The following is a 144,179-nucleotide window of genomic DNA, read 5'->3' as shown; positions in this document are numbered from 1 at the left end:
ATTAAGAGTCATAGCCTAGGAACTTGATCTCCCTTTATTACAGTTGTTTATAAGCAGTATGTTTATTTACTTGAATATACAGTGTTTCACCTGCATGTACACCTGCAGGCCAGAAGAGGACACCAGATCTCACTATAGATGGTTGTGAACCACCATGTGGTTGCTGGGAATTTTACTCAGGGCCTTTGGAAGAGCAGGCAGTGCTCTTAACTCCTGAGCCATCTGTCCAGCCTCTAGCCAGTATTTTTAAATGCATTACAGTCCCCATATTTATAGCCAAAGGCATAAACAGGTTACCAAAATCAAGACAATAAGCCAGACGTGGTGGTGCATGCCTTTAATCCCAGCACTCATGGAGGCAGAGGCAGGTGGATCGCTGTGAATTCGAGGCCAGCCTGGTGTACAAAGTGAATCCAGGACAGCCAAGGCTACACAGAAAAACCCTGTCTTTAAAAACCCAAAACAAAACAAAATCAAGACAATATACCACACAGTTCACACAAATAGAACATTGTCATTCTATTAGAAACAATATCATAGACATGAATTTTTAAAGGCAAGGCATTATTCATCCGTCCTCTTAAGAAAAATTTATTGGCAATAATAAGTATAAATAAATCACAACAGTTTCTTTTCCATCTCAGAACAGAATCACATGGTATGCTGTGAGCACGGGGGGCAACTGACTTGCTACAAATCATCTTTTTATTCAGATTCATGATTATAATTTCATAAGTGATTTTTAAAGTACTTTTTACAAATCAAAGATACTGTTTCTACATTCATACCACTGAAATTTCCATTTAATGAGTTATAACTGCAGAAGACATTCTGCATGAATGTGCAGTAACTATTTGCCAAGTCAGGAAGTAAACAAGAACCAGAAAAAAACACAGTAGTGAATACAAACCTTGGACTTGAACTTCATTATCTTAAATTTTGTTGCAATTTTTGAATCAAATTCTTCATAAACATCCTTCATTGTAACTGGAGTTGTTTCTTTCCCCGTGTTTGGGTCAATTTTCTGTTCTCCCATGGAGAGAAGAATGAAGGAAGCAAAATATAAGTCTTCTCAACCACAAAAAACAGAAGCCTAAATCAACTTTCACCACCACTCATTTAAACACTGACTGGCACCCTATTACAAATGCCTGTGACGACACAGGCCTACGAAGTATATTAAACCCAATGACAAATTTTCCATTGCATTATGAAAGCCAATCAGAACAAAAATGACCAATCCTCCAAGATGGGAACAAGCAATGTTTTAAATTCTGGTCCAGAAGTATCACAAGTCAATTGAGATGGAAAGTAGAGACGCAAAAGCTCAGACAAAGAGGAGGAAAGAAATGGAAACTACTCTGTTAAATAGCCATGGAGATGGTGTTACTGCTGCCCATGAAGCAAAAGCAAGAAAGCTGAGTCGTGTTTCAGAGACTTTAAATCACAAGCCCAATTGTTTATTTAAAAGGAAAATAAGAAAAATCCTTACATATATTTTAAACATGTATTCCTTTTTAAACTATGTCTATGAAACTAGATGCAGTGGTGCACACCTTTAATCCAAGCAACTCAGGAGGCAGAAGCAGGCAGATCTCTGTGAGTGAGGCCAGCCTAGTCTACAAAGTAAGTTCCAGGCCAGCCAGAGCCACAAAGTGAGATCCTATCTTGAAATTAAACAAACAACAAAAATATTTATATCTATGTGTACATATGTGTATGAGAGTGCCAGTGGAATCTATAAAGGGTATCAGATCTCCTGGAGTTGCCAGTGGTTATAAGCTACCCGGTGTGAATGCCAGAATCTCAACCTGAGTTCTCTGCAACAACAGTAACAGTTTTCAACCTCTAGGTCATCTTTCCAATCCCCAGCATTATATATTTTACACTTTTATTCTAACAAATTATACAGTTATACTTCATTTCTATACTTTCCTCCACCCCTAAAGGACTTGCTGATGAGTGAGTGGACAGTAAGTAGAACTAAAAAGAATTGGAGTTGTAGAGAATTCCTACTCTGCAGAAGGACAGAGTGCCAGAACACAGAATGTGTGTCCTAAACAACTATTAAAAGTAAAAGGTAATCATCACTAACACTTACCATTTCACGGGGAAGAAAGTAGAGTGTTCGCTCAATGTTTTTTACCATAACACAACAGCTCACATGGGTTTTGACTGATTCAACCCATACTTTGCCAAACAGGAAAACTACACCTGAAAAAACAAAGGAAAACAACAGGAAATAAAAGCTTTAAAGTACATCAAATTTAAAGGGACAATTACAAAGGTGCAATGAATGTGTTCACGTATTTACACCTTTGTGAGAACTAATTTCCAACCAAAAGATACACTTGCCGCCCACTCCCTAAGACCAGTCCACTGGTCTATACCTGAGGCATATACGTCAACATAATGGTACAATCTGTGACTACAGGAGAAAGGGGCAAAACAATTCCATAACTTGGTATGAATTCTTTCACTAGAGCCCAGATTATCTAAATTTAAGAGAAACAAAGTATTTTCTAATAAATCTGCCTAAAACCTCTTATGAGAATTTAAAGCCTGAAAATAGTAATCTAAATTGTTTTTCACTTACATTTACTAATGAAAATCTATTATTTGTGCATAAGAACAAGTATTTTTCCATATGCAAAATTATATTTAGGAAAAAGTTTATATTTCATACCCCTTATTCCATATAACACTAAAGTCGCAGAATACAGTTCCCCTATTATCTATTTTATGCTTATCTACCTCACAAGCTACTAAAACAAAACCTAGCTAGTTCATATCTCTGTTCCCATCTCTTTTATTCTGTGTTTCAAGACAGGGTTTCTCTGTGTAGCCCCGGCTGTCCTGGACTCACTTTGTAGACCAGGCTGGCCTCAAACTCACAAGAGATCTGCCTGCCTCGGCCTCCTGAGTGCTGGGACTAAAGGCATTTGCCACCAGGCCCGACGTCTTATGTTTCCTTCTATTGATTCTTCTAAGATCACCAGGTAATAAATAGTGTAGCATTAAAATAATTCCTTTGCAGACATCAAGTCACTGTTCTTGAAAACTGGCCATCAAAGAAGAACTCCAAAGACTTAATAGCCAACTCAAGAGATGGTCAACTTTGCAAAATCCCAGGCTCCATAAATTTTGAGTAATCAACACAGCCACTCACACAGCCGTTGATTTTAGATACTAGGAAAATTCTGACACATGCAAAGGTTACTGTTCACAAGGCCAATTACCCTAGTTCCACAAGACAGCTCATCAGGGTTTTCTTTTGTCACTCATTCTGACAGAAAGAAATAAGACCGTCTAAAGATTTTCATTTCTGCAGATGATTAAAATTCTTACAAAGGTTGTGTGATTTTCAACAAGGAGGTGGGGGGTATAAGTGGGGAATATAAGGAGAGGGAAGGAGGTACTGGGGATGATTTAAAGAAAAAAATCAGAGTAGCACAGAAAATTAGAAGTCATCCTCACAACAGTTAAAGATGAAAAAACAAAATTCCATGCAAAGAAAAATAAAGACCCTAATATTGGATTCAAAGATTCAAATAGCTCATTTTACAGTCAAACTAATATCACACTTCATGCAACACATTTGACACTGTTTATGCCTCATTTGCCACAAAAAGATCATGGTAAACAAAGATTACATTCCCCCCAAAGTTACTAGCTGAAACCAGGTGCAGTCAGGATTATTCAACCTTGAAAAAGTCATAATGAAGACAGGATATGTTCCGATATGCAAAGAGTAAAATTCTTTTCATAATTATGGTTCATTCAGCAATAACTGACTGACTTAGAATCTGGAAGAAAGTGAGCAACAATAACTGGGTCTTTAGGCATACTCCGTTCTTATTAGCAGCATTGACTTCACGAAAGCTCAGTGATCATTACCAGCTATAACGACGAAACTGTTCAACCCCCTAAGATTAAAGCTTTTAAAAGCTATTTTATTTAACCCATTGGCATCATAAACAGAAAAATACGGCACTGCAGAGGACACAGCTTGAGAAGTGTCACAGAAGAGGAAAGTGGACTGAGAGTGAGAAATCGAGACTTATGGCAGGAAGGGACTAAAAGGGTCCTTGTCTTTTGAAACCTTAGGTTTTTTTTCTTTCTTTCTTTCTTTCTTTCTTTCTTTCTTTCTTTTTTTGGGTTTTTTTTTTTTGTTTGTTTGTTTGTTTTGTTTTTGTTTTCTCAAGACATGGTTTCTCTTGTGGCTGTCCTGGAACTTGCTTTGTAGACCAAGCTGGCCTCGAACTCATAGTGATCCGCCTGCTTCTGCTTCTGCCTCTGCCTCTGCCTCTGCCTCTGCCTCTGCCTCTGCCTCTGCCTCTGCCTCTGCCTCTGCCTCTGCCTCTGCCTCTGCCTCTGCCTCCGCCTCTGCCTCCCGAGTGCTGTGATTACAGGTGTGAGCCCTACACCCAGCCCGAACCTGTTTTCTAAACAAATAAACAGTCCAGATAATTTGAGTCCTTCTTCTGAACCAGAAACGTCCTTTTACCACAGCAATTGGATGATGGAGCGGTAACAGATTCTTCCCATTGTTTAAAATAATGATGAATTAAAGTAGGTAAAGTGGTACAGGTCTATAGTTTTAGCTACTTAGAGGAGTCTGAGATGAAAGGTTTCTTGAGTCCAGAAGTTTGTCAGCATGATCATTGACCTCAAAAAATAACTGCAAAATATGTCCCGTGCAACGTAGCTCAGTATGCCTAAATTCAATCTCCAGCATGACCAAACTACAGTTTATCAGCCAAAAAAAGTCTGTGGATAACAAATCACTTTGCCCTAGCTGAAGTGGGTTGGTTAAAATAACTTTAACTGCCTTAAAAATTAAGATAGGGCCACATATTACCTAAGTGATTCTGCAAAAGCATAAAAATATTTGCTAAGAGGAAGTATATTAATGGTCTGACAATTCCCCCAGGAATCACTGACATTTTCTAGGTAATATCAAGTTATCTTTATTTAAATCAGGTCTCCAAGCCATTCTTCTTTGACACGTGCTTTACTAATACAGTTATTCTCTCTAGTTTTATTTGGATGCACTCTCCGGGAAATCACTAATACCATCTGTATCCACCACAGGCCCCAAGAGATCTAAATGCAGACAATTCTATTTCAGAAGTATACAGTCTTTTATACTAATCAGGTAGACCACGTTGATTTTGATCATACTGACTCTCCTGGATAATATTAGATCACAGGAAATTATCTCTTAATCAAATCTATAAACTCTGTTTTATGCCAGGTGTGGTGGCACACGCCTTTAATCCCAGCACTCAGGAGACAGAGGCCAGCTTGGTCTCCAAAGCGAGTCCAGGACAGCCAGGGCTACACAGGGAAACCCTGTCTTGAAAAAAAAAATCTGTTTTACCAGTTTGCCAGGATGCAGATGTAAATATGCAAATATCTGAGATTTTTAGTATTTAGATATTGAGAGTGGGGAATACAGAGGTCAAAGGACAACTAGCAGGAGTTACTTCTCTTCTTTCATCATGTAGGTTGTCTCAGGTCACCAGGTAAAGGCTGCTAAGCCACTTCACCAGCCCCTCTACAGAGACAATGCGGAGGACAGCATCCTTATGCTGCCTATAACACCTCAGTTCCACAGAGCTAACTTTCCCCACAGGTCTTCAGAGAAAATACAGGGGGCATGAATCCTAGGGCTAACAAAGGCAGCTAGCTAGTTAAATGTAGTTCTTATATCCACAGCTAAGTCATTCTGGGCCAAACGCCAGGATACATTAGGCAAGTGAAAAGTTATTTTCCTTCCTATTTATAAGCGGAGGAGGTAAAGATGAAAAACGCATTTCCACTACTTCATTTGGGGGACTTTTTAAATTCTTAGATTAACTAAAATAAGAAAGGTTCAACCTGGTAGCAGACACACAGATCCAGGAACAACCACAGGGAAGACATCTGTTCAGTTCAAGGAGGACTTTTTCAGTTATTTGTCTGAATACAAATAACAAATACAAAAATAGAATACACCTCTAACCAGCCGGGAGCAGTGGTGGTACACACCTGTAACCCCAGCACTCAGGGAGGCACAGGCAGGTGGATCTCTGTGCATTCAAGGCCAGCCTGGTCTACAAAGTGAATCAAGGACAGCCAAGGCTACACAGAGAAACCCTGTCTCGAAAAAACAAAACAAAAACAAACTTCTAGTACCACAATGATGTTCTGAGCTATTCTTAGGTGATTTTTACCCTACAAGAGGGAGTAGCAACATCTCTCACTGAGAAATTCAGCACTACAAATTCTTTTTTCTTTTTTTCTTTTTTCATTTTCTTTCTTTCTCTCTTTTTTTTTGTTTGTTTTGGTTTTTCAAGACAGTGTTTCTCTGTGTAGCCTTGTCTGTCCTGGACCCACTTTGTACACCAGGCTGGCCTTGAACTCACAGTGATTTGCCTGCCTCTGTCTCCTGAGTGCTGGGATGAAAGGTGCCCGCCGCCACTACCCAGTGAGCATTACAGATTCTTTTTGTTTGTTTGTTTGTTTGTTTTCTGCATTACAGATTATTAAAGAATATTCTCTTTGTTTTGTTCTTGGGAAGCCATTTTTGAACCAGTCCGTTCCTAACATTCACAGAATTAGTTCATTAGAATAACCATGGCGAAGCCTGGAAGTGGTGGCGCACACCTTAAGCCCAGCACTTGGTAGGCCAGCCTGGTTGATGTTGCTAGTTCCAGAACAGCCGGGGGGGGGGGGGGCACACGTACACACGTACGTACACACACACACACACACACGAAAAACCCTGTCTTGAAATCCCCCAAGAAAAAAGAGAATGACCAGAAAGTATTTCCAGTTACCTGCCCCCATACAATCTACAAAAGGCTTATGTCAAAATAAAGTTTAAAAACATATTTACTTTTCTTTCTTTCTTTCTTTCTTTTTTTTTTTTTTTTTTTTGGTTTTTTGGTTTTTTGGTTCTTTGAGACAGGGTTTCTCTGTGTAGCCTTGGCTGTTCTGGACTTGCTTTGTAAACCAGGCTAGCCTCAAACTCAAAGCAATCGACCTGCCTCTGCCTTCTGGCTCTTTTATGTTTTTCATTTCTACCTAATAACCATGGTCCAATTACCAGCACCTGTACTCTGACTGATCTTCAAGACATTCACATTTCCATGCTACCCCACTCCAGCCTCCATGAGCATATACACACGGACACGGACAGATGGACGGACACACTCATTCACTCACTCACATACACATAATCTCTTCTCCACACATGCCAGAGCATTCTTGTTAAAATGTAAAGTCAATTATGAGACTATAACACACTGCAATTAAGCCTTCTGACATTCCTCCAGGATTCGTCGAATGAGGTTGAAAGTCCTTGAGGCTTTCAAGGTCCTTCAGTGCTCAGCTATGCTGGTTACTTTTATGTCAACTTGATGCAGGCTAGAGTCAGTGAGGAAGAGGGAACCTAACTGAAAAAATGCCCCCACCAGATTGGCCTGTGGACAAGCCCATGGTGCACTTACTTAATAATTGATGTGTTAGGGCTCAGCTCACCGGGGATGGAGGCACCCTGACCTGCTGGTCCTCGGTGCTATAAGAAAGCAGGCAGAGCAAGCCACAAGAAACAAAAAGCTAGTAAGCAGCACTCCTTCATGGCCTCTGTATCAGTTCCTGTCTTCAGGTACTGCCTTGAATTCCCACTCTGACTTCCCCGGATGACAGAATACAAAGTATCAAAGGAAATAAACCTTTTTCCCTCCAAGTTTCTTTTGGTCCTGGTGCTTTATCACAGCAATAGAAACTATAACTGTAAACTAGCCTTTGCCCTTTATCATCAACTTCATCAATTTGGTCATTTCCAATGGTCTAATAATCACCCAGGCCTCCTTATCCTCTGGCCCTCTTTCAGGTCTTTGCACTTATTGCTTCCTTAAAGCTAAAGTGCCTTGCTGGGCGTGGTGGCGCACACCTTTAATCCCAGCACTTGGGAGGCAGAAGCAGGCGGATTGCTGTGAGTTCAAGGCCAGCCTGGTCGACAAAGGGAGTCCAGGACAGCCAAGGCTACACAAAGAAACCCTGTCTCAAAAATCAAAAAAAAAAAAAAAAAAAAAAAGGTAAAGTGCCTTTACCTCAGCTTAGAGTGTACCTCATCTCTCAGCTCAGGGTTCAATTCTTTTTAATTTTTATTTATTTTTATTTATTCTTTTTTCATACAATACACCCCAACTGCAGCTTCCCCTCTCTCCATTCCTCCTAGTTCCCCCACTACTTCTCCTCTCCCCCAGATGAGAAAAGAACAGACCTCCCAGGAACATCAACAAAATACAGCATAACAAGATACATAAGACCACGCACAAACCTTCACATCAAAGCTAAGCAAGGCAACCAACCCAGTAGGACGAAAAGGGTCCAAAGAGCAGGCAAAAGAGTCAGAGACTCCCCCAAAACACCAAGCCAACAACTATAACATATGCAGATGAGCAAGCGCAGACCCATGTAGGCCCCATGATTGATGCTTCAGTCTCTGTGAGCCCCCATGAGGTCTGCTTAGTTCTGTGGGCCATGCTCCACCAGAATGTTCAATTCTTAAGACAAGGTCAGCTGGTCACCATCCAACTACCACCAACTCTCAACCCACTTAGAATGTTAAGCTTCTATATAAGGAATTTGTCTGGCTTGTTCACCCTGTCCCACCTCAGTCTGAATGTTCAGCCCACAATGGATGCTCTCTGTTGAATTAGAGAAAAAACTAATCTCGGCATGATGGCAAATGCCTTTAATCTCAGCACTGGGGCAGATCCACCCTCCAGAGGCAGGTGGATCTTGTGGGTTCAAAAAACTTGGTTTATATATCAAGTTCCAGAACAGCCAAAGCTACATAATAGAGAGAACCTATCTCAAAAAATAATAATAATTACTTTTAAAAGAGATAAATTAATGTTTGATTCTATTAGAAAAACAAAGCCAATCAATTTTTACTAAAGTATGTAAGGAAAAAGGCACTATACTCTAATAATAAAGTCTAAGATTACTCTAGGTATGATTACCTGGTTGGTTGTATGGATCTTCATAAGCATCCAGCCAGTAAAACTGAAACACTTGTTCATCATCTGCCCCTTTTACCAATGGGAGGTGACTGGAATCCACTTGAACTTCCTGAGCTAAGAAACTGTTTTCATCCTCCTGATCAATGTCCCAACAAGAGACATCTGGGAGAAAATTTTCTCTGTAGAAATCACATTTTCAAAAATTTTATAAAATCCAATAGAATAATTAGAGTACTATTTTTCAGAAAAATCATAAAACATACTTACAAATAAGATGTGGTCCCTTTCTCAGGATCTGCTTCATGTTCCACCTTCTCTAATGGCTCATTCTCTTGGTCCCAATTCTTGGCAGTCACAGGGTCTCCATCTACCGCCTCAGCATCCATGGGTTCATCAAAGTCACCGTCTTCAAACTCCATTAACCCTGACTCCTGCTCATCTTCTGGACTCTCCGGCTGGGCCAGCTCTCCTGTAGATATCACCATATATTCTGATCACGTGCCAGTGCCATGAGGCACAAAGCTTACCCAACAGAGAAATAACAGTCTTTTCCTACATTCTATTTGTACTTCTCTTTAATCTTCATGTTGGAAGCTTTTAACTTCTACTAGCATAAATCCAACCTTTCATGCTTACATGTGCCACCTTCAGCATCACCTTCAGTATCTTCAGTATCACCAAGCCTCCATGTGTGGCACCACTGTTCAACAACTTGCACTATTGCCTAACAAGAGACTTACCAGCAAATTCATTATGTTTAAGAGGAATGGAAGTTAGCAGAGGCTCGTTCTTGAGGACAGGAGAAGCAGGTTTTCCTGAAGGAATTTCCTGCAAATGTTTTTAAGTGTTTAGTCAGTTAGAAGTGCAGACTAAAAATATGCAACTGTCCTACCCTGACCAAAGATAATGACAGTTCCCACTTATAAAAAGATTTTATGTATTGCTAATATAATGGCTTCAATTATTTTACTGTTACCTGGATTTACACAAAAAATACTTGTTTCCAGGAAGAAAATTATTGCATTTAACACAGTTGTAATACCTATAATAAACATGTACTAGTTACTACAAAATTTACTAAGAAAAAAGCAGGCACATGCTATTTTTGAAATTCATGAAACTATATATTGAATGGCAGTTCTAATTTAAAAGAGACAAAACAAATTCAAAAGCATCTACTTCATATAGGCAAATAAAACAAATTTAAAGGAGCAATAAATCGAGAAGGGTGTTTTTACCGACTTTACCTTAGGGGTGTGCACCGAGAAAGGACTGAGCAAAGCTCCAGTAGATCTTTTCTTCTTTGGTATCAATACAGGCGGTGGAGCTATCTGGGATGTCTAAAAAAAAGGGGAAGTCAGGCATTCACTGTCATGCCTGGTTTACCACATAATAGAAAAAGTACATTTGTTCTTTCATGCCCAATAAGTAAAGCATTTTTCCTTCCCTCCCCACCAACAGGATCCATGCTTATGCACTGCAGTTACTATAGCAACAATACTACAGAAATCACTAGAAAACCAGAAGAGATATTTAACCCATCCCTAAGTTTTTTTCTTTCAAGCATTTAACATACTCTCTTCATTTACCCTTCCAGGTATTACATTTCACATCCAACAAAATAGAACTACAAAGTATTGGTATTAGTCAGTTAATCAGTGCTCACTTAGAAAGATGTATACTTCTAAAGAGAAGCTTAGTCTTTATAAAATATGGCCAAATCTTAAATTTACATTATAACAGAGCCTGTTTGAGTTCTATCCAAAGCAGCTCGCTTACTCTTCCTTCACCCCCACTCAGAATTCAGAATAGGGCTCTCATGCCCAAGTGTGCAGATTGACAGGTTTCAGTCCATTTACAGAGCACACACTACAGCAACTGAATACAAGGAACGAACAGTCACAGAACCGAGTCTTAGATGTAGTCTTACTACTTCCAACACACACACACCCACACAGCCCATCTACATAATAATCTTAGAGCAATAACAGCTGGAAACGCCTCACCTAAAATGATGAGAAGAAACCTAAAACAGTGAGAAGATACTAATTTGAGGGCTCTTGTTTTGTGTGTGTGGGGGGGGTTGATTTTTGTGTGCGCATGCATGGTAACACCCCAGCACTTTTCTTTCTAGTGACAGCCTGCTCTGTATATTAAACTGTTTCTTTAGCCTGTGTCCCCTGCATATTTTACAACTCTGGGAAATTCACTTACCTCAGTGCTCAGATCCTGCAGAATGTCACCTAGCAGATTATCCTTGGACAGGTCTACCGCTTTCTGTATATTATTTAAAATAAAATTTAAATAGCTTAAATGAGAGCGTTCTGGATTGAACATTTTCATGCAGACCACGCATACGTTTTTGAAAGGGAGACCCTACCCCCGTCAGCCCTTCACTGCTCACTCTCATCTACTACTCACATTTTAACCATCACCTGTGCATACTCAATTTTTGAATTTCTACTCTCAGCCTCTATTTTCATCTTTACTCCGTGACTTTCTTGCTTGTCGCTAAAATTAAACATACTGTCATTTCAGCTTTTCTATTCAATGTTCTCTTGTCTCCTAAGTTCAAACCACTGCGGTGCCTATATTCACATAAAACCTAAATTTACCTTACTAAGTGCAATTCATAGAACGTTACTCAAACATGTATTAAACACATACCATTTTTGCAATGAAAGATTAAATTCATTTCACACAGGGAAAAGACACTATATAAGGAAACATGAAACTCACATCTGTAGTTTTCTTCCCAGCACTAGCAATGAACAATGCCTTGATATTGTTTGGTTTTGTCACTGGAGGTTTCTTTACATTCTTTCCGTCCCTTCGGCTTGCTTTGCCATCACTCCCTATTGAAAAAGAAGTGTTCAGAAACATGTACTAGATGGAAAACTGAAGCCTACTCACAGTCATTTAAGAAGAAATTTAAGAAGAAAATAAAATAAGAATTCAAAATACAAAATTGAGAAATTCTGCACAAGGTACACAGGAAAGACGTAAGTGAGATAAATTGAAAAGCATCATGTTTTAAGGAACTTTATGATGTAGTGTTGGGCTGCATTCATAGCTATCCTGGGACACATGTTGAACAAGCTAAACTGTTTTTCTACCATACAGTTATTAGAGTGCTAATATTCTAGGTATACCACCTCAGTAGGAATTATAAGACATTACTTATTGTTGCATCCATCCCTCAAAATCTCCAATTCTAAAATTACTAAAAAACTAAAAATTTTAAAGTAAGTATACAAGACCAAAGTCTTTGGATAATGGGGACCTAAGACTTTATTTCCTACTGAAATTTTGCTACTTACATGTAATTTTCTAACCAACTTTTCCTCTATTACAACATATTCTCAAAGGCAGGCTGTATCATACTGTCAAGTCATTTCCAATTTTGGATAATTCTTCAAATCTCAAAATGACATTTTTCAAAACAAAGTGTAGTACCTTTCCCACAGGTGTCAAGTGCATCATCCTCAAGGTCATCATCAAAAATCTCTCGGCCATCTTCCACATAGCCTGTACCATCTGAAAGAATAAAATTTAACATTGGAATCAAGTTTCCCAAGGTGGCCAAAAGCTAGCATAGTGATACATCTCTGTAATCTCAGTGCTAAAGAAGCTAAGGCAGGAATATTACAAGCTTGAGGTCAGCTGGGATGGCAAAATGAGGTGGAGGCCATCCTGAGCTACAAAGTAGCAAAAATAAAATGAACAGTAATATTTCAGTCGTGGCCCAAAACTTCAAAACCCAAACACTTCATACCTACTCACTCTTTCTGGTCTGTTCCAATTTAAGTTTGGTAGAATTCTGCTCAAACAGGTGTTATAAAAGGTATAACATCCGCACAGCAGGTGTAGAGTCAAACCCTAAAGATATAGAGCATATCTAGATAGCTGAGCTAGAGAAGTGATCTGACCCACAGGGTAAAAACTTTGCCATAGAAGGCTGCTTTATAGCCATTTTGCTCTACCAAAAAAAAAAACACACACACACAGAAAAACAAAAACATACAAACAAACAAAAAAAGAACCTACAAGCCCTGAAAGGCACTCTAATTTCTAAGAGAAACCTAGCCACACAGTAGTCAACATTCTTGTGCCAAGAAGTCAGATCCTGTAAGCAGGAACCACTGGGTTTTATGCAAAAACAGTATGGCCAACCTTAACCATGTTTTCTGTGGCTCAAATAAAATCTCACATCTACAACCTGTTGTACTCTCTTCACAGCAACTCTGGAAAATAGAAAACTTGTAGCTTAGTGATATTAACTGACTTACCCAAGACTAGTTGCAAAGTGGAAAAGGCAGAACCCAAAGCTTGTCCCTTATTTCCACAGGCTATGGGATGTGTGTTGGATCCACAGAACGGGAGTTCCTCACTAGTCTTCTTGTAGAGGGGAACACCGATGACTGAGTCTCCTACCTAAGCATTCCCTCTCAGTTCCTACATGGTCATGTTCTAGGGGATTTATTCTTGGGTATATGCAGAGGTTCTCCACCTTCCTAGTGTTGCAACCCTTTAATATAGCTCCTCATGGCCTGGGGGGGTGCCCCACCGCACGTCTTTAATCCCAGCACTTGGGAGGCAGAGGCAGGAGGATTGCTGTGAGTTCGAGGCCAGCCTGGTCTACAAAAGCGAGTCCAGGACAGCCAAGGCTACACAGAGAAACCCTGTCTCCAAAAACCAAAAATGTATATACATATAGCTCCTCATATGGTAGTGACCCATTAAATTATTTTCATTGCTACTTCATAACTGTATTTTTTTTTTTTAGGGTTCACAGACTTTATTGGTTCAACAAGAAACAGCAAAAGGAAACGTTAACTATCATTTCAGGGGCATCATCCACAGACGTGAAAGCCATCTTTGGAAAGCCATAACTGTAATTTTGTTACTGTTATGAACTGTAATGCAAATGCTTGGTATGCGGGATATCTGATATGAAACCCCACAGGTTGAGAACTGCTGTTCTAAATGATCCTCAAATCAACTTCCTATTTTTATGCTTCTTTTTCTTTAACTAAGGAAAATCTAAACAAAAGATATAATCCTAGCAATGCTAGGACAGTGCAGGCTGTAACCAACCCGACAGGATCCAGAATCACCCAGTGGATAAGCCTCGGGGCATGCCTATGGGAGGTTATCTATTAAGGTTAATTGAGGTGGGCACACCCATCTTAAGTGTAGGCAGCCCCATTCCAGGGACAGGGACCTTGGACTGAATAAATAGAAGGAAGCAAACTGAGCACAGAGCATTCCTCTCTCTCTACTTCCTGACTACAGATACAATGTCACTTCTGCCACCATGCCTTCTCAAGGATGACGGACTGTGGCCTCAAAGTGTCATCTAAAGAAACCTTTCCTTCCTTAAGTTGCTTTCATCAAGTATTTCATCACAGCAGAGAAAGATAACTAATAAAAATGCCTCACATCTCCTCAGGCATAGCAACTGCCCCACATGACAATCAAGAAGTAAGTAACACAGTGCCTCGCAGGCAATTTCCTCCCACATACCGTCATCCACGATCCAGTCATCATCCTGACGTGCCTGAACCAGTTTCGAATACTGTTCTTCATCAACTTCTTCATAAACACTTGTGAGGTCCTCAATCTGCCATTAGAAAGTTTATGGAAATGCTTCAAATGGAGTGAAAGTGTTAAAACAATTCTGATGAAAAAAAAAGTTGTCAAACTGAAACTGGAATGGCAGCCTGATAAGGAGCTGCACCCAAATCCTGAGTTCTGACAGGCAACACCACTGCAGGGTTGTCCTTAAATAGACATCAATTAACTTAGTATTCCTTTTAGGTGGGTGTTAATATAAGATATTAAATGATTCCATTAGCATAATACACTTGTCACACCATCAATTACTCATCTACTTCATAAAAAACAAACTGGATTATAGCCAATTCGTCATTAGCTGCTTCGGGGATTGTTCATATAATTTCTAGACTTGTTTTTCCTACACCTAACAAACGCATATACCACACCCATTCACCAATAACTGATAAATGCCCTAAAAAGACAGCCATTTTAGTAACAGTTCAATTAACTAATTAAAATTCAAAGGAAATGCCTTAGTCATCTCTTCCAAAAATGAGCAAAACAAATGCACTGTATATTCTGCAGGCAAAGAAGAAATGGTTTTTAGGTGAGCTGTTTGTCTTAACACTAATCCTCCCTGAATTTCAGGTCTTAAAAATACATGGGGACCCCTAAGTGGAAAGACCCCTAAGTAGCAAGCAGTGAATCCTGAAATCACAAGGGCTGCCTGAGTGCCAGAGGGTCTGAGCAACTTGACTCACAAATATGAATGAAAGGATCATCAAACCACCTCTACACAGTTAAAGCAATAAACGGAGCAAATGCACACCACTGTTGCAGCTACCCATGGTGATAGGCCACTGACCTGCCAGACTGAGAATATGGCAGATTGGTTATCAATAGTTTATAGATACCTCATTTAAAACTGCCCTTGAGCTGGGCGTGGTGGCACACGCCTTTAATCTCAGCACCTGGGAGGCAGAGGCAGGCGGATCGCTGTGAGTTCGAGGCCAGCCTAGTCTACAAAGTGAATCCAGGATAGCCAAGGCTACACAGAAAAACCCTGTCTCGAAAAACCAAAAACCAAAAAGAAAGAAACAAACAAACAAAGAAAGAAATGCTAGCTAGGCATGGTGGCACACGCCTATAATCCCAACAGGGGAACAGGCAGGCAGATCCCAGGCCAGTCTGATGTACAAATAAAGTCCAGGACAGCCAAGGCTAAATAGAGAAACCCTGTCTCAAAAACAAACAAACAAACAAATATCTATATTCAAAATTATTTACTCCTGCTTGACGGTAATTCTTTTAGCAACTCTTTATGATCCTATAGCCTCACTTAATTTGAATGGTGTCAAGTGGTAAAATCTCGTCTATTTGCCTAATCCCCACAATACAATACAGTCCAGAGTTAAATGTTAATTCCCAAGCCAAATCACCTAGGTTCAACTAAAGACTCTGCCATTAGGATCTCACTAACCTTCCTGTGCCACGCTATCTTATCTGCAAAATATACTATCTATTTCATGTGGTCACTAACAATATTAAATGAAAAGCATATTGGTAAAAGCAATTGGTGTGTTAGCTCAGAAAGTATTTTAGTTGCTTATTATCTACCAGTATTTGTCTCTTGCCAGCCTTGACATTTAAGATACTCGGGGGTGTGGAAGGTGAGGCTAGACAATGCTGTGCATTCTAATTTTGACCTAGAGGCTATAAAGAGTGGTTAAAAAAAGAACAGCCAGCCAGGCGTGGTGGCACACACCTTTAACCCCAGCATTTGAAGCCAGCCTAGTCTACAGAGCAAGTCCAGGACAGCCAGGAGTACATAGAGAAACTGTCTCAAAAAAAAAAAGCCAAGAGCATCCCATTCTATCTTACCAAAAAGAAGAAATAAGACTTAAGAGCAATTCTTAGAAGGTGCTTAGCTAGACTACTTAATATCATAAAAGTAAAAACACTACTCATTTCCCTTAAGTAAAGGGACATTCAGTGTGCTAAGTAAGGGAAAAATACAGATGCAACTACTTTCACTTAAAATGGTATGCAAAGCTCCTTTTCAACAATTTTTGAAGGCTCTAGGACCCTCCATATCTGCAAATGTACCTCATGCCCACATCAGTTCACTACTATGTTGTAAGAGGGATGAGACAGGCCTGTCATTCTACCCACTAGGGAAGCTGAGGCACTATGATTGCAAGTTCAAGACTACCATGAGCCATTTATTGTGCTCAATCTCAGAACACAAAGTGAAAAGATGTAGTACTACAGCTCAGGGGTAGAATGCTTGCTTAGCTCTATCCTAGTTAGATCCTAGTTCTATCTTTGACCTCCTCACTCAAAAAAAAAAACCCTGAAAATATATTAATATTTCTAATGGGGTGATTAAGGTGACAGACCTGCCTACAGGCTATGAATTGAATAAAAACACAGGATTGAAAGAGTACTTACTTCATATTTATATTTCTCACCAGCTTTAGTCTTTTTCAGTCTCTCTAAAGCTTCTTGGCGTCCTTTCTTTGATTTTTTTTCTCGACGAGCTCGAGAAGCTACAAAACTCCCTGAATCTGACACAGCTGAAAAAGAGTCGGGTTTATGAGATGTTATACAATTACCAGCCATCTTCCCTCAAAACCAAAGAATTGTTATATAAACAAATAACCAAATGAGTATTTTTAGAACGCAAAACAATTCTCAAAGCTCATGGCCACATATGAAGATCCTGTGACTCTCCAGAAATTTCAAGTAAAAACAGCTGAAGCCAGAGATCTTGATTCACTTCTCTGTAGCCGTCATAAAACTCTGACCACATAGGCATGGTGGCGCACGCCTTTAATCCCAGCACTCGGGAGGCAGAGGCAGGGAGATATCTGTGAGTTCGAGGCCAGCTTGGTCTACAAAGGGAGTCCAGGACAGCCAAGGCTACAAACAGAAACCCTGTCTAGAAAAAAATAAAATTAAACACTGAGCACAGGGTCAAGAATGATGGCACATTCTCTTAATCCCAGCACTCAGGAGGCAAAGGCGGGTGGATCACTGTGAGTTCAAGGCTAACCTGGTCTATACAATGAGTTCCGGGACAGCCAGAGCTACACAATGAGACTCTGTCTTTAAAACAACAAGATGATGATGATGATGGTAATAATACCACTAATAATGAAATAATAATACCACCACCACTGACCACAAGCAAATTGGGAAAGGGTTTATTTCATCTTAATCCAGGGGAGGAATCTTGAGTCAGGAACAGAAAAAAGAAACCATGAAGGAATAAATGCTGCTTACTGATTTCCTTTCAAAATCAGTTACCTTTCTTATATCTCCCAGGACAACCAACACAAGGTGGCATCTCCCATAGAGGACTGGGCCCTCTCAATCAAGAAAATGCCAATCTAGACCTGTCTAAAGGCCAATCTGATGGGGAGGCATCATATTTTCTCAACTGAGGTTCTCTCTTCACAGTGATACTACTTTGTGTTAAAACTAAGACTAAGTTTTCCCCTAGAAAAAGGAAAAAAAATCTCAAAATCATGTAGAGAAAATTGAAAGATGGATATCAGACTTAACATTTTCATCAGAAACAACAGGCCATGAGCAATCTAGTTGAGTCATAAGAGGATAATTTATTTGGTATTCCATTAATCAAAACAAAAGGACTTAAATAGTATCTATTCTTTGCAAAGTACAAGATGCTATGAGACAGAGATCAAAAAGATATAGTCCCTAAATTTCCAGAAACATACAATCTAACATGAGAAATGAGTAGCAAAGGGCTCTAAAACAATGTTAAACAGCATATGCACTAATGGAGATACACAGGAAGCCCCTGGAATGTCAGAGAAACAGACTGGCTGGAGGAACTTCAAAAGGGCTCAGAGGAATGACAGTATAGAACTGTAGAAAAATTCAAAATGGTTGAAATGTCCTTTGTCAAAATTACTGAAATACCAGCCGGGCGGTGGTGGCGCACAACTTTAATCCCAGCACTTGGGAGGCAGAAGCAGACGAATCTCTTTGAGTTCCACGCCAGCCTGGACTACAGAGCTACTTCCAGGACATCCAGAGCTGTTTTACAGAGAAACCCTGTCTCAAAAAACCAAAACAAACAAACAAAAAAAAATTACTAAAATACCAGAAGATCTTAATGTTCACTCAGTTTTTGACCCATCAAAAATTGCATCACAGCTGGGCGGTGGTGGCGCACACCTTTAATCCCAGCAGTTGGGAGGCAGAAGCAGGCGGATCGCTGTGAGTCCCAGGCCAGCCTGGTCTACAAAGTGAGTCTAGGATAGCCAAGGCTACACAAAGAGACCCTGTCTCGAAAAACCAAAAAAAAATAATAATAATAATTAATTAATTAAAAAAAAAAAGAGACTCTCCCAGTGGTGGTAGGGCTTAAAAAAAATTTGCATCACAAACTGCCCCCACACACACAAAGACTTTATCCACAGAATTAAGACTTTCATACACATGATAAATAATCAAATCAACAGTACTGCCTGGCAGCCAAGAGTTTAGGCTCAGCATGACTGCCATATATTTCTGTGAAATCGGGTGTTTTATTTTAGTTGATATTGATTAATTCACTAAAAGGAAAAATCACAGAAAAGGAGACATTGATAAGAGGCATCCTAAAAACATCCATGCTGGAACCTTTGTGACATTAAACTGTTTGACTAAGTATCTGAATCAGAAAATAAGATCTAAAAAATGTGCACCCAATGTTGGCAATAAGCTGCTGAAAACTGTATCTTAAAGGTAAAGTGTAACTATAGATCTTATTTTCTCCCTAGCTTTCTGGAAATGGAATCTCTGTAACATCTCAGCCTATTGTTTAACATTCACATTTGACTTCTAAATACATTTTCTGAAAGGCAGTAAGTGAAAATTAAAGAATACAGATATCTGATGACAATTGCAAATTTTTGGGTGTCATTCAAATGATTTAAAAAATCTTGAGTAGGGTTTCAAAGGATTATTGGACATAGCCATTAAGAATAAATTCAATGTATTCAAGACTTAACATGCCACAAACTCTCTGATCTTAAAATAGATTTACTCCATGGGCAACACTGTACACTACATAAAGTTTAAGATACAAATAAATACGAGTGAGACAGCTTCCTTGTCCCCAAGTTTATCACAGTCAACTAACACAAAATGACCTTAGACTATGCTCGGAATATAAAATGGTGCCACAGAAAAGGTAAGAGTGCAGTGGAAATGAAGAGAACAGTTAGTTTCATCCCAAAACTTAAGAAGGTTTCACAGGAGGTCTCCAACAAGCTTAGAAAGTGGAGTAGAATTTCAACATCATAAAACAGGATAAAAAGTAACAGAAACAGAGGAAGAGACCTGAGCCCAACTACAAAGAAATGAATATGAAAACTGTATCCAGAAGCTGAGACAAAGCAAGTATGGAAGCTAATTTCTTTGTAAAGAATACATAGCAACTAGGTCTGGAGAGATGGCTTAGTGGTTAAGAGCACTGAGTGCACTTCTAGAGGACCCAGGTTCAATTCCCAGCACCCACATGGCAGCTCACAACTGTCTGTAACTCAAGTTTCAGTGGATCCGGCTCCCTCCCACAGACATTCATGTACACCAAACACCAAATGTACATAAAAATAAATAAATAAAAGTTAATTAAAAAAAAAAAGAATACAGCCGGGCATGGTGGCGCATGCCTTTAATCCCAGCACTTGGGAGGCAGAGGCAGGTGGATGGCTGTGAGTTCGAGGCCAGCCTGGACTACAAAGTGAGTCCAGGACAGTCAAGGCTACACAGAGAAACCCTGTCTCGAAAAACCAAAAAAAAAAAAAAATACATAGCAAGTAGGACAATCTAGAGTCTAGACTATAGACATTATGGAACAAATGCCCCAGCTCTGCCATTTTTAGTGGGTGACATGAGACCATAGTCAGCCAGTAAAGCAGTGAACGGCTATCTCATTTTATTTCACTTTTTTCTGAGACAGGTAATCAGGCTGTCCTTAAATTATGACCCTGCAGCCTCAGCCTTCAAAGTGGTAGGACTGTAGGTATGTGCCTCAAACACAAGCTCACCTTGCTAAGCTGCGCAGTATCTGAAACTGAGAAATTCCTTGTATCTTCAGGGCTCACAGAGCCTTTGACCTGCTATAGCAGGTGTTCCTGCACGTGTATGCTCCCTCCCAGATGTCTTGTAGCTAGGCTATGTATGAGCATAAAAAGTAGTCTCTACCAGTGACCAACAGGGGCTCAGATTTTAAATTGGAGGCCAGTATCCCAAGGAAGGAGACATGTATTAAGTGTGCAAAAAAAAAAAAATAGTAACTATGACAAAACCGAAAATGTAAGGCCAACATAGCTCAAGGTATAAACTGTAACATCTGAGTTATCTTGTCATAGTTGGCAAGGACTTCCTCTCTGGCCCAGTTTTGTGACACAACAGTAATTAGTTTCTGTCTAAGCAGCCCCCAAAGTGACTTTCTAGTCCTACAAGATCTCTGCAAACAACATGGTATTCTAATAAATGTCTTTCAATGAAAGGAACTAGAATTGGTTCCAGTAGTTGTAGTAGTTCCTGAATGAATCACTGTGTGCCTTTTTTGATCATTAATCTCCCAATCTCTTTTCATAAACATAAGAGACCCTTTCACGCCGGGCATGGTGGCGCATGCCTTTAATCCCAGCACTCGGGAGGCAGAGGCAGGCGGATCACTGTGAGTTCGAGGCCAGCCTGGTCTACAAAGCGAGTCCAGAACAGGCAAGGCTACACAGAGAAACCCTGTCTCGGAAAAAAAAAAAGAGACCCTTTCATACTCCTGAAAGGGGGAAAACAGATCTTCCCCCATAAAGCTGAAAGAATTAAATAAGAACAGCTATCTTTCTTTATACTTAGAAATGCAAGAGAAACTCTGCGTGCACGTGTAAATAGATATGCTTGCGAGAGGTGGAGGGGTGAGTGTGCAGCTGTGGGATAACCCAACACATGTGCACATACATACACTCCACACGTCACACCCAGCCAACACGTTGGTCTAGCTTCAGAAAGCAAAACTAAAGCCGTTTCCTCAGGGAAGACTCAATGTGGCGCTACATATGCCTGTTTACTTTCTCCACTCCATGAAGACAGAAGCCATTCTACCCACCATGCCAGTGCCAGAGCCTGGCACAATGCCTATGCCTAGTGCCTACATAATAAATATTTGCTGAACAAACCAAGATACAAGGGTTGGGTTTTTTTTTTTAACCATTAAAGCCTCCAATGGCTTTCTATATACAACAGCTAATTACATATCTTGCTAATTTTTGCTGCCATTGTCCAGGTGTTCCACCTTCCAACACACACACACAAACACACACACACACACACACACACACACACACACACGGATTTTTTTTCTTTTTTTAATCTCTCTAATGCTTTGTAAGTTAAGTTTGCAAAAATAAATAAATAAAATAACCTTTAAAAAGAGTACCAAGAGGGAAAAGCACAACAATCTTTAGGTCTGCTCTAAGGGAGAAATTCCAGTCACAAGTTCCCAGCAAATACTTAATCAACACCATGACTTAAGAGGTGTCTGAAGATTACACAGTATCCTCCAAAGAGTGATTTCTTGATGTTCACAGATGGAGTACAGTTTTTTAGGGTGAAGAATGGGCTTAGAGGCAAATCACTGATAGAGGCTGCAGACTGTTCATGTACTCACATCCTACATCCCATTTGTAATCCAAGCTAGTCGACCCTCGAGAATAATTTGTCTTCAAAAAAGAGAGAGAGAGAGGCTAAGAAAAAGGAAACCTGTGATTTAAAAACTAGCTAGATGCAAAGGAAGCTGATTAGGAAGCAAGATCCCATTAATGCCAATGCACACTGAATGACAGGACATGTGACACTAGGCTAAGAAAGTATCTAATTTTAAGTTAGAACTGAAGTTAAGTCACACTTTAGTTGAACACCCTTAAAATCAGAAATCAGACAAGGCCATCTGCATTTTTGAATCCTACTTCGAGAAATAAGAGTACTACTCAGAAATGCCTGACAAATAGAGCATCCGACGTGCTACTCAACTAGTATTTTTTTTTTGCAAACTTCACCCAAATGATTAGATCTGAACACTTATTTCTATGCAGCACTTGAAAACCTTCCCCTAGAATCTGAAAATTTCTAAACATACAAAAGACAAAATACATTTGTATCTGGTGACAGCACTTGCAGTTCTCTCCTCAGTTACAATGTTAACAATTTTCCTGAGATTTCTTAGGAACGGCGGCACATGCAGGCTTCATCCCATCCCATCCCTCAAACCGACAGCTAACGAGGGAGTAAAGGTGAAATAGCTCCAGCCAAAAGAGAGCAAACCCTGCCAAGACAGGGTGCCATAAAGTTGTAACCCGCACGTGTGTGCAACTCATCAAAGAAAATGAAAATAGCCAACGAGAGTGGAGCCAGTCACAAGAGAAGGAAACCTCCCAGACAAAAGTCACTTAAGCGGGTGACCCCATAAGGAAAAGACCCGTCCCACACCCCTAGGGTCTCTGCCCAGAAACAGTAAGCTCAGCCGCCGAACAGACTCGAGGGGTGGTCCGGGAGCGCGCCACCTTCTTTAGAATAAAAAGCAGAGCCTCTCCGCTCCATTAGGTCGCGACCTCCACTTTCCCAGCAAGGTGCCCCGAGCACCGGCTCATGCCTCACCGCTTGTCTCCAGTTCGCAGTCCTCGCCATAGACCGGCGCCATGGTCAGAATGTCTTTCGATTCCGCGCCAACCAGCCCGAAACTGGCGCGGGGGCCGAGATAGGCGCCAGTACGAAAGCCAATCAGAGGCTCAGAAGGCTGCGGACTTCCGCCCGGAAGGCCACTGACGTGCAGCGCTGCGCCGCACCCCGCCCCCGACCTTCCCGCGGGAGCTTGTTTGGCGCCCTGTGATGACCCCCCAAAAAGAAAGCGGGAACCTCTGCGAGGCCCAAAGGGAACTGGAGAAGGAAGTGGTCGGGCCCTGAAAAGAAGCCGCCTGAAGACACTGCGCACGCGCACGCACGCTACTAAACCCGAAGGATGCGTAGGGAAGGGGGTTCTCTGGTCATGAGAGCTGGTTTTCTGCGAAAAATGGCGGACGGGCATAAAAAGGAGAGACACTGTCTCTGTAGGTCTCTGCTCTCTGTCTCTGCCTCCCCCTCCCCTAAGTGAGACTTCTTCACCACATACAATCTGAGTCCTGCCCACTACCTTGTCTCTCCGAGTGTGCTTATCCACAAAAACGTATTTCACAACGTAAAAGTATATGCACCATCTTAAGCAAATGGCTAAAGTAGCAACCTCCAAAAGCAATAATCTGACCTCATTACTCCTGATGTGATGCGTTTGAGAAACTAACAAAATTACTTTTGTGGTTTGGGTTTATTTTGGTTTGTTTATTAGCTTATTTCTTTTAAGGGAGTTGTTGACAAAAAACAACTCTCACCTCAAAGGGGTGGGACGGGGGCCAAGACTACACAGAGAGACCCTGTCTTGAAACACAAAAACAAAAAAACGAAAAAAGAAAAGAAAAGAGCTAACAAATAATGTTATGAGGGTGTTATTATCAATGTAACCTTGTAAACAAAAGAATATAACAATCAAAATTATGAAATTAAGTGTTTCAACTAGCAGAAACTTCAGTTACTACATTTAATTATGATAAACTTTTTTGAGTATGGTGGTGCCTTACACACACTGATCTTCCTAACTAACCATGTGAGGATACCAAGCAAGAAATCTGTGTTCTTCTATCTTTTTGTTTGTTTGTTTGTTTTGTTTTGTTTTTGTTTTTCGAGACATGGTCTCTCTGTGTAGCCCTGGCTGTCCTAGACTCACTTTGTAGACCAGGCTGGCCTCGAACTCACAGCGATCCACCTGCCTCTGCCTCCCGAGTGCTGGGATTAAAGGTGTGTGCCACCACCGCCCAGCCTCATCTTTCTTCTTAGTAATAGAACATGGACTTTCAGTTGGGTGCATTGACTGAAGGAAGAAAAACTGTATTTCCAAGCTTTCTTTACTACCAAAAAAAAAAAAAGGCAGCTTAGATATTTAACAAATTTCTAGATACAAAATATATGTGGCATCACTAGGGAGTACTGGGAAAGAACAGTGCTTAAAGGAATTAGGTACTTTGTTGCCAGTGTGGTGGCACTGGCCTTTAATCCCAGCATTCAGGAGGCAGAGGTAGGCAGATCACTGTGAGTTTGAGGCCAGCCTAGTCTACAAAGCTAGTCTAGGACAGCCAAGCTAACATAGAGAAACCCTGTCTCAAGTAAATAAATAAATAAATAAATGTAAGTCTTTTTTCTTTTTTTTGTTGTTGTTGTTTTTGTTTTTTGTTTCTTTTCTTGTTCTCCCCCGCCTCTTTTGTCTCTTCCTGCAACACAGATTTGATGGCTGAAGGTCACTGAAGCTATCTTGGGTCATGAGATGAATGGGGAAAAAAGTCACAAGTTGAACTTGTGGAACAGAATAGTAAGAATACAGGTTCCTAATGTCTACAAAGCCACCATAACATCCAACTTCTACATGAAAGAGAAATAAACAGCAATAATATTTTGAGTCACTGCACTATTTTTTAGTTTCCATTATATTTAGCGAAACCTATTGCTATTAAATATACTTGTTTTACTTTCACCTTTTTCTTACTCACTGAAGCTTAATAAAAATAAGTACTAGATGACAGATCCAGTTGTTGTTTGTTTGTTTGTTTGTTTTGAGACAGGGTTTCTCTGTGTAGCCTTGGATATCCTGGACTCATTTTATAGACCAGGCTGGCCTCAAACTCACAGAAATCTACCTGCCTCTGCCTCTCAAGTGCAGGGCTCCAGCTTCTTAATTTGGGTAACACCGATGCTGATACTGTTTTTCCATTGTGCAACCGTCTCTGGTGAACACCTGTATATTTCACCGAAATGGCACTAGCAGTTAAGAGCAGGGAAATAACTTTCATAGCATCCATTCATTCACCAAATGTTCAGCAAGTACCTACTGTCTTTCTAGCATTGCTCAGGGCCCTAGAGATAAGATGTTGACCAAGGATAACTTTCCTGAAGTTTAATTTCTCCTCCTGCAATTTGTATAAACTAGATTTTTTTTTTTTTAAAGAGAGAAGGAACCGGGCAGTGGTGCTGCATGCCTTTAATCCCAGCACTTGGGAGGCAGAAGTAGATGGATCGCTGTGAGTTTGAGGCCAGCCTGGTCTACAAAGAAAGCCCAGGACAGCCAAGGCTAACACAGAGAAACCCTCTTTTTTTTTTTTTTTTTTTTTTTTTTTTTTTTTTTTTTTTTTGGTTTTTCGAGACAGGGTTTCTCTGTGTTAGCCTTGGCTGTCCTGGGCTTTCTTTGTAGACCAGGCTGGCCTCAAACTCACAGCGATCCGCCTGCCTCTGCCTCCCAAGTGCTGGGATTAAAGGCGTGCGCCACCACCGCCCGAGGAGAAATCCTCTCTTGAAAAAGCAAAAAAAACCAAAAACAAAACAAAAAACAAACATGTCTCTTATAAGCTTAAGTGAAGAAAATCTGTCCCCAAGAGAATATCCTTGGGTGTTCAAAGAGAATCCAACCAATACCTACAACACTAAGAACAAAAATTGGGCTGTGAAGACTCAGTAGAGTAAATCCAGGAATTCTCCCTACAATTGCCAACATTTAGTACTTTGAGAACATAGTCCCAGAGACACAATCTCACTAACCAGAGAACCTCCTCTCTATGAGGTCTGAAATTCATAAGTATCTCTGTCTTGTCTCTCACTGTATTCAAGCATTAAAGAGGAAATTCAACATTTTTCCTCATTCAGTTCTTGCAGACAAAATAATTATGTGAGATCAGACTTTCTGGCACTAGTAAGTTGAAAGGAGAGGGGGAGATTTTAGAATTAGACATTAATTCTAGACACTAATTTGATAACCATTCCACATTATACTGTCAGTAACAATTGAGCTATTAGCTAAGCCCAGAAAAGTGGACAGTAACTTAAATATGTGCTGATCATGTAGATATGTTACTATGTTTTACGGCCTGTAAGAGTTAATCTTGAGCTGGGTGTGGTAGCACAGGCCTGTAATCCCAACACTTAGGAGGCAGAAGCAGTCAGATCTCTGTGAGTTCGAGGCCAGCCTGGCCTACAGAGTGAGTTTCAGAACAGCCAAGGCTAAACAGAGAAACCTTCTCTAGAAAAACCAAAACAAAGCCAGGCGATGGTGGTGCGCACATTTAATCCCAGCACTTGGGAGGCAGAGGCAGGAGGATGAATGTAAGTTCAAGGCTAGCCTAATCTACAAAGTGAGTCCAGGACAGCCAAGGCTACACAGAGAAGCCCTGTCTTGAAAAACCAAAACAAAACACACACACAAAACAAACAAACAAACAAACAAACAAAAACCGAGTTAATCTTGAAGACCAGAATATAAAACATTTAATCTAGAGGCTGTTTCATCTCCTTGGATGACTTCAGTCCTAATCCCCAAAGTTCTAGGAACTTCTGGACAGAAAATTCCATTTTATTGGGATGGCTATAAAGTTTAATTGATTGAGTGGCTGATTGGTTGATTAACAATTAAAACATATTTTCATGTAGATATCTTTTTATTTTTTGGTTTTTCAAGACAGGGTTTCTCTGTTTAGCCTTGGCTGTCCTAGGCTCACTTTGTAGACCAGGCTGGCCTTGAGCTCACGGAGATCCACCTGCCTCTGCCTCCCAAGTGCTAGGATTTTTAAAAATTTTTTTCCAATTTATTCATATTACATCTCAATGGTTATCCCCTCCCTTGTATCCTCCGATTTCTCCCTCCCTCCCATTTTCCCCTTACTCCCCTCCCCTATGATTGTGACTGAGGGGGACCTCCTCCCCCTGTATATGCTCATAGGGTATCAAGTCTCTTCTTGGTAGCCTGCTATCCTTCCTCTGAGTGCCACCAGGTCTCCCCATTCAGGGGATGTGGTCAAATATAAGGCACCAGAGTACGTGTGAAAGTCATACCCTACTTTCCACTCAACTGTGGAGAATGTCCTCTCCATTGGATAGATCTGGGTAGGGGTTTGAAGTTTATGGCCTGTATAGTCCTTGGCTGGTGCCATACTTTGAGCGGGACCCCTGGGCCCAAATCTGCCTATCATAATGTTCTTCTTGTAGGTTTCTAGGACCCTCTGGATCCTTCTACTTTGCTATTCTCCCATGCTTCTCTCATTTAGAGTCCCAATAGGATGTCCTCCCCTCTGTCCCAGTTTCCTGGTTAGTGAAGACTTTCATGGGACATGCCCCTTGGGCTAATATGCAGATATAAGTGAGTATATACCATTTAACTCTTTCTGCTTCTGGGTTAACTCACTCATTATGATCATTTCTAGCTCAATCCATTTATCCACAAATTTCAGGAATTCCTTGTTTTTAATAGCTGAGTAGTATTCCATAGTGTAAATGTACCACAGTTCCTTCATCCATTCTTCTACTAAGGGACACTTAGGCTGTTTCCATGTTCTGGCTATTATGAATAAGGCTGCTATGAACATGGTTGAGCAAATTTTCTCCAAGTGCTAGGATTAAAGGGGTGAGCCACCACGCCCAGTCTTCATGTAGATATCTTTATGAGAGAATTATTTCATTTTTTTAGTTGTGCTGTGTGTTTTATAACCCAGACTGGCCTTGAACTCCTGATTAATCTGCCTCTACTTCCCAAGTGCCCGGAGTATCTACTCCTGGGTCATATACATCTTAACTAAACAGCATTAATGTAACCAAGAATATAGAATGGAAAGTAACTGTCTTTGAGAAACACTTTTATACAATTTTAGCCATTTAGTCAATGCATTTGTAGCCTTTCCCCAAAGCCAATAGCTCATAATGTCCTTGGCCTGCTCTCTTACAGAACCATGCTTACTCCATACCTCTAAGTGAACCAAAATGAATTATTGGCCAGCCAAAAAGATCTTATGTGATAACAGGGCCTTGGATCATTGTGTGAATATGCAATGTCACCCCAAATAAATCCTCCCTGAAATAGCAGTATGTAAACCATCAGGGAAACTTACCACTCAGAAATGGAAAACTAGAACTCACCTAATAAGTATTAAAGTTATCAGATAGGGCAATAACATGGCTCAGCAGATAAGGACGCATGCTGCTAGGTCTGACAACCTGAGTTTCATCCCCAGAACCCACACAGTATTAGAGAACAGACTCCCATGTGCTATCCTTTGACTACCATATATGTACTGTGGGGTGCATGCGCACGTGCACGTACACACACACACACACACACACACACACACACACACACACAAAGTAAACAAGTACATATCATTTTAAAAATCTAAGATGGTGGGCTGGGTGTGGTAGCGCACACCTTTAATCCCAGCACTTGGGAGGCAGAGGCATGCAGATCTCTGTGAGTTCAAGGCTAGCCTGGCCTACAAAATGAGTCCAGGACAGCCAAGGCTAACACAGAGAGACCCTGTCTTGAAATACAAACAAACAACAACAACAAAAACAACAACAAATCTAAATGGTAAATATGCATTTCAGAGAAAGACAAAATGAAGATTTCAGAAATTACACCTGGCCACTATTCTATAAAGCATCAGGTCTCAGCCTGGCTGCAAATTTGAATCATCTGAGTGGTTCTTCCGAATGTCAGACCTGTTGAGGATGAGACTCCAATATACAGCAGATGCTAGGAACAAGTATCCTTAATAGAGCATTGCTAAACTTCAATAGGGTGGGTAACCTGGAGGGAAACATTCAACCAAACAAGTGCTTGGGCCCACCTTCTATCTTATGGAAGGGTTCAGCCTTTAACTATATCTCATGTTATTCGGTCATGAGGCTTCCTGTAGACTAAATAGTAACTGGATTTGTGGAAAGATTTTATGGAAAGTCAGCATTAACTTTGCTAGAAATATTACAAAATATCTTACTCCTGTTGTTACATATCTGTTATCAAAATAATTGAGTCTGCGAGGATCTCTGTAGTATACGATTTGGAAATGGAAAATTACTTCAATGCAAAGTCAATCACTGCTTGTCTCCTTGTGTTATCCTTGTGCTTTCAGCAGTAAAGATTATTTCTATTTTACTTCCCTTAGTCCTTGAGTACTTACTAATTTCTACTAGTGCAACAAACTTACTCAAACAGTCATGGCATAATTAAGAGGGGTTTTTGGTTTTGGTTTTTTTTTTTTTTTTTTTTTTTTGGATTTTTTAAAATAAGCATTTGTTTAAAAGATCATCCTGGAAACAAAAAACAAAAGATGCTGAAAGCAAGGGGAGGAAGATGTATGTCAAACAGAACTTTAAAGGCAAACCTCTGACAAGCTGTATATAAATTTGATGCCCCAAAATAAATAAATAAATAAATAAATTAATTAATTAATTAATTAATTTCATGCCCTTCAGAATATATATAAGTTATCATTAGATACACAGGAAACATTACATCTTGATTGACCTGTACTCTCATTCTCCTCCATTGCCATAAATAATCAATGTTTAGCTGCACTTTCTGATAACTATACTCAGGATACCTGCACGTTTTGATTCAGTTGGCACGTTCCTAATGCACCCTGTCAATACATACTTGAATTGTGCAGATTGTACATGTCCTTACGCTCTTAATTAAACTTCTCAATGTGAGATGATTGTAAATGAACATGCAGGGATTCCCATGCTTCTAGAAGAAGCTGGACTGCCCTGAGGGGTCTGGAAGGGGGTCTGAATTGCGTTCACAGCTCAGTAGGACTGACCCTCCAAAGGTACACATTCTAGACTGGTCTACTATCTAGACTGGTCCAGGCAGGAACCTGACTGCGGGCCACAGAGGTCCGGGCCTGAACAATTGGGCAGCTAAAGCCCGGCCAGAACAGTCCTCATGACCCAGCAGGGACTCCCATGCTCATGGGAGAAGCTGGACTGCCCTGAGGGGCCTGGAAGGGGGTCTGAATTGTGGCCACAACTCGGTGGGACTGAACCGCCAAAGGTTCTCAATCTAGACTGTTCCACCATCTAGACTGGTCCAGGCAGGAACCTGACTCCAGGCCACAGCGGTCCAGGGCAGTTAAAACCTGACCTGGCCAGGCCCCACAGCCCGGCGGGGTCTCCCACATGCTTGGGAGAGGCTGGACGGCCCCGAGGGGTCAGGACAGAAAATTAAACAGTGGCCCTCAACACAGCTGATCTGAATCCTCTCAGTAACATGAACAGGATCAGGCAGAAGCCTACCTCTGCATGCCTGGTGCCTGTGTAGGTCAGTAAAGGGCATCATAGCCTCTGGGACTGGAGTTACCATTAGCCACCATGTGAGTGCTAGAAACTGAGCCTGGGTCCTCCGCAAGAACAGCAAGTGCTTTTAACTACTGAGCCATCTCTCCAGCCCATACAGTACAGTATTTTTTAAGTTTATCAAAATTTGAAATTATTTGTGATTTAATTATCTAATTTAACCAACTGTGTAGCTATCTGAAATAAATTCTTTAACATGTCTCATGGTTACACAAAAAAAGTTTTATTAGCATACATTACTCATACATAATAATAGGGTTCATTGTGACATTTTCATACATGTATATAATGTGCTTTGGTCGTATTCACCCCTTAATACATTTTTGTGTCCCCCTAGCACTCATGCTGGTCCCCTTCCTCTTCCCAAATATGTCCTTGTTGTTGTTGATGATGATGATGATGACGATGATGATATAATAATGATGTTGCTGTTGTTGTTAATAAATTTATGGCTACCCATAAGAGCTCTCTCACACAGCAATTATTTACTACATAGAGAGTCTCAGGGAGGGGTGGCGTCTCAGGAGCTCTCCCAGTAACAGCAGTCAACTGTCTATGAATCTTTAGAGATGAGTAAGGCCACACACAGTCTTCCCCCTAGCAACAGTTAACAGCCTATAAATCCTTAGGAAAGTGGAGCTTTGTGAGCTGCTCCACTGAAAAAATGTTTTCAATGTTTCAGATATACACATGTGCCATTTGTTGTCAAACAATATATCGACCTCAAATTCATGCATTAGGGAAATATTCTCTGCATGAAATGAATATAATTATTACTTTGTGGAGAATATGTAACAATGAGAGTGGCTTTTAAAATAACCTGCTGTTGTTTTTAGTAGAGAATAGGTTACCATATAACTATGGAAGTTATATATCAGTGCGTATGCTTTTAGAATGACATAGCAAGTTTACTCTGAAGTGGCAGTATTTTCCAAGTAAAGCCTTTGTAACCACTATAATTTGTAATTAAAACTTTAAATATCAGTGTTACAATATGAAAAAAATATCTTATTTTCTTTTTTTTCAAGGCTTGACAGGTAAGTAAACTTGAATACCAGAGTACTAGGCATCACATCTCCAACAAATCCATTCTAACTGGGACACAATTATCTGATATTTTGTATGATGATATCACTAGACATTTTACCCAACTAAAGTATCCATCTCCACCATAAAATGATATTATGCCTCTTTGTCCACCCTGAACATTTATTTGTAGTTATGCTTTCGACAAAATAACAATAATCTTCAAAAGGTTCACTTTTTATTAAATATTTTTTTTATTTTTTACATAACATTTATATCATTACACATATAAACAATAAACTACTTAGAGCAAGAAGAACCATGAAACAATCTGGAATTATATAAATGTTACATTCCTAGTGTTTTGGCTATTTGTATTTGACAGCCTTGAAGAAAACATCTTTCCTATATTGGTCCATCTAAAATTCTGAATGCAAATCAATCTCCATCGCATCTTGTCATTATCAACTTAAAACATCTATCTAGACTTAAAAACATCTTAACCCCTAAACAACTAAGCTTCATTGTAAAACTAAACTACCTGGTCCTCAACCCCATCAGAGACTTGAGAAGGAATAAACTTGGTTACCTGAGTATGCCGGGAGTGCAGGCTAGTAGCTTTCCAAATGAGAAGATGACAGAGACAGTTTGCTACCTGAATAGTCACTCCAAAATCTCTATAATATTGGAGTAAAAGGTTCATTTTTAATATCTAATATTTGCCAATGTGAGCTATTTAACCATACCTAGTTACTAAATACATGCTAAGTATCTTTGCACATGTCAACTTTTAGATTATAGTGACAGGAAATCAAAAAATCAAAGTCATCCTCAGCTACATAGAGAGTACCAAGCAAGCTGGGAGTACATCAGACTAGGTTTTTTAAGAAGTAAAAATAAAGAGTTCAATGTAAATTCAAAACAATGAAAATGCTGTAAGAAAACAGGAGAAACACCCCAGGACACCAGACTGGATAAGACTTCTCATTACTTTTTAGACAAAACCCTGAAAATACAAGAAAGAAAAGATAACAGACAATTGGAGGCAGGTGTGATGGTGACTAACTAGCTATAGCCAGCACTCCAAAGCCAGAGGTAGAATGAGTTAAGAGTTCATAGTCAGCCTGGACTACTTATTGAAAGCCTGTCTCAAAACAAAAACAAAACAGCAACAATAAAATAGGTAAAACAGGGTAGCATCCTATCAATTCTGTCCAATGATTCTACAAACACCAAAACTCTCAGAGGTTAAAGTCATTTCAGTTTAATATTTTCCCCCCAAAGAGGCCATCTTACAATGAAAGTGGCTTTATAAGAAATCACATGTAAGCTTATATCTTCCTAGCTTCCATACATTTCTCTTTCCAAATATTATGTAATGAATATTAGCATCTTTATAATCAGTAAGAAGAATGTTTAGTTTGAGATTAGTATAAGATACTGAGGATGGAACCCAAGTCTTTAAACATGTTAGGCAAATGTCTTTGTTTATGGGGCGATTCACATATGCACTGATACATCAATACTAATTTTGGAAGGATTAGGAATTAAATTTGGAAGGTAAAATATGTCAACATGTAGCTGTTAATAACTAAGAAAGAGGCATGACAGAATGAACCAGTGACTTGGAATGATGTTTCAGGAAGAGTTCACTGGAGCAAACCCTCTGCCACATGTTCCATCACAACTGCAAATGGGAAAATAAAAAAGGTGGCATGAGTCTCTTGGAGATGGTCAAGAAAAGGCTCCTGTCTGGATCCAGACACTCCTGCCTGCATAGCTTCTCCCCTGGCCAGAGTTGCCAAGGATGATCCCTTCGGTTTCTGAGCCACACCATAATCTCTATCCCAGTGCCTGCTCCCATTAGGTCAGCAAGGTGCCCCCGCCCAAACCCCTGGACCCTCTCACCCCACCCCTTGCTGCTGTGCTTTGTGATGTCATTGCAGCTCTGCAGCCACTTGTAGCCGAGGAAGGTCTTGCTGACCAATCAGGACTCAGGGGTGTGGCCCTCCATTGTTGTGGGTGGGTTCATAAGCAGGTGCCTCTGAGGTCTAGGCCAGATCACCCTAGGCTTCAGTATGGGGAAGGTAACCAAGAACTCACAAGATCCTACCACAGATGCCGCCGAGCCATCGACTTCAAGTGCCACGTCCCCAAAAGCCAATACTCGCCGCAGTCAGCCCAAAACAAAAACAGCTGGCAAGACAGGTGGTAAGACGCTTGGTCTGTCCAATTCCAAAGGCAGTGGGAAGGTAAGAAGGCCCAAGCTAAGGCTATGCCTTTCTCCAGTGATTTCCCTTCCCTAGAACTCCTAACCCTCTCTTGGCCTGGCATTAACCCCTTTCTCACCCCATAGCCCTCCTACATGTCCCCTCCATGTATTCCACCTTTCGAAGACTCGCATGCCATTGTCACTTTACTCTGTTGTCTTTTGCAGGTGCAAAAGGCTACCACGAAGGGCAAGAAAACCCCACCACGGTGCCCAAAAAGAAAGGCCGTTGAGAAAACTACAACTCCCACAAAAGAGGCTGAAACAGCCCAGGAAGAAGTACTATTCGGTCACTACCGCCGCATGATGGACAAAATGGCTACTGATACTGAGACAGATGCAGACCACAGCAGCTTAGACCTTTCTAGTGCTCCAACAAGTGACCTGGAAGACCTGTAAAGCCAATAGGCTCAGAATGCCACCGGAGACCTAGAAATCTGCTCAAAGGTCTGGCAGCTGAGCAACATCAAACTGTGTAGGCTGACTATTTACTGCACTGTACTTTGATGCTGATGAAAATAAAAATCAATCTGATGTGAAAACGATGTTTCCCTGAGAATCTCTGATGGAGCAAGGAAGAAAGGAATGGGAAAAAGAAGGGGCTGGGAAGGAGGAGGGATAGGAGGGAAGAAGGAAGTAACACGGGCATACCGGAAACAGGGAATAGTGGGCCCTGCAGGAGTAAGAGCCAGCCAAGCAAATCCAATGTCCATCAGACACTAGATGATTAAGACTGAGCTAGAGCTAGCCTGGAGCACTGCAGACAGCCTTCCTCCTGATGCTTTATCTCACAGGCCAGGGATGAAAAGGGTTGGACATTTCTCGGGGGGGGGGGGGCAGCTGGAGAAGGGGCTGCATATATGTGAATGTGCAGGTGTTTATGTTCATATCCATGCATGGATAGGCCAGAACCAATTCAGCTAGGCTCACTGGCCAGCAACCTTTGGGATTCACCTGTCACCACTCCACAATGCTAGGTTACAGGCATGCTGCTTCTGGGTGCTGGGGGTTTGAATTCAAGTCCTTATGTATATAGAGCAAATGCTCTCACCTCCTGGGCCATTTTCCCAGCCCTATGGGGCTTGTTGGGGGTTGGACTGGTGGTACGTATTCTAATGCTAATGACTGGCCTGCAAGATCTGGTTGCTGCCCAGCACATTTTCACTACAACTCTCCTTGTTGAGTAAGCCTTGCTCTACCTAATTTAAAGTTGGGTGGTTAATAAAAAATGCTGAAATATGGGATTGAGACATGGAAAGGAATCCCTCAATGTACATTTTTCTAAAACTAACCTTCCCAAAGCACATCCATGATAGAGGAACAGGTTCTCACGTCTACTCGCCCTTTTATAAGTTGGCCTTTCTAAATTTTCTAGAAGGTGCCCCCAATGTAAAATGTATAGGATATTAATGAGGGGAAATTTCAAATTCAGTGCACACTGGCACCAGTGAATGGAAAGTAGCAGACCTTAAAGGCATAGTACTGCATTACTTTTCAAGTAAAGTTATTTCAAGTCTTTGCTTTCAGCAAAATTAAAGAAGGATCAGAAATGGAGTTGTCAGCTATTAGATGTTTCTTAGTTTCTGTGTTTGTTTGCAGTACTGGATATTGATTATAGAGCTTTGTGGATGCCAGGCAAGCACTTTATCACTAACATGTACCCTAGCTCATTGTCACTGTTTTTAAAGACTGGGTCTTATTCTATAATTTTGGCTGGCCTGGAACTTGCTATGGAGACCAAGCTGACCTCAGACTCAGAGATCCTTCTGGATACTACTAGCACTACTGGTTATACCACTAAGGAAATTTCTTTCCCTCCCTGAGCAGTCATTAACTGCATAGAGATCCTCAGGGAGAATTAGACACCATGAGCCCCTCCCTAATAGCAGTTAACTATCTATACATCTCTGAAGATGAGGGAAGCCACATAAGCTCCTCCCCCACCATGCAGGCCCTAACTTTTTATTTTGAAATAGCATCTCAGTAACTTGCCAGTGCTGCCTTCAACCAGGAAATCAATGAACTCATAATCCCTCTGACTCAGCCTCCTGAGTAGCTAAGGCTGCAGGCCTGGGCCACCACACCAAGACAATAATAATAATAATAATAATAATAATAATAATAATAATAATTTTATGATAAATTACCATGGATATTTGAAATCTAACAAGGGGGAGAAGTCAGAGAATTAAGTGATGTACTACAAACAAAATATTTTTGTTTGTTTTCAATTGGTTTGGTTTGGTTTTTGAGACAGGATCATGCTATATAGACAAGGTTGGCCTACAAGTCATGATGCTCCTGCCTCTGCCTAAGCAGTTTTAAGTTTATAGGTTTATGTCACCATCCTCAACTCAAGAAAAATGGTCCAACTCCAGTTGTTCTTTAGTTTTTGTTATTTGTGTATTTGTATAACTCTGTGTGTGTGCGCGTGCATGTGTGCGTGAGAGAGAGAGAGAGAGAGAGAGAGAGAGAGAGAGAGAGAGAGAGAGAGGTGTTGTCTCCCAAAAGCTCGAGTTTCAGGTAGTTGTGAGCTGCCTGATGTGGGTGTGGGGAATCAAACTCTGGTCCTCTGCAAGAAAAATGTGTGGAATGACCTTGAGGAGTTCCAAGGTGGCAGCACCTATCACACACTGTATCTGATCTACTGCACGGAGACCAGGGACCTGACTGGAGCCACAGACTGCTAGAATTAAAGGACACTAGGTGAGTGGGGTCCTGCACAGTGCAGACCACAGATGGGCCTGGCCCAGGGTCAAGCAGGGCCAAGGCCCAGCAGGATCTCCCATGCTCTTGAGATGGATTGGACATCTCTGAGGTGTCTATATTCTGGTCTGAAAGGTAGCCACAACTCAGTGGGTCAGATCTGGGAAGGGACTTGGTGGCAGGACTAGAGAGAAGTGCAGGCAACTGAGAGCAACTAGCCCAGCCAGAGCACTCACCACCTGCAGTCTGGGCCCTAATACAGCTGGTCTGAATCACAGCAGTAGTGTGAAAGGGACCAGGCAGACTCCTACCTCTGCTGACCCAGTCCAGGGCCTAAGGTGTAGAGCAAAGTCTCCAGGAGCGGAAACCAGGTCACATGCCTGTTCCAGGGAAGAACTCCCTCATCCCCACAGGCAAAGGCATGCAACCTATAATCACTCACCAACTATCCACTCTCAATGACCAGTAAAGGACACCAGAAGCTACCTCCCAGGATCAGAAACACCAAAATGACTAAAGGACAGCCTAAGAACTCAAACAACAAAAACCAAAACAATTCACCATCTCCAGATCCTAGCTATCCCAAAGAAAGCAACCCTGAGAACCCAAACACAATCAAAATACAAGAAAATGGCCTTAAATCCTTAGTAATGAAGAAGATAATGGAAGAAATGATGAAAATCTGTAAACAAATGCAAGAAGATGCAACCAAACATGTTGAAGACATAAAAGACACCTATAGAGAGGCACTGGAAGAATTTCAGGAAAATACAAACAAACAGATGAAGAAAATCAAATAAGCTATATACAGCAAGCTAATAGCCAACATCAAATTAAATGGAGAGATACTCAAGGAAGTTCCTCTAAAATCAGGGACCAGACAAGGTTGTGCACTTTCCCCATATCTCTTCAATATAGTTTTTAAAGTTCTAGCCAGAGCCATAAGACAACAAAAGGAGATCAAGGGGATCCAAATGGGAAAGGAGGAAGTCAAATCATCCCTATTTGCAGATGATATGATAGTGTACATAAGTAACCCCCAAAATTCCACCAGAGAACTCCTACAGCTGATAAATGCCTTCACCAAATTGGCTGGATACAAAATTATCTCAAAAAGTCAGTAGCCTTCCTATATACAAATGACAAACACACAGAGGAAGAAATTAGGAAAACTACACCCTTCACAATAGCCACAAGCAATATAAAATATTTAAGAGTAACTCTAACCAAGCAAGTAAAGGACTTGTTTGAAAAAAACTTTAAATCTCTGAAGAAAGAGATTGAAGGTGACATCAGAAGATAAAGGGATCTCCCTTGTTCATGGGTTTTTTTTTTTGAGACAAGGTTTCTCTGTGTAGCCTTGGCTGTCCTAGACTCGCTTTGTAGACCAGGCTGGCCTCGAACTCACAGTGATCCGCCTACCTTTGCCTCCCAAGTGCTAGGATTAAAGGTGTGCGCCACCTCGCCCGGCTCTCCCTTGTTCATGGATTGGGAGAATTCACATAATAAAAATGGCCATCTTACCAAAAGCAATTTACAGGTTCAATGCAATCCCTATCAAAATATCTGTACAATATGTTAAAGACATTGAAAGATCAATTCTCAACTTCATATGGAAAAACAAAAAACCCAGAATAGCTAAAAACAATCCTATATAATAAAAGATCCTCCAGAGGAATCTCCATTCCTGGTCTCAAGCTGTGCTATAGAGCAACAGTAATTAAAACAGCATGGTACTGGCACCACAATAAGCTGGTTGATCAATGGAACTGAATCGAAGACCCAGAAATGAATCCTCACACATATGGTCACTTGATTTGTGACAAAGAAGCCAAATGTATTCAATGGAAAAAGGATAGCATCTTCAACAAATGGTGCTGGTCTAACTGGATGTCTATATGTAGTAAAATACAATTAGATCCCTATTTGTCAACATGCACAAAACTCAAGTCCAAGTGGATTAAAGACCTTAACATAAAACCAGAGACACACAATCAATTAGAAGAAAATGTGGGGAAGAGCCTGGAATACATTGGTACAGGAGACAACTTCCTAAACAGAACACCATCAGCTCAGGACTTAAGGGCAACAATTAATAAATGGGACCTCATGAGGCTGAGAAGCTTCTGTAAGGCAAGAGACACTGTCAGGAGAACAATGCGACAGCCTACAGACTGGGAAAAGATCTTCACCAACCCTGCATCTGACAAAGGTCTAATATCCAAAATATATAAAGAACTCAAGAAATTAAACACCACCAAACCAAATAACCCAATAGAGAAATGGGGCTCAGAACTAAACAGAGAATTCTCAACAGAGGAATATCAAATGGCTGAGAAACACTTAAAGAAATGCTCAGTGTCCTTAGTCATCAGAGAAATGTAAATCAAAATGACTCTGAGATTCCATCTTACACCCATCAGAATTGCTAAAATCAAAAACTCAAGTGATACTACATGCTGGCGAGGATGTGGAGAAAGAGGAACACTCTTTCATTGCTGGTGGGAATGCAAACTTGTTCAACCACTTTGGAAATCTATCTGGCACTTTCTCAGAAAACTTGGAATAGGGCTTCCTCAAGACCCAGCTATTCCACTCCTTGGAATATACCCAGAAGATGCTCCACCACACAACAAGGACATGTGCTCAACCATGTTCATACCAGCCTTATTCATAATAGCCAGAACATAGAAGCAACCTAAATGTCCCTCAGTTGAAGAATGGATAAAGAAACTGTGGTACATTTACACTATAGAATACTACTCAGCTATTAAAAACAAGGAAATCCTCAAATTTGTGGACAAATAGATGGAACTAAAAATGATCCTACTGAGTGAGTTAACCCTGAAGCAGACTCACATGGTATATACTCACTTATAGATGGGCACTAGCCCAAAAGGCATGTCCCATGAAAGTCTTCATTTACCAGTAGATTGGGATAGATGTGAGGACATCTTACTGAGACTCTAGGTAACAGAAATATAGGAGATGGGGAAACAGGAGGATCCCTGAAACCTATAAGAAGAACATCTTGACGGGTAGATCAGGACCCAGAGGGGTCTGCTCAAACTATTGCACTAACCAAGAACAATACAAGAAGTAAACCTTGAACCCCTACTCTGATCTAGGCAATGGACAGGTGGGGACTGACTCTGACATGAACTCTGGTGTTCCATATTTGACCACCTCTCCTTGGTGGGGAGGCCTGATGGCACTCAGAGAAGGAAGAAGCAGGCTACCAAGATGAGACTTGATAGCCTATGACCATATAGTGGAGGAGGAGGTCCCCCTCCTCATAGACCTATGGGAGGGGAATAGGGTGAAAGCAGGAGGGAGGGAGGAACGGGAAGATACAAGTGATGGGAAAACAATTTAGTTGTAATCTGAAAAAATTAAATAAAAAAAGAGATGGGGTGCAAATGGGAGGCATTAGGACAGGAATGGAGGATAAATATAATCAAAACTATGATTTGCAATGAATTTTGCAATGAATTAATCAAATACTTTAAATATTGCATTTATTTATTTACTGTGCATGCATGTGTGCTTTCGTGCATGTGTGTGTGTGTGTGTGTGTGTGTGTGTGTGTGTGTGTGCGCGCGCGCGCGCGCACAGGTGCGTGTGTATGAATATGTGATGTGTCCTGCCTTGCATATGGAGGACAGAGGAAAATTAGGAATTAATTCTCTCCTTCCACCTTGTAGATCCTAAGGAAGTAATGCAGGTTGTCAGACTTGACAACAAGCACCTTTATCTGATAAGCCATCTCATCAGGGCAACAAGCTGAGTGTTGTCACCTTGCCTCAGTACATTGGAGCCATTCATTTCACTTATTCTTATGCTATAGTTAGCTACTACATAGTCACTATGTTGCTTTAAATGATTGCTTTAGATCAGTCAGGAGTAAGAAAAGTAGAAAAATGTATTTTATCTTAATCTATTAATTTGATATGCTTCTTTTTAATGCATATCCCAGTTTCTGAGCTACCCTATTTTCCTTATGCCTAAATTCTGTTAACATTTCTTGTAGGAGTAGGCTGATGATGGATTTCTTTCTGTTTTTATTTGTCTGAAAAAGTCTTTATTGCTTTTTTGTGCTTTTGCAGATTTATTTTTTAAAAATCATGCATAAAATAAGAAGTTATTTGAATGCCACATATAAAAGGGGAAAAAAGCAAGAAAGCATTGTAAGCAACATTTAATTTCCTACCAGAGAATAATCATTTAAATATGGTAATTATCTAAAGTGATGAAAAATTTAGCAATTGCTAAGGGTCCCCATCTTTTGATATGAAATAGATGGACAGGATTTAAACAGCATTAGGAATAATGAAAATTTTTGATACCTGACATAACAGTTTCGCTGTATCATTAAAGCAAAGTTACACAAAAGATTATAAAATCTAAATAACAAAATTCAGACAACTAAACTTTAAATATACACACACACACACACACAGAGAATTAGTACATATCCACAACAAAGTGAAGGAAAAGAAAGGTGAGCTTCTTGCCAGGGAAGCAATTAAGCTAAGAGCAGATTTTCACCTCTCCCTTCACTCCTCCAAATCCAATCTCCCAGTCTCATGACCACCTGCTGCAGCCTCCCTTCCCCCTTGCCTCCATCTCCAGTGGATCCCACAGCTCTTTCCCTTCTAACTTCGTTCCCCTTCCTCATTGCTTTATCCCAGACTCCAAAGCCAGCTATCACTCTCCGGGAATCCACAGGCCACTCCATCCAGAAAAGCAGGTAGGCTAACTGCATATCTTCACTTCTTCCTCCATTCCTCCAAGTCTAATCTTCCAGGCTCATTCCCAACTCTACAGCAAACCACCTCTTCTCACTCTTTTCCCCCATTGCCAGGGAACTAAGCAAATCCTGATGGCACCTCTTGTATTCCTCCCTCCTATTAATGCTCTAAACCCCACCTCCTAGCCCATCCCCTATCCTAAGTGTCAGCTACCAACACCTAAAAACACTCCAGGCTGTCCTGGAACTCTCTTTGTAGACCAAGCTGGCCTCGAACTCACAAAGATCTGCCTACTTCCATCTCTGGAGTTCTGGAACTATGAGTGTGTGCCACCACGCCTAGCTCTAGAAACACATTTTACCTTGAACCCTAAGTGGCCACACCTATCAGGATCCCAGAAGAATTTCCTACAAGGCAACACATAGCCACCATACTCTCCTAAGAACCAAAGAGGACAACAGAAACTAAGGTACAAAACGCCTACCCAACAAAGACAAAGACAGATATCAGCACCTAGAACTACAATTTTCCCAAATGCAGATGACTAGACACCAGCATAAGAACACAATCAATGGCCAGGTGTGGTGGCACAGACCTTTAATCCCAGCACTTGGGAGGCAGAGGCAAGTAGATCCCTGAGTTCGAGGCCATCCAGGTCTACAAAGCAAGTCTAGGACAGCCAAGGCTACACAGAGAAACCCTGTCTCAAAACAAAACAAAACAAAACAAAACAAAACAGAAAAAGATGTGGTGGCATATGCTTTTAATACCAGCACTTGGGAGGCTGAGGCACGTGGATCTCTATGAGTTTGAGGCCAGCCTGGTCTACAAAGCAAGTCCAGGACAACCAGGGATAACACAGAGAGACCCTGTGTTGAAAAACCAAAAGGGCTGGGGTCCACTCACTGTTTGAGAGAGGTAATGATAGCACAAAACAACACCAGATAACTACTGTTGGTACAAGCGTTTCTTACCTTTGTGCTCTGGTCGTTCTAATTCAGTTGCCACTAATTTCCCTGTTTTGTGTATGAGCAAAGAAACCAAGAATCAAAATGACTTGTCCAAAGAAATATGACTGTTCCGGGTGGAACCAGACCCAAGTCAATGTATTGTCCCAGTACTGTTTCCTCAATAAAATCTCCTCACCTGTCTCTTTTAACCCCGGACTAACTTGTTTGTCTTTACTCAGGCTCAAATTGGAGTATGAAGTTCTTGTTACTACTGTAGTAGCACTGTCCCAGGAACTATATCTGTCACCCTCCCACCCTGCCGTTCCTTTAATGTTAGTGCCAGTTACGTGGGATGCAGGGACTCAATTAATATAGTTTAAAGAAGTGAATGATGAAGAGACATGCGGCTATTGTTCTGTGGGGCAGAAAAAGGTGCAGATGCTTGTTTTCATGTCTTGGGGGTCAGGATTGGGCTTCAATGTTGCCAGGTTTTAAGGCAAGCACAGCTGCCAACTCTTCATGCTTAGGAGAGAATGGTGGTCAGGGTGTGTATTCGGTGGTTGCTTTATCTGTCAACTCCTTAAGTCCACTTTAGTCTGTGTTTTACTTTTAAGGGTAGTTCTCAAAGAGGCAAGAGACTTGCCATTTACACAGAGATTTTTTTATTTCCCTTTTTCTTTTTTTAAGGACTGTTTCTCACTCTGTCTGTTCTCACTCTGTCCTGGAATTTACTATGTAGCCTAGAATAGTCTTAATTTTACCTTCATTCTCCTGCCTCAGCCTCCTAAACCTATGGGGTCACAGATGTGAGTCACCACACTGAACTTTATCCAGAGATTTCTATTTGGGAGACTTGGGATTCTCTGCAACCAACACAGAGACTCTAATCAGCCAAAAGTAGCTAAAGAGAATTCTGCCCCCTTTCTCCATTAACCTTCTTTCACTCCTACCTAGTGTTGGGGAGGCGGGGTGGAGGGAGGCAAAGGTATAAGAAACCAAATTAAGCTGGGTGGTGGTTGCGCATGCCTTTAATCCCAGCACTGGGGAGGCAGAGGCAGGTGGACCGCTATGAGTTCCAAGCCAGCCTGACCTACAATGCGAGTCCAGGACAGCCACGGCTACACAGAGACACTGTCTCAAAAACAAACAAACAAACAAACAAAAAGAAACAAAAATAAAATAGAGTTAAAAAGTGCACCAACACATGTTCTTCCTTTCTCTGGGGTAGTTAACTTCACTAGCTATAGAACTCTTGTTAGTGGGTCTTTCCTTTCAACAGTTTAAAGATTTTTGTTTTGCTTTCGTCTTGTTTTTGTTTTTCATCTCCTATGCTTTTTAATAAGTGGGCTATAATTCCAATTGCTGTTTTTCTGTAACTAAAGTTTTTCAACATGGTAAGTCTTCCTTCAAGATTCTAGCCAGACATGTTGGAGCTGGCAAATTCCTCAGGAGGCTGAGGTTAGAAGTCTGTAGGTAAGTAAGCCCAAGGATAGCCTGGGCTACCTGAAATATCATTTCAAAACCAAAACCAACCAATCAACCAACTAGACAAAACCAGATGTTCGGTGCTTGAATATGATATTCCCGGGGGTGTTTTCGGGTCTGGTATGGGTATTGGTGATGCCTTCTGAGTTTCGCAGATTCATGTTTTGTACCTGTTACATTATTGTTACTTGGAAAGTTTTTAGTCCTTATTGCTTCAAAGATATTATATGTGTAGGCAAAAAACTCATACAGATTGAATAAATAAATCCTAACTTGTTTTTAAAACTGACATTTAAAAATCCAATATAAACAAATATACCCTACTCTTGAACTTGGATAGATCTTGACATCATGTGGATAGAAATTCTAGTTCCAACTTTGGAAACACATGATCCATAATTTCTGTTTCATTTAATAAGTCTTAAGAGCTAATTATAGAATATCAGGAGATTAAAAAAAAGGTAGAGACTCATAGGTAACCACTTGCCCCCATGACCAAGCAGTCTCCCATTCTCTCATTTTTCCCCTTGGTTTCTCTAGGAGTCACGATTCCCAAAGCAGCCCCAGATAAAGTCACAAACAAACAATTTTCTACAGCCTTATTAGCTGCCAAACACATGGAAAATGATGAGGGTCAGTTAAAAAAATGTTCCATAGACTCTTATTTATCTTATAATCATTTTTAAAGCTGAGAGTTTAGCTCACTGATAGCCTCTCTAGTATGCCCAAGGTCCAGCGGCAGATCTTCCCTCATTTCAAATAAATAAGTAAAGCAACTACTATATGCCAAAAACTATCCTGGATGTAGAGTAAGTTATTACACTTTAGTACAGAGTCTAGCTCTTGATTACTTAAAATGTGAAAATAGTATTGTTTATATATGCAGAGGTGATGAAATTGACACACTACCTACGATTAGCTATAATTAAAATAAGAAAATGCCAACTCATTCATTTCCACAATGATTTAGATGATTTGAATACTTCTAGCTGTTGCAAGGTATTTGATTCCATTGTGAACTGCAAAAATCTGTTTCTTAGCCTGGAGAGATGGCTCAGAGGTTAAGAGCACTGGCTGCTCCTACAAAGGTCCTGAGTTCAATTCCCAGCAACCACATAATGGCTCACAACCATCTATAATGTGATCTGGTGCCCTCTTCTGGCCTGCAGGCTGAATATAGCATAGATAATAAATGATAAACAAATATATATTTTTTAAACTAATTTTTGTTTGATGTGGTTCAGCCCTAACACACATTTAATCCAAGAATTTTCTGTTTGTTGCAAACAGGTGATTAAGGTATAGTTTAGGCAGTCCTAGCACACACCTTTAATCCAAGAGCTTTTTGTACACAGGATTTAATAAAGTTAACCCTAGGCCAAGAGGCAGAGCAAGAAACCAGCTGACAGGGATTAAGTAGAAAAGAGGGACTTTGATTTACTTTTTTTTTTTTTTTTGGTTCTTCAAGACAGGATTTCTCTGCGTAGCCCTGGCTGTCCTGGACTCCCTTTGTAGACCAGGCTAGCCTCCAACTCACAGCGATCCCCCTGCCTCTGCCTCCTGAGTGCTGGGATTAAAGGCCTACACCACCATGCCTTGCTTGGCTTATTGGATTTTCTTCTGGGATGTGAGCTGAGTAGAAAGGTCAGCCGGCTGCTTTCTCTGCCTCTCTGAGCTAGCAAGTTTTCACCCCAGCATCTGGCTCCTGAGTCTTCATTGGTAAAATAGAAGGATTGGAGGTTTTCTTTCTTGTAACAACATCTAGTCAGGGCCGCCTCTAAAATTTGTGGGGTCAGAGCAAAAGCATAAAATGGAGGCCCATGCATCTTAAGCCTGAGTATTTAAAAGCTAGAAGTTAATACATGTGTGTATGTATATGTTGCTATATATAGCCATTATCGTAACTTGACAAATTGACCTTCTAAATAACCTAGGAGGCCAAATGGCTTGTTGGAAAGGTGAGAAGAGAATCCAATGTTGTTTCTCCATCTGCACCATAGAATGGAACTAGACCACACCACCAGGTTTTATTGGACACTCCTTCTCAAGGTTCATCTGCCCCCTTGGGTCAAGAAACAAGCCATTCTGCAGTAGTGGGGGTTTTACCTGATGTGACCCTAAGAAAGAGGCTAAGAATGCCCTAGAATAAGTTTAGGACACATGAAAAGATAACTCCAGAGGATTCTGAAAGGGGGATGGGGGGTCTCCAGATATGTACTCCATCCTCTTGACCCATGGATGCCTCAGAGAATGAGAGTCAAAGAAATATCCTTCAACAGGATCCTGAGTATTCTCTGCTCACTGGTGAGGTACTAAGAAGGTGAATTGCTGGATTAGTACAAAAAGAAGACAATTTACCAGCTTTGGAATTGAGGTCTAGTTAACCCTTCCTCCTTAGCAACCTCCAAGCCTAACAGAGGATACTTGTCCCTTATGTGCGGGTATGTGTCTCTTGTGGTGGCACTGACATACTTTGACATACTGCTTCCATTTTTTCTGAGGGTCAGTGGCTGCATAGTCTCCCTGCAGACTGAGAGAACACATGAGGCTCAGCAAATAGGGCTACTTGCCCCAGAGAAAGGGTCTTATATCTGATTTTCTTTAACTTCGCCAATGATTTTAAAGCCAAGTTCTAATTGCATTCTTTCTATTGGCCCGTAAACTGCCACACTGTGGATTCTTTCTTTATCTCTTTTGTTTTGTTTTGTTTTGTTTTGGTTTGGTTTGGTTTGGTTTGGTTTTGGGTTTTTCAGCGACAGGGCTTCTCTGTGTAGCCTTGGCTGTCCTGGACTCACTTTGTAGACAAGGCTGGCCTCGAACTCACAGTGATCCGCCTGCCTCTGCTTCCCAAGTGCTGAGATTAAAGGCGTGCACCACCATGCCTGGCCAGGGATTCTCTCTTAACAGTCCTCACATTGCTTGGCAAAAAGTAAATCAGGCTGAGTTCAGTCATGAACACATTATGTGCTGTGGAAAAATCAATGTATCATAGAAACTAGTCCTAGCATCATTGAGAGAGGGGCAGTGAGTAGAAGCCTAGGAGACCATAGACGGATGAAAGAAGGTAACCATCATTAGTCTGAGAAAGCCCAGCACATCTGGGCGTGGCAGAGAAGGGAGAAGTAGGTCAGGACACCTGTTGGGAGGTGCTTCTACCTTTGTGGGCCTGGGATTGTTGTTGATCAAGAGTCAACAGTTGAGCCAGGCATGGTGGTGCACGCCTTTAATCCCAGCAATAAAGGAGGCAGAGGCAGGTAGATTTCTCTGAGTTCCAGGTCAGCCTGGTCTACAGCCAGGGCTCTGTGCAACAGAAACTATGTCTCAAAAAGCTAGAGAGGGGTGGGGTAGAAAGGGGGGACAGTTGGAAAGAAGACCTAGCCACAGGGAGAAGAACAAGAATAAGCTGGCAGCTGCCATCACTTCCACCTTTGCATGACAATGTTTCTTGTGTCATTCTTGCCTTCCAACTCTATAAATACTTTTTGTATCAGCTCAAATCCTGGGCGTTAATGGGAGGGGAATCCCAGGAATGTGATTCCAATGACCAAGCTGGCACTCTCCATACTAGGAAATCGTGGAGAATTTCCTAACAGAACTCAACTGGCAACTAGCTTGCTACCCAGAGAGGGTACAGGACAAATTCATGCCAGATCCAGAAGGAGCACTGTTCTAGAAATGAGAATATAGGGGCAGCTACTAAGAGTGCTTTCCTCTTGGGATGGAACTGAAGACATCATTACTTAGCCTGAGGCGGACTCAGAATAACTGTTTTCATCCTGAATTGAGAGAGGTAAGAGTCAGCAGCCAAAATTCCCATAGTGCTTTGGTACAATCATATCTTAACAAAACCCTTTCCTCCAACTGGCCCAAGCCAGTTCTTTCCATGCACTGAGTGCCTGGGGGCTGGGGTGTGGGACATTACCTTAACACAAGTTAGGAAGACTTCACATTGCTAAAATGCATAAAATCATTATTGGCAGTGCTTACTTAGATGCTGGTAAGAGGATCACTCCTTACAAAGGATAAAAATGCTTATTAGAGTCAATTAAAGTATATTTAAATGCTTTATTTTCCTGTTTAAAGAAAGAAAGATTTTGCTGTATTGTATATCAACACTTCAAGGTTTTGGGCACTTTTTAATTTTCGGAGTGGAAAAAAAAAAAGAAAATGTTTGTCATTCCAGGAGCATAACCAGTTGAGCCAGCACACAATGACATAGTTAATTCACCAACGGAATTTGTTGCCATAGCTCCAGGGAAGGCCAGGGAAGATCAGACAATGGCCTTTTTCACAACTTCAGCTTTCACCACAACCTGCCTGTCCCCATACAACAGCCATCAGAGCGCCAGTCCAGAGCACAGCAAGTGTCCATGAACAACAGCCCAGAGGGGACAAGAGGATGCTTGTGGCAAATCAAATTAAGCAAAGGCAGGGGACAACTTGAATCTCTGCTTATCCAATAAACTCGGCACTCCCAGTCCTCGGGAGCTCATCTGTCAGCACGGGGCGTATCAAGCAGCCTTGACCTTTTAGTCAAGTGTCTCCTATAAGTCTAGAGCCACAAAAACTTCTCCCTGAGACTCCAAGGAACTTGTAAGAGGAGAAGACCACAGAGATGAAAGAAAGCTGGAAGCAAACATAGTGGGACACCAGAAGAGCACCATGGACAAGGACAGCTGCACTCCCAAATTCTCACACAAGGTAATGCCAATGCTTTCTTCTTTGTTTTTGCTTCTTTAAATATCAAACTTGGTTGAAAAATAAACTCTTATGTATTTGAGTGTGAGGGACCCATGTTGCATTCGCACTGAAGGTGAAAGTAATAGCCTCTCCATCCTGAAGTGATTTTTAAAAAGGAGAAATAATATGTAGCTAATGTTTGTTTCTCCTTCCTCTTATAAGTTTTGTAAAATCCCGGAACAGAGCCGGCATGGTGGCACACGCCTTTAACCCCAGCAACCAGAGAGGCAGCGACAGGCAGATCACTGTGAGTTCAAGGCCAGCCCAGTCTACAAAGTGAGTCCAGGACAGCCAGGGCTACATACACATAGAAACCCTGTCTCAAAACTCACCCCCCCCCAAAAAAATAAGATCCCTGGATAGATTTAGACAACAGGAAAAAACTCATTTTCTAGAAATAGTCAGTGAGATTATTATGGTGGCGTCTCATAGTGTTAATCTCCGTATTCAGGAGACTGAAGCAGGAGGATTTCAGGTTCAAGGTCAGCCTGAGCTGCATAGCAAAAAAAAAGAAAAAAAATCTCATTAAAAAAGGAAAAAAAATCTGGGCGGTAGTGGCCCACACCTTTAATCCCAGCACTCGGGATGCAAAGGCAGGTGGATCTCTGTGAGTTCGAGGCCAGTTCCAGGACAGCCAAGGCTACACAGAGAGATCCTGTCTTGAAGAACCAAAACCAAAAATAAAAATAAAAGTTGGGGCTGGCCTTGTAGCCGAGTATAGAGTGTATGCTTAACATACATGACACTCTGGGTTCAACGCCCACATTCAAACCCAAAATGCAGATTAAAAAGTCAGTTCAGTTATAAAGAAATGTAGGTAACTCTAGAACAAAAAGGAGGCCCAGAGAATCTGGGGGTACTGGAAAAAGGATTGAAGAAAATGTTCATCTCCTCTAAAGTGATTGCTTTTTCTAGTGGAAATGTCTTAAGGTCTTAATCTTTTTTGATGTAAGTCTCTCTTTTTTAAAATTAATTAATTTTTTAATTTTCTTTTTTCTTTTTGGTTTTTCCAGACAGGGTCTCTGTGTTAGCCTCGCCTGTCCTGGACTTTGTAGACCAGGCCGACTTTGAACTCACAGTGATCTGCCTGCTTCTACCTCCCAAGTGCTGGGATTAAAGGTGTGTGCTACCACACCTAACTTTATTTTGGTTTCTTTCTTTCTTTTTTTCCAGGACAGGGTTTCTCTGTTTAGCACTGGCTGTCCTAGATTCACTTTGTAGACCAGGCTGGCCTGGAACTCATATCAATCCACCTGCCTCTACCTCCCCAGTGCTGGGATTAAAGGCCACCATGTCCAGCTTATTTGTGTGTGTGTATGTGTGTTTTGTTTTGGGGGTTTTTGTTGTTGTTGTTGTTGTTTGTTTGTTTGTTTGTTTGTTTTGATGCAAGTTTTAGGATTAGCTCAAACTCACAATCACTTTGTCTCTGCCTCCCAAGGGCTGGGACTATAGGTAGGCCTCACCACAGAGGGTCTTACCAAATTTCTGAGGTGTATGCTATTTATAGCCTCATTTTAAGTGAGAACACAGAAACTCCTAGAAGTTAAGTAAATTGTCCAAGATAGTAAAGAGAGAACTGGATCCTAGGATCCAATTTCTAATTAAAAAAAAAAAAAGCCAAGTGTTAGTGGTGCATACCTTTAATCCCAGCACTTGAGAGGCAGAGGCAGGCAGATCTATGAGTTTGAGGGCAGCGTGGTCTACAAGGAGTTCCAGGACAGTCAGGGATACTCAGAGAAAACCTGTCTGGGGCAGGGAACAAAAACAAACAAACAAACAAAACCCAAAAAAACCCAAACCCCAACAAACAAAAACTACCCTACCAAAATAGAACAGACACCAGAAGTGCTTGAAGAGAGGGAACAGGAAGGGAGCCTACCATAGAGGTCCTCTGAGAGACTCCACCCAGCAGGGGATCCAAGCAGATGCTGAGACTCACAAACTTTTCAGTGGAGCACAGGGAGTCTTATGGAAGAGTTGGGGGGTAGAAGGACCTGGTGGACCATGCATGATGAGGACCTAGACCCCCTGCTCAGATGTAGTTGATAGGTAGCACAGTCTCCTTGTGGGTCCCATAATATGGGGAGCAAGGACTACCTCTGATATGGACTCTATTGCCCATTCACTTCTCCCTGGCTGGGCGGCCTTGCCAGGCTACAGAGGAAGAGGAAGAGGATGCAGGCAGTCCAGATGAGACTTTATAGGCTGGGGTCAGATCATAGGGGAGGAGGGTTCCCCATTTCTGAGGGGAGGGGGGAAGGAGGTTGAAGGAGGAAGGGTGGGACTAGGAGGAGATAAGAGAGGGGACTACAATCAGGATGTAAAGTGAATAAATAAACAAGTGAATGAATAAACAAGGCAGCCAGCTACTAGTTATACATAACTATTTAAATGTATTTATTTTAATTTTATGTGCATGTGTATGTACTTGATCTATGTATGTGTAGTATATGAGTGCAGGAGCCCACAGAGGTCAGAAGAGGCATCAGCTCAGCTGGAATTGGAGCTATAGATGGTTGTAAGCCACCATATAGGTGCTGGGAACTGAACCAAGGCCTTCTGCAAGAGCAATACATGTTGGCTCTTAACCCTTAAGCCATCTCTCCAGCTCTCGCTATTTACATCTAATTTAATTAAATATAAATTAAAATTCAATTCCTCAGCTGCACTAGCCACTTCTCATGTGCTCAGTAGCTACTACATACAGCTCGTGAGACTACCTTTATTTAAACAATGCAATTATAGAACATTCCATAATCATAGAAAGTTCTATCAAAGCCTTTAAACCTTATACTTCTTTTAGATATGTTGCCCCAAGTTCTGAAAATATGTTGCAGTTCTGTTACAAGTAATATGGATTCTAAAATTTACATTAAAATCTCATTCATTTGAAGTCTCCTCATTTGCATAGTGCCAAGTTAACTTTGATCTGCAAATTAATAATATAGATAAGAGTCAAGGAGATTGTTAAATGCACTTCAGAGACCAAAGATTTTTAAGCACTATCAAATAACTCCAGAAGCACTCTCTTAGTTGCAAGCAATTGATATGATAATTACACATCATTTTTATTTATTCATTAAAATAGGGATCCCCTAAGGTGCCCTTGTAGAGAATAATGTGGTTAGCCTACTTATTTCTAGTAACCCTTTTGCTGTTTCTAAATTCTATGTAAATCATTTCACACTGCTGATTGTGCTCTCTTCATTTGGAACATACAGTATATTAGTAGCAAAAAATACTTTCGCCCTGACATTTTGACCAGTTCAAGAACGGCTTCCAAAATCCCTACTTTTCCCTTTATAACTTAGGAAACCCTGGAAGGGCTCCAGCATACAGCTTCTCACAACACAGGGGTTAGATGGCTACCTGTTAATTGAGCGACAGGTCTTTCAAGATCCCACTTGCGCTGGGCGGTGGTGGCATGTGTCTTTTATCCCAGCAGTTGGGAGGCAGAGGCAGGCGAATCTCCATGAGTTCGAGGCCATCTTGGACTACAGAGCGAGTTCCAGGACAGCCGGAGCTGTTACACAGAGAAACCCTGTTTCAAAAATTCAAAAGATCCCACATGCTCTGGTGGACTCTGATTTTCCAAACAGAATATATGAATCAAATGGAAGCCTGCATCATGTTTGCTTCTTCCTTCCTTTCTTCCTTCCTTTCTTTCTTTCTCTCTTTCTTTCTTTCGTTTTTGTTTTTGTTTGAGACAGGGTTTCTCTGTGTAGCCTGGCTGCCCTGGGCTCGATTTGTAGACCAGGCTGGCCTTGAACTCACAGCAATCCATCTGCCTCCTGAGTGCTGGGATTAAAGGCGTGTGCCACAAAGCCCAGCTCTGCTTCTTTCTTTTATACCAGTATTTTTTGTTTGGTTGTTTGTTTTCTTGTTTTTTTTGTTTTGTTTTGTTTTTTGTTTTTGGAGACAGGGTTTCTCTGGGTAGCCTTGGCTGTCCTGAACTCACTTTGTAGACCAGGCTGGCCTTGAACTTAGGACAGCCTGCCTCTGCCTCCTGAGTGCTGGGATTAAAGCCAGCTGTCTTTGTAACAGGATAAGGGTTTCCTGCCTATGAGAAAGAACTAACTACTGGGCATTTGGGAAGGGAGACTAGTGAGATGACAAGGAATAAAGAACTTCAAGATGTTTTATTCAGAAAGCAGCACTTAGTCCTTAATTTATTTTGTGTATGTGTGTGTGTGTGTTGCAGCTGCTATACCTTTGTCAAAAATGGCAACTGAAAGCTGGATGTGGTGGCACATGTCTGTAATCCCAGGTGGAGGCAGGTGGATCTCTGTGAGTTCGAGGCCAGCCTGGTCTACAAAGTGAGTCCAGGACAGCCAAGGCTACACAGAAAGACCCTGTCTTGGGGGAAAAAAGAAAGAAAGAAGGAAACTGAAAGACAATAAAATCAGAACATTACTCAGATTTTTTTTCCTCATAAAGAAATTGAATAACAATTTAAGGCCATCAAGCTAAGGTAATCACATTTTTGAAAGATTTCTCCTGAGCATGCCTCTAATAACCTGCTCGTATTGGGTAAGAGGAACAAAGAAAGGCAAAGTTAATTACTAAGGAAAAGCTTCATCAAAGACGGTTCATTACTTTAAGCCTGAGTTTCTCACTGTTACTCCTGATACATGAGACTAGATAATTCTGCATTGCAAGGATTGACTTCTACATGGTAGGATGCTTCAAAGGAGCCCAGGTTTCTAAGCATGGAATGCCAGTAGTAAGCCTTTCCACCAAGTTGTGTCAATCACAACTGTCTCCTGAAATTGTTAAATGTCCCTTCTAGGGCAAAATCATTGACCTGTCACCTACTGAAATAATTAGTACCTTCCTTCTCGCTCTCCATCCCCTGGGGCCTTCTAGGGTTTGCTGTTCTGCAGGCTCAAAACAAACCATTTTATCCCATGGTCATCTATACCTTCCATGGAATTATTCGGAAAGAAAGAGACTGGGTCCAGACAACAAAAGAATGGCTCTTTGCATGTCTGTACTGGGAAACGTCAGACAAAAAGAACAGAAAATGTAGTAAGGGATTCATTTAAGGTACTCTACTACACCCTCAGCCGATTACTAATCACTGCAAGCAACACCCCGCCCCCCACAAGGCATTGTTGACTTCATTTGATTTTGAGGAAGCTGAAGCTTACAGAGGTTAAGAGATGCGCTCAAGAACAGGAATTTTGGAACTTAGTAGTAGAGCCTGGCAGCAGCTTTTGTGTGTGCATACATGTTGCCTGGACACACGCATTTTGAGTGCTCCATACTTAATAAAGCAAAGGGACTGGTATTTATCTCCTGTGAGATTTATTTTTATTGTATGTGTATGAGTGACTACACATATGTATACACGCCATGGCCTGGTGCCTGCAGAGGGCAGAAGAGGGCATTGGATCTAGAATGGAAACTAGTGTTACAAGCACTTGAACACTGCCATGTGGGTGCTGGGAACCAAATCAGGGACCTCTGAAAAAGCAGGTAGTGCTTATAACTGCTTAGCCATTTCTCCTGCCCAACAACTTATTGGTTTAAATATGTTTTTGTTCAGGAAAAGGTTCAAACTTAAATAGATTTAGATAAGGCTGTATATTCTCATTTATAGTGTGCATGTACCCCCCACCTTGTTCAAGATGATTAACACATAGCCCATCCCACTTGTTCAGGGGATTCTCAACATGTCCATTATCGACATGGAGGGTGGGTGAATTGTCATATACAGGCACACCCCAAAAGCTAGGCCAAGGTCTGGCTGATTTGACTGAGTAAGAGTACAAGGAGTCACTTTTACATTCAGAGAACTTATTACTTAAGCCAGCAAAAGAAGCCACGGCTGGGGTCATTGACTTTCCATAGCCCTTGTCTCCCACGGGAGAAAAGATAATGCTGAAACAAAATGGGCCAGATGGCTTGACCCGGTGAAGACTGAAACTATGTGATTTTCTTTTTGTAGCTCTATACTGAGACGAAACAAAAAGCCCAGTACCCAAAAGAAAGGAGGACGTGATTTGAAATCACCTTGGGACAGCAGATGGTCTAAAGGGAGATAAGGAGCCTAGCGGAAGATAGCCTGAAGGCAACTCCTCATCCTGCTCCCAGGCTCCCAGCCAGGAAGAGCCCAAGATCAGTATTCATATAAGCTAGACCTCTATGTGACCTAAGGGCTTAACGGCACAGTAGACAAGGACCTCTCCATATGCTCAGTAACATCCATATTGTCACTCACTAGATACCGGTAGCACTATCCTCCAAGTTGACAGAAAGGTGTCTAGACATCACTAAACTTTTCCAGGGGGAAAACTTCATCCAACTGAAAACCACTGATCTAGTAGCATTTAATCTACTTTTCACATCCACACATTATACAGGGGCAAACACTTTAGTACATATTTCTAAAAGTTTTGGAAACACAAATAGAATAAATACAACACCTAATAAAAAACCTTAAAAGTCTTCATACCATCCAGAAATTATTCCAATTTCTAGTTGTCACATAAATGATTATAAATATATATATATATTTGTTTTTCAAGACAGGGTTTCTCTGTGTAACAGCTCTGGCTGTACTGGAACTATTTCTGTAGACAAGACTGACCTAGAACTCACAGAAATCCTCCTGCCTCTGCCTCCCATGATATCATATTTTAGTGGTTTGTGCTTTTTTAGTCAGGTTTTCTCTGTGAAGCCTTGGCTGTCCTGGACTCATTTTAAAGACCAGGTTGGCCTTGAAGTCACAGAGATCTGCCTGTCTCTGCCTTCCCAAGTGCAAGTGCTACTGTGCCGGCTCTCTTTTAGTGTTTTGAATTTGAAATACAAAGACTGTACTCTAAATTGACCTGTATCTTACGGACTTTATGTAAGCAATGGATTTCTTACAATTGTTTAGCTAAAGAAGCAAAGCTTATTCTTTCAACATTTTTACAGCCTGGACTTTGCTGATTGCATTCCTGTAGTGTTAACGTACTTGTTTATCTCCTCTGTGTTTCCTGTAAAGTGCTGTGAGATCAAGAGGAGTGGTCAAAGTGAGGTTCTATTTCCTTGGAAGACTATTTTATAGATGATTCAGAAACACAGAGCAGTTGGAGCTGTGTATTTGTCATGTCATCCATGGTTACTGCTCAATGCCTAGATTCAGTCATTCATTAGCGATGAGGAAGCGGATAGGGGGAGCAGGCAGAGCAAATTCACTGCCTTCTTTAGTAGTCATTTTAAAAATTAAATGTATTTATTCATTTTACATCCCAATTGCAGGCCCCTCCCTCCTCTCCACCCAGTCCCTCTCTCATCCGCTTCCCCCACCCCCACATATCAAGTCACATCAGCACTAAGAGCATCCCCTTCCACTGAGGCCTGACAAGTCAGCCCAGTTAGGGGAAAGTGATCCAAAGCAGGCGTCAGAATCCATGTCAGAGATAACCCTGCTCCACTTGCTAAGGGGCCCTCATGAAGACCAAGCTGAACATTGCTTACATCTGTGTAGGGGACCTAGGTCCAGCTCATGCATGATCTTTGGCTAGTGATTCAGTCTCTGTGAGGCCCTATGGGCCTAGGTTAGTTGACTGTTGGTCTTCTTGAGGAGTTCTTGTACCCTCTAGGACCTTTTATCTTCCCCCTGACTCTTCCTCGGGACTCCCTGAGCGCTACCTAATGTTTGGCTGAGTCTCAGCATCTGTTTGATCCTTCTGGGTCGGGACTCTCAGAGAACAGCTATGCTAGGCTCCTGTCTGCAAGCATAGCAATGTGTCATTAATAGTGTCAGGGGTTGGCTCTCTCCTATGGGGATGGGGCCAGTTATTGGTTGGCCATTCCCTCAATCTCTGCTCCATCTTTATCCCTGTCTTGTAGGCAGGGTAAATTTTGGGTCAAAGGCTTTGTCAGTAGTCACTTTAAGATGAGACACTCTTCCTCCTTATATTATGACTCTGGCAGACAGTTTAGGTAGAAGAAGTTTGTACCAGAAAAGATAATAAATACTTGATCCAGGCGGGTGGTGGCGGTGGCACATGCCTTTAATCCCAGCATGCAGATCTCTGTGAGTTCCAGTCCAGTCTGTTCTTCAAAGTGAGTCCAGGACAGGCAAGGCTACATAGAGAAAGCCTGTTTTGAAAAACCATAAACAACAACAACAAAAACCCAAAAAACAAAAACAAAACAAAGCAACAGCAACAACAACACCCCTTGATTCTTTTTCTAACTCCTAACTTTAAAATATCTAGTACCGTTTAATACAGACACGTGAGGTTTGATTTTTGTGTGTGTGTGTGACAGGGTCTCATATAGTCCAGGCTAGCTGCAAATATACTATGTAGTTGAAGATAACTTTGAACTCTTTCTTTTCTTTTCTTTCTTTCTTTCTTTTTTTTTTTTTTTTTTTTTTTTTTTTTTTTTTTTTTTTTTTTTGGAGACAAGGTTTCTCTGTGTTAGCCTTGGCTGTCTTGGCCTTGAACTCACAGGGATCTGTCTGCCTCTGCCTTGGATTGACGGTGTGCACCACCATTCAGAAGTCTCTTCAATTTGGATCCTAAGTTCTTTTGACAACTTCTATCATTTTAACATGATTCATATATTGGGGGCTGGCAACATGGCTCAGGTTAAGAGCACTGACTGCTCTTCCAAAGGTCCTGAGTTCAATTCCCAGAAACCACATGGTAGTTGTACCATCTGATGCCCCCCTTCTGGTGTGCAGGCATATGCAGGCAGAAGACTATACATAATAAATCAATGCTTTTAAAAAAAGATTGATATATTATATTCAGGAGTATTATTGGTGCAGTTTCACCTGATAGCACTCCCTATTTACTATATTTTCATAATTGCTTGCAACACTGTTGCTGAACCTCTGGGAACTTGGATAAAATTCAAATTGACAGGCCTACTGATTTAGAATCTCTGCTTTTCATGAGTCACTTACATGAGTCGCCATGGTGGGAATTTCAAAAGACTCATTCTCAAAGTGTGTGGAGCAATGATAGGTTTTCTTTCCTTCACATTCCTATGGTTGAATGATAGTAAATGTATTCAAGTTATTTTGCAGGAATAAAGGTTTACTCTTCCTTGATGCTATGTTTATTCCATGCTTGCTTATTTACTTACGGGAAAAAATTGTTTATAGCAAGGACGAGCTTTGGCAGAAGAACCATTGGCTTCCTTACATTTACTTTACTCATGGTTAGTGAGTCATTTTTACATAGCCTCTCCTAACACTTCAGTAGGTTAAGTGTTTAAAATGATTACTTTGGGGCCTATTGAAAGTTTTTATAGAGAGAGCTTTTGGGAACACATACAATAATATTGATTTTCTCACGAAGCAAACATAACAAGGATTCTTGGGAAAAATATTTAATAATGGGGGTAAAGGCACAGAGGGCCAAGTGCTTGCCACTAAGACTGTCAACCTGAGTAAAACCTGAGATTCAGTTCCAGGAATCTACCTAATGAAAAGAGAGATCCAATTTCACATCCACATATGCATGGTGACACAGTATGTGTGAGTATACACACATACAAACGCACACAAAATAAATGTAAAAATGTTTACGTTTATGCCGGTTTTGTTTAGAAACAAGATCTTACTTTATATCCCAGGCTGGCCTGGAGATCACAGTGTAGGCCAGGCTAGACTCAAACTTGCAGCAACCTTCTTGCCATAGCTTTAAGTATAGAAATTATAGTTGAGCAGTTTCTGTGTTGCCAAGTCTGGAAATGTTATATTCCAAGTCTATTAGACCAGAATCTCTAGGGCATAAAAACCAAGTCTCAGTGATATTGAAAACTCTCCAAGTAATTCTCTTTATAATCAAGGTTGAAAACTGTATTAAGCAGGGTTTTCTGGAGGAATAGAACTTATACAATGAATATATATGTATATATACATATATATGTATGATATGTACACACACATATATATGGGACTTATTAGAATGGCTTATGAGCTGCAGTCCAGCTAGTCCAACAATGGCTGTCATCTAATAACAGGTGGTCTAAAAATCCAGTGTTTGTTCAGTCCATGAGGCTGGATATCTCAGCTGGTCTTCAGTATATGTCAGAATCCAGAAGAAGTAAACTCTAATGCCAGTGAAGGAATGAACTTTCTAGCAAGAACAAGAACAAGAAGGCAAAGAGGGAGCAAGCTTTTTTCTTTCCTGTCCTTTGTGTAGGCTGCCAGCAGAAGGTGTGGCCCAGATTAAAGGTCAATCTGCCCACCTCAAAGACCTGCATTAAAAAATGTGTCTTCCCACCTGAAAGATAGAGATTAAAAGTGGATCTTCCCATTTCAAATGATTTAATTAAGTGCCCTGCCATTTGGGTTTTAGTTGATTGCAAATATAGTCAAATTGACAACCAAGAATAGCTACCAACTTGGAAAAGATGGCGGCTAGAGGCTTTCTCTGGGCTGCTGCCGCCGGTACCTCGGTCACAGCCTGAAGGAGGCCAAGCGGAGGGTGCGCAAGCTCTACCGAGCTTGGTATCGGGAGGTGCCGAACACCGTGCACTCATTACAGCTGGGTATCACCATAAAGCAGGGACAGGATAAAATCCAAGAGATGTCCATGAAGAATGCCCACGTCACAGACCTCAGGGTGGTTGATCTCCTGGTCATTAAGGGAAAGATGGAGCTCCAGGAAAGCATTGAGATATGAAAGCAGAAGACACGCATTATGCCGTTCTTCCATGAAACAGAAAGACCAAGGCCAAAGGATTTCCTGTCCAAGTTCTTTATTGGCCATGACCCATGAGGTCGCCCAATGAGAAGTTGCATGTTAATATTTAATTAGAGTAGAAATAAACTCACTGATGGTTGCTTTATGGGGAAAAAAAAAGAATAGCCACCAAAAGAACGATATGGAGTGAAACAAAGATGATGTAAAACCTCAGGAATGAGCTTAAGACAGTGGAGTGTTGAACTCTTTTTTTTTTTTTCAAGAAAAGGGTATTTGGCATACTGGTGAGGCTTGGCAAAGATAATTTTTTTGGCCAGTAACAATTGTTATCTTTTGGAGATCCACATGCCACTCACAGAGAAGAGGCCCTAATGAATTCAGACCATACTGCAGAGCAACTTGAGTTGTGGTGATGGCAAGGCTACTTTCTGAAAGATCTGTGGGAGATGTGAAGGCTTTTCTGGCTGTGGATAGAGCTCAGACGCCAGCACATGCTCAGCAAGTGCTGTACCATTGAGACTGGCCTGCACCCCGAGCCAGGGGATCATCTTCACTGTGTGTTTCCTGATGGTGTTCTACACTGACGTCCTCCGACTGAGTAAAACAGGAGATATATAGGGTTTAATAAAAGCTTTTATCTGGCTAATTTGTAGCATTAAATGTCATCCAAATGAAATTAAAAGCTTTCAACACGGAGTCTATCTAAAGAGAGCAAACTGATCAGAACATTGCAACGGCTGAGTTCCTGAAGCAGTGCACAGTGAACCGCGCCTTTGAAGTGCCACTGCTGGCTCTGAATTTGAAACCCAATTTTGCATAAGCTCTGAGATCTGGGCGAATTCATTTAGTGTCTCCGAGTACTGCTTGTTATCAGCACACTGGCCATAGTCCCTGTACCTAATGGAGAGTAGGGTAATGGAGTGCCAGCTTCTGAGGAATGGGACAGACATCTTTGGGAGCTGCTGTTCTGTTAGTCTTCCTGCCACACATTCTTTAGCAGGAGCCTGGCCTGAATATCTTATATCGAGATATTTAGAATACATTGCAAGTAGTTTCAATTATGATTAGTAATTATGATACCCTACTCTCCATTACCTTTGAATGAATACGTCGATCCTGGCATCTGGTCTTGATTGCTGATTTGCTTGATAGACTCATCTGTGTCACACTTGAATGCCCTCTGGGAAAACCCTGAGGACCCTGCAGTGTGTACCACAGGATTGGGAAACAGGATCTGTTGAAACAACAAAAAGGGGCTGAACCATGAAGTTGAGTCAGGGTGCCTATAGGCTAATGAGTTAGTACCTAGACTGCACAGTGAGACCCTCTTTTTTTTTTTTTTTTGGAAGAAAGCATAGAACTGCTTATGGTAGATACTAACCAAGGAAGACAGCTGTTTAAGTAGATATAAAAAAATGTAGCTATAGCAAGGTGCAGTGGTAATCCCAGAACTTGGAAAGGCAGAGGCAGGTCTGTCATTGGTGAGTTCGAGGCCAGCCTGATCTACAAAGTGAGTCCAGGACAACCAAGGCTCCACAGAGAAATCCTGTCTTGAAAAAAAAAAAAAAAAACAACCAAAAACCCAAAAAGCAGAAAAAAATAATAAGAAAAGAAACTGTAGTCTGGTGTGGTGGTTTATGCCTTTAATCTTATCATTCTGAGAGTCAGAAGTAGATGGATCGCTGTGAGTTCAAGGCCAGCCTGGTCTACAAATTAAGGCCAGGACAGCAGGGCTACATAGAGAAAACCTTTCTTGAAAAAAAAAAATGAAGCCAGCCGTAGTGGCGCACGCCTTTAATCCCAGCACTCGGCAGGCAGAGGCAGGCAGATCACTGTGAGGTCAAGGCCAGCGTGGTCTACAAAGGGAATCTAGAACAGCCAAGGCTACACAGAGAAACCTTGTCTCAAAAACCAAAACCAAAACAAACAAGAGAGAGAGAGAGAGAGAGAGAGAGAGAGAGAGAGAGAGAGAGAGAGAGAGAAAGGAAAAGAAAACAATGAGAAAAGAAAAGAAACTGTAGATATGATTAAACATTTGGGGGAATAATTTGGTAATAGTGTCAAAAATACACATTAAAAATCTCCAAAAAGACAAGTACTCCAACTTAACAATTCTACTTAATTAAAAAACTCACTGGATTTGGAAAAACTAGATTACTGTGCATACCATTTGTGTACTTCAATCCTTGCATGGTTCTGTGATTGCATATAGAATAACATGTGAGGGGCTGGAGAGGTGGCTCAGAACTTAAGAGCAATGGCTACTCTTCCAGCGGTCCTGAGTTCAATTCCCAGCAACCACGTGGTGGCTCACAGCCATCTATAATGAGATCTGGTGCCATCTTCTGACATGCAGGTGTACATGCAGACAGAACACTGTATACATAATAATAAATAAATTTTAAAAACAAAGCAAAACAAAGGGCTGGAGAGATGGCTCAGAGATTAAGAGCACTGGCTGTTCTTCCAAATGACCTGAGTTCAATTCCCTGCAACCATACAGTGGCTCACAACCATTTATGATGAGATCTGGTGCCCTCTTCTGTCATGCAGGCATACATGCAGGCAGAGGACTGTGTACATAATAAATAAATACATCTTAAAAAATATGTGATACAGAAGAGACAGTGTATAACCATTTATGGTGAATAATGAAGACTAGCAGGCAAGCATATCAGTTGTAGCCTTGTCTAGACTTGAACCTGGTTGAATTAACACTTCAAATGTCTTTCATTCACTTTGGGTACATTTGGTTTTCATTAAAATCACTGAAACTGTGACTGTGACTAGCTTTGAATGCTTATTGAAACTACCATCTGATGTTGTGGGTTAAGCAAATGAAAATTTCATAGATAATATGAAATTAAGCTATTAAATGTAGAGAACTACCTAGAGTTTTACTTGTCCACTGACATTCACTCAGTGGATTTAGAATGCAAAAGTTTTATACTTAAAGTATACTCAAATCCAAGTGGGGAAATTTTCTCCATTTTGGGCTATAGCATTATGTATTTTAATTACATGTTAGACTCAAATTCCATCAGGAAGGGACCAAAATTTACACAGCATCCTGAATGTGATGGCGGTGGCACTTGGAGTTTTGATTAAATTGCACTACATGTGTGATTATTACTTGTAAACAGATGATTAGATATTAATTAGACAATAAGTGATTGTAAAGCACTTAGAATATAAAAGTGTTTATAAATACCACCAAGTGATAGCAACAATAATTCTTTACTGACTACACAGCTGCTAATGTCAGTAAGAATGATTTTTTTTTACAGCTAATGGCAGCTCTAAAATCTGCCCCAAATCCCTGTTATATCTGCTTTACAATATCAAAACAAAATATATCATATTTCTACTGAGTTTAACCATCAGTATTCAGATAAATGCATTGTATTTTAAGAAAATATATATTTCTTTTCAAGAATTACTTAAACACAGATACAGTCATTAATTCTCTGCTGTATGTCCCTTTTGGTGCTAAGACCTTGGAGTATCTAATATTTGAGTTTTCTTTATGTTTTATTTTTTTGTATTTTGTTTTTTTCGAGACAAGGTTTCTCTGTGTAACACAGCCCTGGCTGTCCTGGATTCTCTTTGTAGACTAGGCTAGCCTCTAACTCACAGAGTTTTTTGTTTGTTTGTTTGTTTTTCAAGACAGGGTTTCTCTGTGTAGCCTTGGCTGTCCTGGACTTGCTTTGTAGATGAGGCTGGTCTGGAACTCACAGTGATTTACCTGCCTCTGCCGCCCATGTGCTGGGATTAGAGGCATGCACCACCACACCAGACTAGGTTTTCTTAAATATTTTTTTTTGTTTTTTTTCGAGACAGGGTTTCTCTGTGTGTAGCCTTGGCTGTCCTGGACTCACTTTGTAGACCAGGCTGGCCTCGAACTCACAGCAATCTGCCTGCCTCTGCCTCCCGAGTGCTGGGATTAAAGGCGTGCGCCACCACGCCCGGCTTAAATAATTTTTTAAATTATATTTATTTGTGTGGTTTGTGTGTGTGTGTACATGTATCTGTCTGTGATGCACTTGCTATACCATGAGTGTGGAAGTCAGAGGACAGCTTGTGTGAATTGGCTCTTTCCTTACACCATATGGGACCCATGGATTAAACTCAGGTTATCAGTGTCTTTTCCTATTGAGCCTGTTGGCCAGCCTGTTTATTTTAGATATAAGATGTTAGATCAGAGATTTTCAGCCACATTTTCCTTTTACAGTAGGTTTGATGTGTTGGGTAATGCAGTTGCTCCTTAGTGCCACAAAGCTGTGCTCAGAATCAGTGCATTTTGGTCAAACAAATGAGTGAAAGCTAAATCTTTATTGGTTACTACAGAAGTTTAAAAAAGAAGAAAATAGGTTGGGTGGTGGTGGCGTATGCCTGTAATCCCAGCACTTGGGAGGCAGAGGCAGGTTGATCTCTGAGTTCGAGGTCAGCCTGGTCTACAAAGCCAGTCCAGGACAGCCAAGGCTACACAAAGAAACCCTGTCTCAACAACAACAACAACAACAACCCCCAAAAAACAAACAAAAAAGAAAAGAAGAAAATACATTTAAGAATGAAACAAAGCACTTTAATCCTATCTTCCTGAACTTTTTTCTTTTACAAAAAAGTTTTGAAGCTCTGTTATATTTTCTCACTGCCCTCCCCCTGCCCCCCTCCCCCACCCCCCGAGAACATGATGGATCTTGGTCTTGTATTAACCTCATTCTTAACCAAAATGCTTGATTTTCTGGCATAAGTAAATGTGAGCACCTATAATAAGTTCAGATCCATGACTATACAGATTTGAAATGAACTATATGAATCAAAGTGAAGGGTGTTTCTTGTTTCATGATTTCAGTAGAAAAGGAGTAAAGGATACAATGGATGAAGAGACATATCTGATTCACCCAATAATTTTTTTAAATAAAGTAAATCTAGTTATAGTGAACAGTGAACCAGTTTAGCCAAGCAGAAAGGAATCTTCAATTTTGATTCAGGAAATCTGGATTTTTATCATTTACTATATAATGTTGGCTAAGTCACCTAGTCACTCTGAATCTGTTTATTCATTTGAAAATTTTCAATATTAAATTTTGCGCTACAGTGCTATTATTTAGTAGGTGAAAGCACTACAAAAAGGGTGACGTGCTTGCCGGGTGTGGCGGTGCACACCTGTAATTCCAACACTCAGGGAGGCAGAGGCAAGTGGATCCCTATGAGTTTGAGGCCAGTCTGGTCCAGGACAGCCAAACCCTGTCTCGAAAAACAAACCAAACCAAACCAAACAACCAACCAAACTTCATTCAGCAGGTCAGGGGGGATGGATGAGAATGTCTGACGAGTTGCCAGGAGTGTTGCTGTTGCTCCTCAGGACACAACACTTTGAGAAACACTTTCCTAAGGCCAAAAAAAAAAATCCAGATGGAAAATATCGAAAGTATGAATGACAGTGGTATTCTCACACCATGTACCATAGCTAGAAAGGGAATTCTATTATTTATTTACTTGTTTATTTTTATTATATGAGCATTTTATTAAATGAGCACGGGGAGAGAAAGGAAGTGGAGAGGGGTACCCCAGAGAGACAGAGACAGAGGAAGAGAAAGGAGGAGGGAGAGGTGAGGGGAGGGCAGAGGAGAGAGAGAGAGAGAGAGAGAGAGAGAGAGAGAGAGAGAGAGAGAGAGAGAGAAGAGGTAGGGGGGTCTGTCCTTTTATATAGCCCTGGGTAGGGCCACGCCCTGTGGCAGGTAGGCAATGACATCACAAGCAGGCCGACTGGGGCAGAATCCTAACGTTCCTTCTATTTCCTATAATTAAAAAATGAGGTCAGGCATGGTGGCACACACATTTAATCCCAGGACTCAGGAGGCAGAGGCAAGCGGATCGCTGTGAGTTCGAGGCTAGCCTGGTCTACAAAGTGAGTCCAGGACAGCCAAGGCTACACAGAGAGACCCTGTCTCGGGAAAAAAAATGAGGACATTGTTTTTCATATAAGGTAAGTTAAGGTATATAAATGTAGGTTCATTGGAAGCAGCTTTTGGCTGTCATGTAAGGGGAAAAGACAGAGAGAAATGTCCAGATGACATGGTGAAGGGGAAGGAAACGCTGTCCTGAATAGTTCAGGGTAGAGGGCAGGGTATGTCAGCCATGTCCTGCAGCAGACAGGGACCGAGGAATGCTGGGAGAATCTGGAGCTGTTTGTCCCCGGCCTGGAGCATACCATTTCAGGCTTTTGTAAATGGACAAGGGGTTGAGAAATCAGTCTTTGACTGTTCCCTACTGACAGTGGGACAGGAACAGGGAGTTAAAGACTGAAATGTTGGCTAGGTCCCTGAATGCTGTTGCATTTGCTGCCCAGGGTCTGAGACCGATCCTATCAGCTGGAAGGGAGCTTTTAACTAAGTTTAAAGGAACTTCACTAGACCAACTATTCTAACCATTTTGAGTGGCTGCCTTAATCTAGTTTGTGAGTTCTTTACAATAAAGTGATTTTTTAAAAATTGAGGCGGGGGTGGTGGTGGTGGTGGCGGCCGCAGCGGCAGCGGCTGGAGAGATGGCTCAGTGGTTAAGAGCATTCATTGCTCTTCCAAAGGTCCTGAGTTCAATTCCCAGCAACCACATGGTAGCTCACAACTGTCTGATGCCACTTTGCTGGTGTGTAGGTGTAATGTAGACAAGGTATCCATACACAGTAAATAAATAAATCTTTAAATATTTTTAAATGTAGTACAGGGTTTGCTTCTTTCATGTTGTCCAACTAAGTAGAGCGAAACCTGTGATTTGTGCTTCTAGAAGGGCAGGTAGAATACGGAGAGGACCCTTCTCAAGATGGCTCAATAGTTGCTGGGAATTGTTGTTGTTGTTTTATCAAGACAAGGTTTCTCTGTGTAGCCCTGGAATCCTGGACTCACTTTATAGACCAGGCTGGCCTCGAACTCACAAAGATCCACCTGCTTCTGCCTCTCAAGTGCTGGGATTACAGCTGTATGCTCTCTCACCCAGCTCTCTTAGAATTCTCTTAAGCCCTAGAACTCTCTAGGTAATATATTGCCAAGTGATGTTATCATCCTGACTTAAATTGACAAGTCCTTTCTTTCTTTTTTTTAATTTTTAATTTTTTGGTTTTTTGAGACAGGGTTTCTCTGTGTAGCCCTGGCTGGCTGTCCTGGACTCGCTTTGTAGACCACGCTGACCTCAAACTCAGAGAGATCTGCCTGCCTCTGCCTCTGGAGATCTGGGACTAAAGGTGAACACCACCACACCTGGCTTAAATACATAGGTTCTTAATGGTCAACTTTAGTAATACTCTACTGCAGTATATATTTTTCTTTTTAAGCCTAGCCCTTTGAGAAGTAATAAAAACAGAGTCTCTTTACATTAGCAGGGTATATTTGAATTCATGGAGGGCAATAATCCACTTGATCTTCCTCAATTCTATCAAAAGACAGGACTAGTATTTTGTTTGTTTGTTTAGTTGGTTTTGGTTTTTTCGAGACAAGGTTTCTCTACGCTATCTTGGCCATCCTCGACTCCCTTTGTAGACCAGGCTGGCCTCCAACTCACAGAGATCTGCCTGCCTCTGCCTCCCGGAGTGCTGGGGTTAAAGGTGTGCGCCACCACGCCCAGCGGGGGACCAATACTTTTCATTCCTAAAACATTCCCCAGTGTTGCTTCTGATGTTAGCGCTGCTGGTCTGAGACCACACTTGGATGAAAACCTAGAGACAAAAATGAAAGATTTAGGAGCACAAGTGCTAGTCTTAAGTGGATTCTTAAGTTCCTCTCCCCACCCTACGTTATTCAAGCACCAGCTCTATTGCTTATGAACTTTGAGACCCTAAGCAATTACTCTAAGTTGCAATTTCCTTACTTATAAAGTGAGGATAATAATAGGATCTGCTTTGGGTTCTTATGAAGATCCAGGAAGATCTAAGTAAAGTACTTGGCACTGCACCTGTGCTTAATAAATACTAGTGCCTTTATTCCTTACTAATATTAGGCATGGCATTTCACTAGAACAAACAGCTTGGCAAGTTCTTTCCTTTGAACGTGTGTCTTCAGAATGCTCCTCTTACCCTGATGCTCCAGGATAATGTAAACACTAAGGCACATGATTTTGGTTTTTTTCCTCAGATTGCCATGAGCACTTGGATGAGAGGGGGTGCCTAGGAAATGGGACCTAGCACTGATAAAAAATTAGAGTATAGGCCCTATACTATAGGGATGTTAGATAAATGTACGGTACAACAGATGGCAGTAAGACTAGGTGGGAGAGATGCGCTGAGGGATGGAGAGGGCAGTCAGACCTGGGAGACAGGCTGTCAAAGACAACCTACTTCCTTCAAAGTTCCTCCTGCAGCAGCCCCAGGGATAGACTCCAGGGTTACAACCGGCCTTAGGCATCTGCCACTGTTCCTCTTTTATGCAGTCCAGAAGGTGAACACTCAGGTGCCCACAGTAAGTCAGGGGACAAGTCCTCAGAGGCCAGCTGCCAATTGCCCCAGTGATTTGGGGCTTTAAAGTGGCCCTGTCTTCAGAGTGGCTCGTAGTTAGCAAATATTCTGCCTACAACTGCATCATCATTCATGCCAGGGACATGGTCCTTTACAGCTATGCTCTTTCGCGAGGCGTCTGAGACACCGCAGGAAACAGCTTTATCTTATCTAGGAAGTGCAGGGAGCCCTTACCAGGCACAGACAGGGACTTTCACCAGTGAATTAAATACAAAAAACAAAGCAGCAAGTTCAGGCCCCGTGGGTAAGGCAGGCCAGCCAATGGGCCCCGGCCGCTCCCAGGTGGAGTGGTACTATGATGACAGTAACCAACCAGCGCGCTCCATGCAAATGAGGATACTGTATCCGCACCAGACGCTCCAGTGCTGTCTGGTTGTTATAGTGATAAACTGAGGCCCTGCCTCTGGGCTTCTCCGAGAAAGAAAGGGGTGGTGTGTGTATAGGGGGGTAACCTCTTTACTTCCCCCCAGGGAAGACAAAACGAAGGGAAGAAGGAGGGGGATGGGTAGGGAAGAGAAAAATACGTGACAAAGAAAACATTCTTTGCCTGGGAGGAGACTCCCAGAGGGTGTAGAGCTGGAGGGAGCATTCACTGGCCATGCCAGTACTTACCACTGATGCTGAGTCAGAAACAGGTATCCCAAAATCCCTTTCCAATGAGCCTCCCTCAGAAACCATGGAGGAAATAGAGCACACATGCCCACAGCCTCGACTGGTAAGTAAAGACAAAGGATGGAAATGTATGCGTGGCTATGGCACAAAAGAGTTCCTTCTGTGCCTGCAGCCAGCGATGAAAAAAACGATGCTTACAGGATTTCATGTAAATGATAATGGAGCTGCAGCCTAATCCTTCTCAGCTGTTTATACTTAGCTCCTATACCGGCCACAGTTCTCAGCTTACAAAGCATTATTGTATTGGCTGGGTAGGAAACGGGCTGCTCGGGATATGTTGTGTTTTTGTGCTTTGGGAGGAGAGAGAATAACCTTTTCCCCCCTTTTAGGTGCATTGTCATCTAGAGGTTAAAAAAAATCCTATAATGGTTTTCTTCTTCACAAACCTTAGACTGCTTCCCTGGTGAAGTTCTAAATTCTAGCTCAGGAATGATCTGGGTTTTTGTTTGTTTGTTTTGGTTTTTTTTTTTCCTTTCTCTTTCTTTCTTCTTCATTCTATTTTAATACCTAATGCCCGTATTGGGGAAAACGGAAAACTATATGAAAAAAAACTCCCTCATTCCTTTGATATTTTCAAAATAGATAAATAGTCCCTTGAGGATACATATAGAAATAAGGTGCATTTTAAATGAAGCGTGAACCTTTTAGGGAGGGTGCTGAAGGTTTCTAGTCAGGCAATGGCAACCTGGAGATGCTACACTTATTTAGAATGGGGATGCGTGCCTTTAAGAATGAGAGTATGGGAGCACGGTACTGGAGCGGTACTGGAGCGTCCTTCTCTCAGTTACTGCCTCTCGCATTGATCAGCTTCTCTGACACTGGTTCTGATCCCTTAAGTAAACGGGGAACTTTCTTCTCAACCACTTCAGCAGAGTGGCCCAAGGACTTAAAAACACGTCAAATGGGTGGTGGGTCTCCTGTGGCTTGAAGTCCTATAGAACTTGGGGAGACTGCTCCTTGAACCCCAAATTTAAGACACACACGAGAGTTATCCTTTCTTCAAGGATTTCTCCCAAGTTAAAAGTGTTTTGATTGGCTGTGCAGTTTGACACTAGGGAGAACAAAAAAATATATTTTTTTGGTATAGAACTTTCTGTGAGTCCCCACATAATTTGGGTTTACAGATTTCAATGTTAACCCATTATTGAACTGTTGTTTCTTAGTAAGGGTTTGAAGGCAGGCTTGGCTCAAGTTTCTGAAATCAGGAAGCAGGGGGAGTTGTATTAGTGCAGTGTCCATGTTCTGAAGCATGTTTTTTAGGGTAGTTTAATATTAACTGCTTCTTAGCCCTTTAGCCAGTGACTGAATGGCATACCTTATGTGTCATCTGTGCACTTATGTCATATACATTGTCCTGATGAGTTGGTTATTAAAGGATTCCTGTGAGCCACTAAAGCAATCATGGTTTAGCAATGGAAAAAATTGACCACTAAAGGTGTGTTACGAAATCTCCCAGATATATATATATATATATATATATATATATATATATATATATATATATATATATATTTATGTAAACACAATCCACAAACTTGAAAACATGTTTGGACAAAGAGATAGGGCAATAGAAAGAAAGGCAGTTTCCAGCCCCAGTTTTATTTTCTTCTTTTCTTTCCCTTTCACTTTTAGCTACTTTGCCCCTGGCTTGGTTGGCCTGAGAGGGGTGTGTAGAGGTAACACAAAGAAGGGAGTAAGTTCAGTCTGCTTTTTCACTTTCACTGTTGACAGCTTCTCTCAGGTGGTAACTGAAAAGAACCCAAACCAGCAGTGCCTCACCTTCACCTTCCATACTTGCCCAGAAATAAGGAATTGAGAGTGTTCCTCCAGAGAAACCAAGTAACTCCTTAAAGATCACTTTGAAGGGCCACAGCTAGGCACTAAGCCCAGAACAATAGACCTGAGCAGTGCAAGCAGTGCCTGTAAAACACACTTTCCAAGTGAGATGCAGTTTCTTCTTATCTTTTTGGAGGGGGGAGGGGGTGATACAAGTACAGCAGAGATATGAAAGCTGTGTACCGAAACTGAACTGTTGAAATCATTGTTTTTTATCTACTTTAGTTTCCAGGGGCTGCTGAAATTGGTTTTGTTTAAATACCAGCTTAAACTAAAATTTGTGAAGCAACTTTTTTTTTCCTTAGGAGCCAACTTTGATCACTGTAGAGGTGGTTATGTTCTAAATTTTGATTTATTTATCATAGCTAACTTTCCTTTGCCTTTTACTTCAATAATGAAGGCACATGCTAACTACTTAATAAAGTTTTTTTGATGAAGAGGAGTGGTACAGGAAAATGTGAAGTTACCATTTTGTGGGTTTTTTTTGTTGTTGTTGTTGTTCTTTCTGTTGCTCATGAAGCATTGCTAATAATTTCATCATTCAAGCTGGGCATGGTGGTGCACACCTTTAATCCCAGCACTCTGGAGGCAGAGGCAGGCAGATTGCTGTGAGTTCGAGGCCAGCCTGGTTTACAAAGTGAGTCCAGGACAGCCAAGGCTAGCACAGAAAGACCCTGTCTCAAAAAATCAACCCCCCAATAATAATAATTCCATCATTCAAATGCTATAAAGTCTGTGTTTCTCCATTCACCCAAGCTAATTACCCCTAATCATATGTGGGTCACCGATGATACAGCCATCAACAGGGTGTGAGTTGCATAAGTAACTTTGTAAAGTGCATGAAGGATTTGAGAGAGGCCCACTTAGGACTGAAACACCAACACTGAGATGCCAGCTCTGATGTCAGATCTTGAAAGGAAGACAAAAGCTGGCATTTCCTGAATAAACAAGGCTTTAAAACAATCCATATTTTAGGTGCAAATCGATAATGCTATTGATGCTATTGAATCATACTTCAAGGTGAGATTTTTCTGAAGGGAAAACATTTTCTGAAGGGAAAAACAGTCTTCCCAGCTGTTTTATTCTACATTGCAGAAAAAAAAAATACAGAAGGAGAGGTTGAAATAGAATAAAGTAGCACCACTGAAGAAATTATAAAAGTAATCACTAAAAATCATTTCATTTTTATGGTAGTCTCTATTTTAGGAGTATGACCTTATTGTCCTTATTACCATGGTATCTAGTTGGAGATGTCTCTAGAACTTTTCATTATTATGAGCTTTACTCTTGGCTGGTTGTTTCTTAATGTTTCCTGCTTAAATATGATGCAAGGTGACTCAGAAGCTTGGATGTGAAGAAGGAAAACTGAGTGGCCTTGAATAATATGATGTAACAACCCTCCTTGGAAACCTAACTCCTGAGGGAGGAGCATTCCTTGCAGACATGGACTGTCCTCAAATCTCCCCAGCCCTCTGCCATGCCTAGACTAATCCCCTGGGACCAGCAGGGTCTCTATAAACCCTTCCTGACAAGGACCAGCTGCCCTCAAAGCTGTCTGCTTGAGGATTTACTTAATGACCTTGGTCAAGTTCTTCTAGGGGTACATTCTGTTGTCAGAAGGAAGCTGTAATTCTAGCCTACAATAGACCCTTGCATGAAGATGGATGCGGCACCGATCAACTTAGAAGGCCTTGGAAATCAAAATGGGCTGGTTCAATATGCCACGTTAGCAGGAGTTCATTTCGGGTTGTACTTCAGAGTTGTGCAGTGCCAAGAGACTGCTGTCTTGCAGAAGGTGCATTATGTCATTTGGGATGTAGATACTCACCCACTGGTACTCAAAAAGATGACTGGATTTCTAGTTATTGGTATATTTCCTTTACTAGTATCATCATCGATGTAGCCACTTAGAGCAGCATGCATTTTAAAAGGAAGATGCTTTTAATGTGCTGTATTGGTGCAAAAGAAAAAAATGAACATAAGATTCTTTGGGTATTTACTGTGACCAACTGGAATTCTGCCCAAGGTTATTGTTAGGCATCTTCCTGCTAGACCATATCCAAATGCAACATCCACACATTGATAATAGTCAGGTGTATTATTTTATTTATATATAAATATAATTTATTTATTTATTGCACTCTTCTTCCAAACACCCATTTGTCTAACGCTAAACTCCTTATGGAAAAAAAGCTTAAGTCAAATAAAAGATCAGTGTTTAGCTTTATTTCTGTGTTTGGAAATACAGAAATCAAAAGGGTGCATAGGTCATCACTCAGACAATTTAGGGGATTTAAAGCATCCAATGATACAGGACTTTAGGAAGTAACTGAGAGAAAACTCAGTCCCTTACCAAGCAGATTCATAGGCAGCTAAAGGGTAACAAGTTCTAAATACAGCAATATACCAGGTGATGTGGGGAGAAAGAAAATAACTGACTCTACAGTCCCCCACCTTTAAAGACCATTTCAACTTAATAGAAGGCAGTAGTCTGGTATGTTAATGTGTGCCAGGATGCTGAAATCCCTTAAGAGAACCTTTTTTTTTTTTCCGTTTTGTTTTGTTGTTTTTTGAGACAGGGTTTCTTTGTGTAGCCCTGGCTGTCCTGGACTCCCTTTGTAGACCAGGCTGGCCTCGAACTCACAGTCTCCTGAGTGCTGAGATTAAAGGCGTGCACCACCATGCCTGGCAAGAGAACCTTTTTGTAAGTGTGGCTTTAATATATTGGGCCTTCTTCAAAGCCATATTTTATCCATTGAGCAGAAGTGCTTCCCAGCAGGAAGGTCTATGTTAACCTTATCCCCAAATTAAGACAAGTCCCACCATTTGAGGGAAAGATTCTAATTTTTAAGCCTTGACTGTTTGGGGACAAGAAGAGGATCAGTCTGGAGCTAGAGAAATGACTCAGTTGGTAAACATGAAAATCTGAGTTGGATTCCTAGCACTCATATAAAAGCCAGGCATGGTGGCACACACCTATAATCCCAGTCCTGGGAAGATGGAGACAGGAGGATCTTGCTGACCAGCCGGTCTAGCTGAACTGGTGATTTTCAGGTTCAGTAAGAAGGACTCTATCTCAAACTACAACACTGAGAGCAATTGAGGACAACTCATGTAATATCTGTCCTTCACACCTACACATGTGTACCCTCACACATGCATACACATACACACACACACATACTAGGATCAGTCTATTTTTCAGGATTTCTTTAAATGGCCTTTAGGACAGTGCTATCCAAGGGAAATAGAATCAAGCCATGTATGTAATCTAAAATTATCTAACAGCCACAGCTTAAAAAAGTGAAAACAATTGTAACGGTGTATCTTATTTAATGCCACATATCAGGAATATTATGTCAACATTCCAGCCATATACAACTATTATGTGTGTGTGTGTGTGTGTGTGTGTGCATGTGTGCACGTGCACATGCACCCACGATGTATGTGTGTACATGTTTGTGTATGAAGGTGCATAAGATGGCACATGTGATTACAGATATGTACTACCACATCTAGCATTCACATCGGTTCTGGGGATCTGAACCCAGGCTATCAAGCTTACCCACTGGGCCATTTTCTACTGCTTTTTTTTCATACAAAGTCTAAAATCATGTATATATGTTGCACTTAAAATATATCTTAATTCAGAATAGAGTTTCAAGTGCTCAGTGGCCATATATGCCTTTAGAGGAAACTCAGACATATTTTTGCACAGTCCAATTCATGATGAGATCTGAGTGTCCACAATGGTAAGTATTTTTTATAGTGTACAGTTCATGTAGGCTTGGGACTGTAGCTCAGTAGTAGGGCACCTAGGTTTAACACCTAGTACTGCCAAAAAAGAGAAAGCTTCAGCATTCAATGCACACATACATCCACCTCCTATTTTATACTCTTGTATTTTCTATGTTAACCTACTCTCTTTCAGTTAGTAGGCTATTTCAGTAATCCAGATGAGAGTTAATGGGTTTGAGATTACGGGGTAAATGGGGGGAAAGAGAACTGGACAAACTTGGGAGTTATCGAAAAGGCAAATGTGACAGGTTTGGTAATTTAGTCTGAGAATGGGGCAGGGTCAAGGAAGGCTAGTTTATTGGGTGGTGGTGGCGCACACCTGTCATCCCAGCACTTGGGAGGCAGGGGCAGGTGGATCTCTCTGAATCTGAGGCCAGCCTGGTTTGCAAAATGAGTCTAGGACAGCCAAGGCTGCCACAGAGAAACCCTGTCTTGAAAAAAAAAGGAAGGCTCCAGTGAGTGGGTGTGGTTCCTGTAAGAAGGACACAGAGGCAGGCAGATCTCTGTGAGTACAAGGCCAGCCTGGTCTACAGAGAGAGTCCAGGACAGCCAGGGCTCCATGTAACAGAGAAACCTTGTCTCGATAAACAAAACAACAACAACAACAAGATTATCTAGTTAGTGTTTGTGGCACTCAGGAGAGACTTTTGAACTGAAGGTAGAGATTGCAGAAACTACCTGGAAGAGGTGATGTCAAATGGATGACAGTGAAAGTCCTTCACCTTCTGGATTTAGAAGGAAGTGGATTGAAATAATTATTAGCAAAGATGCCTTGGGATAATACTAATGGTAGGTGGCTCATTCCTGTTATACCAGCACTTGGAGGCTAAGATGGTGTTCTGAGATTTGTGCCAACTTGACCCAAATTAAAGTCCTTTGGGGAGAGGGACTCTCAGTTGAGAAATGCCTCCAAAAGATTTGCCTTGGTATAAGCTTGGTAGCATGTACTTTTAAATCCCAGCGCTTGGGAGGCAGAGGAAGGTGTATGTCCCATGAGTTTGAGGCCATCCTGATCTACATTAATGAGTTACAAGGCAGCCAGGGCTACATAAAGAGATCTGTCTCAAAAACCAGAGATAAGCCTAGGCAATTTGTAGTGCATTTTCTTTATTGTTGATTGATATGGAAGGGCCTGGCTCACTGTGTGGTGATACCCCTGGGTGGTTCTGGGAAATTTAAGAAAGCAGGTTAAGCAAGCCAGTAAGCAGCACTCCTCCATAGCCTCTGCATTAGCTCCTGCCTCCAGGTTCCTGTCCTGTGTGAGATTCTACCCTGACTTCCCTCAGGGATAGAGTGTGATGTGGAACTGGAAACTGAAATAAACCCTTTCCTCCCTAAATTGTTTTTTGCTCATGGTGTCTTATCACAGCAATAGAAACCCTAGTTAAGACAGATGGGAAGTTAAGACAGACAAATGTGAGGCTAGTCTGGGTGTATATAACATGACTATTTAAAAAAAAACAACAACAAACCCCCCATGTAATACAAAGACAATCTTACCAAAACCAATTATTAGTCACCCCAAACAATCCTGTGACAAGGCTAACTCTAGGAATCTGTCTTAGTCAGAGTCACTCTTGCTGTGATGAAACACCATGACCGCAAGCAACTTGGGGGAGGAAAGGACTTATTTGGCTTACATATCCCAACTCAAAGCCTGTTACAGGAAGCCAAGGCAGGAGCCCAGAGGCAGGAGCTGATGGCGAGGCCATGCAGGAGTGCTGCATATTAGTTTGCTTTCCTTGGCTTGCTCAACTTGCTTTCTTATAGAACCCAGGACCACTAGTTAAAGCAGTGTCCCAATCTATGATGAGATGAACCCTCCCCAATCAATCACTAATTAAGAAAATGAACTGGGCCTCCCCACAACAATCATCAATCAAGAAGACACTCCACAGACTTGACACATGGGCCCAATCTTTGGGAAGCATTTTCTCAATTAAGGTTCCCTCTTCTCAGATGACTCTAGCTTGGGTAGAGCTGACATACAACTAGCTAGCACAGACTCAATGTACACTAAAGCATCTTACTGTCTTCCTGGGGGGGGGATGGAGAACAGAAGAGCTCTTATGAAATCTATTAGGCTATTCCTAATTCTTGCCTATCTGCACAGGAAATTTGGCTAAATTAATAACCTTTTATCCTCAAATCTTTCCAGGACAGAATCCCAAGGCAGACACTTAAAGAGCCAAGAAAGGATGGATTATGGACAGGGAAGAGAAATGTGTTTCTCAAATGACTGAGAGATCAGGGTACCAAGGGGAGGGTGAGCTCCCAGAGGGAACATCCAGAGTCAGCAGCAAGATCAAATGAGGTGAGAAGACAGAAGGAAGAGTTTCTGATTGGATTTAGCAGATAGTCAGTGGTTCTGTTTTGGTAAAGCTGTGTGAGCTTCGGTTCAATGAAGTTATGAGAAAGAAGAGTGAAAGCTGAAGCTCCCTCTTATCTGATAGCTTCTGCCGCTGTCTGTAAAGGGGCAGGGAAAGTAGTAGTGGCTTGATTCTGGCAGGTGCAGAAGGATGCTGGGATGTTGGGTCCTGTCACAATGTTTTTCAGAGGTTTTCAGACTGGGAATAAGAAGAGGTAGAAATGGCTGGAGAGAGAGAGAGAGAGAGAGAGAGAGAGAGAGAGAGAGAGAGAGAGAGAGAGAGAGAGAGAGAGTTCATGTGGTAAAATACCACACAAGCAAGAAGAGCTTGTCATCCAGACTAGGCACAGAGGCACAGGCCTGTGATCCCAGATCTGTGGAGTGAGAAGAGACTCTCTGGGGCTAGCTGTCCTCCCAATCTAGCCAAATCAACAGACTCTAGGCTCAGAGAGAGACTCTGTCTCAAAAAACAAAAACAAAGTAGAGAATGATTAAGTTGGACACACCTGAAATCAACTTTTGACCTCTACACACACACACACACACACACACACACACACACACACACACACACACACACACACTCACAGAGACAGAGAGACAGAGAGAGGGAGGGAGGGAGGGAGAGAGAGAGAGAGAGAGAGAGAGAGAATCAGAGACGGAGAGGATATGCTGGTTCTTGATAAGGTAGAATGACAAGAACAAACAAGCCGGGTCCTTTGTGGCCTCTGGATCATTGCATCAGCTGCCAAAAAGATGAACCTAGAGGGAACTGGACAGCCCCACAGTGAAAGGGCTTCAGGTCTGGTGAAGCTGAACTCACTGAGCCCTGCTGTGTTACTCAGTCACAGTTTTGTCCTGAAATCATTGTGTGGATTTAAGCAAATCATGTTCCTTCTATATTTCAATTCTACCACCCAAAAATGAGTAAAACAGGTGACTGCCTGCCATGGAGTATGATCCATTGCAGTATGTCTGTTCAACCTGCTGGTCCAGTCAAAAGTCAGGGCTCTGGCACTCCTTGCTTCTGTCTCATTTGATCCATTTGGGGACAAGACAGGTTGAATGATGTTACGGTAAGACATACTGGCTAAATATGCATAAGAAATGTTCACAGAGTACTTTGAAATTTTCCATTAGTGTTGTATAAACCCCTTCTTCTGACTTCTGGTTTGTTTTTTGTTTTTGTCTCAGATGCCTCCTCAAAGGCTTGAATGTATTCCAAATTGTATCTGTTATATTTTATTCATTGTTTAAAGAAAGCTATGTTGAATCTTTTCCTCATGTGAACAATAGCCTCCTAATTTACCTGTTTCATAATACTGATGTTTGAAACATTGGCTTTCTTCAAGGCATGGTAGTATTGAGTTGAATTAGAGGAGTTTTCTTAACAGATGCTGTCCATCTACGCTCAATGCTTGGGCTTAAAACCTAGGAAGGAGAAAAGCAACAGTCTGGAAGCTCCTGTGTCTGTAGCTAGTGCCTGAGCAAAGCTTCTCAGTGACTCTTAGGAAAATAAACATAGAAAAAGAATTATTCCATCTGATCACGGGGGGCAGAATGAAAAGGAGAAAGGAAGGAAGGTAGGAATGAAGTAAGGCAGGCCTATTTTCTTCCAATAATCTCCCAGGTAACAGCCTCTACCTTGCTAGGGTCTGATTACCCGTTGCTGGCCTCAGACCATAGTATTATTGTTTTAACAGTCCTACCTTCCTCTTTATCCCAGCATGAACTGGGTTGTAAGGGAGGCTAGAGAAGCTGACCCTGCTTGGGGGAAGACAGTTTAGCACTCAATGATCTTGAAGGCGGACTTGAAAACACAGTGATTAGAAACTAAAGCAGTGAGCCCTGGTAGTGTAAGCCTGTGTAATAATGTGCAGGGCCACACAGGGCTAGCCTATTGAGCAGGATTCATTTTCATATAACTCCTCCCTCCAGCCAAAGCCTTTGACTTGGGGTTTTTGTTTTCCACTCCATAATTCACACACGCTGAACCTGACATCAGTGTAAAAGGACGCTGAGGGTTATTTAAATGGGCATTTAAGAAAAATAACAACAGCAATAATAGGTTAATAGCAACATTGTGACTGATGTGTAGAGCTTATTGCCAAGCAAATGATGTTGAAAGCCCATTCCTAGGACACACAGGTTTCTATGCTTCATCTCTAGTACGCAGAATGCCTAATAGAGACTGCAGGCACAGTCACATAATAACAAATTGTATTGTAGCTCCAAATTGTTTAGTTACAAGGTAATTGTTCTATACTGGTTCCAGGCTGGAGGTCTTACTCATTTTTCTCTGTAGGTGATGGAGAAATGGTACAGCCATTCATGGTCACACTGTACTGGGCACTGTGTTGAATGTTCTATATGTGTTAAACACATACAAACAGGCCACAGACTCATGAAATAAGAATTACTATTCCTCACATTATAAGAAAATCAAGAAAAAAAACCCCAAACATTAGATACCAACCAATTAAACAGAGATTTCAAATTAGATCGGTCTGACTTCTAAACCATATACGTTTTCAACCCAGTGAGCCATGAGTTACCTGCTCAAGCCCCAGAGGATTCAGAAGCAATATGTGTGTGACTGCACATTGAGAAATGCTGTCTTCAGCCCTCCCGTGTCATATTTTTAAACTTTAGGACTGGGAAACAAAGCTGATATCTAGGTCTTTTGTAGTAAAATTAGAAATTCAAAATAAGTACTATTTGTCTTACTGCTGGGGATTGAACTCTGGGCTTTTCGCGTTAGGCATGTAGTCTACCACTGAACCACATCCTAGTCTCAAAGGAAAGACTTTTGACCCAGTAATTCCTCTCCAAAGAAACTTGTACAGATGGCCACACCCAAACAACACTATAGTATGTTTTACCTAAATGCTCAGTAAAAGAGGACTGGGTAAATAAGTTGTAGTATATCTATATGGCAATGAGAATAAAGGACAGACAACGAGCCACAAGAATGTAGCTAAACCTCACGATTCAGACATGAAATGATGTGTACTGCATAGTTTCCTTTCCACAAAATACAAAGGAAGATAGGCAGAGCTCTCCAATGACACAAGAAGGCAGGGAGATGGAGGGGTAGTGACTTGATCAGGATGCTGTGCACACCCAGGCTTTAGAGGGAAAGACAAAAGAGCTGTTGTTAGCCAGGCCTTTATTCCCAGCACTCTCGGGAGGCAGAGGCAGGCGGATCGCTGTGAGTTCAAGGCCAGCCTGGTCTACAAAGTGAGTTCAGGACAGCCAAGGCTACACAGAGAAACCCTGTCTGAAAAAAAAAAAAGAGCTGCTGTTAAGGCTACCCAATCCTCCCCATCTGCCTATTGCTACATAAATTCTGGTTAAATTAGTCTTCTTCACTCCACACTCTCCCAGGATAGGACCCTGGGAGCAATATTTTGAGGGCTAATAGAGGAAGATCCCATAAAGAAGGCAGAATATTCTCATATAGATTGAAAAGTTGGAATGCAAGGACAACACTGTTACCTCATTGATAAGTCGACCGTTTTCCCATTGATAACAAATCAGTTTTGGTTAAAGAAGTCACATATTTTTTCAGAGTATACCTTTGGAGCACATTTGTCCATTGCTCAGAAAAACCCAATCATTATCAAAAGACAATTATGCACATACTTCAAGCTGAGATGTTAGAAATAGCTGTACTCAATCTGACTGCATAGCAAGCCTCCCACACTACATAATTTGTTCTAATGCTTGTTTCTTCCAATCCTCAGCAATGTTTCTATATGTCTTCTAAACATATTTTCTGACAAAAGAATACATTTTTAGTTTGACATTGTTTTATTTCTCCTACATGTTAGAGTTACTCATTTTACTGTGGCAGGAAGAACAGAGTTTGTTTTTTCTCTCTCTCTCTCTTTTAAACTACAAGAAACTGAAAAAATACTTCTAAATATTTATCGTTACACGTGACAATATTTTTTTTACAGTGCTGGGTTGAGTATTCCATGATTCAAAACATGAAACTTAAAAATATCACTTGTTTTGTTTTTTGTTTTTAGATTTTTGAGACAGGGTTTCCCTGTGTAGCCTTGGCTGTCCTGGACTTGCTTTGTAGACCAGGCTGGCCTCGAACTCATAGCGATCCTCCTGCCTCTGCCTGCCGAGTGCTGGGATTAAATGAGTGCACCATCCATGCCCAGCAAAAACATTTGTCTTCATGTTCTGAATGCTTCATTTTAGACAACCATGATAGTTCTGGTAGCTTTCTACTGCCTCTGTTAGCTGCCATCTTGAGGTATGATATACCCTCAAACTGGAACATCTTGGCATTTCTCATAGTCCTCTGTATAATAACTTTTATTTCAGCTGTCTTTTTGTGAGATGAGGTTAAGTCATCATTGGTTGTGCCTCATCATGTGGCTGATGCAGAATGGGGAATAGAAGTGTCAGCTCTTCTTCCTTTTCCTTCTCTTCCTCTTCTGTGGAGCATTGTTTTTTGTTTGTTTAATCTCATTTTGTTTGTTTGTGGGCTTTGGGGGGAGGTTTGAGACAGGGTTTCTCTGTGTAGCCGTGGCTGTCCTGGATTTGATTTGTGGACCAGGCTGTCTTTGAACTCACAGAGATCAGCTTGCCTGTGCTTCCCAAATGCTGGGATTATAGGCATGCGCCAGCATGCCCAGTGGTTCATTTTTCTTTTTTAAGACAGGGTCTACTCTGTGAGTTTGAGGCCACCCTGGTCTACAAAGCAAGTCCAGGACAGCCAAGGCTACACAGAGAAACCCTGTCTAAATAAACAATCCAGACAGGGTCTACTATATTCCAGACTGACCTCCAACTCGCTATACAGCCAAGGATGACCTTGAACTTCTGATCCTCTTTCCTGTGCCTTCCCAGTCCTGCGATTTTCAGCATGTGACATGGAGTCTGGTTTTGTGTGATGCTGGGAATCAAACTCATGGCTTTGTATAAGTTAGAGAAGCACTCCGCCAACTGAGCTGCATCCCCAAGCCCAGCTCTGCCATTTTCTTGGTGTTTACCCATGTTATTATTCTTGTTTCCCTATTTTTAACTTATTAAAATTTATTATAATTTAGTCACATTACATCCCATCTTTCTTATCTTCCCATTCCTACCCTCCCTCCCTCCCCTAGACCTCTGATGGGGGGGGAGCTCCCCCACCTTCTGACCACAGCTATCAGGTCTCATCAGGATAGCCTACCTCCCCTTCCTCTGTATGCCCTCTAGGCCGCCTGCCCCGCTAAGGGGCAGCCATCAAATCACTGTGCACCAGAGTTCGAGTCAGAGGCAGTCCCCACTCTCCTCACCACCATGGAGCATGAGCTGTCCACTGGCTACATCTGAACAGGGGGTCTAGGTTCTCTGCACGCATTGTCCTTGGTTGGTGCATCAGTTTGTACAGGGCCCTCTGGGTCCAGATCCGCTGGCCTTGGTGGTCTCTTTACAGGGTTCCTGAATCCTCTAGGTCCTTCCATGCCCCAACTCTTTCATGCAACTCTCAGCGCTTCACACAGAGTTCTTTGTTTCCCTATTTTGTTGCAAGAAATGTTTTTTTGAAAGACTCATCATTATTATTTTTTTATTTATGTGTATGTGTATATGTAGGGGTATGTGCACATGAGTGTGGATGCCTTCAGAGGTCAGAGGCATGGGCATCCTCTTAGAGCTGGAGATATGGACAGTTTTGAGCTGCCTGGTTATGCGTGCCGGAGAAAATTCAGGTCCTCTGCAAGAGCAGTATGGGTTTTTAACCACTAACCCATCCCTCCAGCCCTTCATTGCAGGAAATGTTTTAAGCCACTAACTGATCTGTTTAGTTAAAATTAGATAATATAGTCTACAAAGGCTAGTTCAAAGCCTAGGTCAGGCCACCCCATTTGTACTCTACCTTTAGGATGTCATTATATACTTTACCATGACAGAGCGGGAGTGCCAGCGCAAATCCATATGTTAGAATTAGATATTAGTGATGCTGCCTTTCTTGATTACTGACATGAAAAGTAAGTATAAATAGAATTGCAAGAGTCACTGTCCGCTGCATTGTCTTCTACTTTGCACATAAAGAACCAGTCAGTGGTCTACACATTCCAGATCTTGCCCTTGGGTGCCGCGGTAATGGGAGCGAGCTGCATTTGCAGCCTGTGTGTTTTCGTTCCTTATAGAAATGCTCTTCTTAGCTGCCTTTTCTTTGGCTCTGGGACTCTGCCTTGCATGGCAAACCTTCCAAACAAAGCTGTCTTCATCTAGGAGCTGTTATTGCACTTTTGTTTTGTTTTGTTTTGTTTTTCAAGACAGGGTCTCTCTGTGTAGGCCTGGCTGTCCTGGACTCCCTTTGTAGACCAGGCTGGCCCTGAACTCACAGAGATCCGCCTGCCTCTGCTCTCGAGTGCTGGGATTAAAGGCGTGTGCCACCGCCCCCCAGCACCCACCTCTTTTTTAAACGTAAGAACAATGCTCCCTTTCTGCTCCTCGTTGCTCGGACCGCTGAGAGTTAACGCCATTTCTGTAGTCCACGTTCTCTAAAGTGCTGATGAACACAGCATGCACTCCTGCACTCCGTGTGCTCGCTGCACTCTGATCTTATCTTCTGGTGTTTAGAGATAGAACCCGCAGGCCTGCACTTGCGGGGTAAGCACTCCATCACCGAGCTTCACCCTGATCCCTTCTCCAGGGGCTACTGAAAAACTCACCTGTTTCCTTCCTCTCACAAATAAAACAAGTTTCAAATTGCCACTTTTTACTTTTTAAATGCCACTTTAAGATTTTGGGAGAAGGTAGTGAGATAGGAATACAATAAATGGCTGATATGGGTCATAAGCTCTTTAAAGTTCAACCACCTAAGAAAACACAACTTAGTGTAAGAAATTTCTCACCTCCAGGTAAAGATTCTTTTTTTTTTCTTTCTGGTTTTTAGAAACAATGTTTCTCTGCATAGTCTCCCATGTCCTGGACTTGCTTTGTAGACCAGGCTGGTCTCGAACTCACAGCGATCCACCTGCCTCTGCCTCCTGAGTGCTCCGATTACAGGCGTGCGCCACTGTGCCCGGCTCAGGCGAAGATTCTTACTACCAGTGCCTATTCATGCCACGAAACCTAAGATCTGTTAACTGTAAGCTGCGCTTCTGTTGCATAGGAGACAATGATTATAAGATAAGATTTAGCTTCTTCCTCGGCGCTACCTACGAGGTGGCTGCCATCTCTTTTGCGGCATCATGGCTGCCCTCTCGCCTCTGGTGAAGCCCAAGATCATCAAACAGAGGACCAAGAAGTTCATCAGGCACCAGTCAGACCGATATGTCAAAATTAAGCGAAACTGGCGGAAACCCAGAGGTATCGACAACAGGGTGCGAAGAAGATTCAAGGGCCAGATCCTGATGCCCAGCATTGGTTATGGGAGCAACAAGAAGACCAAGCACATGCTGCCTAGCGGCTTCCGGAAGGTTCTGGTCCACAATGTCAAGGAGCTGGAAGTGCTGCTGATGTGCAACAAATCTTACTGTGCTGAGATTGCTCACAATGTTTCCTCCAAGAACCGAAAAGCCATCGTAGAAAGAGCGGCACAGCTGGCCATCAGAGTCACCAATCCCAACGCCAGGCTACGCAGCGAGGAAAATGAGTAGATGGCTTGAGTGCGTGTTTTATTTATGTTTAAATAAAACCACAAAAACTGACATTTTGAAAAAAAAAAAAGACAAGATTTACTGAGAGGCACACCCTAATCTTGAACCCATTAAATTTTGAGGGGAGGAAACCAATATTTCCTAATCAGTGAAATGTAATTTCAGGTTCAGTTCTGGGACTCTTCATGCTATTTAAAAATCACCATTGTGTGTTCCAAAGCAACATGAGAGGGACTTGTAGTTTATGGGTGGTCAGTGTTTTAAGACAGCCCACATACCAGGGCAGAATACACTTTCTCATCCCTGATCTCTAAAGGAGCACTAATTACTAGTCTGATTTACATGCAGATGCTTAGACACTTTTGTTTCTTTGTTTTGTTTTTTGAGACAGAGTTTTTCTTTGGAACTCTGTAGACCAGGCTGACCTCAAACTCACAGAGATCCATCTGCCTCTCCAGAGTGCTGGGATTAAAGGTGTGCGCTACTGCCGCCCAGCTGTTGTCTTTTTAATTTATGTTTTTGCTTTCTTTTGTTTTTGAGATGAGGTCTTACTCTGTATCCTTGGCTGTCCTGGAACTCTCTATGTAGCCCATGCTGGTGCAGACTCACGGATCTACACCTGCCTTTGCCTCTCAAGTGTTGGGATTAAAGTCATGCATCATGACATATACCGGCCTAGTTTTTATGTTTTAAAAACGTAAACTATCAGACCCATCTCCATTAGCGATTCCCTCTCCTCCAATCTCTCCTCTACCTCTTCAGCATGTTTCCTTCTCAACTTCATGTGCTTTTCTATCTTTAAGTCCCGAGTCCACTTAGTGCTGCCTGTTTGGACACGAGTGTTGGAGCGTTTATTGGAGCGTGGGCATCCTCTGAGGTGCTTCATCCCCTAAGAAAACGGACTCCCTTTCTCTTGGCAACCATACACTGCCAATAGGTCGTCAAGTAGTGGTGGGACGTTGTGATCCCTCCCCTGATCCAGTTCATGCTTGGGCTTTATCTGGCTTGATTTTTGTGCAGCTCTTGTACGTGAATGCACAGTCACTGCCAGTTTATAACTACAACTGCCCTCTCACATCCAGATGACTGCAATGAAATAATTGTGTGTGGGTTTTTTTTTTCCTTTCCCTTAATGGAGTTCTTACAAGGCGAATCTAAATAAAGTTGCAAATGCGTTTTTAAAAGATATTTCAGGTAACTTTTTAACTGTGCTATATTGTTTTGCTTTTAAACAGCTTCAACCTACTTATTCCCAACAATAGAAAAGTGGGTAAAGGACAGAGTATTCTCAGAAGAAAATACAAATGGCTAATAAACATTTGAAAAGCGTTCGATCTTTCTTGTAATCAAAATAATGCAAATTGAAACAGCATGATGCCGTTTTTGGTCTATAAAATTGACAAAGATAATACTTAATGCCAGGGACAATGGCAACAAGATAGGCACTTTTCATACATTGTAATGTGAGTGTAAATGATTCTGCTTTTGTGGATGGTAATTTACCTATATATGTTAAAACACTCTTCAAATGTTTATCCTTAAAATGTTTATACCCCGATCTAAGTAATTTAGCTCCTAGGCATCTATTCAAAAAAGTAATAAGAGATTCAGAATTATGTTTAGAATGTTACTTTTATTAAAAAATATTTTTAAATTAACATTTAACAATAGGGAACTATTTATGATTTTTCTTTTTTAAAGATTTATTTTATTTTCAATTATGTGTATATGCACATATTTGTGTATGGGTGTGCAGGTGCCTACAGAATTTAGAAGATGGTATCAAATTTGCTGCAGCTAGAGCTATAGGCTGTTGTGAGCTGCTTGATAGGGGTGCTGGGAGAGCTGGACTCTGCAAGAGCAGTAATGAATTTTTAAACACTGAGCTACCTTTCTGGCTCTATTTATCATTCTCTTAGTCAGTGTAATATTTTATTGTCTTCCAAATTAATGAGGTTAAATGATATAAGATAGTCATGATGTGTTGGGTGAAAAGGGGGCTTATGCAGTAATCTCTGAAAGTTGTTAGTATGTATACATGGCATATCAGAAAGGCTGAAACTAAACTTAAAAAGTAGTATCAACCACTGACTCTGGAAAACAGAATTATTGGAGACGTGATTTCTTCTCTTAACCTTCCCTAGTTTTCTAAAACATACACTATGATGATAAGAGACATTCATAGCACACTGTCAATATGTGTATTTCCTTCCTGGGTTTAATGCCTATTTCTGTCCTTATCAACAATCACTTTCTCCAGTTACCATCCAACTAGTGTTTATTAAGGACCTACTCTGTTAGGTACAGCCTTGGGGAATGGAGCTATAGCAACAAAGATGACAGACCAAGTCCTTGCTTTCTTGGATTTTCATCATGGTGGAGAAAGACTGTCTACAAATGTAGTGTCTCCTCATTTGACAACTTGGACCTCTCTTCTACCTGCCTTCATGCTTTTACATGTTATACCAGGAATTTCTTCCAATTGTTATGTTTGCTTGTTTATTTGTTTTTTCTGAGACAGTGTCTCTCTGTTCTCTGTGTAGCCTTGGCTGTCCTGGATTCACTTTGTAGACCAGGCTGGCCTTGAACTCACAGTGATCTGCTTGCCTCTGCCTCTGCTGGGATTAAAGGCCTGTGCCTCCACACTCAGCTCTTCCAATTGTTTTAAGTCGCTTATAATCAGTCATTGTCTAGACTCCTACTGTCAGCTCAGTCCTCTCTCCTAAATTTCAGATTTGTACATACAGGCATTTCCTGCTTGGAGATCTAAAAGGAATGTCAAAGTGAGGGACTGAGAACAGAAGCCAAATCTTTCCATCCTTCCTACCTGACTTCCTCTTCTAGTGCCGGTCTCATCCAGAGAATGGTAACCCAGGTGTTCCAGTTCTTCTGCCCAGTTAGTCTGGAATTATCCTAGCTCTTCATTCTCTCATACTTTCTATCCAATTTATTCCAACTTTTACTTGTGTAAACTCTAAGTAAAATCTGATGTCTCATTACCTCTACTGTGGTGTTTTATTTTTGTTTTCTATCTTAGATCTTTTAACAGTTTGTTTTCAATATATCTGTTAAGGTCCTGTTAAAGGCAGGTGTAGTGGTGCATGCCTTAATCCCAACATAGGAAAGACTAAGGAAAGAGAATCAAGAGCTCAGACCACCACCAGATACTGAGTTCAAGGCCAGCCTGGACTATATAAGATCTTGTTTCAAAAAGAGAACAAAAACCAGAGAGTAGATTCACTTGGAAAGAGGGCTTGCAGTAAGCATGAGAAGCTGAGGTTTGAATCCAGCATCTGTGTTTTTAAAAAGCCGTATGTACACACACACACACACACACACACACACACACACACACACACACACACACACATGCACACACTCACTCACCGCATACTTAAACAAAAAGGTCAGATACTGCTTGCTTGCTTTATTCTTCTTTTCTCCTCCTTTTCTACTGGGAATTGAATCTAAGCTCTCCCTCCTTCTAGGCAAACACTACCATTGAGGTATGTCTGAAGCCGCTTTTTACTTTTATTTGGAGACACGGTTGCATTAAATGGCCCAGGCTAGCCTTGAACTTTGTAGCCTAGGCAGGTCTTGAACTTCAGCCTTCTGAGTAGCTGAGATTACAGACCTGCCAATTGTCTTTCTATCACATTTATTCTTGAGCTCCCTATTACCTTTCCTCACCTTGTATATTTATTTTTTTTACATAGCATGCAATTACTGCTTAACACACTATAGTTTACATTCTTTTTGTTATTTGTCATTAATTTTCAGGATTGAGGACAGGGCTTTTTTTTTTGTCTGTTATAGCCTCTGATATGACCTCAAAATCTTACTGAGTTCCAAAACTTCCCTATACATAGGAATTATATCAGCTATTTTACAGATAATAGCTGAATAGCTTTTCTTTTCCATAAAACCTGCCCTCAATATTCAGGACAACCAAGTCTTGATTAAATCTTCTGCAACTCTGAAATCATGGAACAAGAAATAGTTCTTTAAATTTACTTTTCCATTATGCAAATTACACAAGTGTGTTCTCATTATAAGAACAAAGTAAAATAACTCATATATCTTCTCTCCAAATAGGTAATTAAATGTCTGATGTTTATTCTTCTAGACTAAGTAGACTTTCTATGACGGCAGGAATGTTCTCTATCTGTGCTGCCCAATAGATCTATTGGCCATATGTGGTTGATGAACACTTCAAATGTGGCTAGCATGAGTGAGATTCTGTTTTATATTTTGTTTCACTTTAAGTATTAAGTTAGTTTAAATAGCCACATGTAGCTGGGTGTGGTGGCACATGCATTTAATCCCAGCACTCGGGAGGCAGAGGCAAGTGGATCGCTGTGAGTTTGAGGCTAGCCTGGGCTACACTGCGAGTCCAAGACAGCCAAGGCTAAACAGAAAAACCCTGTCTCGAAAAACAAAACAAACAAAAAAAAAAGCTGGGCGTGAATCCCAGCATTTGGGAGGCAGAGGCAGGTGGATCACTGTGAGTTCAAGGCGTCTACAAAGCGAGTCCAGGACAGCCAAGGCTAACACAGAGAGACCCTGTCTTGAAAAACAAACAAACAAAATAGACACATGTGAACCAGGTGTGGTGGCACAGGACTACACAGAGAAACCTTGTCTCAAAAAACTAAAAAAAATAAAATTTAAAAAAATGCCAGCACAATTCTTATCTATTTCTACACCACTCTTCTCCCCTCTTTGTTTAATCATAAATGATATTACTCAGTATTAACATGCAGGCATACTATTTAGGGTTTTGCATTTTGCATTCAGTGAAATATCTTAGGAGTGATTCCTTGTTGGTACATATATATCTGTCCCACTCTTTATAATGATGCCCATTACATTTTAATGCGTACACATACTTAACAAAATGAGAAAATGGATACTTCTTTTTTTGTTGTTTTTTTGACACAGGGTTTCTCTGTGTAGCCTTGGCTTTCCTGGACTAGATTTGTAGGCCAGGCTGGCCTTGAACTCACAGTGATCCGCCTGCCTCTGCCTCTCAAGTGCTGGGATTAAAGGCGTGCGCCACCACGCCCGGCTGAAAATGGATACTTCTTGATGTTGACCATGTTCCATGGAATTCTGCTGGTCAGACTTCGGTATCGGCTGTATGGTGTGAGATTCTACATAATCAATGACACGATTCAAGATTCTAGTGGCTTGCGTCAGACCTATGGTCAACTGTTAGTTTTTTTTTCTATCTTCAAAAAGATAAAAATGTTATGATTGTAAATTAAATCTGGACTTAAAATTATGTTCAGACACTAGAAAGAATTTTTGAGAGGTTGGATTTTCAAGACAGGTTTTTCTGTGTAGGCTTGGCTGTCTTGGAACTCACTCTGTAGATCATGCTGACCTTGAACTCATAGAAATCCACCTGCCTCTGCTTCCCAAGTGCTGGGATTAAAGGTGTGCACCACCAACTGCCTGACAGAGAAATAGAATTTTTTTTTATGATGTCTTTTTTAAATTCATGATTTGTGGTCCTCAATCTGATCAGTCCAGTTGTTGTCAGTTAGTGATGCACAGTGTATAAGTACAGGTGCTATGTGTCATTGTTTTGCACTCAAGTAATAAATGTGTCATATATTTTATGTAGTACCTAATAGCTCTCTGTTTGCACATGCATGCATGTGTATGTGTGTGTGTGTGTGTGTGTGTGTGTGTGTGTGTGCAGGTGTGTGCTATAGGTGTATGTGCATATTGCACCTGCACGCACTTGCACAACTACTGCTATGTAGCCTACGCTGTCTTTGAACTCCTATGTGGCCTACTCTGGCTGGGAATTAATGAGCTTCCTGCCTCAGTCTCTTGAGTATGCTCCTCTTGCCTGGCTACCTAACAGGTTTTGTTTTAGGTAAATATTTGACAATTCTCAGTCAAAGAGATTCTATAAAAGCAACGTCCAATATACAACGCCTTTCCCTTTACAAAGCCTTTTGGGAGTATGGATTTTGTACTGCACTGTGGTATACAGTTTATATAACTGTAACATGTGACAAATAGGAAGCCTATTTTACAAGCTGTTTGGGTGTTCTGAAAAAAAATATTTTTTTGGTGTCTTCGAGACAGGGTTTCTCTGTGTAGCCTTGGCTGTCCTGGACTCACTTTATAGACCAGCCTGGCCTTGAACTTACAGTGATCTGCCTGCCTCTACCGCCCGAGTGCTGAGATCAAAGGCGTGCGCCACCACGCCTGGCCTGAAATCTTAAATTAAGCAGGAGGACTTTTCCTGTGGCCTAGAACCTAATCAGTTGTCGTGCAAAGCACATGTGCATGTGAAGTACCGGGCACTGGGCCAGGGCTGCTTCTCCCCCTCCTCCTCCTCCTCCTCCTCCTCCTCCTCCTCCTCCTCCTCCCCCTCCTCCTCCTCCTCCTTCTTCATTTTGTTTTTTTGTTGGTTTTTTTTTTTTTTTGAGATAGGGTTTCTCTGTGTAGCCCTGGCTGTCCTGGACTCACATTGTAGACCAGGCTGGCCTCGAACTCACAGTGATCCGCCTGCCTCTGCCTCCCAAGTGCTGGGATTACAGGAGTGCGCCACCACGCCCGGCCCCTGGCCAAGGCTTCTCATCTTTTGCAAGCCCTCACTCTTCTGCTGAATAGTCTGTTGTGCCTCTCCAACTTTGAATTTGGATTATGGTTCTCTAGGGAGGTGTGATCTATGGTTCTGATGACCCCCTTCTCTTCTAGTCACTTGATTTCTAGGATCTGCATGTTGAAAAGAATGGGCCTTTGAGCTGCGTGGTGGTGGTGGTGGTGGTGGCGCACACTTTTATTCCCAGCGCTTGAGAGGCACACACAGGCACTTGAGAGGCAGACACTCAGGAGGCAGAGGCAGGTGGATCTCTCTGAGATCGAGGCCAGCCTGGTCTACAAAGACAGGGTTTCTCTGTGTAGCCTTGGCTGTCCTGGACTCACTCTGTAGACCAGGCTGGCCTCTAACTCACAGCCATCTGCCTGCCTCTGCCTCCCAAGTGCTGGGATTAAAGGCGTGGACCACTATGCCCAGCTCAGCAGTGTTTAATTCTTAGCCCAAGGTTTATTCTGCATCACTTTGAAAGGAAATCTTCTGGAAAGCAGGGCTCTGGCTTGTTTACTTTTGTGTTGTGTCTGTTCCAAGCATAGTCATCTCATCTATTACAAGAGATAACCCGTTTCCATGGCAACCCCTGTTACTTGTATACATGCTGCACACACGAGCACACTCACGCCCTTAGGGATCCTGTCTGCTCTCTATCTCTTCAGTTTTCCCATTTCCTTACTTCTGGGTCATAAGACTCAATAGCAAAATGCTCAGTACACATAAACTATCTTTGTCTTTCAGTAAATGTTATTTTAACATTTTCTCTCTGTTTTAAATGCTAGCTTTCATACCCTCTTAATACATCTTCCTTATGGAAGACGTCTAATAGGATTTGTGACTAGTACATGAAATATTTGTAAATAGTCATTTGTTTTAGACTATTTGATAAAGATTAGCTGTTCATATATACACATACATGAAAAGGCTGTGTATGGTGCCATACACACATAATCCAAACATGAAGGCTGAAGCAAGAGGTTTATGAATTCCAGGTTAGCCTGGGCTTTATAGCAAGTTACAGCTAAACTGGGCTAGCATGATAGTAAGATGCTATCTTAAAAAAACCCCACAATCACAACAGCAAAACAATGACTCACTAATATAAGATATTCTCATTTGGGTCTGGAGAGGTGGCTCGGCAGTTAAGAGCACTTGCTCCTCTTCTAGGAGACCTAGGTTTGGTTTTCAGTACTTGTGAAAGGAGTCTCACAACTGCCTGTAACTCCAGCTGCAGGGCAGTGGCTGCCCTCTTCTGGCTTCTGTGGCTACCCACACATATGAGGCTTATTTACACACCGACATGTGTGCATGAGTGCATGCACACCCACATGCATGCGCACACACACACAAAAACATTCTTACGCACAAGCATTTTTCTTGTTTTATGGAGAACGGCATTATCTATCATTATACAAAAATACGTAGTGCTCTGTGTGATGTAACGAGTAAGGCTAGCAATTGTGGGTACACTGTATTGGGTACTACGTAGAGCATACATATAATCTCTGCTTGTCACAACAGTCCTGCAAGATAGTTGCCCCTTTTACAGATGAGACTGAATCCAGATACATTAAAGAATTTGCTTCTAGGAACACACAAAGTCGCCCACTTGTGTAGCTAGTTCCAACATTGAGCCACCCACGATTTTCCCTGCCACTGCTGTTGGACCCCAAAATGCACCTGACACAACCTGAACCAATTCTGGTTGTGTCCTGATTTGAAAACGTGAGCTTAGCCAGATTCTTCTCTATGACTGTGCGTGTGTGTGTGTGTGTGTGTGTGTGTGTGTGTGTGTGTGTGTGTGTTACTAGGGATAGAACCCAGCACCTTGTGTATGCTAGGCAAACACTCCACCACTGAGGAAGAGTATGAGTTCAAGGTTAGCCTGGGATACCTGACAAGACCTTGTCTCCATACAAACAAGCAAGCAAACAAAGAAAACAGCCTCAGGGACAGCTTGTGACGGGAGGACTGAGAAAGTCATGTGGAGCAGCTACATACAAGCTGAAGCTGTGGGGAGTGGCAAGCAAGCAGTGACTTGACTGTGGTAGAAGGATGCTGAGGGATGGGAACGGAGCAGAAGGAAGCACATGCTGTCAACAGCCAGGTTGGGGCAGAACACTTGGCATGCTGCGACCACACTCTGCCCGTTTCCTCTTCCTCCATTTTCTCTGCCTTAAAATAAATCCTCCAGCCCTTGAGCTAACTTTAGTGAATGTTTTAAACCAGGAGAGCCTAGTTAAAATGTACATGCAGTATGTGCTACAAAGGAGATTTGAACGGGAGTCTTACACACACAGATGGCAGGCATCCCTTTGCCACACTGTATGTTTCTCTGGTCTACTAGAGCCCACAAAATCACCTTAATGTATCCAAGGGAAAAAACAAAACCAAAACCAAACAAAAAATGGAGTCACGTTTCCCAGTTCTTTTTCCTGAGTCTTGGTTTGTTGCCAGAGCCCTGAAGGGGAGGGTGAGAGTTATGGGAGTCTCGGACAACAGCTAGAAGGATCTCCCAACAAAAGTGCAGCAGGATCCGTGCCTCAGAGTGGAAGGTACTGAGCGGGGCTACAGCACAGGACCAGGGCGAGGTTTGGTCCTTTAAAAAATTGTTTTACATATACATTTATATTCTTACATACATATATATACACACACACACACACACAATAATCTACCTATAGCAAGAAGAACCATGACACAATCAAGAATTATATAAATGTTACATTCATAGTGTTTTGGCTGTTTGGGTTTGGTTCTTGTCAGTGTCTTGGAGAACATGGTCTCATCAAGAGCAGAGACTAACTTCCGGGCATGATGGCGCATGCCTGCTAGACCAGAACTCAGGAGGACAAGGCAGAAGAATTCTGAGTTCAAGGTCAGCTTGGGATATATAATGAGGCCCTGACTTTTTTAAAAAAATAAATAAATAAAAAGCCAAGGATTGGGATAGCTAGTTTTATCCCTGCAGTTAGCCCCAGATTTTAATATAGCACCTGACATAGATTTGAACGAATAAGTGAGTGACTGAAGAAATATGAATAAATGAATGATAGAAGTAAATTGCACCCCCTGTTCCAATGTCTAGATCCTTCCTCTGTCAAATCTTCCCAAGTTAAGGAATGCCACCTGTCTCCATCTCTAATAAGCAATTCATGCAGCACTGTGAGTAATGTTTACAGTGACTAGTGAACCTTAGCTTTAAAAAAAAATGAAGATGATGTAGTAGTGACTGTGGTAATGACATAGCTCAAAGACCTGCAAGTGGACAACTCTGGATTGCCCTGTTTACAAAAACACCGCCCGCTTTGTCTTCCTCTGTCTGGAGAGAGTGAGGTTTTCATTTTAAGAGGCTGACTAAAAAATGCAGGGCCACTTCCTGGGCAGGCTTCCAAGTGACTACATCTTTCTCACAGCGTTCCCCAGAGCCTCAGCCCAAGCTGCCTGGGGCGGGGCCTCTAGCCATTGGTAGCCGGGGGAGCTACCACAGGAGCAGTTATCTGCAGCCCGCCAGAATTGCTGTGCTTTTAGGCTCTCTCCGGGTGCAGATATCAGCCTTGGCCTTTGCATTGAAGAGACGTCAGCATTTGTGATTGGCCAGCCTGGTGTGTGTGTGTGTGTGTGTGTGTGTGTGTGTGTGTGTGTGTGTGTGTTACAGGAGATGTCGTGCCACGCTTCCGAATATGAGGTTCCTTTCGGCCGAGTGTCCCGGGTGTGGGTGAGTCTAAATATCTGAAGACTGCCCTTGTTGGTTGGGAAATGCTCAAAGTTGGGCATTATGATTTTCCCAAGGGCATGACTTAGCATATTTCTTAATCCTACGGAGCCTCGGTTGTCTTTTCTGTGAAATAGGCATAGTATAGTGGTGTCCTATGGAAAGATAGGAATACGTATGCAGCATGGTGTGTTGGGAAGCCAAAGAGAGGTGGCAGCCCCAGCGCATCTCTTCCAACACCTGTCGTATGGTAGGCACTGTACAGATCTATTCTTTTTTCTTTTTTTAATTTAATTTGTTCTTAGCTTTTAAGACAGGGTCTTACTATAAAGCACAGGCTGGCCTTGAACTCTCCATCATCCTGTCTCAACCTCCCAAAAGTTGGGATGACATGCGTGAGCCACCATGCCTAACTAGCTCTTAATATTCCTGATGCATCAGTTAAACGGGAGGGGGAAGGGACTGTGACAAAGGGTTCTTTCTAGGAGCACAATATTGCTTTGGCAGGCCCAGCAAATATATCCTACTTCTTCCCCCTAGTCCCGTGGGTCTCAGTCTCTGAAGCCTCAGATTGTGGCACATTGAAGCACTCCCTCCACAGTTCAGGCTGGCCTGGAACTCACTGTGATCCTCCTGCCTTGGGCCTCTCTACTTGGGCACTGGGACTACAGGTGTGAGCCACCATGGCCTGCTATATTCTTCTTGGTTGAACCTGTTTACCAAACAGGAAACTTCAAGGGAAGATGGTGGCGCTGAAAAAAAAATGTTTATGAAAAGGTATTTATTTCTCTTCTTTTTTTTTTTCCTTTCTAGACCCTGACTGCACCAGCCCCATTCGCCGATGAGTCCAGCTGCCAGTGCCAAGCACCTCATGAAAAACTGACCATTGCGCAGGCCCGCTTAGGAACACCAGGTGAGGCTGTTGTTTTCATTTCTCACATGGGCTTCGTCATGACATCTGAAGTCTCACAAAGCATGTGAGCAGCGCTCGCTTTCAGGGTGGAATTTCGAGATTCTAGCACAGTGCGAGAAGACACATTCAAAGGACGGGAGCCGAGCACCAGGTGAGTGAGGTGGCTTGCAACTGTAATCTCAGCTCCCAGGAGGCTGAACCAGGAGGACCACTGTGAAGCTGAGGCCAGCCTGGGTTGTTCCAGGACAGCCTGGGCTGCAGAGTCAGACTCTATTAAAAAATAAAAATAAATCAAAACAGCAATAGCTTATCCAAATCAAAGCGGCCAAGGGAAAATGCAGGAGAATATAGATGCTTAAGCCCAAGCTCTGCGTTTGCTAGGTCTACAGACTCTCGCAACTCATGAAAAGATCTGGATTCCTCTTCTCATTTGCAGAACAGGGACAACGCCTTGCTCCACATGGCTTTTGTGACAGGTAGAGTCTGTTATAACTACCATTTTTCAAGGTGTTGATGAACTAAGCCACTATAATTGTAACTATTCTGAAATGTCTTCATTTTTATATTCTAAGCGAGCCCTAAAAAGACTGGGTTCTGTTCTAGAAGTGTATTCCTTCATCCATCCCTTTAGCCTACATCAGAAGACCAGTGGGGAAAGGAACTGTAAAAGGAATTGCTTCCCAAGGGAGTTCATGATAATTAAAACGACAAGACCACTAGATAGGAAGTAAAGGCCACTGGCACATGTATACATGTACAACACTGATGATAAATGACAGTTCAGAGAATGGCACATTCATGTATCCTGGAGAGGTCGGGCAAGATTTAAGGGAGGGTGCAGAACTTTAGCTGGTTCTTTTGGGAGACGTTTTGGACTATGGCTACAGAAAACAGCAAGTTATCCTGGCAGGGTAGAATACGAACAGTGCAGGAAAGCACAGAGTGTGAGGGTAAATGGGGATCATCCCAGCTGGTTAGGATGGAGTAAAAAATAAGACTGGTTGAGTGAGTTAAGCTTTAAGGCATTTATGATTGCAAAGACAGAGTGAGCTGCCACTGCCACTGCAATACCCAAGCAACCCAGATTTGAAGGAATCTACAGGAGTAGGGACCGTGTGTTAACCAATTGTAATCGGCATTTATTAAATGTGTACAAGGTGCTAAGGTGTTTATGTGTATCCTGCCATTTTGCTCTCACAACTCAACATGGTCAGTACCTTCAGTATTTCACACATAAAGAAATGAAGGCTTAGAGAGGTGGCAAAGCTGCACACAGTCCTTCAGCCGGCAAGTGGCAGAACATCTTACATTGGAGCCTGCATCAGAATCACCAGGAGGGCTTGCAGACATACAGATGTCTTGGGTCTCCACACTGGAGCATCTGATTCTGTTCACACGGGCTGGGACCCAAGAAGCTGTAACCCTTGGCAACCTCCCAGGTACTGCTGCTGCTGCTCTGGAAACTCCTGCTGAATAGCAAAGCTGGGCTCTCACTCCAGAATGTTGTAGAGCTTGGCCCTCTAAACCACAACACTCTTCTTCCTCTGTATGAACACCTCTCGAAAGTGTTGAGGTCACTGATTCATTGGGAGCAAAGTGAGGAAGGGGTAAGGAGAGTTACTTTTTCGTGTACCTCTTTAAAAAGAAAAGATTTATTTATTTTCATGCAGAGTGGTGTTTTTCCTGCATACATGTCTATGTGAGAGTGAGAGATGCTCTGGATCTGGAGTTGCAGACAGTTGTGAGCTGGGTGTGGGTGCTGGGATTTGAACCCGGGTCCTCTGGAAGAGCAGCCAGTGCTCCTAACCACTGAGCCATCTCTTCAGCCACTTTCGTGTACTTCTTGTGAGAAAGGCAACATGAGGCCTGCAGAGGGGGTCTTAGAGAGCTTGTTTTTATCCTTAAGTGTGTAAGGACTTACCTGGAGGGGCTGGAGGGCTAGCTCATCAGTCAGTAGTACCGGCTACTCTTGCAAAGGACCAGGTTCAATTCCCAGCATCCAGACGGCAGCTGTAAACGTTCTGTAACTCTCATTCCAGGGCACCTGCTGCTCCCTTCTGGCCTTCATGGGCATGTGCACGTACGGACTAACAGGTGCACCCAATACACCTATGATAAAAATAAACATTATTTGAGAAAGAATTCTTAAAGAAAGAGCTTCCCTACTCTCCCACATTCCTCTGCCCGCAGACCAAGAATGGAGGATGGCCATCTGCATTTTTAATAAACAGCCTGGATGATCCTTAAGTTGGTGGTTGGAAACTACATACTGAGAAATAGTGGCCCAACAATAAAGTCAAGAGCTTCTAAATGAAAACTGGATGTGTATCAGGTGATAGAAATATCACCATGATGGGGCTGGAAAGATGGCTCAGAGGTTAAGAGCACTGTCTGCTCCTCCAGAGGTCTTGAGTTCAATTCCCAGCAACCACATGGTGGCTCCTGACCACCTGGAATGAGATCTGGTGCCCTCTTCTGGCCTGAAGGTGTACATGCAGATAGAGCACTCACATAAAAATAAATAAATCTTTAAGAAAGAAATATCACCATGCTAAAACACTTGACTTAGGAGGAGGGAAGTTAGTTAGCCCTCACCTCCCTGATCCCACCATCTTCCAACAGAGCTAGTACCTGAGAACCAAGTCTTCAATTTGTGCACTGGGGTGGGAGTGGGCAGGAGGGCGAGAGAGGAAGACCGAAATGGAAAAACAAGGTGGTCATGTGGGAAACAGAACTGACCCGAAGTAAAAGGAAAGGAAGAAAAGGACCTTAACTCCCTGTAGAGGTTAACATTGCACCTACTCGGTGGGCTGTCCTGTCCTCTATCTCATTTGATCTTTGAACAATTCCAGAAGACTAGAGAACCGGTGTCGTAACTGGGTAGAGCTACAAGTCTCGTTTGCCTCAAACCCGTCCTTTAGCCAGCACAAGGGCCTCCCCTGTAAAGTGCTGTCCTCAGCTGGCCTCGCGGCTAAGTGAAAACACGCTCAGACCCTGAGCTGAAGGCTGGAAGGTGTGTGAATACAGCAGATAAACAATACTTTGATTGTAATCATTTGCTCCATTTTCAACTTCTGCCAATCCACAGGCTCTCTCCCTGCCCATCTCCCCCCCCCCCCCCCGCCCTTTCCTTTCTCCCTCTCTCCCCCACCCCCTGAAGAGACCAGGAAACCAGGTTCTTCTTTTTGCTTTGGGCCCTGTAGGAGTTTCCCTGCTTGGAACTTGCTGACACATTACAATTTTAAAAAGTGATCCGACTGCAAAATCAACTCTACAGATAGGCTTCAAATTTACTAAATGGCCTTTTCCCCAGTAATTATGTCGTCTTTCTTTACTTTTCTTCCTCTCTGCTTCCTGAATTCATTTATCCTGATCACCTCTGAATCATTAACAAAAACTTCCACAAAACTGCCATCTGCTTTCTTGTGGGATTTATATCTTAAAACAAAATTTCCTCAATTGAATTGCAATTGAATAAGAGCATTGAAATCCGAGATCCCTCATTAGACAGTTTGTTATTTCAGAGCATTTGCTGTTTACTGCGCCTTATTTAGAATACAGTATAATCCTGGGAAAGCAATTTTGTTTGTTCAAAATAGTATATAATTGAAAATAGTTGCAGTTCTCAATCTGACATAAAATCTCCAGATTTTTTTATTGCAGAAATTTAATTTATTAGCAAGCTTGTACCATCTGAATCTATTAATGTAGTATTTCTTTATGTTCTAAATTAATGAGATTGGTTTACGTCAATAGCTAATCATGATTTTAAATCTAAATCCTAAATCATTTAATTGACGTTTACAATGGTTTCTTTTGTTTTCAGTTCCCCGTGTTTTTTTTTGGCGTGAGATGTTGAAGTTTGAACTCAGGCCCTTATGCCTTTGAGGCCATACCTCAGCCCCTTAATATTTCATTTTATATCATTAATATAATAAATCTATGCATTTTAGAAGTCAATAAGATTCTTAGGTTTATAAAGAAAACCAGTAAGCTAGTGAGGTGGCTCAGTGGGTAAAAATATTTGCTTCCCTGGCATGATGACTGACTTTGAGCCCCGAAACTCACTAGGAGTAAACTGATTTCTGAAAGCTATCCTCTGATTTCCAGATACATACCATATCACGCATACATGTTCTCGTCCCCCACCTCCGTCTCTCTCTCCCTCTGTCTCATTCTCTTCCTCCTCTTCCTCTTTTTCCTCTTCTTCCTCTCCTCCTCCTAGTTCTTCTCTATCAGGATGGAGATACCAAGAACAACAATCTCTTCCTCCATTTTGTGACCATTTTATATACTACATTGATGAAACCCAGCCACTCCGCATGCCTTTCTGATTAGAAGGAAATGGGTCTTTAGTCTGGCTCAGCAATAGCATCCTGAAGGACTAGAAAGGACTAAAATACTGAAAGGCACCAACCCTGTAAACAAAACTGATACACTGATTGCCTCCTCCTTGGGGCCACATGCTCCCTCTCTCTTACACCACACCTTATACAATAACATGCAGGGGAATATTTCACCTTCCAAGGTGACATGAGCCTTGCTTCGTAGCATCTGCCTATTCATGGAGTGAAAACATCCCCATCACAGGAAGGGCTGGAGAGATGTCTCAGAGGTTAAGAGCACTGTCTGCTCTTCCAGAGGTCCTGAGTTCAATTCCCAGAAACCACATGGTAGTTCAAAACCACCTATAATGTTATCTGATGCCGTCTTCTGGCCTGCCAGGTGTACATGCATGTAGAGCACTCATATATAAAATATTTAAAAAACAGAAACAAACAAACAAACAAAGCCATCCCCATCACAGCTCATTTCAGCCACCAATGAACTTTGGAACTGGGAAGGAAAACGAACAATCTGAGCACTGAGTATACACCAAAGCATCACTGTCTTTCTTGTATGATCCCACCCAAGTACGTGATGAAGAGTAGGAATTTTAAATGCTATATCCAAATAAACATGGAGCCGTGTATGGTAGCACTAGCCTTTATGCCAGCACTTGGGGAGGTGGAGGCAGGCAGATCTCTGTGAGTTCAAGCAAGGCCAGCCTGGTCTACAGAGTGAGTTTCAGGATGGCTAGGACTACATAGTAAGATCCGATTTATAAAACTTAACATGAGGCTGGGCGTGGTGGTGCATCTCTTTAATCCCAGCACTCAGGAGGCAGAGGCAGAGGCAGGTGGATCGCTGTGAGTTCAAGCCTAGCCTAGCCTGGTCTACAAAGGGAGTCCAGGACAGCCAAGGTTACAATAGAGAATCTCTGTCTCAAACCCCCCGCCCCCCAAAAAAAAAACTTAACATGAAAAAAGAGAAGTTGCAGAGGAAGCCTGGAAGCCCGTTCTCACCCTGCGATCATCTAAGCAACAGAGCCTGTATGAAACAAAGCGCTCAGACACAAATGGGAGGGGGACCTAAAAAACACAGAGATCTGCCTGCCTTTGCCTCTCCAAGTGCTGGGATTACAGGCATGCGCCTTCACTGACAGTCTTTTTGTTTGTTTGTTGTTTGTTTTGTTTTTTCAAGACAGGTTTCTCTGTGTAACAGCCTTGGCTGTCCTGGACTCACTTGTAGACCAGGCTAGCCTCTATTGACCTGCCTGCCTCTGCCTTCTGAGTGCTGGGATTAAAGGCCTGTGCCACCACACCCAGCCCGCAATGCCATTCTTGAGAGTAATTTTTTGTTTGTTTGTTTTTTGAGACAGGGTTTCTCTGTGTAGCCTTGGCTGTCCTGGACTCGATTTGTAGACCAGGATGGCCTCGAACTCAATGAGATCTGCCTGCCTCTTCCTCCCAAGTGCTGGGATTAAAAGTGTGCACCACCACAGCTGGCCCTTGAGAGTGTTTTTCCCCTTCCTTAATAATCTATTTCTATTCCAAGACAAACTTAAAAGGCATGGCTATTTCTCCATCTGTCTTTCTGGTGGCTGGCAAGACTTTCACCTAAACTCTACTTTTTACTTAAATGCTTAAAATTGTCCTCAGGTCTCCTTCCAAGCCCATTTCTAAAAACAAACAAACAAACAAACAAACAAAAATGGGCTGGAGAGATGGCTCAGAGGTTAAGGGCACTGACTGTTCTTCCAAATGTACTAAGTTCAATTCCCAGCAACCACATGGTGGCTCACAACTATCTATAATGTCATCTGGTGCCCTCTTCTGGCCTGCAGATGTACATGCAGACAGAGCACTGTATACATCATAATAAATAAATAAACCTTATTTTTTTTGTTTTTTCAATACATATTTTCTCTGTGTATCCTTGGCTGTCCTAGACTCACTTTATAGACCAGGCTGGCCTCTAACTCATAGTGATCTGCCTGCTTCTGCCTCCTCTAGTGCTGGGATTACAGGTGTGGGCCACCAAGCTTAGCTTTCTAAAATCTTTATTAACAAGATGAAGAACTCTAAAAGGTAACCTCAGTTTCCCCAGCAATAGGTAGATTTCACTGGTTCAGGCATTTGGACTGTGTCTGGAGTAAAGAGAAACCCCAGCATTCTGTATTTGTCTTCCTTGTTGGGTAGTACTGTGTGTTTTGATCTTAAGTTTTTGTTGTTTGTATTTTGATACCTTTAGAAGAGTCTTTTTTTTAAAAAAAATCCATTTCACGAACTGTTAAACTGATAGTGTGTGGCTATTGGGTCTTCTGTAGGTAAATTTATGACACTATTCTAATGGAAGGTAATGGGGTATCTTACTTGGCCGTTGTGCTAACCATGTCTCTTTCTTCCACAGTTGACAGGCCTGTGAGAGTGTATGCAGACGGAATATTTGACCTCTTCCACTCAGGTCACGCAAGGGCACTTATGCAAGCAAAAACACTGTTTCCCAACAGCTACTTGTTGGTAGGAGGTAAGAAGTGCATTTTCTTTGTCCAGAAACCCCCTTATAATGTGCTTCCTGAAAAGTACCCCTTTCAGATGTCCATCAATAAAACCTGACATCGCTAATGTTTCCAGTTCAGCCCATACCACCTCACTCATTCACTACCTGAAATTTAAAGTGACATTTAAAACCATAGGAGAAATCACATCATGGCATTGTGTAGCACTGCACCAGAGAGAAAGAGAAAGCCAGAGACAGATTAATGACACCACCAAGGGTAGCCACCTCATACTTTCCATTAATGCCTTTCTCCTGCTATTTGTGACATGATCAAATTTATGTTTCCGAAGTATTCTAGAGGATGGAAGAAAAAAAAGACATTACTCTAATTTCAAATCATGGAGAACAAAAGGGGTTTAGGATGGTTGGTGGTGCACAAGGCCAGTATCTATTTATTTGTGTGTGACCTGTAGCACTGAGGGCAGTGCCATGCTAATAAGACAGACCTAATTGGTTATACAGCTGTGTAGAGTGTGATAAAGAAATTGAGATTTAGCCTGGCATGGTGGCACATGCCTGTAATCCCAGCACTCGGAGAGGCAGAGGCAGGTGGATTGCTGTGAGTTCAGGGCCAGTCTGGTCTACAAAGTGAGTCCAGGACAGCCAAGGCTGTTACATAAGAAAGAAAGAAAGAAAGAAAGAAAGAAAGAAAGAAAGAGGGAAAGAAAGAATAAAAAGGGAGATGTATACATCCAGGCCATCTCGGTTCACAGTGAAGGAGCTGACTTACTTCTTAAGAGTATGGAAAGAGAAACATGGTTTGATGTAGACTGACATTTTCCTCCTCTAGAAGGCATACCCACTCTAATTTTGATGAAAATGTAGGAGTTGACTGTGGAGACCTGCATGTCACTTCTGTAGCTCTGGAAGCAGTACATCCATTCATTGGGATTACTTTCATAGCCACCCACTGTGATCCGTCTCCGTGGTATGTCACTGGACTAGGCACTATAAGCCTTGAGATTGCCAAGAGGGAAAAAAAAAAAAGACAGCCAGGACATTCTAGTATCATCTATTGTGTTGTATTACGCAAGTATATAAAAAAAAAAAACCTCTTTTCTGGAAATCTCAGAGGGAAACATGCAGATTTTGCTAAGGATACTAGGCATGTGACTATTGGATGGCATTCTTTGAGGACAAGATGGGAAGGAAAAGCAATGGCTAATTACTAGGCAAGTCATATGAAGGGACCCAAAAGTGAAACAATTTTGTGTTCATTTCTCTGTCCTGGTCCCGTCTCGAGTACGCACTGCCATCAGGACTCTCCTGGGATGACCTCTGCAGTTAGCTGGGTGAGCTGAGCTCATGGATGGTTTGCCATGGGTGGGGTCACAATTAACTATGCGACCCAGGATTTTAAACTCTCACATGGGTCCACACATTCATATTCTCTCTCCCTCCCTCCCTCTCTCCCTCCCTCCCTCTCCCCCTCCCTCCCTCTCCCCCTCCCTCTCTCCCTCCCTCCCTCCCTCCCTTCCTCCCTCTCTCCCTCCCTCCCTCTCTCCCTCCCTCCCTCTTCCTTTCCACTTCTTCTCCTTCTTTCTGTCTGTCTCTCTGTCCCATTTTTTTCTTTTCTTCTTCCCTTTAGTAGCAGTTTGCCCTCTGCCCTCATTTCTTTGCTAAATCTATGAAACCTTGTTGATTTTTCACTTATTTCTTCCTTTTCACTTTTTTTCTCACAAAGGTATGGTGACATTTAAGCTTTTTAATATGCCACACCAGGGGTGAGAATTCTAACACTGAAATTTTAAAACAAAATTGTACTCAGATATGCTGATATGCAACTGTAATCCCAGAACTTGGGAGGGCTAAGGTAGGAGAATCCTGTGTTTGAGGCTAGCCTGGGCTATGTGCAAGTTCCAAGCCAGTTTGAGCTATCCAAGAAACATTGCCTATCCCAAAACAATTAATTAATTTAATTAAACATTGTTTCTCAGTCTCTTAAATGCCTCCACTGAAATGCATCCAAAAACTTTGAAATGTACCAGTATATATTTACAGATTATAAAACAAACCCTTTTAATTTTTTCAAATATTTTATAAATTTCCCCTTTTCTCCTCAAATTTGTTCTTACCTATAATTTTCCTAGTGTGATACTTCATATCTTGCAAATCTTTTAGTTGCCTCTGTCATGGTCCCTAAAAAGAGATATGTGTGTAAATCTGGACACAAACAAGTACCACATTATGCATTTTGGTAAGTTATTATTAAACATAAAATAAATTTGATCAGCAGCGTCTTTTTTAATAAGATGAATAGGGATACTCTTTTGGGGGAGGGTTGAGACAAGGTTTCTCTGTGTAGCCTTGGCTGTACTGGACTCACTTTGTAGACCAGGCTGGCTTCGAACTCACAGCGATCTGCCTGCCTCTGCCTCCCCGAGTGCTTGGATTAAAGTGCCAGGCTTGAATAGGGATACGCTTATGTATGGATGTGCCTGTGGGTGAGCATAACTTATTGCCAGATAGAGGCAAGATGTAGCAGTAATTTGTTTATGTTGCTTTGTTAAGCCCTGGAATATTTGTTCACACAAACATAGAGATAGGAAAGGAAAGAGTTAGTTAAAGTGCTATCACTCAATTCCTTAAATTCTCTCTGAATTATTTGCACTAACTCACAAAAACAATTTATTATTATTGCCGTTAAAGCAATCTTATTTGTTTGTCAAGTGGCAGTCTGATAAGATATTTTGCAAAGAAAGGATTGGAGATGGTCTGACCTGCAAAGAGATTTGTTACTAAGCTTTTAGAATCTTTCCCTTTCTGGGAAATTATAACAAAAGGTTTTTATCAAGACTTATCAAATGGCTCTTAATTATCACCCTTGCTACTTTACTTGAAAGCAACTTATTCAAGCAGATACTCGCTAAAAAAGAGGGGAATGGAAGTATTGGTAATTGTGTTACACCATTGCCAATCTAACAATTTCTGGAAAAAAATTTGGCACTTACTTTTAAAGCATTTTTAAAAAAACAAAGTGTTGAGGCTGAGATTTTAGCCTACTGAATTTGCGGAATATACCTTTTTACTCTAATTGGCAAAAAATGAGTCCTTATTGTCAGATTTACTAAAAACCTGGAGACCAACATAATGGCTTTTAATTCAACTATATTAATATATTCCATAAAGCTTATAAAAATACTGAGAAATGATTATAAAACATATTATATAAAGTAAAGCTATTCAAATCCAACAAATGTTATAAACAAGACAATGAGCCCCCATACTTAATTTGTGGTAATGTGATACAATTCACAGATAAAATTATAGGGTATTTATAAGAAGAGAAATATGGATTAAAATAATTATTTTATTGTTTTTAATTATGTGGGGTGGTGGGGCATTTGTGCATGTGAGTACACTTTTTGTGCCTGTGGAGTCCAAAGGTGTTGCATCTCCCTAGAACTGAAATTACAGGTGGCTGTGAGCCAGGTTATGAGCCACCTGATGAGGGTGCTGGAAACCAAACTCAGGTCTTCTACAAGAGAAGTACTTGCTCTTAACTGCTGAGCCACCCCGCCTCCCCATTTGAGACAGGGTCTCACATGAGAAATATGTTTTTTAAAAGCATGCTATTCTGAGGTAGGCATGGTGGTGCACACCTTTAATCTCAGCACGCAGGAGGCAGAAGCAGGAGGATCTCGGAGTTAGAAGACAGCCTGGTCTACAAAGTGAATTCCAGGACAACCAAGGCTACAAACTACACAGAGAAGCTCTGTTTCATTAAAAAAATAAATAAGAAATAAAATAAAAGGCATATTACTTGTTTTTAAAAATATTTATGCATGTGTATGTGTGTATCAAATGGTAATATTTGGATTTCAGGAATAACTCCATAAAATCAAATATGAAACTTAGAAATAACTCAATTATCTTTATTAGGTGCCATGATTAAAAGTTTCCTATGTATTTAAAGGGAGAAAGGCATATTACTCAAAATCATTTGTAGATAACTTTATTTTTTTTTTACCATGAGGAGGTAGAAAATAAACATTTTAGAAGATAAAATTGGATAAGGCCTATTTGTAAATGAAATATTTTATGATGGGAATTTATAAAATATTTTTTAACTTTCTTTAAAAGAATGCATGTAAAATATAGCGTGATGCATGTAAAAATAATGTAAATGTTTTACCCATGTCTTTATTCCAGTGTATCTTAAAAATTTTATAATTCTGGAAAATATTCCAGATACATTTTTGAGATGCAGCCGTAGCAGCCTATACAGCTTTGGCTTATTAAAGTGATTTTGAAGTGAATAGCTGGAAAAAATGCTTACTCTTAACGACAAGAGAAAAGCCATTTTTAGGATTCAATATGAGTGTTGAGAATAGCTAGAAAAATGCTTACCCTTAACTACATGAAAAAGCTATTTTTCACATTCAATATTTCTTTCCAGTGCTCTTTTTGCTTTGAATTCCTGAACCTTGCCCCGCAATATCCATGTGTTCTCTGGTAATAGATGAGAGAAGCAGAAGCAAAATTGTTAGGCCAAAATTTGCATCATTCTCCATTCTATTCTGTTTGGTTCCTAACACCGGCTTTCACTTGGAACAGAAAAGGGAGGGAAAGACCAGGAGGCACCATAGCAGTGGTTCTCAACCTGTATGTCACGACCCCCTTGGGGAGAGTAAATACCCTCTCACAGGGGTCGCATATCAGCTATCCTGCATATCAGATATTTACATTATGATTCATAACGGTAGCAAAATGTTATGGTTGGGAGTCACCACAGCCCGAGGAACTGCATTAAAGGGTCCCAGCATTAAGAAGGTGAGGACCGCTGCTCTATAGGTTCAGGATGCTCTGAACAGTCTTTAAGGTTTGTTGTCACCCCTCATCCTTTGCACCGCACCACCCTGAGGTTTGGATGGGACTTCTTTCGGAAATTGCGATGAGGGCAGTTTCAGATATAAGGATCTTCTCTGCATATTCATTTTAGGAAATTACACTGGTAGGAGTTGAGGTTCTGGACATTGGTACCTTTAAAGCTCCCTGTTCTCAAGCACCCACTGAGCTGCCTCTGCATGCCCTTGGGGCTATGTATTTGGTCTCAGTATGAGGAGATCTTTGTCTTAGATTATCTTTTCAGAGTGCAGCAAACCAACTTAACAGCAGACAGCTCTACCCTGAGGAGAGTTAGGACATATTTAAGGAAAAGTTATTTTGTCTTGTTGGTGGAATGGCTGACTCTCAGTTTATGTGCGAACAAATAAAAATGCTTGTGGTGAGTTGAAAGGATGTGTTACATTAATTACATCTACTGGTAGATTTATTGTGGGAATTCCTCTGGGTGCTGCTGAGCTAAGGTTTCATTCACAAAACCACTGTTGTTGATCCAAGTAAGTGCACAGGTACTTGGTAGAAGGTCTTTGGAAATAATTTTTTGGTTTTGGTGTGTGTGTGCAGGTGCGCGCAGTGCGCCTGTGTGTGAGTGCGTGCATGCTCCATGGTACATGTGTGACGGTCAGAGGATTACTTGTAGAATTCAGTTCTCTCCTACCATTTAGAGCTCAGGGATTAAACTCTGGTCATCGGGCTTGTCTGCGAGTGCTTTTGCCTGCTAAGCCATTTTACTGGCCTCTAGAAATAGTTCATCAGAGGACCAGAAACTGGAAGTGCTGTGGTTTACTTTTCAGTTTTAGTAACTGACACTTACATATTTACATTTTGATTACAATACTTGCATGTATGATTTTAAAGCATGCAACCAGTGATGATTTGAATTTTTTCCTGTACAATCTTATAATGTTGTCAGCATCTTAATGAACTGAGAATACTATCCACTTACAAAGTATTTTTAAAAACCCATTTCAATCTGGGTGTGGTGGCGCATACCTTTAATCCCAGCACACAAGAGGCAGAGGCAGGTGGATCTCTATGAGTTCTAGGCCAGCCTGGTCCATAAAGTGAGTCTGGGGTAGCCCAGAGCTACACAGAGAAACCCTGTCTCAACTCCCCCAAATCCATTTCAATATTAAGGTGCAGTTCAATAATTAAAAACATTACAACAAAGAGGATTTCTTTTAAGCCTATTTTTTGAAGGATTTAAGTCTCACTAAATACCTACCTCCACCTCAAAGCAAGAGAACAGAATAAAACAATAAATGTAGTCTTAGTACTACTATGATGGTAACTTCTAGTACAGTAGATGTAAATATTACTTCACAAACTTGGGTTTATGCACTATTGTATTTTTATTAATTAAATGAAGTATTCCTCTACAGCTGAGGGTATAGGTCAGTGGCAGAGTACTTGTTTGTCTATTATACAGGAGGCTCCAGATTTCATCCCTCCCTGTACCATGGAAATATAAACAACAATGAAAACAATTCTTTTTTTTTTAAACACCATATTCTTCTAAGATTCCACTTTGTGTGGCAGATGGGGGGAGTCAACCTTAGTCCTTATTTTGCTGTCATTCTGCAGTCCCTAAAAGCAGGAGAGGGCTTTCCTAGTCTTCAGCCCAGCTCGCATTCCACACTGCCCTCTTCATCCAGTGCCGCATGATTACTAGCAGAGAGTGACCTCACTGTACCGTTCTCAGCTAAGGCACTTGAGGTCTGCAGCCAGATGTGAGCACCAATTATTAGAGATGTTCATCCTTCATCTCTCTTAAAGGTTCTGCCACTAGCCCTGCTGCTTGTGGTTTCCATAAATGCTTGGCCTTTTGCCCATGGCTTGATGGAATCTTTTCTTTTGTTATCTTCTCCCTTATACAAGTCCCCCAAGGAGCTCTAGCCAGAAAAGCAACTGTGTATCAGCATCTTAATCATTAGCACTTCTACAAGAAGTTTGTAGCAAGAGCCTTGGACAAACAATTGGAGATAGGGCAAGGGAAACCTAGTACAAAACCCAAAGGAATATTTCCACCAATGGTTCTATATTACTATTATTGTTAATAAGTAGCTAATATTTTAGAGCCTTGCTCTCTGCTTGTGTGGATCATCAAATTGAATTCTCAAAATTTCATCCTATTTTAAAGGCCAGATAATTAGAGTTTGAACAACTTTCCCAGTAGAAGAGGAACAGAGCTGGGATTAGAATCCAAGTCTTTGCCAAATTGTGGTGGCAGTGGCGGTGGCTACAGTAGTGGCAGCAGTGGCGGTGGCACGCACCTTTAATCCCAGCACTCTGGGAGGCAGAGGCAGGTGGATCGCTGTGAGTTTGAGGCCAGCCTGGTCTACACAGCGAGTCCAGGACAGCCAAGGCTACACAGAGAAACCCGGTCTCCAAAAACCAAAAACCAAAACCCAAAAATCATACACAAAAGGAATCTGAGTCTTTCGGGGTCCAAAATTCAAGTCCTATGCTATTTTCTCTGTCCTGCAGGGTGCTCCGCTTTGAGCACAGTGAGCTGCCAGGGTAGGTTAGCTGCCGCAGGAGCTCCCAGAGAGTGCAATGAACTCATCCATGGAATACCACTGCTTGGAGTTCTCCATCTGGTTGTCAGAGTGCATTTGCCAAGATTCAAGAACAACAAGGCTGCTTTGGGCGTAATTAATGTTCAGACAATGTGGGTCAGCATGTTCAGCTGCTTCTTGAGGTCACTTCTGGAGTATGAAAAGAGTCATGTATTGCTGTAAACAGGATGTTTATTTTCTTTGTGGTCTATCAGGGGGGCATTATCTTGTGATCATGTAAAAAGTCATATGAAAATGCTCAGGTGCAGGTTCAAAGGGGACGAGGATATGGGCTCGACCTAGTTTTGTGCTATCTGACGTAGGAAACTGACAGATCTGAAATCCATTTCTACTCAATATGATTTTTCAAAATCCTAAAAGACCATCTAAGCAATCCTAGATCTGTTTTAAAATAGAATAGTGTGGCCCATAAATGGTTCCTGTTTATGGAGTCAGAGGCTGACACAATCAGTGGATCGATACATAGTCATTGTGGCCCTACTGCCTGCCCTCCCACACCCTGTGCTGCCTCTGACCATTCTGGATGATTTAGAGACGTGCTGGTCTCTTTCCTCAAGTTGTTCATATTATGCCTCAGGGGAGTCGCAAATGCTGTAGGCATCAGAATAACTCATAAAGCTTGTCAAAGGCAGAGCTGTATGGACCCCACCAGGGACCCATTGAATCAAAACCTCCAAGAGCAGAGTACATGTATACACACACACACACACACACACACACCATGGATTTTCTTTTTTGTTCTATCAATTTATTTTTACAATGTAAAAAAGTGTTGCCTCTATGTTATCCTGACCAGATATGGAATACGCCATGACACATGCAGCTATGACAATATGCTACAACACACACAGCCATTGTAGACTAGCTTTCATTCCAGGTGCAGTTTAGCTTTCCTTTCTTTTCTCTCTTTCTTTTTTAAAGATTTATTTCTTTATTATGCTTGCAGTGTTCTGCTGCAGGCTAGAAGAGGGCACCAGATCACATCATAGATGGTTGGGAGCCACCATGTGGTTGCTGGGAATTGAACTCAGGACCTTTGGAAGAGCAGCCAGTGCTCTTAACCTCTGAGCCATCTCTTCAGCTGGCTTTCTTATTTACACTAAAAACATTGATAATATACACATTGCTTGTCCCATTTGATTGAAAGGGCTGTAAAATCCCCCACACTGAGAAAGAAGCATGCGGTGACGCAGGTGATACCTCTGCTACCTGCTTCTGCTTTATTTCCTCTGCTGCACACGCAGCCATACAGCTCCCTAGGTTGTACCATGGTTTCGATACTGTAAGTGACTGAAACAAAGTGGGTCTGCTAAGCTGACTCTGACTCCTGTGCAATGTTAAAAACAGAAATGGCAACAGGAGCCAAAGGAGCTTGGTGAGTTAATGCGGAATAAGTAAGTGATCAAACACTTCTTTTGAGACAGGGTCTCACTATATAGCCCTAGCTGGACTAGAACTCACTATGCATCCCAGGCTGGCCTGGGACTCATGTAGATCCTCCTGCCTCAGTCTCCAGAGGTCTAGGCCTAGAGGCGTGCACCACCATGTCTGACTCAGACATTTTTCTATTTAACAAGCTCCTCGGTGGGTCAGTTGGTGTTTTCATAATTGAAACGGCTACACTAGAAAGAACCTCAGGAAGTATTTATAGGAGATATAAATATACAGGAGCAATATAGGTTTGTATATGTGTGTATGTCAGTGTGTGTATGTCAGTGTGTGTGTGTGTCTAGAGAATCATTAATCTTGTGCATATATGTTGTCAAAGTGTGCTTGCAATAAAACCTTATTTTATTTATGTATTTAAAATGCTAATCAACATTCATTGAGCATCTTTATGCATCGGACACCATTAATTCATTCACCAAATCTTTTAAGAACCTACTATGGGCTAGGTACTGCTCATCAGAAAATGAAACAGCCACACCAGCCATAGTGGTGCACACCTATAATACCAACACTTGATAGGTTGAGGCAAGAGGATCTCAAGTTAAAGGTCAACCTGGGCTATGCAGTGAGTGCCCATCTCAAAAACATACAGTTTATACAATCATTTGCAGTACACAATACTCAATAAGTATTGTATCATATTGTAAGAAACAAATATCTTACTGGCTGAATTATTTGCTATATTATGTTTTTTGTGTGTTTGAGATAGGTTTTCATTATGCATTCTGGGCTGGCCTTAATCACATGATCTTGCCTCAGTCTCCCTAGTGCTGGGATTATAGCTATGTGCCACCAAACCCTGACTATACTATATTTTCTATTGTTAATTTAGAGTATACCTACTTATTTAAATAGCTTACTTTAAAATGTTATTCAATCTTACATGGGCAGCATCCCTGTGCATCTTGTGTTTACTGTGCCTCTTGATTGCATCAAGGCAACATCTAGTTATTGACCCATACCATCTAAGTTTGTATAAATGCATGTGTCAGTGTTTACACAGTCACAAGATCAGCTAGCAATGAATTTCTCAAAACTTGTTATTAGGTGACACATGACTATCATTGACACAATAATTGTGATATTTATTAGGTACAATTTGATGTTTTGATCTATATATACATGATAGAAATCAAGATAATTATATAGTAATTATATACATATGATAACATATCCATCACCTTACTGATTTCATTTCTTTGCAAGAGTGTTTAGAGTCTATTTTAGCAATTTTAAAGTAGACCAAGCTTTATCATTGAGTGGTCACTATGCAATACACTACATCACTAAGCATATTCCTCCAGTCTGAAACTTTATATCCTTTTATCAAGAGCACCAAAGCCAAAGGAGTATTTGCGAAAGTGGCCTTCTTCCTCTTTTGAAGGTAGAGCCAGAAATTTTGATGATGACTTGGATATTAGATGTGTGAAGGGATGTTTTTTGGAGATGCTGAATATGGCAGTGGGCTACACTTATCTATGGGCAAATTTGGTCCAGGATATAGAACATGATTTAGTTCCAGAAAAAAAAAAAGAGGACAGTTTGTCTGTAAATCCCATCTTCTACCTTTGAGATCAGAGAATTTACTAGGTGTATGCAATGTTTCAAAGGGGGGAAAAATCTCATTGCAAGAAGGAGTGAGGGCAGCTCTGACCAGTTTCAGCAAGTTGCTCAGCAGGACCTGGGTAAATAAACACTGTACTTATTGTGAACTTTCTTCCTGGCACATAGGGAACATTAGGAAATCTGCCTTAGCCAACCAAAACATAGGCAAGTAAGTACAATTTTTGCTTAGTTCATTTTAAAGCATTTTTAAGTGAATCTTCAAAAAATGAAAACCTCATTTCTTTCTAAGATTGGGGTAAGGGAAATTCCCATTCCCATTTAAGGGCTTTAGAATCTGAGATCTGGAAAGGACTGGAAGTTGTAGGAAGGTTGAACTCTGTTGGATCAGATCTTGTAATTTATCTATCTATCTATCTATCTATTTATTTTATTTTATTTTTGAGACAAGGTTTCTCTGTGTAACAGTCCTGGCTATCCTGGACTCACTTTTGTACACCAGGCTGGCCTCAAACTCACAGTGATCCTCCTGCCTCTGCCTCCCGAGTGCTGGGATTAAAGGCGTGCGCCACCATGCCTGGCCAGATCTCATATTTTCTAACTCTCACCTCTTCATCGTATAGCCTAATATATAGTCATTGTATCGCTACCCAGGGAATAACTATCTCCCCTCTCTCCGTATATGTGTGTGTGTGTGTGTGTGTGTGTGTGTGTGTGTGTGTGTGTATGTGGAATTGTTATTTATTAGTCTAGCCATATGCAATGCAGGCCTCTTTGTTATTCTCTTTTTCTTTTGTCTCCTCATCTGGTTTCATATGGTCATTTCATTTCTGAATAATAACATTCACCAAAGGGTGAGCTAGAAGGATGAAAAAAAAAAAAGGAAAGTAACATTAGTATATAGAATAAATTTGATAAAAGAGAATGCGGCTATAATTAACAGTGAAAGGAAACTGAGTTCCTGGTGGATTTAGGTTTGCTTTCCTCATTCTTTATTCCTGTAAACAACCAAGTTCAGTGATGCCAGGTACCTAGTGAGACTGCCCTCCTTTCATCTTGCTGAAGAAGCCAGGTCTACCAAAGGATGGGTGGCAACAATGTTTAATACCTTTGCCTGTTTCAGTTTGCAGTGATGACCTCACTCACAAATTCAAAGGTTTCACTGTGATGAATGAGGCAGAGCGATATGAAGCCCTCAGACACTGTCGCTACGTGGATGAAGTCATCAGAGATGCACCATGGACTCTCACGCCAGAGTTTCTGGAAAAACACAAGGTACCTCTCTTTCTCCCACATTCTCGCTGTAACAGGACTGGGGACTCTGGCTCTGAAGCTGAGAGACAGCAGAAAACTGATATTCTTCCACTTTCTAAAAGGGGAAGCTTTAGGGGCTGACACGTGGCATCATTTGGTGTAACACCTTTCTTTTGCCCAAAGTTAAGGACCTCTGCCTTCTTGCCTTGAGGGCAGGTATTCGAACTGGGCTAGGCAGGACTGAATGCCATCTCTCTCATCTTCTAAGTAGGGAGAACCAAGCAATGGCAAGATTCTTAACCACACTGGACTCAGTTGTTTCATCTATGAAATTGGATGATACTGCTATCCATTGTAGGACCATTTTTATGGAGCTAATGAAAGGATCCAAGTAAAACGTGGAAAACAAGTTGGACCATGGCAAGAGCTCCAAGGATGTTGTTGTTTCTACTGCCACCAGTATCATTGTTAGTACTTGCAGACTCACAAGCATCCTTAGGCATGGAACAAATGAACCCACATCTTATCTAGAAGGTCAGGGGTGAGGCTTTAAGGGAAGAACTTTATATCTATGATTTTGTGACTCTGAGATTCTTACTGACATAAGAGTTTTATTAGTTGAAAACATGAGCCATTCTTTTGATCTGCATCAAATTATGTTCTTTGTATCTCCCTACCAGCCCCACTCTAGGAGCTATTCTTTCCTTTTATAAGCAGGACAAAAAAATAAGATTAAGCTGTTCTAAGAATTTTCTTTTCTATTTTTAAATTCGCAGTGCAGAAGAGAATAGAGAACACTGATAAATGTGCATGGGTAATAGCAGAGGAGACAATTTCCTGGTGAGAATGAAAAGAAAAGAGGAAAAACTACAATATGATTTACTACCAGTAATCATACTTTTTTTTACTTAGCATATATTGTATATTCCATATATGACAGGCATTTTAGGGGATACTAATAATGACAATGATAAATGCCACTTATTACTTACCATATGCCCAGCTCTATGCCAAGGACTTAGCTATTATAGAAAATGAGTTCAGTGTCATGGCTACCCTGAGTTATTATTACTTTGCATTGAACAGGGAGAACTAAGTTTAAGTACAGAAGATAGAATTAATAACAACAATCATAAAATATTTATTGAGTATTTCTAATGTACTAGTTTCTATTTTTAAGCACTGTTACATATCACCTCATCCAGTAATTCTTCTCTGAATTTGCACCACAAAGGACAATGTCTGGAAACATTGTGGTTGTTGTAGGTAGGGGGCGCCACTGACATCTAGTGGGCGGAGGGATGAGATGCTGCTCAGTGTCTTCCAATGCACAGGGCACCTACACACACACACACACACACACACACACACACACACACACACACACACACACACAAAGTTATCCAGTCCGAAATTGAGGTTGAGGAATCCAGCTTATGAGTTTTATAACTTGTAAGTAGGAATGATACCCTGGCAAATTAAACCACTCATCTAGGCCACTTCTTGAGGTAGAATGAAGGCTCAATGTAAAAGGCTTTAAACGCCATGCAAGGAGTGTTTGCCTGGTGTACTAGCAAACAGGGGCGAAGATGAGCAAGCACGAAGATCAGAGGAAAATTGTTCAACAAGGCAGAGAAGTTACTCGTCTCATTATTGTGACAAAACGCCTTACCAAAACAACTTGAGGGAAGACAGGAGGGCTCATTTTGTATGTTCCTGGGGATACAGTTCATCATGATAATAAATATGTAGAAGCAGAAACAAGAGGCAGCTGATCACATGGCATCCAGAGTCAGGGAGCCCAGAGCAATGAAAGCTTGTGTTCAGCTCACTTCCTCCTTTTTATTGGTCCAGGAGCCAAGCCCATGGCGTGGTGCTAGCCACATTCAGGGTGGGCCGGCCTCCCCACTCACTTAAACTAAGCTAAAGCCTCACCGCCACCCCCTCATCCCCCCTCCTACCAGACATGTCCCAGGGATGTGTTGCTATGGTGAGTCTAACTCGTATCAGCTTGAAAATAAAGATAAATTACGCCAGGAGGAAGCTCACCTGACAGCGGGATGGTTTGGAGAGGAAGTTCAGACGCATTGGTGTCATAACCGAGAGAGCAGGGCCTTCTTCTGTGAGGCTGATCTTGAGGGGCCCTTGCAAGTAGTCATAGGTGCTCTGATGACGATGGTTAATGGCTGCTATGCCCAGCAGACAGCATTCTACAACTGCTCTATGTTAAAAGGCACTGGAGTGGAGAGCGGAGGAGTCAGCAGTCCCTTTCAAATCTATAAACCTGCCCCTCCCTGCCAGTGGTAATGTCCTTTTTCTCCTTCTTCACTAGATCGACTTTGTGGCTCATGATGACATTCCGTATTCCTCTGCTGGTTCTGATGATGTTTATAAGCATATAAAGGAAGCAGGTGAGGCATTTTCCTGTCCACCACAGCACACAGCCAAGCATAAGATGATAGCTGCTCTAGGCCTGCAACATGTATATCTGGAGTGTTGGAATAGCTACTGTCCCAGGAGCCATGTCTGTATCATCCTCTTTGCAAGAGCTCCCTTAGAGCTCAGGAGAACTGGGTAAGAACTGGGAGCCTGACACTTTTCAGTCACACCCTTGCTTGTAAGGAGTTCAAAGAAAAGAAATCTCACATTTCCAACTTGGAAAGGTGCAGCAGAGAGGCTGAGAAACACTGTGCAGAGGAGAATGAAAAAAAAACAAACCCAGCTTGGTGTGTGAGTTATGTCATGATGGGTTACAGCATGGGGGATGAAAACTTTCCTTTTTAAAGCATTTTTTGTATTAAATATTTTTTTATTTTTTACATATATATTTATATTATTACACATATATACAATAAACTACGTATAGAAAGAAGAACCATGACACAATCAATAATTATATAAATGTTACATTCATAGTATTTTGGCATAGTATTTGTATTTGGCAGCCTTGAAGAAAACATCTTTCCTATCTTGGTGAGTCTAAAATTCTGAATGTAAATCAGTGTCTATCATATCTCATCTTTATCAACTTAAAACACTTATCCAGAAGAACTTTCTTAAGGTCTAAGCTGTAAGCCAACTCTTCCTTCCCTAAAAACAGCAGCAGAGAGGTAGACCATGGGTTAGGGTCCAGCCAAGAAACACAAGGTTAACTGTATTGTTGCTCCAGAATTCCTTAGCTGCCTTGGACATATATCTGGTAGTAGATTCCTTACTGGGTGAGTGGCCTCTAGTACTTTTTTTTCAACAGACTTACTTTGTAGTCCTGACTGGCCTAGAAATCACTCAACATTTGGCTGGAACTCACAGAGATGGCCTGTCCTTGCTGGATTAAAGGCATGGCATATGCTACCATGCCTGTTTTTTGTTTTGATTTGTTTTTAATGTAGTACTATGGATTGAACATAGAGCATCCCATATGCTAGGCAAGCATTCTACCATAGGCTGAGGGCTTTTGCTCGACTCTTTCAAATTGTTATAGCTGGATACTAACAGGAGCTGCAGGCCTCTGAAGTGCTGTGGCTCTGCTGTTATATACTTAGTGGTTAGCTTTGGTTGTTAGCTATAAGCCAGAAGCTCGGGTGTGTTTGTCACTGGGACATCAGTGGATCGTCTCCATGTTGCCTGGACTTCTCAGAGCATGAAGACTGGAAGCCACTACCTAGAGAGCAAGGAAATTTAACAGATGCCATAAGGATTCCTGTGGCTTAGGCTTGACAGCCACACACTATCATTTATATGACCTTTTAAGTATAAGCAAGTCACTGAGGTCAACCCAAATTCAAGGGCAGGGGAGTTGTCTCTTTTAAGAAATTTATCTATAAAAAAGAAATTTATCTTTATTTATTATTTTTCTTTATTATTATTTTGTATATGTGTGTCTGTACCTCTTTCTAAAATATTTTTTTATTTATTCCTTGAGGGCTTCATACATGTATACAACATAACTTGGTCATGGCCAACCCAGATTCTTTCTACAGCCTTTCAAAGCCTCCTAATACTCTTACCTTCTACCTTCATGCATGTACATATATTCCACTGCATCCAATTATTGCTGCCCATGGGGCCATGCAATGGAACATGGGCAACTTACTCACGTGACCCTTCTTCACCCCAATTCACTTCCTGAAACAGAGTCTGGTGGCATTTCATTTTCTCTGGGAGCTCAGGCCTAAGACTAAGGATATGTGCCTCCTTTGGCACAGAGATCCTTCCTTATGGTCCATGACTCTGCTCGACTGATTCCTTATTAGGAGGAAGAGTCACTGTAAAGATCTACTTGGCGTGTGCATAGAGAAGGCCACAGAGTCTTTCCCTGTGGAAGACTCTCAGGAATGACCTGAGTGCCCACGTGCAGCTTTTATACTCTACGGTTTATTTAGAAAGTGAAAAAAAAATCACTTTAAATGAAGCCAGATAAATCATGAATATAAATTAAGTGGCACAACATCCTGCTCTGTCAGAACTGAGTGTCAAAATCCTTGAGGAAAGCTGGCTGGAAAGATGGAACTGAGAGGAGACAGACTGTAAGGTCCACGGTACTCATTACCATTCTGATAGTGTCTACTACTGTTGAAAGTTGCTTTATTAACATGTGCTTTGCTGCTTCTTAAAATAGCTCCATAACCAAACGCTGCAATTCTGAAAAGCATGATAAAAAAGGTTCTCTGATCATGCTCATTACTGAATATTTTTAGCAGAGCAATAATTAGGATTTGGAGGAAGCTGGGTGCCTCATTATGTCAGCAGAGGGCTTGGCTTCTTTCAGAGACCTACCTCTCAAGCAGCCAAAGCAAATCCCACTAATCCCAAATCTGCTTCCAGTTACTCAGCCACAGAGATCTAAGTCTCTGGCTTCAGACAGGGCAAGCTCATGTCCCTCGTGTCAAAGTGACTTGCTAAAATCAGTTAGTAAGTAAAGAACCTTCACATTTCATCAATCCCGAAGAAAGATGGGATGGGTTTTTCACCAGAAAAATTTCAACTGTTCCAATTAAGGTAAGCATGCTGTCCCAGACCAGCCGATTTGGGTTCACACAGAAGCCCACCACCTACCACAGCCCTGCTCCCAAGCTTGGTCTAGTTGGAGTTATCTTTGCATCCATGTGTGTTTGCATTTTCTGCCTTCCACTTGGTGTTTTGTGTTTGGTTTCACCCTTCTAGAAGATGATCAAAGAAGTTTCAGACCTAGTGGCCAGAGCCCCAACTCTGCTTTCTGAGTCATAGACCACAGTCAGATGCTCTGTCTCTAAGATCAGCAGTGCCACCCTGTTGCTGACACTATGAATGTGCGTGTGATATGTTTTTAAAGGTCCCAAAGGGACACTTTAGGGTAGCGAGACAGAAAAACTCAGAGAGATTTGGATTTGCAAGGGTGTTGAGCATCAATACTCATCTTGTTGTTCATTCAGCAAATATTCTGATAGCGCCTGGTGCTGAGACTGTAGAAGAAAACAAGAAGGGTGTGGCCTTGTCTCTCATACAGATCATAGGCAAGAAAGACAGGTGCTAATGGAACGCTTCCACCAAAGACCTTGCAATATTGGAAGGAAAAGAGCGGTGGGGCTGACAAATAGAAAGAACTGCTTTGGGAGTCAAGACTTAATTTCCTTGACATTAAACCGGGAACCCAGCAGGTGACCAAAAGTTAAACAGACATAGACTGTTACAGACCCAGAGGAGGAGAGCTGACAGTTTCAGGACACCAAAGAAGCCCAGTGTTGCTAGGCCTAGGCCCAGCTTCATAGACTGTAAGCAAGAGAACCCCAGCCCTAGTACAGTACAGGAGCTTTGGCCAAGAGTAAGGAGAAGCTAGGAGATGAGACTAAGACGAGAAGGACGTGCAGGGAGCGGACTGTACAGGCTGTGGCAGAAACAAAAGGCGTTACTCTCAACACAGTGGAAAGTCAACGAAGGGGAATGAGCAGGCATGTGACTTGCATTTAGAAGGGTGACTTCTAGAAGATCTTGCCGTGTGTGTTAAAGGGGACAAAAATGCCATCTCTGGAGCTGGAGAGATGGCTTAGTGGTTAAAGAGTGCACACTGTTCTTCCAAAGGTGCAGTTCCTAACATCCATGCCAGTCAGCTCATAAGTGCTTGTAAGTGCAGCTCCAGGATTGGATACCTTCTTTTGGCCTTCCTGGGTACCTAAATTCATGGGTGTGTGTGCATACGCGTACATACATTACGACATCACTAAGGACTGATTTTTGAGGCTCCTGAGCAAAGGGATTTAGGTTTTGCTAAAGATAGAGAAAAGTGGTTGAATTAGGGAAGCATTTGAGGAGCAGGTTTGTTATGTACATTGATTGGATATAGACAGTACGGGATAGAAAAGTGGCCCAAATGTGCCCAGATCACTTTGTCTAGCTAACTTTTTAGTTGAAGGAAATTAAGTTCAAGTAGCCTTCAGAGGCTTGAGTGACTTGCTGCAAACTGAGAATACAGTACCCTTGTCCTTAGGCTTTACTGTGCTGTGGATACAGGATGCCTCTACGTGGTTCGTACTGTGTTGGCATCTGTGATTCCTTTATAGCCTGTGCTGCTGGTAAATGCCAACATGTCTTTGAAGGCCTTAAGAACATCTAATAGAACCATTGGAACTTGGTACCCTTGCACTTGTTTATTTTTACTCTTTTCCACATATTCCAGATGAAAGTGGTGAAAGCACTGCATAGAGTAGACTGTTCTTAGAGGCGACAGAACCATCTAGCACACTACACACATATCCTTAGCTAGAGATAGCCGAGACAACATTCTTCATCATCTCTTCCTATGGGACAATGGACGGCAGATGTCCGGAGAGACAAAGTTGCTGTGATCTGACTCATCCTGACTTTTTTTTTTTTTAAGATTTATTTTATTATTTATACAGTATTCTGTCCACATGTGTGTCTGCCCACCACAAGAGGGCACCAGCTCTCATTACAGGTGGTTGTAAGCCACTATGTGGTTGCTGGGAATTGAACTCAGGACCTTTGAAAGAGCAGACGGTGCTCTTAAGCCCTGAGGCATCTCTCCAGCCCCCTCATTCTGACTCTTTCAACTTAGTTGTTATCATTCATTCGCTTATGCATCCACTTTGCATTTACTGATCATCTTCCATGTGTACTGACCTGGGTACAGATGGTACAAAGACAACTAAGGCACACCTGCATTCAAAGTGTCAATTTCTATTTTAAAAACCAAAATTTATAAAAAAAAAACATAAAAAATACACAAACACATGTCTAATTCCGTGCAGTGACTGGTATCAGACATTTGGTTTTAACTGAAGATACCTTGCTGTCCAAAATGCTGAAGGTTCTCTTGTTGACACCAGGAGAGACTTCACAGAGGTACAATCTTGAAGGTGGAACATTGAGGGTGAGGAAGAACTCTGTGGATGATGGGGGGCAGGAGATGGGTACCCACAATAGAAAGGAAGAGCTGAGCATGAGCAAATGTCAGGAGCCCGGTGAGTAGATGGTGTCTCCTGGGCCAAACTTGGCAGGATGGCCATGCACTGTTATGTTAAAGGGCGTGTATAGCACTGAGGCTGGAAGAGTCAGCTGGGGCCAGAAAAAGAAAGCCTCCCTCGCCCCAGAAGCTCCAGTTTTGTTCAGGAAAAAAAATCATTAAAGGAAATAGGCTGACTCAGGTAATCTTACCATTATCATTTTATTCTTCCTTGAACAGGCATGTTTGTTCCAACACAAAGAACAGAAGGCATCTCAACATCAGACATCATCACCAGAATTGTCCGTGATTATGATGTATATGCCCGGCGCAATCTCCAGAGAGGGTACACAGCCAAGGAACTAAATGTCAGCTTTATAAATGTAAGTGTGCCTTCCCGTGCACCCCGAGGGCCGCCATATTACACCATCATGGCGGTGGTTTACTGTGCATTGTGCAGTTCTCTTTTTTTTTTTTTTTTTTTTTTTTTTTTTGGTTTTTCGAGACAGGGTCTCTCTGTGTAGCCTTGGCCGTCCTGGACTCACTTTGTAGACCAGGCTGGCCTCGAACTCACAGCGATCCGCCTACCTCTGCCTCCCGAGTGCTGGGATTAAAGGCGTGCGCCACCACGCCCGGCCTTGTGCAGTTCTCTTAATGATCCTTATTGTTGTCTCATTTGATCCACATTAAAAACCTAGTGGTGTGCTTTAGGTTTTTGTGTTTTTGCTTTGGTTTGGTTTGGTTTGGTTTTCGAGACAAGATTTCTCTGTGTAGCCTTGGCTGTCCTGGATTCGCTTTGTAGACCAGGCTGGCCTGGAACTCACAGCAATCCACCTGCCTCTGCCTCCTGAGTGCTGGGATTAAAGGCGTGTGCCACCACGCCGGGCAGTGCTTTAGTTTTGGAGAGAGGGCTTCCTTGTATTGCCTAGGCTGGCCTCAGAAGCATGACCCTCCTGCTTTAGCTTCCCAAGTGCTGGGTTTACAGGCATGCCCCAGCACACCTGGGCCAGGAATGATCTATATTTACAAATGAGGAGACAGGCTCCAAAGAGGTAACATGAGTCAACCAAGGAGCATAGGCAGCCTCACAGTTTATAATGGAGCTTCCTCACTTCCCTCCCCTGACCCCAAACCCCCTCTTTAGTTTTCAGAGGTGGCAAAGGGTTTCTGGAACATCTGCCCCTTGGGAAAGGCAAGTGTCGTCTTCTCAAAACAAAGGAAGGCGGGCGGAAGCAATGAGATGCTAAACCCAGAGAAAATGCTTTCTTGTTTTAACGTTTTACAATTTTCATTTTATTAAGGCCTTACAGATGCTCATTAGAAACCTTAACAGCCGTTTTTTTATTGTCCAGAGAAATTACAGCTGCTTAAATAAAGCCTGAAGCCTTTGGCTTCCTTTTGTATTTCTACCTTATTGTTCCCACAGAGCTGCTGTTAGTTTAATAATAGAGCACTGTTAAAACAATCTTTAAAACAAGCAAAACAAGCTGTTACAAGGCAAAGAGAGTAGCCGGATGGTTGGGGGTGATGTTAGTGAGTCTGGACAACTGGGGTTACCAGGCTTCCAAGGAGCCGATGATTTTGATCCAAACAAACACTCTCCATGCATACAGAATTCCAGCCCCCAAACAGATACTGTATTTTCAAAGGGTGATTTGTCTACAAAAGTAGGCATTTATAATTATGCGCAGCTTTAATTATCCAGCATCTTACACAACTGATCATTGGTACCTTCAAAATAGGAGGGGCTCATTAATTGTAAGACAGTGATTACTCATTGTCCTGATAAAGCAGGGAGTGGTGGGATTCAGGCCCCTCTAACTTCATACAAGCTAGGCAACAAAATGGAAAATGCTGGGTTCGAGTGGCACCCGAACATGTGGCTGAAAAGAATTCAGCCAACGTGATGATTTGGTATCTTAGAGAGAATAAAGCCTTGGTTATTTCAATAAATTAAACTGTCTGTTCTTTTAAATTGAATTCAGTCAACCATCCAAGCATAGCAAGCCATTTCCAAAAGTTATTGCTCACTCTCTTTAAATGGTCTTTAGATAAGCCACTTAGCTCAGGGAACCGTGAGGACAGTGGGGGTGTGCTTACTGCCTTTCTCTGACAACAAGCCTGCTGCAGCTCTGAGAGGAAATTGAACATGTTGGATGGGCGTGGAAATGAATCACAGAAGCTCAGAAGTGGCAGAGACCTGATGAGGACCAGTCATCCAATCCGTGTCCCTTGACTCTGACATAAAAGAAAACGGAGCCCAGAGAGTAGACAAGGCCAAGGGACGTTGAGGGAGAGATGGAGGTGGCGGTACCCCTCCAAATCTCGTGACTCCCGGCCCAGTGCTCACTCTTCTGTTATATGCTGTCACTGAGTACTAAACAAAATAGCCATTTCCAGTGCTGAACAAAATGTGGATGAGCAGGATATAGAGACAACAGCTAATACTTATCTAGAGCCAAGCAGATAGCCGTCTAAGTGTTTTGACTGGATTACCTCACTTAATACTTGTGATAAGCCTACTAGGGTGGGTGTAATGACACTATCCAACTTACAGGGGAGAAACCAGAGGCCTAGAACGTTAAACAGCTCACCTCAGACCACCCTGTAAATGATGGAAGACAGAGAGCCTTCTGGTAGCACTCGTGGATGATTTCTATAGCTCAGAAGCAACACACACAGCTCATAGCCGAGCTCACCCTGAGGTTGCAACATGGTTTTGGAATGTTGAAATGACGGATTCTTGACCTAGTTCGATAATATATGAGGTATTTTACAAAATTCTAAAGTAGGAAATGAGCTTGATTCCACATAGTAAGGAAAAACAATATATCCTATGACTCCTTTAGAGACTGTATTGAGAGTTCAAAAGGGAAGACCCTTTATGTGATATTATTTTCACTGTTTAGATAACGTGTTTATTAGGTAATGCAGATAAATGTCTTTAGTGCTTTACAACAACACAACTAACAACACGTGAAGCAAATGGCAGGCTTTGAGCCATACCCTTGCACACATGACCTTACCTGATTGTCCTAAGAACCCTGTGAGGTACGGATTATCACACCCATCTTATTGATGAGAAAACTGAGGCTAAGAGGTGACTTGTGATTTATCCAACAGAATATGGCTTCCTGTAACATAGGTAGACCACACCATTGTATAAGAAAACAAGCAATCAAAATAACAGCATTCTTGTTTTTTTCTTTTTGGTTTTTCAAGACAGGGTTTCTCTGTGTAGCCTTGGCTGTCCTGGCTTTGTAGACCAGGCTGGCCTGGAACTCACAACTTGTCTCTGCCTCCCAAGTGGCGGGATTAAAGGCTTGTGCCACCATGTCAGGCTATAAAAGTGTTCTTTATGTCCAAGGAAACCAAAGCAGCTTAATTACCCTCATGAAAAAATAGCAAAGACAGTTTTAGCATGAGACATAGGTCCTAAGCCCAGTCAGTAGACAAATTAATATAAACTGTATTGGTTTTAATACTACCTCAGTGAGACAGAATTTTCAGGCAGACTCTGCACAGCCATTCTATACAAAATGCATCCTTTGATCTAAGTTCCAGAAGAGTAAGGGTATTTGCTCAACAAAGGGTAGATCTGCATATTTTACATTCTGTTCTCATATGATTTCAACTTGTAGACATTGAATAGATTGAATATAGAACAATATTTATACTTCCCTTTATATATCCAAAGAGATTGATGTGCAAGATAGCCCTCCCATCAGTCTAGCCCTTAGGAAATAATAACATCTACTGATTTTTTTGAAGATGTATTTGTTTATTATGTATACAATGTTCTGCCTGCATGTATGCTTGTACACCAGAAGAGGGCACCAGATCACATTGTAGATGGCTGTGAGCCACCATGTGGTTGCTGGGAATTGAACTCAAGACTTCTGGAAGAACAGTCAGTGCTCTTAACCTCTGAGCCATCTCTCCAGGCCCCAACATCTACTATTTACATTAGGAGCAAACCCAAGTTGACATAAAATATAACAAATACAGACAAGCCTCTCTGATGTCCTCCTCAATCAATCTATTCTCTTGTCAATTTTAACTAGGAGAAGAAGTACCGTTTCCAGAACCAGGTGGACAAGATGAAAGAAAAGGTCAAGAATGTGGAGGAAAGATCAAAAGAATTTGTTAACAGAGTAGAAGAAAAGAGTCATGACCTAATTCAGAAGTGGGAAGAAAAATCAAGAGAGTTCATTGGCAACTTCCTGGAACTGTTTGGGCCAGATGGTGCATGGGTATGTAGTTATACCAATTGGCATTGCAATGGCAGGCATTTTCAGCTTGAATTTCTTTTATGAAGTTGCTACTCAAAGATATATGCCTTATCCAGTGGCCTATGCTTGGACATCATCTCAAGTCACTCCAAGCCCATGTCCTTATTCAATTACTCATTCATTCCTCAGTATGGTACCAAATGGCACACAGTGTGGGGTCTTCTCTGTTTCTGTTTCTAGGACTTGGAAGCCATTCAGTTACTTTTGAGTATCTGGTATTGCAGATGTTGGTCTCATAGTTGGGGGTGATGGGAAGCTTAGCATTGGGAGTCAATGTAACATGGCACCTGTGGTGGAAGTCAAGTCCAAGGTTTTTATGGTTTTTTTATTTTAAATTTTTAAATTTATTCTTCTGCCATATATTAAATTCAAATGGCAGTTTGTCCCCCTCTTCTCCTCCCAGGCCCTCCCCTCTACCTTCTCCCCATCTATTCCTCCTCCATTTCCCTTCAGAAAAGGGCAGACCTCCCAGAGGTATCAATCAAACATGGCATATCAAGTTGCAATAAGACTAGGCATCTCCCCTCATATAAAGGCTGGATGAGGCAACCCAATAGAGGAACAAGGGTTTGGGGAAGTGTTGCATTATTTTTCCCTAGAGAGACATGAACAAACATCTACTAACCCTATGACAGACCAAAGTAATGATTCCACTGAATTCTAACTTGGTGACACGATGGCTTTGCTATTATGAGTGAGGGGTTACTAACAGGTGTGTGAATGACTTCAAAACATGCATATCAGCAAAAGCCCCGGGGCAGAAGGGAGTAGGAATAGGTAGAGTTCCCTTTCAGTTAGCCTTCCATACTTTATATATTCTAGCAGCTCTCAAGAACATAGGCACCTAGGGCAGAATTACAGTTGGCAGGGGATACACGAGGGGTGCATGGGGGTGCAACAGGGAATGACTAGACTCTTGGACCCTCCCCATGTTCTCATTCATGTCCACAGTCCTGAGTTGAAGGTCTCCTGGGATAGCCCTGCCTGCTCTAATGGAGTAGGCAGTAGTTACTGTGCATGGGGCCCAGTGCTGCACATAAGGAGAGTGCAGAAGAGTGGAGCTGCCCCATCGTGTTGTGTCGTCAGGAACTCTATCACCGGGAAGAAAGAGAAGCAGCAGAGCTTTGCCTTGTAACTATGCCAGTTAAACCTTGATCTTCCCTTTCCCCCCTTTTGGCATGTAGTTGTTGGTATAGGTCCCCAGAATCTTAAGGGACAAAGACCATGAGCCAAGAAAGCAAAGGCACATTTTTTCCCCTCACCTAAATTCTTTAGACAATTGTGATTGATAATGGCGGAAAAGGAAAAGTCTAGAAGCCACATTAGTGCATGCCCTCTTTTAATTAAATAATCAGTACTATTAGAAGAGTTGAGAAGGGTTTTGTGAAATAGAAATCTTTAAATGACTTTCCTTTTTGTTTATAAAAGAAATGCTATATATGTTTTCATATGTGTAGGTACCTATGTGCGAAATGGATGTCTGTGTGCAGAGACCAGAAAAAGGTGTCACATGTCTTCCTTTGTCACCCCACCCCCAACCACCTATTCTTTTGAACCAGAGTTTCTCCCTGAGCATGGTGCTCCTGGTTTCTTGGCTGAGATGGGATCTGGAAAGCCCCAGCAACCTCCCCTGTCTTAGCAGATAAGAGTGCTTGATGCATAAGCACGAGGACTGGAGTTTGAATGGCAGCATCCGCGAAACAAGCCAGCCATCCTGCACACCGCTCTAGCCCAGATCTAAGCGCAGAGAGATGAGACAGGTTGCTAGGGCTTTCCAGCCCCAAATTAACTTTCTTTTTAAAATCAAAGAGAAATGATTCCATTTGGTTTCCTTAATCTTAAATAGCCAAGATTTCCTATTATGATATGAGACGTCTCTAAGGAAATCCACTTCTACTTAATTATTTTATTGATGGGTTGTCACTACTGCCACTGCTCATTTGAGCTCATTTGTTATAGGATTATCTAAGAGTAAAACACTCAATTAGTATAGAAAAAGAACACTGTTCGGAGAGTTGGAGGAAATGCTTTAAGTCTAGCGGCCTCTAATGCATTATAGACAGCGTTACAAGCCAACTATGTTTTCTGTCTGTAGGCTGAGTTTGAAAGGGAAGGGGCTAATTGAGCCATTAAAGAATTTCCAGTGAGGACTGGCAAAAAAGCGGAAACCAGACCCCGGACTCCTTTTCACTTTTTTGCTCATTTTCAGCTCAGATGATTTAATTCATGGCCCATTTATTAATGTTCTTGTCTATGCACAGTGCTATGGAAGAACACAAAGACAGACAAAGTGAACATCCTGTTCTCTGATCTTCCATATATAAATTCTGAACTCGTCCTTTTGATCCAGTGTGTGCCTTAGTACTTTGCATCTTCACAATTGTTCGGCTCTGAGGAAACAGCGAGTGGTTTTTAATGGAGCCGTATGGCAGCTCATTTGCTTACCGTGCCTCAGAAATGTGACTGTGCCGGAAGCCCTCAGGTCGTAAGTCACCGGGTGGACGTCTTCTCCACCCCGAAGGCAGGGAAAGGATACCATTTCATAGACACCTCAGCCCCTCAGCCTTTTCTGGCTCCCAGCAAAGTCAAACTAGTAGCTGGAATTGTTCTTACAGAGTCTGGTGACAGCAAGTGGAGGTGATTTTTAAGGAATGAAACCCAACATAGAGACTGGAGGTTTTTCTTTTTAAAACTTGCTATTAGTGTCAAAACTGTTATTAACATTAATTTACTGTATCAGCCAGACTTAGACGTTACTTTTTTCCTGTTGACATTAAAAGTACAGGAATAGTTACAAGGATGTTAAACGCCAAGATAAGTAATTTGCTTTTCATGAATATGCTATTATTATAATAATTCTTTATTTGTGGATTTGTGACTGGAACTCATTTCTTAAAACAGGGGATCTGCATTACTAGCAAGTACAGTACCGATTCAAATAACCAGACTCAGAAAGGCATAGAATAGAAAGACTTAAGGTCCAAATTTTGCTATAGCAAGATTGGTGTGCGGCTTCATCTGCATATAGTGGGTGCTCCACACAAATGCTTCCCCACTGAGTGAATGCATAAAGGAAAGGGTTATGGGCAATACCATACTCATAGGTATTTACAGACCTTCCTTCCATCTTCAAAGGACACGGCGAGACCTAAACTCTCCGTATACAGTCTTCCTTTGCCTGTGTCACTGGATGCAATTTAGTGTTTAGTGGCGCGAATCCAGGAGACAGAACGTTACAATGAATTCCAAGCCAGCCTGTGCTATGTAAGTCTGGGCTACAGAGTGAGAACCTGTCACAACACAAATAGACTGACTTGGTTTTCTTGGTGTTTGTACTTCGTTTAGGAAGTGTTTGATTTGCTAGTTCTCCGTGGCCATATCGTTTTCCCTGCTTCCTCTGCCCCCTGCCCACCTGACTTAGGATGCTGAGATGGGCCCAAGTAATATTTGCTACTTATCTATTGTGGGAGGACACTACATAATAATGTAGGATGATAGCAGGAATGAGGCCCTAGGAGGCTGTCTTGGAGGATGTCTGCCACAGTGACTTTTAGGAATTTGAAGCCAGCAACCTATGTATTTCTTAACCGCTATAATAGACTTTCCAGTTCCAGCAGTCTGAGTAGTGGGATATTAGGACACAAATCAGTTTTTAAAAACTCATATCACTTATTTAATTTAACTACTATTAATTGATTCTTCCTATAATATAACCCAATGGGAAAAAAAAGCTTTTGGTGTTAATCAGCTTTACACTATTGTAACAAAATATCTAAGGCTACTTAAGAAGACAAGTTTATTCATGCGTACTACTGAAGTGAGTTTCATTTAATGTACACAAACTCTTTAGAATTAATAATAAATTATACAAATTCTATATCTTAACCTCAGGTTTCACACACGGTAGTAGGTTAGCTATCTTTAACAAGTGCAGCATGTATAATTGTGCTTAGTAGTGTGTAGTAAACAAAGTTTTCTTTATGGGAGAAAGAACAAGAGAGGGAGAGGAATATTGAAGTTGAAATTCTTTGGGCTCACTGTTTGGGAGGCTTTTTAGCTCTGTTGCTTTGGGGCTTGTGGTGAGGGTAACACATCATGGTGGAAGAATGTGCAAGGAAAACACTCACCACATGGCGCCTAAGGGAAGGAAGCCGGGGGAGAGAAAAGGGGACAGGGCTCAGCTCCAACCATGAGAACGCCTCATTTGGACTCTCCCTTGTAAGTTTCTGGCCATCCTCCCAATAGAGTGGTGGGAAAGAACAAACCAGTAACACACCGGCCCCTGGGCAAATGGTCCAGATGCAAACAGTAACACCTTTCAGACAAAGACTCAGCATTACCATTTCTTGTGAGTATGATCTCTAAATGGCACATTGTCTCAAAAGAAGAGCTCTACGCGAGCTTAACTTTGAAGCTCAGCCACTTATTTTGTTTGTCTCCAAAATGGCAGTTAGTGAAGGGTTCTGGGTTAAGGGAAGTTCAGCCTGCATGCAGGTTTTGCTTTGGGTATTGGTCTTTTTATAGCAGCCCTATTATTTTTGTCTGAAGCGTCTGAATTCACAGAGCAGAAACATTCTATTGAAATATTAGCACCTCCACCACAGGATAGTGTTATGAGCTGTATCATTTTAAATGATCTGCCACTGCATTCCTTCACTGACTCTGAGAACAAAATTCTCTCCTGTTTAGAATGAAATGAGTATTTTATTTTACCAAACATGGGCCCTTTTCTTTAACACCCAAAGACAAAGAACTTAAGCCAATGCAAGTTTTTAGTTCATCTTAGACCACGCTTACCACGTTTAGACCACATTTATTTTCTTGTTCCAGACCAGTCAAAGAGGTCCCATGCCAACTAAATACACATGTGTCATTTGTCACATGCAATTATGTTGTTTATTTGTTTGTCTGTTAAAGGCTGTGGAACTGATTTGGGCATAGAGCATTTATATAATACAAGATCCACTATTGTCTTTTTTAAAAAACTGTGGCATATGTGCTTATGTATATCATAAATTTAATGTTTTATTTTCAGGCCTGACTATCAAAACCAGGGCCTCATGCATACAAAAGTGCTCTACCACTGAGGTACACTGCCAGCCCCTTTTTAACCATATTCAAGCAAACAATGGCATTGAGTGCATTCACATCAGTATGTAAGCATCACCACCTCTATCTCCAGAACTTTCCCACCATATCAAATAGATACTGTGCCTTCTAAACACAAACTTCCTACACATAAGCTGCTGAGTAACACCCTCCTTTCTCTCTGTAGTTGACTGATTATTCCAGGTACCCCATATACATTGACTTATAGAGCATTTGTCCTTGTGTCTTTGTGTCTGACATATTATACCTAATATATTCACGGTTCATCCATGTTGTAGCAGCTTTTAAAGGCTGAGTAATATTCCTCTGTGTAACACCATATTTGCTCTAGCCATCTCTCTGTTGATGAATATTTGGACTGTTGCCACTTTTGGCAGTTGTGAATAATGCTGCTATGAACCTTTTGGTGTTGTGTACATAGCTGTTTGAGTCCCCACTTTCAGTTTTCTTTCTTTTTAAAAATTTATTTACCTTTATTTTGTGTGCATTGGTGTCATGCCTGCATGTATGTTTATGTGAGAATGTAAGATCTTGGAGTTACAGACAGTTGTTAGCTGCCTTGTGGGTGCTGGGATTTGAACTTGGGTCCTCTGAAAGAATGGCGTGTGTCTTTAACCACTGAGCCATTTCTCCAGGCCCACTTTCAGTTTTCTTGGGTATACACATAGAAACACACTGGATCATACAGTGACTCTGTGTTTCTCATGCCAAGAAACCCTCACACCACTCTCCACAGCAGCTCTGTTTTACATCCCCATCAACAGTGCACAAGGGTTCTACTTTCTCTACACCTTTGCCAAAACCTACGCTTTTGTTTATAAAATGGTCCTCGAAGTTTGTGCGTCTGAACTAGATTTTATATTGGAAACATTTTCCTTTTTGCAGTGCTGTGGAATGAGCCAGAACCCAGCATGTGCTTTCCTGGTGAGCTGCATTCCCAGCCTTTCTACTTGAAGCTCTTGGATAGTCATATGTGTGTGTGTGTGTATGTGTACATATATATATATATAAATATTCAAGTCAAGTGTAAGTAAACCTTTAAAGCCTTTAACCCGGAAAGTGCCTAATTACAGGAGAGGCACTCAGGAGCATGGGCTCATTTCTTAGCTGTGTGGCCTTGGGCCAGTTCTTTTGTTGTTGTAAATGTTGTTTCAGGAGTGTTTCCTTTTGCCAGTTCCTTCTCTAAAGCTATACTCAGTGCCTTATATGAGCTGGTCCAGTGCTCCATTACTGTCACTGCCCCTGTCCCAGCCCTGCCGTGCCCTGCCCTGCCAGGTCCCAGCCCACTTGTCAAGTTCTTCTGCATCCCTATGTCTCATCTGTAAGAAAGAAGTAAGCGTAGCTGCCTCCTAGGGTTGTCAGGAGGATTAAATGGGTTTGTAGCCATGTCCTCATAACAGAGCCTGGCACCAAGACCATGGCAGCCACAGTGGAGTGTTAGTTGATGTTAATAATAATGGTGGTTATCAATCTGGCCAGAACGAAACACCAACTCTCCTGTTCTTGGTTTCATCTTCCTTATCAGGTATCTAAACCACATCATATTAGACTTTTTTTTCCCACTTCATTTTAGCGCATGTGCCAGGATGTATAGGAAACATGAAAGCCTTTAAAGGCATTCATCAAGATATTTGCTGCCCCACTAGATGTTAAATACTTCTTAAAAGGGAAAACTTTGTAGGAGGGAAACAGAAAATTACTTTCACATGGACAGGACTATAAACGGGATTCTTTTCTTGGGGAAAACTTTCTAAATGGAAACCTCTTAATACAATAAAAGATTAAATTTAAATACCTTTTCTCTTTGAAAATGTCATGCCATGGTCTTCATTATTTGTTATACTTCTAAAGTGCTTTTCTTCCCAGGAAGCGCATTACAAACTGTCTCCTGACTGGATTCAGTGCAGCTCCTTTATCGTGGAACCACCCTGGAAAGTCCAGCAGAAACAGATCTGAGAACCTGCAAGTGCAGGCCTGGCTGCCTTCGCATGGGTAGCACATGTTGTGAAGTGTGACACCATTGTTTATCCCTAAAGATTCAGGTTCTTTCCTCCTTTTAGGCAGAATATTCTCAAGTTATGAGCTTGATTCAAACTAGAACAGACAAGATGTAGATTTCTTAGAAAGTGGGCTTCTAATGGAAATGCTGACAATCCATTAACAGCAGGAGGGCTAATGGCTGCCACTAAAAATATGCTGAAAGATTATAGTAATAAAAACACATATTTTAAAGTGCCTGCTAGAAGTTCAAGGATTTTTTTTAATGTTACTGTTAATAATAGGCTACCCAATCCTTTTGGCATTTGATTTTGTCTCATAAATGGGCTTAATCTCAGGTAATGCTGTTGTACTGCACCTCTTTTTTTCTGTTTGATTTCACGGGGGTTGGCTGTCTTTTGGCAGAATTATCAGTGCTCTTAATGGAAGGTAAATAATTGCTGTATTTGTAGACAGGTAGAATTTTCAATCTGGGAAGAAGCTCAGTGATCAGCAAGGTTTCTCTATGATGTTTTCCAGAGGAAGCTTTCGGCTCTAAAAAACAATAGACTAGGGCTGAGGAAGGAACATGCGCGCACGAAGGACTTAGTGATGTGCTTCAGGTCCTAACGCTTCTCTAGCTATGTCACCATTGAAAAGCCTGCCTGGTCTCCCTATCCAGGTTATTTGAGTTTCTTTCTTCCTATCATAATATGTTTTCTGAAGGCAAAACCAACACACAGCAGCTATCCCTTTGTATGTGCTGGGGATCGGTCCTAGGCTTCCTTCAGACACCAAAACCTGTGAAAGGGTAAGACCCTTATACAGAATGGCATAGTGTTGGCACAAAACCACACACACGCCCCTGTAAACTTGAAACGATCCTGACGACCTGTACTAGCTAGTAGGATGTAAATACTATGGATTAGGCATTGCTAAGGAAATAATTGCTAGAAAAAGTCTGTACACGGTCAATGTAAATGCCATTTCCTCTGCAGACAGTTGACCCCACAGATGTGGATCTAGCACACATGGAAAGCTGAGTGTGTTCATTACAGAACTACTAGAAGGTAATGCCTGGATAGGCCTGGCGGCACAGTATTAATGATCCCAGCTACTCGACAGAGCAAGACAAGAGGATCACACGTTCAAGGGCACCCTGGGCAAATTAGAAAGACCATGCCGCAAAACCAAACCAAACCAAACCAGGTGTCTTCACACATGCCTGTAATCTCAGCATTTGGGAAGCAGAGGCAGGTAGATCTCTGTTAAGGCCAGTCTGGTCTATAGAGTGAGTTCCAGGACAGTCAAAGCTACACAGGGAAGCCCTGTCTCAAAAAATTAGGGGAGCTGGAGTTAAGATTAGTGATAGATTACTTGCCTCACATGTGTGAGGCTCTGGGTTCCAATAAAACACACACACACACACACACACACACACACACACACACAAAGACTAAAAGGAGACAAAAAAACCCACGTGCAGTTCTCTTGCACAGATCTTCAGCAGCACTACATACATTTCTTCTTGCTGGATGTGGTGGCACACACCTTTAATCCCAGCACTCGGGAGGCAGAGGCAGGGGGATCGCTGTGAGTTCGAGGCCAGCCTGGTCTACAAAGAGAGTCCAGAATGGCCAAGATAACATAGAGAGACCCTGTCTCGAAAAACAAAAAACAAAAACCATTTTTTTTTGCATAGAATTATAATGCTGAAGTCATGACGACCATACAATCCTAAAATAAATTTGAAATTCAAGATCATTTTTCATGTTATTAAGTATTCCTTAAGAAATTGTTTTCATGCCTGGAGAAATGTCTCAAAAGTTAAGAGCACTTGTTACTCTGGCAGAGGACCCAGCACCCACCTGGTGGCTCACAGCCATCCCCATCTGTACCTCCAGATTCCAGTTGCAGAGGATCCATAGCCCTCTTCTGACCTCGTCAGGCACCAGCTGGTCATGAGCTGCACACACATCAGATAAAAGGAAAAAGAATTAAAGCACCTGTTTGGTAGCTGCTTAGTGTATCTCCTTGGAGTTCTATAATATTTCTCTAACTTATTTTCGGGGCTTACAGTTTTATCTGTTACAACACTAGAACAGCTGTGCTCATAAATATTTACTTACACCTCTAATTCCTCAGGGAAAAAGAAGCTTTTGCTCTTAGTGCTGTGTCTTGTCATCCTCCCAGCGGTAACAGTAGCGTGACCCCTTTCCTGTACCCTCATCCATGCTAACTATTACAAATTAAGGCAACTTTAGCAATCTCATAAGGTGAAGTGAGTCTTCCCTGGCTGCTTTGCTGCGTTAACTAGAGCATGGTGTTTATATAAAGTGGCTCATTCTGATGCTGTGATTACTAGTGAGCATGGCCATGTTTAGTTCATTGTACATACACCATAAGCCTTTCCTCTTTCCTCTTCTTTTCTCCCACCCTTTTACCCACTTTCTCCATTCTTTATCTCCCTCTCCCTTTCTTTTTGATTTTTTTTTGGGGGGACAAGGTCTACCTCTGGATCCCAGCGGGGGAAAAGCCCCATGCTTGAAGTCTCAAAGACTAAAAGAGGCACACACCTGTACTTCCAGCAAAGGGACTGCAGATCAGAAATCCAAAGCCAGCTTCAATTATCTAGTGAGTTTGAGGCCAGCCTGGGCTATATGAAACCCTCAAAAAGCAGACCCTCACTCCCTCAAAAAAGCCCAGGAAAAATCCAATTTTACTACTAAACCATCCTCTCCCACAGTCTTCTTTAACCCAGCAAATAGCATTGCCAGCTAGAAACTAGAGTCACTTGACACTTTCCCCCTGTGTGCCACACCCCATCTGTCAGTGAGTCCTGTTGGCTCTACAACTAGACTATATTCGGTAGGGTTCCATTTTAATGCCATTTTGGTAAATGTAAAAACTGAAGGGACAGAAAACAGATCCGTGGGTAGTGTCTGGGATAAGAGGCGGTGACAAATGGCCATTAGAGAGCTGATGAAGTCTCCTATGCTTAGAGCGTGGTGGGAGTCACACAACTATGTCTGCTTGTCAAGTTCATAGAAGCGCACACAACAGAGAGTTTATTAGACCTTAATTGAAATGTGGGAGAGAAGCGCTCGGCATTTCTTCCTTGTCATCTTCACAGCCATCACTCTGAGCCAGGCACCATCGTAACCTTAGACTCTTGCCGTGACGGGCTCCTCAGTAATCTCCCTGTGCCCACACTCTTCACGATAAGTTTCTTCCCAGCACAGTAGCTAGAGAGGTCACTGGAAAAGAAAAAAGCAACTTGTATTATTCTTGTGCTTACAACTCTCCAGAAGTTTCTCTTCTCTCCTCCCCCCCGCCCCCCCGCCCAGAGAAGGTCCTATGTGATTCAATCCCCTACACCATTTCTCTGGTTGCCCTCCCCCAAGCCACCCACTCTCCCCTCCCCTCTAGCTCTCTCACCTCGCTCCAGTCCCCTGTCCCTTTAAACATGCCTGAGTGGATCTCCATAGAGAGGAAAATATAGAGTTCCCACCATGGCTGCCAAGAGCCTCCATGACAGCCATCTGCTACTTCTCCAGTGATCTCCATCCAACTCTCTCCTCCTCATGCTCTCCATGCATCCGACCCCACTCCAGCTCCATGGTCAGCTTGCTCTTCCCGACACACAGCTTGCTGGCTTCTTAAGCCTGTTTGTCTGGGGTCAGCTTTCCACTGATTTCCCTGGGTGGGGTGGTCCCTCGCTCATCTCCCAGGTCTTTGCCCAGTTAGCATTTCCTCAGTGAGGCCTTCCATGGGAAACCCATTAGTAGTTGTAGCTCAGTGCCCCAATGAGGTAACATTGTTTTTTAAAGATAGTCTCTTGTAGCCCTAGGCTTGTCTCAGACTCTTCCTGCCTCCCAAGTGCTGGCACACAGGTGTGAGCCACCATGCCTGCTTTGGCATCTTCTCTTGCCTTTTTTCCCTCATAGATCACATTTCTAGTTACCGCACTGCATGCTTTGCTTTTTGTGTGATATCTCCTCACATTCATGAGGAGAACGGTTTTCACTTAATTTTACAAGTCCCTACCACTGCTTACAACATTGTGGTTAAATTGTACAGGTAAAAGAAGAGCAAAGTCTCATTTATCAGTAGGGATTATAACCGTAGGTGTAAACTTTTTCCTGGCCCGAGATTTCTTTCTTTTTTGTTTTCAAAAAAGATTTATTTATTTATTTGTTTATTTATTATGTATGTATACAGTGTTCTGCCTGCATATACACCTGCAGGCCAGAAGAGGGCACCAGATCTCATCATAGATGGTTGTGAGCCACTATGTGGTTGCTGGAAATTGAACTCAGGACCCCCTGGAAGAGCCGTCAGTGCCCTTAACCTCTGAGCCAACTCTCCAGCCCCTGGCCCCAGATTTCACTCAACACACACCCCCCCTCGCCAGCCTTTGACGACACGAAATGTCAAGTCTGCAGGAGCAAGCAGGTGTTGTGGTGAAGCAGTTCTCCATCCTGCTCTTCCTTTCCTTAAGCCGCACCCCGAGTTGCTGTGCTAACAGATATCTTCTCTCAATCTCTTTAGAAGCAAATGTTCCAGGAGAGGAGTAGCCGGATGCTCCAGGCCTTATCTCCGAAGCAGAGTCCCGTGAGCAGCCCGACCCGGAGCCGGTCCCCTTCCCGCTCCCCATCTCCCACCTTCTCATGGCTCCCCAACAAGACCTCTCCCCCATCGTCCCCCAAAGCAGCCTCAGCCTCCATCAGCAGCATGAGTGAGGGGGATGAGGATGAGAAGTAAAGGTGCCTGGCTAACAAGAGCACACCACACAGGACGGGAAGGGGTCCCGGGATACCTGGGTGGTGTTGACAGCTGCAGCTCCGTGGGGAGATGGGAGTTCTGTTATGGGAAGGTACTGGGGCCAGCTCCTCTTCTTTCTCCAACCAGCCTGGCCCGGGCTCGGCATGGAGGTTTCCAACCTGAAAACCCACGCAAACCTTCTTAGCATCCTAGAATCACCCACTTTAGCCCTGCTATGGAAAGGTCTAGAGCACTCCATGAAGTGTGGTGACTTCTGCTTTGGTCCACACATCCATCCATATCAAATAAAGCACCTGAGGAAGTGGCTGCTGCCTCGCCCTGCTATCTCCAGCCCTCTAAGAGCCTTGCACGTTGCCTCCTATCACCCAAGCTCTCCAGAATGAATTCCCTTCCAACTGAGGTAGCCAAGTGCTTCCAAAATGAGCAAATGAGAGACACATCCCAGCCCTCTCCACTCAGCCACTAAGGCCTGATGGTGGCCTGCATCAACTCCTTCCCATTCCAGGACCCTGACTCAGACGCAGTTTCGCTTTGGCTGCACAGAAAAAGTGTGAACCTCTTGTTCAAAGGACAGTTAGGTCAAGGTGAACTCCACCTAAGGCCTGGCATGCTTCTGGCTGTACTTTTTTTTTTTCATGGCTGGCATGATGACACTGTTTTCCAGAAATTACCTGAGTTGATGGGAATCGCAACAAGGAAACCTGCCTTGTCTAAAAAGAAACAACCAACCCAAGCAGGAGCTTCTTTGCTTTGGCTCCACATGTGGAAGATGAGAATTGTCTCCTGGAGCTTCTTAAAGAATGGCTCTTTCCATTTCTGACCACACCACAGTTCATAGTCGTCAAGTAACAGTTCGATGTAACAAACACTTAGTATACCGATAGGGGGTGCTACCTGCACGTATCTGTTCTATGTATCCTCCAAATATGCCACCCCAGGGTGTATACCATATGCAATATAAATATATGGTGGTGGTGTCTGAGTATATACTCCTCTCTTGCTCTGCCCCCGCCCGATACCCTGCTGAAATGCTTGATCTCAAGAACCATCTGGTTCCCTCATGCCTTGGGCACTTTGTCAAAAGTTCAATCAACTGTTAGATCCCTGTAGAAATTGTTTTGTCCCAGAAAACTCCTGTTGTTCTTCACCCGTGACGTTTTGGGTAAAGGGATGCTCTGAAGTCTTGCAAACAATTGAGGGCTCAATCCTCTGACTGGTCTAAGAGACATGGGAGTTATTTCTGGCCCTAGCTTCTCTGAATGCAGTGGGGACTCTCAGATGACTGGATAACTATTTGGGACCACTGTTCCCTAATCACATGCAGGAAGGAACAGGTTCAGTCAAGGTGGAAATAGAATTTCCTGATTATTCTGCTAAAGACAGGCAGCAGTGAGTGAGGCTTGACTGAACCTGCAACTGATGGGCAGAGCCTAGCACCTCTGGCGGCAGAAGCAGAGGCATTGGGAACAAGCCTTCTGGGGGGAGGGGCAACTGATGAAGAAAGGCATTCTGTCTTTGCCCTTTGTGTCGGAGTTAAACTACCTCCCTTATCACCCGAAGAGCAGTGGTGACTGTTGCAAAAACAAAACCGTGAGGTGAAGTCAGCTTGAAACTTCCTGGTTCCTGATACTTTGTCCAGAACTCTTGAAGTGCTCATGAAAGACAGGGGGTTGCTGGGAACACGACCTGTGAGGAGAAGGTCTTTTCATAGTCCAGGCCCTCTCAGAGCATCGGTCTCCAGAGGCTTCCATTCTTCCCTTGTGTCTGCTTGGCCTCAGCCTCCTACCGTGCACCCAGGACAAATTGTGCATGTATGCCTTCCATTTCAGCCACGTGACACTTGTGGCAGTGAAGGGACAGGAAGATCAACTGAGCAAATGGAAAAGAGGAGAATAGAGGGTCCTAGAGGGAGGAAAGAAAGCTAAAAGGAAATCTCCTGTCTTCAGCCACTGCAGGTTGTGTGTATGGAAACTCTCCTGAGGCGGCCTTTTTAAAAAAAGCTCTGACTCCATGAGCCAGGGCAGACAGGTCCACTTTTACCCAAGTCTTGCTCTGAGGCAGAGAGTGCAGGGTTGATGTATCAAGTAATTATAATCTTGCAGGCCCTACACAACATACTGACAGGTGCCACATCCATGACTTATCAGAGAGTGCACTGTAGCTGTGAATGATGCGAACTGAGCAGAACCTGAATCATTTCAGGTACAAACAACTCATGAGTGGCTTTAAATCTCCTTCTCAGTCTCCAACAGCAACCCCTCACCTTCCTAAAGCTGCAAGTCTTCCACAAAGAAATGGGGAGGGTTCTGCTACCCTTTAGGCCTTCTTGCCCATCTCTCAGGCTTTCCCAGCCCTTACCCTATTTCATCTCTCCCATACACAGGAGGAGCTGGGGCTGCACCTTATTTGGGTTGTGCAGTCAACTCTCATGGTCAAGAGCAAGTTAAGGATCAAATGAGAGCATTAAGAATGCCAGAAGCTTGGAGAAGTAAGAAAAAAAATGACAGGAAGGAAGGAAAAAATATTCTTTTTTGCTCCAGAAAGGGAAAGAAACAACTTAGGGTATGGGGTAGGTTGGGAATGGAAGATGGAAGAAAATGAGACTGAATGGTGAGTGTGGGAGGATTTGTATTTTCTACTTTCCCTCCAGGCACCACTAGGCCCCTAACAAGTGAAGGATGAAGGCTTCCTATTGTCTACTTCCATGCCTAGTGGACCCCCGTGCAGGATGTGGGGACCCAGCTTCTCTGGCTTCTTTAGTATATTAGCAATTCCCATACCCCTTGAAACCAAGTGCTGACTCCCTTCACATGAACAACAGGGGTGCTGTTGTAATGTGATAGTAACACTGAATGGCCAGCTCGTTTTTGTCAAGAAATTTCACTGTCAGGATATCCTAGAAGCAAAGGCAAACCAGTCCTGTGACAGACAGTCTGGCTTCTGACGTGCTATGGGGGAAGGAGACTTAGCTACTCTACGACCTAGGCTACCACCTAGATACTGCAGTTACCCTGGTGGGTGTGGCTACAGGAAGAACACCGTTTGTTTTCCCTCCATCTTCAGGACTTACTTTAATGTTCAGTTCTACCCCACAGATGAGCCTGGTTTTCAGGCATCCACTGAGCACCAGTCCTGTCCTAACCATCTGATGAGGAAGGAAAAAAAGGAAGGAAGGAAGGAGGGAGGGAGGGAGAGAGGGAGGGAATAATGAGCGAGGTCATCAGATTTTTTTGACTTCTCCTCTTCTGTAGTTTTCTGTTGTGTCACTGCAGTGTGTCTGGGGACAAAGCCATAAGAACAGCATATCTTCTTAAAATTCTGCTGTCCACATAAGACGATGACTCATCTGGATTCAAGAAGGACCTTATGCCCAAGCATCTGCTCTGGTGCTGAATAGTGCAAACTACTGGAACCACCCCTCCCCTCCTCCTGACACCCCTAAACCCTCTTCCCCTGTCCCAAATGGACCACAGTATTCCCAACTTGTTTATAAATAAAGGGACGCAGAGTCACAATTTGGTTGTTCTGTTATATTGTGTGTTGCTGTGTTCCTGTCTAGGAGTTCAAGCTGACTGTGCCTGTAGCAATTGTCCTGAGCCACCGCCTGCCCAGCTACGGCTGCAGCACTTGGAAGAACTGCTGGAAGACAGCACTTGCTGTCTGCTGAATGCAGCCAAGTGTTGGGGTTGCCAGATGACCCACATCTTTGTTTACAAGATAGATAGGAACAGACTCACCTGAGAGGAGACCAGAATCGAAGTCTATGTCTTACCACCCGCTTTCTCTTGGGACCTCGATCAACAACGTCACTTCTCTGGCTTGAGTGTTTGTTCTCATAAGACAGACACATGGGGCTTTGAGGCAGTAACTTCTGAGATCTCCTTTGCCAATAAAGCACTGTGGATGTGCAAGGTAGCCTGCACTGTGCCCAGGGTTTCTGCAAGCTACCATGTTGACCAGGAGAAAGTAGAAGGCCTCCTGAGACCCCCACCAGTGGCAGCATCGGTGATCTCGCTTCCACATTTGTAGCATTGAGATAAAAGGCCCCTGGGTTCCATCTACCTTTATTATCTTGCTATTTTTTCTTTAATGGTTAAAGTTAGCATAAATGGATGTCATAGTATTTCTTGTTTTGTGTGTAGAGTGTTGTATGTATGTGCACACGTGTGTGTGTGTGTGTGTGTGTGTGTGTGTGTGTGCGTGTGTGTGTGTGTGCATGTGGATGCCTGAGGTTAATTCTGGTTTTTCTCAGGTGTCATCCATATTGTTTTTAGAGGCTGGGTCACTCACTGCTCTGGTCTGGATCACACTAGTAAGCTAGGCTGCCTGCCCTTGCCTCCCCAGTGCTGGAACTACATGTGTGCACCACATCTGCTTTTTTGTTGTTTAGCATGGATTCTAGTGTGCAATCTCCCTAGCTTCTCATATGGCAATTCTATACATATATGTGATTCTATGTTGTCCTTATTGTCTCCTTTCTTCTGCTCTCCTATCTTCTTCCCAACTATTCTGTTCTTCTGCTTTTATGTCCCATATATTCCATTCAGTTTCTTATTTCTCCTCTCCCTTTTATATCTCTTTTCCCCCCGGATGAGCTCCATGACCAATGAGAGATCCTGACTCAAAAAATAAGGTGAAAAGCAATTGAAGAAGACACTCAATGTCAACCTCTGGTCTCCATATACATACATTACACACACACACACACACACACACACACGTAAAATTAAATATAGATTCTGCATATGAAAAAGAACACGTGGTGTTTGTCTTTTGAGAGAGAACTAAAAAAAATCAAACACCAAAACCCTAATCATTCAGTCAATTAATGGGCTAGTGAATTAACTGGACAGTTCTCAAAATAAACATACATGGCTACTAAATGTGTCTAAGATCTTTAGCCACCAGAGAAATGCAAGTTAAAACTTCTCTGAGAGGCCACTGCACTTCAGTAAGAATGGCTACCATTAAGAAAACAAATAACAAATGCTGGTGAGGAGGTAGGGAAATGAGAGGCTTTCTTCACTGTTGGGTGGGAATATAAACTGGTACAACCACTATGGAAATCAGGATGGCGGCTCCTCAAAAACTGAAAATAGAATGTTTCTCAAGTAGAGCTAGACTTTGGCAAGTGGCCAATTCGACTACTTTTCCATCTTTATTCAACTGGAGGCACATAGATGGAGGCAGAGACACTAAATCATGATTCCAAGTGTCAACACTGAAGGGAGCTGTGGCTGTTCTAAGAGTTTTATGCATGCCATTGTCCCATTCAATTCAGAAGCTCTGATTAACTCCATCTGGAGCTGGTTAGCTCTGTGAAATGACTGCAGTTAACATTAGCATATGATCTAAAATAAAGCAAGGGCTATAGTCAGTAAGGGAAGGAATTTTAAAATAGGCCACAGTACTCGGATTTACCACACAGATCATATAAATTCTTGGCAGGCTGTATTTAAGTAAGTTCTTGGTTTCTTTTAGACTTCTATGATACCTCAGACAAGTTCTTAAGGGAAAACCAGCACATTCTATTCTGTCATAAAACTGATGTACACCATCAAAAATATTTATATACACACATCTTTTACACTGGATGTGTATTGGCTATTAAAGTTAAATATTTAAGAGACAATACAAAATATTCAGACAGCCAAAGTGGAACTTTTGGTTTTCTTTTTGTTGATGTTTTGTCTTGTTTTTTGTTCTTTTTTTTCTTTTTGAGACAGGGTTTCTCTGTGTATCCCTGGCTGTTCTGCCATTCAATCTGTAGACCAGGCTGGCTTTGAAATTACAGAAATCTGCCTGCCTCTGCCTCTTGACTGCTGGGATTAAAAGTGTGCACCGCCACTACCCAGTGACACTTTTCAACAGTATGTACAATTTGCGTAGAGCCAGCGAACAAATTATTTAAGAAACCACATAATAAATACCTAGAAGTGGTGGCCTTGAACTCACAATCTTTCTACCTTTCTCAAGAGTTGGGATTACAAACAGGCATTACCATGCCTGTTAACTAGTGACTCTTTCTCCTGGTTAGAAGCAATAAGCAGAGTGATTATTTATTAGCTCTCACTACTAGTGATGACCTTGCATAATTCAATGTTTCTTGAATCTTGATGTCCACAAGGAAGAGTGAATGGGACAGGTATAATGGGAGATGTCTTAGCCAAGCAAGAAGTTGTCAGTAAACATTTGAGTGGGTCACTACATGTTGAGGACACAAGAGCCCTAGGACATACAATCTTTGCACGTGGCTTGTCAGGTTAAGTTCCATCTCTTCTGTCTGTCCTTACTTTTAATTCTTAATGAGCTGTTAAGGAGAAGTCCATGTTTGGAGCCACAAAACTTTTGATTTATGCACTTCTGTAATCCCAGCAGATAGGAGGATGGCAAATATATTGCCACAAATCTGAGGCCAGTCTGGGCCAGCAGGCCAGCACCAGGCCAGCTTTAGCTGCTTGGCAAGAACCTGCCTCAAAATAAACGTATGAAAATCTATTGGAGAATTGAGACCATTTACTGTTCTA

At 42.0% G+C, this 144,179-nt stretch overlaps 4 protein-coding genes across 10 annotated transcripts in view; 3 read left to right on the top strand and 1 right to left on the bottom strand.

Moving 5' to 3' along the window:
• The window catches only part of POLA1 (DNA polymerase alpha 1, catalytic subunit), a 308,989-nt gene extending 285,578 nt beyond the window's left edge, over positions 1-23,411 (bottom strand). For all 5 annotated transcript variants that reach the window (XR_014780622.1, XM_084789335.1, XM_084789337.1 and 2 more), the window contains exons 1-12: positions 23,259-23,411; positions 17,031-17,155; positions 14,547-14,643; positions 12,477-12,557; positions 11,760-11,875; positions 11,235-11,297; positions 10,268-10,360; positions 9,761-9,848; positions 9,288-9,489; positions 9,021-9,199; positions 2,102-2,214; positions 911-1,024 (exon numbers count right to left, since the gene is read on the bottom strand). Coding sequence is in view for 4 of the 5 variants with exons in the window: in XM_084789335.1 (XP_084645461.1) it covers positions 911-1,024; positions 2,102-2,214; positions 9,021-9,199; positions 9,288-9,489; positions 9,761-9,848; positions 10,268-10,360; positions 11,235-11,297; positions 11,760-11,875; positions 12,477-12,557; positions 14,547-14,643; positions 17,031-17,155; positions 23,259-23,301 (1,314 nt within the window). In the remaining variant the exon portion in view is untranslated. The remainder of the gene's footprint in view (positions 1-910; positions 1,025-2,101; positions 2,215-9,020; positions 9,200-9,287; positions 9,490-9,760; positions 9,849-10,267; positions 10,361-11,234; positions 11,298-11,759; positions 11,876-12,476; positions 12,558-14,546; positions 14,644-17,030; positions 17,156-23,258) is intronic.
• A 10,516-nt stretch (positions 23,412-33,927) lies between these two features.
• LOC311601612 (uncharacterized protein) lies at positions 33,928-34,633 on the top strand. The gene is made up of 2 exons (XM_084789165.1): positions 33,928-34,135; positions 34,321-34,633. The coding sequence occupies exons 1-2, from the start codon at positions 33,962-33,964 to the stop codon at positions 34,549-34,551; spliced, it is 405 nt and encodes a 134-aa protein (XP_084645291.1). The 5' UTR covers positions 33,928-33,961; the 3' UTR covers positions 34,552-34,633.
• A 13,573-nt stretch (positions 34,634-48,206) lies between these two features.
• On the top strand, positions 48,207-141,167 carry PCYT1B (phosphate cytidylyltransferase 1B, choline). Of its 3 annotated transcripts, none has more exons than XM_084790443.1 (8): positions 48,207-48,745; positions 95,380-95,479; positions 102,212-102,328; positions 113,921-114,072; positions 116,384-116,462; positions 121,730-121,872; positions 125,554-125,742; positions 137,419-141,167. In XM_084790443.1, the coding sequence occupies exons 1-8, from the start codon at positions 48,707-48,709 to the stop codon at positions 137,629-137,631; spliced, it is 1,032 nt and encodes a 343-aa protein (XP_084646569.1). In that variant the 5' UTR covers positions 48,207-48,706; the 3' UTR covers positions 137,632-141,167. The 3 variants fall into 3 exon arrangements, with proteins under 3 accessions (XP_084646569.1, XP_084646567.1, XP_084646568.1); XM_084790441.1 differs by lacking the exon at positions 48,207-48,745 and adding an exon at positions 68,369-68,666; XM_084790442.1 differs by lacking the exon at positions 48,207-48,745 and adding an exon at positions 94,405-94,569.
• LOC311602422 (large ribosomal subunit protein eL32-like) lies at positions 83,816-84,307 on the top strand. The gene has a single exon (XM_084790444.1). It carries the CDS (start codon positions 83,831-83,833, stop codon positions 84,236-84,238), a length of 408 nt encoding a protein of 135 aa, XP_084646570.1. The 5' UTR covers positions 83,816-83,830; the 3' UTR covers positions 84,239-84,307.
• Positions 141,168-144,179: the final 3,012 nt, after the last annotated feature.

This window comes from Acomys minous (assembly GCF_964271855.1).
Source record: "Acomys minous genome assembly, chromosome: 7".
NCBI lineage: Eukaryota > Metazoa > Chordata > Mammalia > Rodentia > Muridae > Acomys > Acomys minous.
Note: the sequence above shows the minus strand (reverse complement) of the source record. Positions and strands in the feature narration are given on the sequence as shown.

Bases quoted from the DNA above. Each gene is read 5' to 3' on its own strand.
- LOC311601612 (XM_084789165.1), top strand. From the start codon at position 33,962: ATGGGGAAGGTAACCAAGAACTCACAAGATCCTACCACAGATGCCGCC. The intron at 34,136-34,320 runs GTAAGAAGGCCC...TGTCTTTTGCAG, and splicing joins ATTCCAAAGGCAGTGGGAAG to GTGCAAAAGGCTACCACGAA.
- PCYT1B (XM_084790441.1), top strand. From the start codon at position 68,550: ATGCCAGTACTTACCACTGATGCTGAGTCAGAAACAGGTATCCCAAAA. The intron at 68,667-95,379 runs GTAAGTAAAGAC...TTTCCTTTCTAG, and splicing joins CATGCCCACAGCCTCGACTG to ACCCTGACTGCACCAGCCCC. The intron at 95,480-102,211 runs GTGAGGCTGTTG...TTTCTTCCACAG, and splicing joins GGCCCGCTTAGGAACACCAG to TTGACAGGCCTGTGAGAGTG.
- LOC311602422 (XM_084790444.1), top strand. From the start codon at position 83,831: ATGGCTGCCCTCTCGCCTCTGGTGAAGCCCAAGATCATCAAACAGAGG.